At 38.0% G+C, this 102111-nt stretch overlaps 8 protein-coding genes, 2 long non-coding RNA genes and 1 pseudogene across 23 annotated transcripts; 3 read left to right on the top strand and 8 right to left on the bottom strand.

Moving 5' to 3' along the window:
• Positions 1 to 2757: 2757 nt before the first annotated feature.
• LOC131298032 (uncharacterized) lies at positions 2758 to 8007 on the top strand. Its single transcript, XM_058323295.1, has 9 exons — positions 2758 to 3147; positions 4526 to 4572; positions 4652 to 4754; positions 5359 to 5445; positions 5652 to 5735; positions 6426 to 6479; positions 7170 to 7250; positions 7508 to 7553; positions 7669 to 8007. Exons 1-9 carry the CDS (start codon positions 2872 to 2874, stop codon positions 7725 to 7727), a joined length of 837 nt encoding a protein of 278 aa, XP_058179278.1. The 5' UTR covers positions 2758 to 2871; the 3' UTR covers positions 7728 to 8007.
• Positions 8008 to 9262: 1255 nt separating this feature from the next.
• Positions 9263 to 18389, bottom strand: LOC131298490 (uncharacterized). Of its 2 annotated transcripts, none has more exons than XM_058323977.1 (13): positions 17983 to 18389; positions 16072 to 16172; positions 15868 to 15954; positions 15492 to 15621; positions 13548 to 14237; positions 12764 to 12906; positions 12491 to 12688; positions 12300 to 12390; positions 12040 to 12208; positions 11262 to 11372; positions 11079 to 11175; positions 9940 to 10048; positions 9263 to 9477 (listed from the first exon to the last, which is right to left on the bottom strand). In XM_058323977.1, exons 1-12 carry the CDS (start codon positions 18190 to 18192, stop codon positions 9994 to 9996), a joined length of 2082 nt encoding a protein of 693 aa, XP_058179960.1. In that variant the 5' UTR covers positions 18193 to 18389; the 3' UTR covers positions 9263 to 9477; positions 9940 to 9993. The 2 variants fall into 2 exon arrangements, with proteins under 2 accessions (XP_058179960.1, XP_058179961.1); XM_058323978.1 differs by having other exon boundaries at positions 9263 to 9474.
• A 3360-nt stretch (positions 18390 to 21749) lies between these two features.
• On the bottom strand, positions 21750 to 29453 carry LOC131298522 (uncharacterized). The gene is made up of 2 exons (XM_058324004.1): positions 28599 to 29453; positions 21750 to 22031 (listed from the first exon to the last, which is right to left on the bottom strand). Exons 1-2 carry the CDS (start codon positions 29199 to 29201, stop codon positions 21750 to 21752), a joined length of 885 nt encoding a protein of 294 aa, XP_058179987.1. The 5' UTR covers positions 29202 to 29453.
• On the bottom strand, positions 22699 to 27272 carry LOC131336410 (uncharacterized). 2 transcript variants are annotated; one of them, XM_058372241.1, is made up of 8 exons: positions 26876 to 27272; positions 26603 to 26800; positions 26409 to 26499; positions 26134 to 26302; positions 25370 to 25480; positions 25185 to 25281; positions 23656 to 23756; positions 22699 to 23193 (listed from the first exon to the last, which is right to left on the bottom strand). In XM_058372241.1, exons 1-8 carry the CDS (start codon positions 26968 to 26970, stop codon positions 23144 to 23146), a joined length of 912 nt encoding a protein of 303 aa, XP_058228224.1. In that variant the 5' UTR covers positions 26971 to 27272; the 3' UTR covers positions 22699 to 23143. The 2 variants fall into 2 exon arrangements, with proteins under 2 accessions (XP_058228224.1, XP_058228225.1); XM_058372242.1 differs by having other exon boundaries at positions 22891 to 23193; positions 23656 to 23745; positions 26876 to 27261.
• Positions 29454 to 31397: 1944 nt separating the features above from the next.
• On the bottom strand, positions 31398 to 35267 carry LOC131336412 (uncharacterized). Its single transcript, XM_058372243.1, has 6 exons — positions 34840 to 35267; positions 34606 to 34723; positions 34437 to 34495; positions 31958 to 32071; positions 31749 to 31862; positions 31398 to 31651 (listed from the first exon to the last, which is right to left on the bottom strand). The coding sequence occupies exons 1-6, from the start codon at positions 35188 to 35190 to the stop codon at positions 31586 to 31588; spliced, it is 822 nt and encodes a 273-aa protein (XP_058228226.1). The 5' UTR covers positions 35191 to 35267; the 3' UTR covers positions 31398 to 31585.
• A 5198-nt stretch (positions 35268 to 40465) lies between these two features.
• Positions 40466 to 49037, bottom strand: LOC131336014 (uncharacterized). 2 transcript variants are annotated; one of them, XM_058371621.1, is made up of 14 exons: positions 48916 to 49037; positions 48019 to 48126; positions 47839 to 47939; positions 46768 to 47698; positions 46613 to 46680; positions 46038 to 46120; positions 44648 to 44747; positions 44324 to 44409; positions 43775 to 43857; positions 43565 to 43689; positions 43374 to 43475; positions 41846 to 42139; positions 41599 to 41721; positions 40466 to 40998 (listed from the first exon to the last, which is right to left on the bottom strand). In XM_058371621.1, exons 2-14 carry the CDS (start codon positions 48020 to 48022, stop codon positions 40606 to 40608), a joined length of 2493 nt encoding a protein of 830 aa, XP_058227604.1. In that variant the 5' UTR covers positions 48023 to 48126; positions 48916 to 49037; the 3' UTR covers positions 40466 to 40605. The 2 variants fall into 2 exon arrangements, with proteins under 2 accessions (XP_058227604.1, XP_058227603.1); XM_058371620.1 differs by having other exon boundaries at positions 48920 to 49037.
• A 7768-nt stretch (positions 49038 to 56805) lies between these two features.
• On the top strand, positions 56806 to 59070 carry LOC131336012 (zinc finger protein CONSTANS-LIKE 2-like). Its single transcript, XM_058371619.1, has 2 exons — positions 56806 to 57556; positions 58560 to 59070. The coding sequence occupies exons 1-2, from the start codon at positions 56864 to 56866 to the stop codon at positions 58917 to 58919; spliced, it is 1053 nt and encodes a 350-aa protein (XP_058227602.1). The 5' UTR covers positions 56806 to 56863; the 3' UTR covers positions 58920 to 59070.
• A 35-nt stretch (positions 59071 to 59105) lies between these two features.
• On the bottom strand, positions 59106 to 64782 carry LOC131336013 (uncharacterized). 4 transcript variants are annotated; one of them, XR_009202722.1, is made up of 3 exons: positions 64563 to 64781; positions 60592 to 62436; positions 59106 to 59434 (listed from the first exon to the last, which is right to left on the bottom strand). It is a non-coding gene; the product is annotated as an uncharacterized LOC131336013 (long non-coding RNA). The 4 variants fall into 4 exon arrangements; XR_009202723.1 differs by having other exon boundaries at positions 59107 to 59362; XR_009202725.1 differs by having other exon boundaries at positions 59107 to 59434; positions 60592 to 62364.
• A 7169-nt stretch (positions 64783 to 71951) lies between these two features.
• LOC131297968 (uncharacterized) lies at positions 71952 to 85414 on the bottom strand. 8 transcript variants are annotated; one of them, XR_009190433.1, is made up of 6 exons: positions 84431 to 85414; positions 83603 to 83772; positions 78356 to 78462; positions 75390 to 75520; positions 72678 to 72841; positions 71952 to 72253 (listed from the first exon to the last, which is right to left on the bottom strand). It is a non-coding gene; the product is annotated as an uncharacterized LOC131297968 (long non-coding RNA). The 8 variants fall into 8 exon arrangements; XR_009190428.1 differs by lacking the exon at positions 72678 to 72841 and having other exon boundaries at positions 71952 to 72285; positions 84431 to 85406; XR_009190431.1 differs by lacking the exon at positions 72678 to 72841 and having other exon boundaries at positions 71952 to 72282; positions 84431 to 85406.
• Positions 71959 to 84235, top strand: LOC131297967 (pleiotropic drug resistance protein 3-like; annotated as a pseudogene).
• Positions 85415 to 87654: 2240 nt separating the features above from the next.
• LOC131298132 (pleiotropic drug resistance protein 3-like) lies at positions 87655 to 99928 on the bottom strand. The gene is made up of 24 exons (XM_058323440.1): positions 99052 to 99928; positions 98812 to 98932; positions 97522 to 97595; positions 97317 to 97401; positions 96952 to 97111; positions 96780 to 96856; positions 96612 to 96665; positions 96432 to 96522; positions 95586 to 95887; positions 95228 to 95509; positions 94825 to 95135; positions 94580 to 94740; positions 94397 to 94500; positions 94162 to 94315; positions 93963 to 94061; positions 93733 to 93803; positions 93317 to 93649; positions 92797 to 93087; positions 91166 to 91249; positions 90829 to 90962; positions 90467 to 90694; positions 89256 to 89427; positions 88916 to 89170; positions 87655 to 88422 (listed from the first exon to the last, which is right to left on the bottom strand). The coding sequence occupies exons 1-24, from the start codon at positions 99558 to 99560 to the stop codon at positions 88156 to 88158; spliced, it is 4419 nt and encodes a 1472-aa protein (XP_058179423.1). The 5' UTR covers positions 99561 to 99928; the 3' UTR covers positions 87655 to 88155.
• Between the last annotated feature and the right edge of the window lie 2183 nt (positions 99929 to 102111).

Raw genomic sequence — 102111 nt, 5'->3', positions numbered from 1 at the left:
CTTCTTTTCATTTTTTTATGACAATGCACTTACCACTTAATCCCCACTCATTCTCTTTCTCTGTATCTATGTTGCATCGCGAATCCAAATTGTACCAGTACGGGAAATGAAAACGTGATACGCCACATGTCTAAATTGTGGTAAGCTCTGCTCGGGATAGCTTTTATGGATACCAAAATTGGAACTTATTTTTTCAAGCGACAATCATCTTGTACAACGAAAGTACTGTTTCTCAAATTACTTATATGAAATACAATTTTAGGAGCATAAACATTTTCTCTACAAAAATTTCATTCTTCCTAGATTTTTACCTTCACTAGTTTTAGGCACGTGCTTTACTTTAGTGGAAGCATCCAAAACTTGCACCTAATAAATGCAAGCCGACTCACATAATTAGTTACGACACGGTTGGAAAATTGGAAAGGGTAACTGTAATCTATAGAGTTCCATTATTTTGCACCACGGAAGGGAAACAAAGAGGTTGCCTTGTTGTGGGCTATTTGTGAGCTGAAATTCTAACCAATAGAAAATCTTGTAGAAAGGAAGATAGGATGCATTGGGTATGTGATTTCTGCAAGAAGATAGAAGGGAAGCAACGACGTGAGCTCGGGAAAGGAGGGAAGCAACGATGTGAGTTGGGCAAGATGGAAAAAACAGCCGAAATTTGGAAAGAAAAAAAAAATCCAACAAGGAAATTCACGAGGTGACACTGCACCCGTAAATACCACCATTATTGACAACTGTTTTTCTGTTACAAATCTGATCCTACTATTTATATGCAATTGATATTTCCTTCAGCGTCTCATTTATCGAGTGAAACAATTCGATATGAACCACACATAAAAGCTGCCACACTAGGTGGCAATATGGCGATCGAGGCCATAGGAGCCCCAGCCTACTCGATGATGACGTTGGAAAGGATCAAATTTCTGTATCCGTCACGATTCTAAAATCAAGTAGGTTTCTTCATCAACGAAGTCTTTGCCTTCCCTCTTCTCGTCCCCAAATACTTCATAATGCCCTTAGAATTGGCGTAAGATATTTTCCCCTTTCCTCTGCATATTCTTGTATGATTCGTGCTTTCGTTTTAATTCCAACAATTATGCTTGATAACTAAGCACTTAAAACATTGAGTATTAGTTTTCATCTTTTTTCATTTTTTATGACAATGCACTTGCCACTTTATCCCCACTCATTCTCTTCCTCTGTATCTATGTTGCATCGCGAATCCGAATCGCACTTGCAGTATGAGGAATGGAAAGTGATAGTACTTCACTTGTCTAAATTGTGGTAAGATCTACTCGGGATAGCTTTTATGGATACTAAAATTGGAACTTAATTATTTCTTCAAGCAACAATCATCTTGTAAAACGAAATTAAGTACTGTTTCTCAAATTACTCATATGAAATAAAATTTTAAGAGCAAAAACATTTTTCCCACAAAAATTTCATTGTTTGATCAAGATTTTTAATTACCTTCACCAGTTTAGGCACGTGCTTGACTTTAATTAGTGGAAGCATCCAAAACTTGCACCTAATAAATGCGAGCCGACTCCCATAGAAAATTGGAAAGGGTAACTTTAATCAGAGTCCCATTCTTTTGCACCACGGAAGGGAAACAAAAAGGTTGCCTTGTTTTGAGCCCCACGTTTGAGCTGAAATTCTAATTAACCGATTGAAAATCTTGTAGAAAGGAAGATGGGATCGATGCAGTAGAAGATATGTGATTTCTGCAAGAAGATAGAAGGGAAGCAATGAAGTGAGTTCGACAAGAAAGGAGGGAAGCAACGGCGTGCTGCTTCTCCCCATTTTTATAATTGGTAACGATAAGTTAATTAGTACTAGTAAGTTTTTTTTTTGGAAAAACCTGTGAGATCGCTTCGAATCACTAAATTTACCTTTTGAAATGGGAGTGAACAATAATTTGCTAGGGTTATAGCGTTCCTTGTAACATGGCTTTGCATCCGTTCTTTTTACAGTGTATACCATTTCATTTTCAGTTTTATCAATATTATTGCTGCCTGCCTTGTCGGCATGCATAAGCGTATGTCCATGTTTCTAGCAATTTTCCTTCACAGGAACTTACCAAACGGACAATGTATACATTTTTATTAAAACTAGCGCTGTGCGTGTGCTCAAAATCGATCCTCATATTAGTTAAATTCAATCATCAATAGCTTTTGATAAAAACCAAACCAAAAGTTATGAAGAGTAAATATAAATTACCCAAAAAAAAAAAAATGTAGTCTTTTCAGACAAAAAAATTAAAAATGTAGCCTTTAAATCATACGATATAAACTACTAGTCCCCGTTCCACTTTCCCAGCTTCTAACAAAATAAGTACTAGTTATTTTTAATTTTTAAACTTAAAAATAATATATTTATGAAAGTAATTTTTCAATTTTTTTACATCGTTCATAAGATCTCATCGAAATCTATCAAATTAAATTAACATTGCATATTTTGGAAATTGATTTTGCCACTTCTCTTTTTGTTAATGTCACTCTTCTTCTCTCACAAAATAAATCATCTATTACACATAGAATAGTGACATTAACAAAAAATGAGTGGCAAAATCACTCACCTATTTTTTTTTTTTTTTATTAAGCTTATTAAGCTTGGAATATGTACTTATTTTTTAATTACTTATTTTGGAAAGACACGTCATCTGGGCATTGGCTATTGAGATTTGAGAGTAGACTAGTCCAGATCCCCTTTTCCTTTTCTTTTCTTTTTTTGATCCGAGATCCCCCTTTTCCTCGCTCCTAAAACTGCAGCCTCTTGTTCATCCTCCAACGGATATCTAGAGAGAGAAAACACACAACAGCGTCAAGAGAGAGAGAGAGAGAGAGAGAGAGAGAGACGCAGGCGATGCCGACGAAAGCAGCCACAATAACCGCCGCACCATCATTTTCCGGCGGAGGGGCCACAATCCTCTGCTCCCATCGCTCCTCACTCTTCAACCGCCTCCAATCTCCCCCTCCAAATTCTCGCATCTGTTTCAACTATGTAGAGCCCCTTTTTGCCAGACCCTACCGCACAAGGCACGTCTTCGTCATCCCCAGAGCCGCCGATTCAACTCAGCCTACCTCCGCCCCCGCCATCGACAAGCCAACCGTTCCCGATGACGAGTTTACTCTCGCCAAGGTACTTCTTCTAATTGCGTGCTTTAACTTATGTGGGACCAATCTTACGGTCCACTAGCGGGCCCAATTAAAACAGGAACAAAGCCTGTATAGACTGGTTCCGAAAGAGTTGATATCACCGGAGGAAATCTGAGACACAGTCCGATTCCTTGACCACCATGCCAGCACCCCGTGGCATGAATTGGCGATCATATTGGGGACACTTGTGCCCAAATTTTGTGTGTTTGAAAAGTGAATGGGGGAGTTGTATTGTGTGTAGCTCAATCTTGGTTCCAACTTTTGAATAGTTTGGTACCTGGAATACCGGAGGGGCAGGAACAGGGGCAGGAATTTAAATGGAAAAAAAGTTTCTATACAAAAAATAAACTATAGCTTAACAAAATATGTTAGTATCTTTTTGTAATAAACCAACAAATTTTCTCCATGCAGAAGCTATTGGGATGGCTTTATTTTAATTTTGCGGGGATATGCCACTTAGTTACTCAGAAGTTTTTCTTTAGTACTGTCAGTATGAGTAGTCCAGTACCGACAATACTGGAAAAATCAAAATCAAATGTCGAAAAGGAAATCTATTGTATATTTTGAAACCTGCTAAAGTAATGGTTTAAGCCGCCCCTAATAGGCCTGTGAAGTTTGATAATGTGGTGAAACTGGCTCAGAGGGTGTAGATTTCACTAGCCAGAGTTCTAGAGCACTTATTATTTTAGTGATGGGCAGTAAAACTGATTTTGGATATGATGAGTGTCCATGGGTCTGAAGGACTTTTGGATCTATGCACACAGTACGCACTATAAATATGGTCACAGTAGACTTGAACAATGTTGGAGTTTCAGGTCAGCAATATTGAAGGAGTTTTGTTTTCTGGGATTAACTTATAGTCCAAGGAATCAGTTTAATAATCCATCTGTCCCATAATCTTTATCCCTTTTGAAATTTTAAATGTTTGAAGGAAACATATATATACAACATTCAAATTTAAATTGCAAGGCTCTAAATTCTGGTATTGGCATATTGCCCCTTAATTATCACTTAAAATTTAAAAGCATTTGTAAAAGATAGTGTTCAACTGCAACTCCATAAGAACTAAGAAGGTAAATTCGTATGGAATGCATAAAATGGCAGGTCAAGTCTTTGTGTAAGGGAATGATGTAATGTAAGCAAACAAAATCTTTATCACTCCTTATTTCATTGCTGTACTAAAAGATATGCTTGGATATGATGGCACATGGATGGTCAGATGAGTACCAAGCTGTATTCATGGCCATTCAGATTATCTAGGAGACTATCCTAAGTGACTATCTTATGTTGGATTTGTTTTCCGATCAACCCAGTTTGTGTATTGGAATGAATCTAATGATGATGTGACCTTGCTTATGCAGGTATCATTTGGTGTTATTGGACTTAGTCTTGGTGTAACTCTTCTCTCGTGAGTAGTTATCCCGTCATTATGCCTTATATCAAACAGCATCTTTGATAGCTAAGGTTGACGCATCTGCACTTTGCAGTTACGGTTTTGGGGCATACTTCAACATCCTTCCCGGATCTGAATGGTCTGCATTAATGCTAACTTATGGTTTTCCTCTTGCCATAATTGGAATGGCTCTCAAGGTGAATTTTACTTTTTATTTTACAGACTTTCTTTCGTAAGTCAGACTATTCCAGAATCTGCATCTGGAATTCAAATTCTGCTTCTTTTGTTGCACAGCCTACAAGTTGCTTGAGAGAGGCCTCAGTTTCAACTGTCTAGACTTTGATATGGAACTAAAATAATGTATGGAATTATGATGTGTCGTGGAGCTACGTGATGGGAGCTAGAGGATTAAACCTGCATTATGAAAATAAAAAAACTTTTAGTGTGCATTTTTTAAATATGGTATAATTCAGTTTCAAAACGGCCAATGTAGTTATCCAAAGTAGTCCCCGGTATTGTTCCTAGTTGGTTCGTAAAGATGGAGAAAAACTCAATTACAATAAACTAAAATCTTGAGAGGGTAGAGTTTTTGCCAGATATATTCTATACAAATGGGTCGTATGCTCCTAAAAACATGTTTTGACTTGATTAATTTGTAATACAACAGACTGTGGCATTCTACTTGGTTGGCTTGGACCATGACTTGTGCAAGAATAAAGATGCTTGAGTTCTTGAACTTGTTGCTGATACCACATAAAATTCGTGATCTGCTATATCTGAGACGCATTCTGCTTTTTTCAGTATGCAGAGCTAAAACCAGTACCGTGCTTGACTTACTCAGATGCTCAGATGTTGAGGGAAAAATGTGCCACTCCAATTCTTAAACAGGTACTTATGGTATTGTTTTATCGTAGCACTGCCCCAAGGATCACTTTGTTATAGAGGGCAATACTTTACACGCTGTAAAAACATCCCATGACAGGTAATAGCACTGAGAAAAGTTTGCTCACCAAAAATAAAGTACTTACAAAAGTAGTCTATAGTTGACTTAGTTTCATTCATTCATGGAGAATGACATTTGTTCCTTGTATTAGGTCAGGAATGATGTCACTAGATATCGTTACGGTGATGAGCAACATTTGGATGAGGCTTTAAAAAGAATTTTTCAATATGCTCAGGTACATTCTCTCACTTTGTGTTGTATAAGCTGATATCTTTGCGGATGCTGAAGAAAATCTGGGAAACGCCTGTCCATCAGACCTAGTAAATCATGGTGCACAAAAGATTGATGCATGACTTTTACTCTATCATAGGCATAAATAAAAGTTGAGAGATATCTTAAATTGGAAGTGTTACCCAGCCTCGTACAAGAGAACTTTTCAATGTGGTGTCTGAATGTTGGATGATGAAAGGAATGTCGCCGTACATGACACATTTTGGGAGCATTTCAATGCTTGTCTTGACCAATTTTTTAATTTATTTTTCGTGCTCCAGATTAGAGACATCAAAGCTCATGGTTAGTACGAGTTTTTCTTTTTCTTTTACAGTTATCGGCTGGTTACTATTACTTTCCTCAGTCTGATAGGCAAAAAGATTTTGAGTAGAGCTGCAACCTCTTTACACAATGTATACAAGCCTAATTAAAACCCTTTCAACTACATTTTAAAATCTTCAAAGAAGAGAAGATTGGCAAAACTCCACAATTAGAGCACCAATGGTAGCAAAATCCAATAGAAGCGAAGGAAAAAAGGTGTCCTTTAGAGACCTTGTTCGTGCTTTTTTTGGGTTGTATAGTAATTGTGTAATTCTTTTTAACATAAAAAAAAGTTGTGATTCCTTTTTACCTCAGTTTTTCTTCTTCTTGCTAGGGTGGAGGAATACCACGAAGGAGTGCACCTGTTTTGCAAATGATACGTGAAGAAGTATGTTTCTCAAATTTCCCAAAATGTCTTAGTGACATACTTAAATTTCATCGGCCTAGGACTTTCCAGCATTTGTTCGTTCATGTTTGGCAACATCTTTGAACTTGTTTTGCAAATTTATTTCTGCGGATTATGGAAACCAAACACTAGCTTAATAAGAAATCTCTTAGTTTCTTTGTGAGATCTAGCTCCTGCATTCTGGATGGTAATTTTTATTGGGAAAAAGTACGTATAAGTCCTGCATCATTTTCTAGTAAAAATTTTACCAGAACTTCATGGTGCTGGAGTTGAAAACTATGGCTTTTTTGATAAGCAACAAAGACCAGAAGAATTGAACCAACAACCTATGGTTCCAAATTAACAAGGGCCCCCAGCCACTGAACCATAGATCGATATTGAAAACTATGGCTTATCCTTCCTTTTTCCATATTTTTAATCCAGAAGAGGGGTTGGGTGCAAGTAACCATGTTGTTTGTTGACTTGATTGCGCCACCTTATGTTTAGATGTTAGCTCAGAGAGGGAGATAGAGGGAAACAGAAATAGCTAGTTCTTCATTACCAAAAAAAGAAAAGGAAATGGCTAGTTCTTCAAATTATACCGTCCCATGGTTTATTTACCTTGGTTCTTTTTCATAGCTACTTTACTCTGTTTTTCGCTGGCATTTTATGATGTTAACAACCATGCTCCAGGTCATTGAAGATGGTAGATACTGCTTAGTTTTGGTGTTTAAGGCGAAAGACCTGCAGTTGTCAGATTTTGAGAAAAGACAGGTGATGATTCTGTGAATGTGCATATAACCAATTTTCAGTGTTTGTTTTCCTCAGCTATCTACTTTCTTGATTGTTACATTCTCCTCGCGAGTTTGTGTCTTGTCACAGTTAATACAGCTCCATCTCTGAAAGTATTTCTCTGCAACAGAAATTTCTGCAACTTCCCGAATCTATTTTCTTTTGTTTGCATTTCTTAGTTGTGGAGGACAATATGTATCGTCACATGCCAATGTATCAATCTCCTTTGGGTTTTGTAGGCAAAATTTACTTCATTCTTTGGTCCAGGGATCACAGCTGAAATTGGTGAGTTCTACCTACTCTTGCTTCATGATATACAGTAAAGCTTTGGGAGTAGGGCAAGATAAGAAATGGCTCATATTTCGTGTTTTACAGCAAGCATTTGATTTTGTGGGTGCAGGGAAGGGAGAAGAAGATCTATATGAAATCCGACTTATATCAAATACGATTTCCGAGTAAGGTATATTGAAGTTGATCAAAATCTGATATCTTGTTAGCAGTGTCCATGCAGGATAGGACATGTAATCCTTTGTATGAAGAAAAATAGAATAGGGAAAAGAAACAAGCCGAGAGGTATTGGAAACCAATTTGGCAGAGAGTTCTACCAATATATGATGGGGGTAAAAAAACATTTCGTTTCTGTAAGTGTTGAGTTTGTCATTCCATATCTTTTTATATACTCCTCGACGGTAAACTAAATTGCACATAATGTTGTATTCTTTTATATTGCGTTGACTTATCTTCGATCTTCATTCTTGGAATCAGCTCGTAGGTACGTGCAGATTTGTAGTTTGATGCCCATCATTGAGCCCTCATTTTAGAGCTATACGCTGACCCAGACAGTCAAGTCAACTCATGTTCGGTTTGCTTAAGTATCATTTGTAATTATCTTGTTGCATAAATAAATTAAGCTTAAACGGAAAAATCTTAAAAGCTCACCGAGCCTGAGCAACTCACCATTCGGCTTCATGATGGTATAAGTAATGTTTAAAATGTCAAAGTTAATCAAGCTCGCTCAGTTGATCACTCTTGTACACTTCCAAATAAGACGGTCGAGGAACATCGCTCACCTGTGACCTTTGAGGGTTGAACCCTGTGGAAGTAGGGCTGCAAACGAATCGCAGCTCGGCTCGTTAGTGGCTCGTTCAAGCTCGGCTCGGAAGTTAAACGAACAAGCTCGAGCTGATTTTTTCAGCTCGTTTTGTAAAAGAGCCTAGCTCGAGCTAGGATAAGCTCGGCTCAAGTCGGCTCGCTAATTTTTATTGTTATTTCATAATTTGTTCTTTTCGTTTTCAGTTTCCAGTCAATCAAGGGAGGCGAGAGCACAAGCACACCATCCCTCCATAGGAAAATGAAAGATGTATATTTTCACAATCAAAATATTTTTGGTTGTATTAAGCCTATGCGAGGATATATATACATTTTTCGTTGGTCCGTTAAGACTCATGAACAAACTCGAGCTCGAGTCAAGCCAAGGCCCGCTCGGCTCGAGCTCGACTCGTTAAGTTTTCACTGAGCTCGAGCTCGTGTTCGTTAAAAACTTAATAAACAAGCTTGAACATAGTAAAACTCGGCTCGACTCGGCTCGTTTGCAACCCTATGTGGGAGTAACCCACCGACCACCAAGATACCACCTCAGGTGACATTTAAATGTTTAGCTTGGTTAGTTACTGCTGACTTGTTCTTTTATTAATGTGACTCCAAGAATATTTGTAAATGTACCCTTCTATCGACTGACCAAATAGGGGGGGAAACTGCACTTCTTTGTTTAAAATTGACAAACAAATCAAGCACGTTTCTGAAGCGTACTAAAGTTTTGAATTAAAACGACTTGCTCGGCTCATGAATGACAAATACAAATGGAAATACGAATCTTAGGCAAACGTTTGTCTTCAATGAGAAGAAGTGAGACACTGGTTGTGGGGCAAAGTGAGTTTAATACTATAGACATCAGTTGGCAATCCTTGTCCAAAAAACAAGCAGTACAGTACAGATACCAATGGAGGATAGCTTCCCCGGGTTATAACAGTCAACAGAATAGTCTAACAAGATGTTTTAACAGCAAAATCATACAACATTGTAACAAAGCAGCGTCTGAAAGTCCAAATTTTGGGCAATTCAATCAACAAAAATCCCATGGAAGCTTCTGGGCCTTTCTAAAGAGAGAATGGTGCAGCCAATAGTCTTCTGATCATTTCATGGCCACCTGCTATATAGCAACAGAAGACAGGGTGTTAGTTTTAGCTAGGAAAAACATCTCTAGTAAGAAAACCCAAACTGTGATTCGACAGACGCAATCTTTCTGAATCCAATAGATAGTCATCTTAAACAGCTTATCTTCTTAATTATTCAACTTAGACGTGTTGATCATTTAGTTCTAAAGTTTAGGGATAAAATAAAGGAAATCAAAATGAAATTAGGAAAGTTAAGTTCATTGCTCTTGAATTTCGATTAGTTAGGCTGGGAAAATGAGGGTAAATTCATTGCTAAGGTGATTTTTTGGTTCTGGTAAAATGATGAGGCATAAGCAGTTTCGTTTTCCTTGTCAAATCCTAAATCTAAACATAGGATGGATAGCGTAGGTAATAATAACACTTCCACAACCAGGAATAGGACGTAAGTGATATTAACATGATTGGCAAAGATAGTCAAGTAGATGATCTAGAGGTACCTTGATTGCACTGACTAAATGGATAGAAAAGTAGCAAAACCAGGTCTGCTTTTGCTAATTACTAGATGACAGTCCGTCAGTACGCTTTCGAGACCATGGCCTTGTTTTCCTGTAAAAGTTGCTTACACTGTTGAGGATCAACCAATTATATTATTCGTTAGGGGAATGCTAGGTACAAAGAAAACTTACCCTGAAAGTACCCCGAGAACAGCAATCAATGGTTGATAATCACTTTGATAATTATGTCACACACATCAAAGTGAATTTCAACCACTAGTTGATCTTTTCGGGATACTTTCGGGGTAAATTTTCTTTGTCCCTAGCATTTCTGTTACTCTGTATTCGTTAACATAAACAAAGTAATAATTTTCGTCAACAAAGCCGAAATGAATCAGAGCACATCTAGTCCCGCTATGTTGAACAAAGTAATAATTTCTGTCAATAAAGCCGAAATGAATCAGAGCACATCTAGTCCCGCTATGTTGAACTTGAGAATATTAACAGTAAAATTGCCCCTCCCCAAAATCTCAGTTTATAACATTCTGAACGATTCTATTTAGAAACTCCCTGTTAAAATAGCTAGAAAACTGAGACATCATAGATGTAAATCTTTATCTTGTCATAGAATCATGTTCATTGTTCAAATCCCTCACCAAGAAGAACAAGGAAATTTTGACCCCATAATTCCACCTTGGGACAGAAAACATGGGTAAAAGTAGATATGGAGGAAATGCTGTAGGGCTGGTACCTTACATTCTTAGGAAAACTCAAATTCTTAATTTGTCAAAGATTTCCATAAATGAGCTTGTCGACATGGGGATTACGAACAAAATTCACTTGTTTAATTAAAAGACCTCTACTGCTTCTAAAATCTCTCCAATCTTTTTTACTCTCAGACTTTTCTTTCAATGTCAAATTGTATTGTGCTGCTGTTAAAATAAACTGTATTCTATGCAAATTTCAGAGAAACACAAATGAAACTATAAAGGAAGAATTTCAATGTTCCTATGTTTACCATACTTGATAAAACTACCCTTAGATATCCTGTAGATAAAAGGATGCAAGAAATTCATACCCTTGCATATGAAGTTTACAAAATGCAACTACAGGGTACATGTGAAACAAATTATGATATTCACCTTCGAGAAGAAATGTATTCTTCAATCTCTCTTTCCTGTTTAACATCAAAGGTGAACCATTTTTCACTCGACTCAACAGCATCCAAGGTTCCCACATCTGTAAATTAAAGAAAAAAATTGACTTGAATTTCATTAGTAAAATGAAGCCCTGGATACATTTTAAAACAATCATGAAAACCTAACCTTGAAGCAGGACATTAGAGTTGTCAGAATATCCATTTAATTTCCAATAAGTGCATCCGTTACTGTCCGAGAGAATAGGTTCAGTTCTAACAGCAGCAGATCCCTTTATACCTGCAGGAGTTTATGAGAAAGAAAGTCAGATTATTTTGTCAAACCTACATAAGAAGAAAACGATGATATGGTTTGAGAATATGGACTTGAAGCATATCCTTACAGAACCACACTTTCTCTGATTAATGCAGTGTCAAAATTAAACAGACCGCAAAATGGCGGTGGTGACAAACCAAGCTGCAGCTGAATAGCTGTGGACTGAAGTGAAGCAACTTTGTTCGCAAATGCAAATTCCTATCTAATGTATTTTGTACGAAATTGACACAAGTTTATGAGCCGTTGTATTAGTATAAATGTTTCATTTTGTAAATACACTTTGAGTAAAAGTTACTGGCGAGTGTATAATATATAAATAGTGAGCCATTCCAAACGTTGGTTTGTTGATCTTTCACAAAAGCCTAGTTAAAATGTTCCAATTTCTTAGGACGAGTAAGTTCTCACCTCAAAATACCTTAAGTCATTTAACAAGCTCAATTAGAACCACAAAAAGCGCAAGCATCAACCAATAGCAAACAAGCTCTTTAGGGTTGTTAACTTAAACTCAATCGAGCTCAACCTCTACCCAAAATCAAGAAGCCCAAAGTTCAAATTTTAATAGCCCAAGAACCCTTTCAACTCAACATATTTGCAGCCCAAAGTTCTAAATTTGTAGACATACAGAACATACCATTAGGTACCATGTCTTGTGATTCCATTATTTCTGCACGAGCTTGAGCCACTTCAGTTTTAATTTGCAAAACAACAGCTTCATGCTCAGAAATTGACAGAGGAGCACCATTTTTCGCTATGATAGCTTTGGCCACCTCATCCACCATCTTCTGCTTCAATTGTTTCTCCTGCACAAATTATCAAAGTTGATGACAGAATTTGAAAAAAAAAATAAAAATCAAAGCCCTGAAGGCAACAGTAGTTCACGAGTTCTGCTACCTTTTGTTTTGCAGCAAGATTTTTTTCTTTTGTTTCCTTCATATTTTGAATAATTTTAAAGTTCTGATCATCCATCCAACTCCTTGCATGTCTGCAAGAAAGTTCAATAAATTGCCAATGGCTTTCTGTAAGATGTAAGAAAGTAAAAGACGACATTAAGAGGGGGGAAAGTGCAAACCGTTATCACTTACGCAGTACAAAGAACTTCATCGCACAAAAACACTAAGAGTCTAAGCCTTTCTGAGGAGTCTAAACTATCATAATCATCAGCTTCCTGACCAAACAAATCCAACTTCAGTTTTTTCAGTACACTCTGCGATCTGGAGGCACACTTCTGTAGAGCATGCAGCCACGAATTTTTGCCATTTTTCTGAGTTATTGCTTCAGAGCTGACATAAAACATTACAGCAATTAGATGGTAACAAGTTTGATTAAGAACATAACTCTAGTGGTGAGGCTCATACTCTTCCCCCAAGTCCTCTAGTATTATTGACAGCAACTGGATATGAAACTGGACAGCTGGAGAATATTTCCCTGGGCGGCCACGTCGCCCATGCATTAATTCTCTAAGTAGTTTTGAAGGCTCCCCTTGCTTCAAATCAAGAATCTACCAAAGGAGAATGGGAAAGTGAAAAAAGTATCTGATATGCTACTAAAATATTGGGATTCTCACCAGACATTAAAATAACATCAATGAACTGCACATCCAACCTGAAGCAAATTGTGAATGCTTATAACAATTTTTCATTAGAACCTAGTCAATATAGCTTCAATAAATAGAGGAAAATACGAAGCACAGTTGACAGTATTCCTACAATCCGTTTGGATGGAGTGATTGGATGAGAAAATAAATCATAATGGTTTCTCAAGAAATCTCACCAATTTTGGTGAAATCTAGCGAGTTGCCAGAAGAAAAACAGACAGCTTATATATACACTGATTTCCTTCATTTCCCACCATTTCTCAGCTCCTTTATTTATCCCAACAAGTTATATGTTTCTCAATGATTTTTTTTTACCAACCCCTCCATCCAGAGTGATTGTTTATCTTCATCAGTACTATGTACCTCATCCTTGAGAACAGTTCATCATGGTGCGTCTATAAACTTAGGGTCTCCAACATGTTAGTGGAAAGATCTCCAGGCCAAACTCAACAATGTCTATAAACTTAACTATGAACCAGAAACACCACGCATGCTAAGGTACATTTCTTCTCGCATTATAGAAATAAATTTAGTATGCTTACTACCTCATTAAAAGCTGTGCAGAATTCCAAGAATTGCAAGGCATAGCCAACATCTTCTGCTGGTAGGTCAACCCCAGCTACGATAGTTACCTCTGCACCTTGAGGCAATGGGATGTCAACATCAATATCATTGTTTTGGAGCTTCAAGGCATCTGCTTCAACTTTATAGGGTCTGCTATCCTTCTGATCTTTACTCTTTTTGCATGCAATCAGATTGGATGAAACATCGTCAGAAACGCTAACCTCTAGATTCTTTTCATCTTCTGGAACGATAACATCTCTATTAGTTTTCACCTCTTTCATAGAAATCACACAATGCCCCATGCTATCCTGCATCCTCGGAGATCCTTGTTTTGAAACTGGAGGGTTTCTGGTATTAGTCTCCTTCAGCAAAATCTCATCATGCTGGTTATCTTCTTTTGTATCCTTTAACCCTCCCTTAGCTAAAACTCCATCAGTCTGTTTTCGATGATGTGTCTTCTTCAACCTCTCATTAGAGATCTGAGGCTTAACATGACTTGTCTCATTCAACAAAATGCCATTGCCACGATTGCCATTTTCCTTTTCCTTTAACCCTGTCTGTTTCATTGTCTTGAGTTTTTGCCCGTTTGGGATTGATGGCAAAGCTATAGAATGTGAATTCATATTAATATTTCCACTAAAAGAATTTTCCTTTCCTCGTTTAATAGGCTCCTGTGAAGGAAAATCATTATAAACATAGGCATACACTTAGCCGACAAGGTAACAATAACACTGATAAACTACAAACGAAATGATAAATCGAAAAGAAATTGAAGCAAAGATATGTTACAAAGGATGCTAAAGCCCTAGCAAATTATTGTCCACTTACATTCCAAATCGGTAAATTTAGTGATCGAAGCGATTACCAAAGGTTTTCCTAAAATTCAACTTATCCTTACCTTTTATAAAAACGGGGAGAAGCAGCACGTCGTTGCTTTCCTCCTATCCTCTTGCCAAAATCACATACACAGTGCCTCCTATCTTCCTTTCTACAAGATTTCCTGTTTGGTTATAATTTCAGCTCACACATGGCCCACAACAAGGCAACCTCTTTGTTTTCCCCCTACAGACTACAATTACCCTTTCCAAATTTTTAACCATGGCGTAACTTATGTGAGTCGGCTTGCGTTTATTAGGTGCAAGATTTGAATGCTTCCACTGAAGACAAGCACGTGCCCAAAACTAGTGAAGTTAAATTTTGAAAGAATGAAAATTTTGTAGAGAAAATGTTTATGCTCCTAAAATTGTATTTCATATAAATAATTTGAGGAACAGTACGTCGTTTTACAACACGATTGTTGCTTGAAAAAATAAGTTCCAATTTTGGTATCCATAAAAGCTATCCTTAGTAGAACTTACCACAATTTAGGCATGTGGAGTATCACGATTCCATTCCTCGTACTGGTACCATTCGTGATGCAACATAGATACAGAGAGCAAGAGGAGGAAAGGTTGTGTATTTCACATAATCCTATATATAGAGCTAAATCTATACAATAATGAATAAAAATCCCAAGTAGATTTTCCAAATCAATACGTATCTGGAGAAGGTCAGCCAATTACCCCAAACAACACACATGCGGATGGATGCCAACATTAAATGTGTATTGACTGTAACCTATGTGTCAGGTGCGGGTATGTATCTAAGTGTCTGTTTCATCCACACCCTTATCCAATTATTGATTATTGAGTATCCAAAGCGAGTATTTCGTACATTTGGGAGGATTCATGTAACATAGACTATGACAAACTAGTTTTCAAGAACGTGCGAATCGCACGTGCTTAATTTCAATGAAAAGATACACATTGCCTAGTACATAATACAACAATCTGTATCTTTTACAATGTTTGAAGTAGCAACATTTGGTATGTAAAGGATATGACACAGATTGTTTGAATTAGCAGCATTTTGGGCAGAATACTCACAGCTTTTACATTCTTGACAACATCAAGATTTTCAGAACCTTGAATATGGAGAAGCTGTGAAACAGAGGAAAAACCAGTTGCCTTGGCTGTGTGCACAAGAATCCCTGTGGGTTGGTGCCCTCGTTTCTTCCTGAAAAATGCAGTTGTTTCTAAAACACTTGAAATAAACTGCAAAAAATAAGAAGATTGAAACAAAACATTTATGAGCATGAAAGAATGAATTTGAAACAGCCCATTATTTTCTTTGGTTCTGTCAGATTGATGTAGTTCAGGGGCAATGCCCGTGATGGTATTTAAGTGTCAAATTATTTTCTGCGATGAAATGTTAATTATCCGGAAGAAAATAAAGCAAAATAGTAAGTTATCAAACACTTACATGCAGAAACTGCAATTGCAGATGCCTCTGCACTTTGGACAGCTCCAGTCCTCCAAAACTGCCACTTCTTCTGCCTTCTCTCCATATCTGATTCACAACCAAACAAACCCGTTGCATGAAATACCATGCAATCACCCCTCCTCCCATCAATTAATACGTAAAAGATATGACAATACTACGAGGAGTAACAAAAACGTATCCAACCTGTTTAAGAGGCACTTGTGACAAAAGTTTATAGTACATTGCTGGTCATTTTTTTTCTGATTCTTGCAGGAAGCCACAAAATCCCTCGTTTTTTGACGGCACTGCAAAAGTGATTTAGCTCATTCAATTAGAAAAGGAGATGAGATCGTACGTGCAAAAATACAATTGAGACTAATCTTATGTAATTCTTGATTCATACTGCATATTGTTGCAAACAAAAAAGTACGGATCAATGCTTTCAAGTTTCAAATGCCACAATGAGGAAAACCATAACCTGCAACAAATTATGCTCTATAAATCTATGTCTTTGTTGATACGAAACCACCTCTTCTCAAGAGAAAAACATCACATTTGTTTCCAAATAAACTTCCTTCCATTGTCGTGTTTTATCATCCCGAGTTCTAATGTGTGTGTGTATTGTATCAAAAGACAAGTGTTGTCTCACAATAACTTGATCTTGATTGTCAAAGTGATAGACGATATTAATGTAGTCAGTAGTCCATTGCAAAGTAAGTGTTGAACAAAAGTCCTAGGGCTTCTGATTTAACATTTTGAATTGCTTTAATAGGAAAAGGTAAATCCTTCCCTCAAATGGTCCTTTGAAAGTATTTGTTCACATAATGGAGCACAAGTTAACTCTTCTTGTGCAGCAGTTGTTTAAGATTCACAGTGCCTTATTAACTAATGCTCAAAGCAGATCGAGAAGATGAAGCCATGCACCAAGAAAGAGGGATTGGAGATGCACTTTGTGAACATGGTAGTTTTAGACAACCACCTTAAATATTCAAGTCATATAAGAGCATTTACGTACTTTGTGAATGTGGTATCTCATTGGATCTTAAGCTTTGGCATTAGGGAAACAAGTTGACATAAGCTCATTTATGTTGTGTATCACTTGCCTATATAATGGATATCATTGGTACTACTTGAAACACAGTGAATGCAAATTCTTTCTGGTTCTCAAAACCTTTCATGGTAGCCCCAATCTGTGTTCTCTTCTTCTTCTTTTTTTCTTGTTTGTTTGAATAACTGAACAGACCATTAATGGGGTTTTTCAGGGTTTTCCCCTCTTGATTTTGTATTTTCTGCAAGGTTTCAAAGAAAAAAGAAAGGGGAAAGCGAAACCCAAATTCAGATCTTAAAACAGCAAGGCTTAGGACTTGTTAACTTCGCCATCTTATGTGTTTATTTTCTTAATTTAAACACATACTACATAATTTATCTGGCTTACACTCTTGCACATTTTGTTATCTCATATGACCACCAAACAAAATAACAGCCCGTTTGGATGGTAAGAAAAGGGAAACAACCAGTCAACATATATCATTTTTGTACATTGCAATTTGCAACCCATTTCTCACGAAATCATTCACTCCAAACAAGTGATTTGGTGAGAAATCTTAGTCCTTTATTTTCTTTTCCTACCAAATCTTTCAATCCAAAGGGGCTGAAAAGTGGTACACAAATAATCAAAGGTAACCAAAAAAAGCTTAGCTTATTCTGCATTTTTCTTATTTAGCTTAAGAAACAACAAAAAAGGTTGAACCAATGAGCCCTTGAACGGGGCAAAATCTCAAAATGAAACCACTACAGTGCCTGCATAGACATGAACACACGTTATATGTGTGTATTCTTGAATGAATAGAGATGCGCACACTATTTTAAAACACAACTGCGTTCAAAACCATTCGATGCATATGAGTCCATGTGCTTTGTGTCTCAAGTTATGTTTTGAAGTTGTGTGCGTAGACTTTCTGTTCCTGAATGTAAAAACATATAAACGATAATCTAAGCTAGCCTGAACACCCAAGTTATTAAAAAAAATACAATAATCTATGGTCGCCCATTTTTGCATCAAACGAAGAGAAAATAACAAGTTAGTAGTTTTCACACGAGGGTTTCATCAAATACCTGGTGGCAAGTCTTCCCATGCTCAGAATCGTAGATTCGACCGTGGATGACACGAACACCCGGACCCTTCGAGCGTTTCTCGGGCAAATCACACCCATCCTCCGATCGCTTCCGAGATTTCTCTTCCTTGGTCTCGACACCCTTTCCAACCTTGCCCTTCTGATCAGGAGAAGAGCTCCGTTTGGACGCAGAGCTTGAAGCAATCGCCATTTTGTCGCAAACCGTGTGTTTCCCCAAGTACTTGTGGAGTTTAAGAAAGGGGTTGTGTGTGTGAGAATTGAATTTCCCCCGGGAATCTGGAAATTTGGAAGAACTTCGGCTGGCGCCAAATGGGTTTTGCTCAGTTTTTGGTTTCTTCGAATTTTTTGCCGCCTATAATATGTGGGTTTGGGACCGCGGTGATCCGATGGGTGGCTTAATTATCTTGGCCCATTTCGGTCTCGGCCCACTCTCGTTGTGAGGATATGAACAGTTGGAGCCCGTAATCACGGTGGTGGGAAATCCGTAATTTCCACCATCGGTGAAAATAATTTAATCTCTTGTAGACAACTTTCTTAGGCTTTTAGCGAAGGCTCCGGATCCCCTGTCCTAATTTGCCTGTCCCACTCCCCTGTCCCAGGTTTTCTGCTTGTGCCACGTAGCCCACTCCTTCCTCACCTCTACCAGAATTTACTTGCCCAGTTAAGATGTTTTTTTCTGGTGTGCACTACTCATACTATAAACATAGTCACTCCGCTTGGTTCATTATTTTGAGAGTAACTTTTACTTTCGATACAGTTTTCAATAAAAAACCTCAACCAAACAAAGTGAGTATAAACAAACATTTTAAGACCAAAAAACATAGAATTTGAAAAATCAACGTGATAAGATTTTTTTTTTAATCGAACTATATTTCATTAAAATGCGAAACGGCACTTACAGCGATTCCATCCGAAAATAGTGACAAGGAAAAACAACACCAACCCATCACAAAGTCAACAATTTGTCAAATTTTTTTAATCGAAGTACATTCCATTAAAATGGGAAACGGCACTTACAGCAATTCCATCCAAAAATAGTGACAAGGAAAAACACCAACCCATCACCGAGAAACAAAATATCTGAGTCACTAACATAAGAGTGGGATGTTAGTGACTCGGATATTTTGTTTCTCTGTGATGGGTTGGTGTTTTTCCTTGTCACTATTTTTGGATGGAATCGCTGTAAGTGCCGTTTCGCATTTTAATGGAATATACTTCGATTAAAAAAATGGACAAATTGTTGGCTTTGTGATGGGTTGGTGTTATTTTTCCTTGTCACTATTTTCGGATGGAATCGCTGTAAGTGCCATTTCGCATTTTAATGGAATATACTTCGATTAAAAAAAAATAACTTATCACGTTGATTTTTCAAATTCTATGTTTTTTGGTGTCTTAAAATGTTTGTTTATACTATGTTTATAGTATGAGTAGTGCACACCAGAAAAAAACATCTTAACTGGGCAAGTAAACTCTGGTGGAGGGGAGGAAGGAGTGGGCTACGTGGCACAAGCAGAAGACTGGGACAGAGGAGTGGGACAGGCAAAATGGGACAGGGGATCCGGAGCCTTTAGGGAATCATATAAAGTTATTTCTTTTTTGTCGGTAATGCAGAGTGTCCTAGATGAACATATGCGTATTTCAGATTAATCCCTGAAACCCATCTCTTGTCTCTTTGGCACACTTATGCATAGAGATTGCGGTGGCTCCTAGAAATTAGAATGGGAAAATGACGGCCCAGGACGTGTTTTGATAATTAATACCCTCCAAAGACATGTTAAGAGCAATTGTTAATGCTGAAAATGTCCTTGACGGGTATTAATTATCAAAACATGTCATTGGCCGTCATTTTTCCAATTAGAAGGGAAAATGACGGCCCGGGATGTGTTTTGATAATTAATACCCTCCAAGGATATGTTAAGAACAATTGTTAATGCTGAAAATGTCCTTGGCAGGTATTAATTATCAAAACATGTCATTGGCCGTCATTTTCCCAATTAAAAGAGAAAATGACGGCCTAGGACGTGTTTTGATAATTAATACCCTCCAAGGACATGTTAAAAATAATTGTTAATGCTGAAAATGTCATTGGCGGGTATTAATTATCAAAACATATCCTTGGCCGTCATTTTCCCAATTAGAAGGGAAAATGACAGCCCAGGATGTGTTTTGATAATTAATACCCGCCAATGACATTTTCAGCATTAATACCCGCCAAGGAATTGGGAAAATGACAGCCAAGGACATATTTTGATAATTAATACCCGCTAAGGAATTATTGGTGAGACCCAAGGAGAAAGCAAACTCATGACCTCATGGGGGCCCGTTGTTATGGGGAGATGGAATTCCATGTTTGGTAATGAGAGAAGAAAGAGAGCGAGAGAGCTTATATACCTTTGAGGGGTCTTAGCTAACACTAACCTTCATCCTAGGAGTAGCTAATTTGGGTGGGGGAAAAGATTGGATAATCCTCAAACTTTGATAGTATTCTCAAAACAATGATTTAATGAGGGCAACCGAGTAATTTATTACATTATCCACTCTATTCACCTATATTACTGCGGAGTATCGCTCAAATCAAGTACAAGCTTATCTCTCTTCCCACCTAATCCTCCTTTATGCCATACAGGCATATACCTCTCTTCTCTCATTCTTTTTTATCTATTCAAACGAGCCGGTAAATCTGAAGTCAAGATCACTAGGCTAACCTTTGGAGTTAAATCATATAAGTTGAGCGACTTTGTATCATCGAGATGAAATTGGAATGCACACACAACCGCCAAGTTTACCGCAAAGAGAACTCTAATTAACCTTTAAAGATGACCAATTCACATCCGTTCTATATCGAGGTCTGAAAGATTCCTCTTATCACCTCCTCTTTCCTCATAATACTTTTTTTTAATTAATGGGAAAAAACATTATGATAGTTATATCTTGCGAAAAATTATTTCATGCCTCAGGAGCAACGCTCTTCCCTCATATGAGTGTGGTGTGGAGGCCCTATCTCCTTGTGCTTGGAGCTCACACATATTCGTGAAGACAGGAGCATGCTCTTGAAGCACTGAGTCATCTCTCCGATAACTCGTACCTCGAGTAAATTTTCAATACAACGGTTATTTGTAACACTCATCTCACATGTGTTGGGACCAACACATACATGGGACTCACTCACCACATGTGAGAGGGCATTACAAATAATTGTTGCATCCAAACTTCTTTTTCCACAAAATTCGAATCACCAATTTTCAAGCATTATTCAATATTTGTGTTATCTTATATTAGGTCCTACTGTACCTTTGTAATGACATCAATGTCATATCTATTGGATCATATCATCAGAAATTTTTTATTTACTCTTCTGTGTAAAAATACGTGGAGAACGCTCTTCATAATGGATCTGGATCCTCTCCGCACATTTCTCTCCAACCATTTACCAAAGCTTTTCACCCCTTCATAATTTAAACGAGCCCCCATATGGGAAGAACCAAAATGGTGTATTTATTTTGGACTCCAAAACGAATTACGATTGGAGAGGTAAGATTTTTCATTTTGAAGATTTGAAGCATGGTAGGATATGATTTCATGTATTGGGAATCCTTAAAATTCTCGAGAATATCTTCTATTTATATTTTTAGTTGACAAAAGTACGTCTCTAGTGTTCTTATTCAACAATGAAAAATTTTAGTACCATTTTTATTTGGAAGAACAGCAAGAAATATATATAGATAAGGCAAACTATTCAGAAGCAAATTAATACAACCCAAAAAAGGTAAAACAGATGACAGGAGAATACAACCCAAAAATAGAGCTACAATTGAAATGGAAAAGCAGTGGCTCTATGCAAAAACTGTTGATCTCTTGCAGCTGTGGGGTGCGTAAAGCACTGCAATGCCCGCTTTGCCAAAGAGTGGGCTTGATTGTTGTCCTTGCGGTCAACCTTAGAGATCCTGCAAGAAGAGTGTTTGGCAATCTCGTTCTCCAGATTGCGCAACAAAATCTGTCAGCGTAGTGACAGTCAGTCGTCCCTGCTAACTGCAATATAACATTTAAACAATCAGAAAAAATATGAACTGAATTGTAGTTGTAAGTTAAAGCCAATTTTGCAGCGAGGCAAGCAGTTCGATTTGTAAAGGAACCCAGACCGCTCCAAGGCGTACCCGCTTTCCAGCCCCATCAACATGGAGGGTTAACGGGCGCGGGTCAGTCCACATGATAGCGGGCTAAGTTTTGAGAACAAAAGGGATGTTGTTGGCAATGTCGGGTGTTGGTCTAAGCACCAAAGGGACGCTCTCTTAAACCAAGTAACAATTTCAGCAATAATGGCTAAAACGGAGTTGGTTATAAAAGGAGACTCCGAGAAAACCAGGAGGTTGCGCTGCTTCCGGATACACCACAGGATTGCGATGGAGTTAAAGAACCGGTCCTTGTCGATTGATTGAGTCGTCAAGCAAATAATGTAGTCCATCAACCAATTGTGGAAATTAAGATCATTTCTAAGAGTTATGAACGGAGCTGGGAAAGCACTGTTAGTTCAAACTTCACGGGAGATGTTGCGGGTATCTTGTTGCATAAATAAATTAAGCTTAAACGGAAAAATCTTAAAGCTCACGGAGGTGACATTTAAATGTTTAGCTTGGCTGCTGACTTGTTCTTTTAATGTGACTCCAATAATATTTGTAAATGTACTCTTCTATCGACTGACCAAATAGGGGGAGAAACTGCACTTCTTGTGAGGCCGATTAAAGTTTGTTTAAAATTGACAAACAAATCAAGCACCCGTTTCTGAAGCTTACTAAAGTTTCAAATTAAAACGACTTGCTCGGCTCATGAATGACAAATCCAAATGGAAATACGAATCTTAGGCAAAAGTTTGTCTTCAATGAGAAGAAGTGAGGCACTGGCTATGGGGCAAAGTGAATTTATAATACCAGAGACATCAGCTAGCAATCCTTGTCCAAAAACCAAGCAGTACAGTACAAATACCAATGGAGGATAGCTTCCCCGGGTTGTAACATAGTTGACAGAATAGTCTAACTGGATGTTCTAACAGCAAAATCATACAACATTGTAACAAAGCAGCGTCTGAAAGTCCCAAATTTGGGCAATTCAATCAACAAAAATCCCATGGAAGCTTCTGGGCCTTTCTAAAGAGAGAATGGTGCAGCCAATAGTCCTCTGATCATTTCATGGCCACCTGCCATATAACAACAGAAGACAGGGTGTTAGTTTTAGCTAGGAAAAACATCACTAGTAAGAAAACCCAAACTGTGATTCGACAGACACTATCTTTCTGAATCCAATAGATGGTCATCTTAAACAGCTCATCTTCCTAATCATTCAACGTAGATGTGTTAATCATTTAGTTCTAAAATTTGAGGATAAAATAAAGGAAATCCAAAATGAAATTAGGGAAGTTAAGTTCAATGCTCTTGAATTTCGATTAGCTAGGCTGGGAAAATTAGGGTAAATTCATTGCTAAGGTGGTTTTTTGGTTATTATAAAATGATTAGGCGCGGGTGTTTCATTTTCCTTGTCAAATCCTAAATCTAAACGTAGGATGCATAGTGTAGGTAATACCATTTCCACACCCAGTAATGGGCTATACATGATATTAACATGATTGGCAAAGATAGTCAAGTAGATGATCTAGAGGTACCTTGATTGCACTGACTAAAACCAGGTCTGCTTTTGCTAATTATTAAATGACAGTCCATCAGTAAGCTTTCGAGACCATGGCCTTCTTTTCCTTTGCTTACACTGTTGAGGATCAACCAATTGCAAAATTTGTTAACATGAACATAGTAATAATTTCCGTCAATAAAGCCGAAATGAATCAAAGCACATCTAGTCCCGCTATGTTGAACTTGAGAATATTAACAGTAAAATTGCCCCTACCCAAAATGTCAGTTTATAACATTCTGAACAATTCTATTTAGAAGCTCCCTGTTAAAATGGCTAGAAAACTGAGACATCATAGAGGAAAATCTTTATCTTGTCATAGACTCATATGTTCATTGTTCACAGCCCTCACATAGAAGAACAAGGAAATTTTGACCCCATAATTCCAGCTTGGGACAGAAAACATGGGTAAAAGTAGAAATGGAGTAAATGCTGAAGGCCGGTACCTTGCATTCTCATAAAAACTCAATTCCTAATTTGTCAAAGAATTTGTCGACATGGTGATAACAAACAAAATTCACTTGTTTAATTAAAAAATCCCTCTGCTGCTTCTAAAATCTCTCCAATCTATTGTATTCTCAGACTTTTCTTTTATGATCTATTGTTTGGACATAAAACGTAAAATATTTTGTTGGTAAAATAACTTTAACCAAAAAAATATTATCGTTTTCATTTACGGCTGTTTGGTTGACAAGTTAAAAATAATTTCTATTGAAATAGATTTCCAACCTTTTGAAACGAAAACTGACTTGAGGATTTACATAAGCATAGCCACAAACAAACACACACACACACACACACACACACACACACATATATATATATATATATTTCTCTATGACTATATCTATACATTCATAATCATATGAGAGAGAGAGAGAGAGAGAGAGAGAGAGAGAGAGAGAGTTTATGCAGGAACTTTTTTGTGCAGCAGAGATTATGTGTTGGAAAGAGATGGGTTTCAAGAAGAACACTAGCTAGCTAGTGGCTGTTCGTGCAATTTGCATGCGCTCATGGGTAGGGGTCCAAGGGGGAATGACGGGCTCAATGAATTCCATACACGCTGCACCCAAAGATGACTTATGAAGTCTCTGAAAGGAAAGCATTGTCACCCAAGCGATGGAAAATATTTTGCCCGGAAAATGTGGTTTGCACTTTTTATCCAACCAAACAAGGAAAAAAGGGTAAAATATTTTACAGGAAAACATTTTACTGCAAAACAAACAGAGCCTTAACGTCAACTTGTATTCTGTGCTAATTTTCTGTTTGACCAAAAGAAAACTTGTATTCTGTGCTGCTGTTAAAAAAAACTGTATTCTGTGCAAATTTCAGAGAAACATACAGATGAAACTAAATAGGAAGAATTTCAATGTTCCTATGTTTACCATACTTGATACAACTACCCTTAGAACTCCTGTACATAAGGATGCAAGAAATTCATAGCCTTGCATATGAAGTTTAATAAATGCACCTACAGGGTATAAGTGAACAAATTATGATATTCACCTTTGGGAAGAAATGCATTCTTCAATCTTTCTTTCCTGTTCAACATCAAAGATGAACCATTTTTCACTCGACTCAACAGCATCCGAGGTTCCCACATCTGTAAATTAAAGAAAAAAAAATTGACTTGAATTTCATTCGTAAAATGAATCCTTGGATAAATTTTAAAACAATCATAAAAACCTAACCGTGAAGCAGGACATTAGAGTTGTCAGAATATCCATTTAATTTCCAATAAGTGCGTCCGTTAATGTCCAAAAGAATAGGTTCAGTTCTAACAGCAGCAGATCCTTTTATACCTGCAGAAGTTTATGACAAAGAAACTCAGATTATAATGTCAAACCAATATAAGAAGAAAACGATGATATGGTTTGGGAATATGAACTTGGAACATATCCTTACAGGACCACACTTTCTCTGATTAATGCAGTGTCAAAATTAAACAGACCGCAACATGGCAGTGCTAACCAAGCTGCAGCTGCATAGCTGGGGTCTGAAGTGAAGCAACTTTGTTTGCAAATGCAAATTCCTATCTATGTATTTTGTACGAAATTGACCCAGGTTTATGAGCCGTTGTATTAATATAAATGTTCCAATTCGTAAATACACTGAGTAAAAGTTAGTGGCGAGTGTATAATATATAAATACCGAGCCATTCCAAAATGCTGAGTTGGTTTGTTGATCTTTCACAAAAGCGTTGTTAAAAAATTCCAATTTCTGAGGACAAATAAGTTCTAGACTCAAAATACCCTAAGTCATTTAACAATCTCAATTAGAACCACAAAAAGCGCAAGCATCAACCAATAGCAAACAAGCTCTTTTAGGCTTGTAACTTGTTAACTTAAACTCAATCGAGCTCAACCTCTACCCAAAATCAAGAAGCCCAAGAACCCTTTCAACTCAGACATATTTGCAGCCCAAAGTTCTAAATTTGTAGACATACAGAACATACCATTAGGTACCATGTCTTGTGATTCCATAATTTCTGCACAAGCTTGAGCCACTTCAGTTTTAATTTGCAAAACGACAGCTTCATGCTCAGAAATTGACAGGGGAGCACCATTTTTCACTATGATAGCTTTGGCCACCTCATCCAGCATCTTCTGCTTCAATTGTTTCTCCTGTACGAATTATCAAAGTTGATGACAGAGAATTTGAAAAAAATATATATATATAACAGCATCATTCTAAGCCCTGAAGGCAACAGTAGTTCACAAGTTTTGCTACCTTTTGTTTTGGAGCAAGATTTTTTTCTTTTGCTTCCTTCACATTTTGAATAATTTTTAAGTTCTGATCATCTATCCAACTCCTTACATGTCTGCAAGAAAGTTCAATAAATTGCCAATGGCTTTCTGTAAGATATAAGAAAGTAAAAGATGACTTTAAGGGGGTGGGGGGGAGTGCAAACCATTATCACTTACGCAGTACAAAGAACTTCATCGCACAAAAACACTAAAAGTCTAAGCCTTTGTGAGGAGTCTAAACCATCATAATCATCAGCTTCCCGACCAAACAAATCCAACTTCAGTTTTTTCAGTACACTCTGCGATCTGGAGGCACACTTCTGTAAAGCATGCAGCCACGAAGTTTTGCCATTTTTCTGAGTAATTGCTTCAGAGCTAACATAAAACATTGCCGCAGTTAGATGGTAACAAGTTTGATTAAGAACATAAGTCTAGTGTTGAGGATCATACTCTTCCCCCAAGTCCTCTAGTATCAGTGACAGCAACTGGATATGAAACTGGACAGCTGGAGAATATTTCCCTGGGCGGGCACGTCGCCCATGCATTAATTCTCTAAGTAGTTTTGAAACCTCCCCTTGCTTCAAATCAAGAATCTACGAAAGGAGAATGGGAAAGTGAAAAAGTATTTGATAGGCTACTAACATATTGGGCTTCTCACCAGACATAAAAATAGCATCAATGAGATAGTAAAACCCAACAAATGAACTGCACATCCAACCAGAAGCAAATTGTGAATGCTTATAACAATTTTTCATTAGAACCTAATCAATATAGCTTCAATAAATAGAGGAAAATACGAAGCATAGTTGACAGTATTCCTACAATCCGTTTGGATGGAGTGATAGGATGAGAAAATAAATCATAATGGTTTCTCAAGAAATCTCGCCAATTTTGGTGAAATCTAGCAAGTTGTGAGAAGAAAAACAGAAAGCTTATACATGCACTGATTTCCTTCATTTCCCACCATTTCTCAGCTCCTTAAATTATCCCAACAAGCTACTGGCAAGTGACCACTATAATAACCAAGGAACACAGCACACCACTTTAAACACAGAAATTTGCAAGTATAACATAAAGAGCGACAACGAAAACAATTTTCACTTGATGCTTACAACAATAAACGTCATCTGAAAGCATAAAAAGGTACAGGGGTAATACAAGTCAACAAAATTTGCCAAATGTTGTCTTTACCGCAGGCCTTAAACAATTCAATTACGTCATAAACAAGCAATTTTATGCATAATAGTGGAGTAATTGCACCAAGTAAACAACCAAAGAAAATAAGGAGAAAGAGAAGATAGGGAGAAAATTCTGTTCAATCAATGCTTGCATAATTTGGCCAGTTTATGACCTATATGTGAAACCAAATGCAGCAACGTAAGCGAATACCATTGAAGATTTCACCTCAAAGATGCTACAAGCCTTGAAGAACCATTCTCTCCCTCTCCGTCTCCTTCTTCCCCATCCCCCTCTCCTCTCAAAAAAAGAAATCCAACCTTCTTACCATCTGCCACTGCTATAAAGTGAATACCATTGAAGAGTTCACCTCGAAAATGTCCAAATTTTTACCCTCCTCTAAATCCACGAATATAAAGACTCCATAACCATTGTGGTCTACTGGTCTTCAAACTCAAAGTAAAAATAGGCTTGAATTGTTCTCCTTGGAGGTCCATTCCATAATTTGGATTCTTTCAATTCTCACTTCCTCCTTGTTTTCGTTCCATCGTTTTCCTAACTGAATCACAGAGCTCTATCTGGATTTGACAATTTTTTTATTTCCAATAGATGGAGATCCAGGATAGCAAGGAAAACGATATAGGTCCTGGTCTATACGACTAATTCAAAAACTCAAATTAAATTTTACAACAAGCCCTTGAAAAAAATTGCAAATGAACCATAGAACACAAGATTACAAGATCACTAGATATTCTAAAATAGGCAAGCATAAGCTAAGCAAAGGGCAACAAAAGTATAGTTTTCCTTAATACCTATGATTTATCCAAACAATGCTAAAGTTTCCAGGGGAAGACGAGTCGATGTTCTATTGACGACAAGCTCCAAAATAGACAGACATATAACTGATTTTCTACATAATAGCAATTTTCTACACAAGAATGCAAGTAACAATGCAGAAACAAAGAAAGAAAGGTGAGGAGAAAGACATATTGCTTACATTTGAGTAGGCAGAGAAACAAGAGTCCCCACAATAACGGCATAAGCAAGAAACAGTTTCTGCATTCAAATGATCAAGATTCAAGATAAGTTGTCCAATATCTCTGGGATAAGCTCCTTCAGTCCAATTTTCTTCCAAAATGATCGAGTTATTAGGATTCCTCTTCTCACCATTACAGCTTAACAATTCTGAAAACTCAATATGCGAAACTGAGGAGCTATGGCCACCATGGAAGTCATCAAGATTAGTAAATAGATGTAGACCACCCCAAGTTAGCAACACGTGACAAGTACTCCAGATTATATCCTTTACATCGCTATCAAGAGGGAGACCAAGAATCAGTACTTTCTCTTTATTGTTCAGACAATCCATGCCGCGTTGCTTGCTCATTCGAACGAGTGATTTCTCCACTATCGACGTGCGCGTAAGAATCGCGAAGAAAGTCATCCAAAATGTCTCTTGTAGAAACCAGTCCAGAAAAAGGAAACACCAAAAAAACAAAAAAACGAGATTCTTGGAGGAAGAGATTTCCTCTAAAGACCCAACAACCCCCACAAGTTGATAATGACTTTGACCACAAATAGGTAGACACAAATTATGCATAAAAACCTAACAACAATGACAGTATTCTTGAGGACACAGAGTGTAGCTCTCGCGAACCAGGACTGACGGCCGTTGAAAGCCCCTACTGCCTCCACTAAGAACTTCCTTGCAAAATTTAGATTCTCGAAATACAACTCCGGCCGGTCTTCTCCGTCCGCGACCAATCTGTCCTTCAGCAAGACACAGAGAATCACTGCTCGCATAAATTTTTCAAGAAAATCCAATAACACGTGCCACATCTCTCTCTCTCTCTCTCTCTCTCTCTCTCTCTCAAGAATTAGAATAACCCCGCATTTTTCCTTTTTGAATATTGAACGTGTTCTTTATATATGGAAAAACCAGAGGCCAGGTGGCCATTCCCTTGGAGGAAATTTTTGGGTGCCGGATGGGTACTATATGTTGTCCGTTCGGCGCATCCGGACCATCCAGTTTAGTTTTGGACGGCTCGGATTTGAGAAGAGAAAAAAGAGAGAGAAAGAGGAGAGATAGAGGTGGGGTGAGAGGAGAAAGAGTTTTAATCTGAACCGTCCAACACACTTTTGAATGGCCCAAGATGGATTGTTTCAGGCACCACATGGTACCCATCAGATACCCAAAAATTTCTCATTCCCTTGACTCGTACTGATGAGAATTTTACTCCACACGAAGTTGAACAAAAAACTGCTGAATTGACCTATTTCTGGCCTTTACCGATTGAAGTTCTTTTTTGATAAAAATGAATTAAAGAATGAAGGCTTTCTCAATAGGAGAGAAAAAAAGAAGCAAATAATCAATCCTTTTTTTTTCACTTAATTGAACTTCTTTAGAACGTTCACTCGAGCCAAGCATACGACGTATATGGAACAATCCTAAAATGAAACTCTTTTTTGGCCTTTTTTAGATTTCTCTCTCATATAATAAATGTCTGAAATCTTGGGTTATTAATTGGTGGAATCGAAACTTCTTTTGAATGATATTCAAAAAAATTCATAGAATTAGAAGAACTCGTTCATTCCCATTACAAGAGAAAATAGGTGGTCACTAGTCAAACAAAGAGCGAGCAAAAACAGCAATAGTCCTCCTCAATGAGATCAGAGGCTCCATGATCTTGGGGCCATTGGAAGTTATGTTTGGTCATTACCTTCAGGGGTAGCTCTGGAATAAGTCGAGGTGTGTGCAATTGTACAAATTGATCCGGACATCCGGTTAAAAAAAAAAAATCAAACGCAGCAAAGTAAAAATGGGTAGTGATTTTTACCCTCCTTTTTTTTATACTCACTCCTGTTTTGTTTTCTTGTGATGTTAATTTACACTCTTGTCCTCCAAGTGTAAAAGTATATATAAATAAAAGGTTAATTTTATAAATTTATAACACAAAAGGACAAAAAAAGAGTGTGATTATATAAAATGGGTGTGGAAATCAATTACCCTAGCACAAAAGACAAAAGAATAAACCAATTTACTTGGGAAAAAGAAGCAGCAACAATTATCAATAACCAGTTCAAACCAGTGACCAGTTTTTTTAAAAAGTCATCGAAAAAGCAGTAGCGTCTACTTTGGGCTTCACACCGGACACGGAGAAAGCAGCGCTTAGTCGCTTACATGGAGAGAGGTGAGTGAACAAAGAAATCAAAAACTACACTCAAAATTTTTAGCAAACAAATTGAAATTACGTACAGGTGAGTAGCGAGTGTGTAACTAAACTAACCTTATCTTCAGTGGTAATGAGACAACACCACATGGTGTCCCAACACCCTCCTCCGCACATTCATTTCTGGGGTCACACAATTAGTCATGAGCCTCATATGAATTGTAATGGATGACGGGGTTGAGACAACATGTGGCAGTATTCAAAGACCGGTGAATAATTTTTCTATATGTAGAGAGGTGCAAAAAAGCCAATAAAAGCTAACAGAAAGACCGCACATCTACACCCACCACCACACACACAATACGCATCCAAAAAAAGTCAAATAGTTTCTCACAAAATCCATTGGTTTTTCGTTAAGATCAAACACCAAAAAAATTGTCTTCAACTCTTCAAGCATAAAACTCACTAGCTCATAACAATCGGAGAGTTTCACATCTACAATTTTTTTTTTGTCAGAACCATGGATCTGCAACTTTGGATCACCAATGGGTGATAAAATGGAGCAATGGCTAGCCATAGGCCCATAACTTTCTCTGCATTGATTAAACTACAAAACTCATGGGCTATATGTGAATCCCTGATATTCTACTAAGTTCCGATTTGTTTTGTTTTTGACGACAATAGATCAAAACTGGAAAAAAGAATGTGCATCAGAACAAAAGAATTCCTAGTATATACAGTCTATTTGGGGGTATACTCTGTTTCCGAGAAAAAGATGGCGTTCCCCTTGCATTGACGGATATGTGAAATTCATCTATATAGGTATCAGAGATGTGAAGTCTTCCATGTCATCTCGAGAAGTCCAAAACACCTTAACGGCCTAAATACATAAAAAAAAAATTAAAGGTCAGACCATGACACAGATTCTTCTTATACCAAAAGAAAAAATTCTTTCGAGTTTCGACACATACTATTACCTCAATTTGTGTATCTTTGATAGATGTCAAAGAGCGCAAGGCGCTCTCAAGTTCTGAATAACAGTTGATGGCAGGCAGCTCATACTTGCAATTAGCAGCAAGCAGAATTGTGACCTAAGATCCAAAGCAACATGACTATAATGAAGAGATATATGTAAAAATAAATAAATAAATATATTTATATATATAAGCGTGTGGTAAATACTCACAATGACATATCTATGATTTACATTGACGTGGGCATCTTGTTTCTTCCGCTCCACATTACACATAAGATCAAAACTTTTCTTCCAACCTTCCGTCAACCGCCACTTATTGTTTACCTGAAAGGATAGATCAAATTAGATAGTCAAGTTATAGAAACACAGATATAAACCATGTTTCAGTGCAAGCAAAAAAAAAAAAAACAACATACCAGCAATCCCAAGCAAAAGTGGAAAAGAAAAGATCACCCATTTGCTGGGTATAGAAAGTACCCCCCAAAAGTCAATAACCCAATTCTCAGTTCCACAAAACACATGCCACAAACAAAAAGAAGACTGGCGATGAAACCGCACACACACATAAAAGAAACCCAGCAATTCCTGGCAATACATCTTTAGAGTTTTCTTGCTACCAATTTGCCTTCTTACTAAAGCACAACAGACAAACTAGGAGAAAAGATATCTAAATCCTTCAAAACATCTTATATTAGGCTGTAGGGCACGTTACATGGTCAGCGATACAACGTCAATTCAGTTTGATCATATGCTTTGAATGTGGAATACAGAAAAGTGAGAAAACCGAAGTGAGATCAAGACTATATAAGAAGTTGGTCATATCAGAGCGTACGTTCATATGTTGTATTCAACTGATTATAGGTAGTGCTAAGCCTAGTATAGTTGTCATTTCATGACCTATAAGTGAAAATAAAAGCAGTAACCTAAAAGCCACTGCCATTGAAGAGTTCACATTGAAGATGCTACAAGCTTTGGAGAACCATTCTCCCTCCATCTCTCTGAAAACAAAACAAAAAAAATTCCACTGTTCTTACCACCTGCCACTGCCATAAACCCATTGCAACAGCCACCAAAACTCCATCCGACCACTAGCAGAAACCAAGCCTTAATTTCTCTACCTAAATAGGATTTTTCTCCAGGTTTGGACAATGTCAGGATGAGATGCTGAGGAACTAATTTTCATTCAGGATTTCTGGTCCATGGTTGATTGCTGTGGATTTCATTTTGGAGAAGAACTTTAGGAAGCATTCAGTATATTGGCTGGATGTACGAAAGGACCAAAAACCACTCCTAAAGGCTGTTGAAATCCTAAAAATCTTACGCCTATACCTTTTGCATCGTTTGTGACGAGACTACCACAACTTAAGATCAACGAGGAGATCATATGTCCTGATTTTCTCTTAATGGAGCTCATGAATCCAATAATAAGACAAGAGCAAATATATCTTTTGTTTTCCACTTTTGGGCTGACGTTTTTATACCTTGTGCCAAATAAACCCATACTCCAATTAGCCAACTCAAACTGAAACGGTCCAAACATGTGAATTCTATAGATTGGAATTAAACTGACACAAAAAAAAAAAAAAGTCGATGACCAAATGATACAAGGAGCATACTTTGGGAAACAAAACTGTATTTGAACCGTTAAGTTAGATTTCTAATAGATAAACTTGATTAATTTATAGGTAGGGACAAACACTATTATATGTACATACTTGATTAATTTATACATAATTATGCCTATATTATATGTACTCTACTAGATAGTTCAGATACTTAGCTGCTCCTTGGAAATTAATGAGCCAAAAATAATTAAATCACATAAAATAACTTGGAACCTTTGTAAATTATACCATGTGAATCCAATTAAATATAGTAAATTAGTAATATACTAAGAGTAGTTACAACACTATTAGCAAAAGATAAGTGATGAGTGTTCAAAAAACACCAGAGAGGTAAAGGACTAGTGAAGTGGTTCATGACAGCAAAAACAGAGTTGTGCTGTCACCCCCTTCAAGGACGGCAGGACGCAACCGACACCGATAATCAGTTACTCAATAAAATCAAGACTTGATATAATAGTGCTTTCGATAAGCGTGATATACATGTATTGCTTGATTTGATCTTGTACACATTTTATAGTCCCCGTCAAGTGTTTTGAACTTCAAAATATTCTGTCCTCTAAAGTCTAAACAAGTAACTCAAATACCGTTAACCCATGATGGTATGTCATCAATTAAAACTGCAAAGCCATCCAGATAAAGTAGACGACCTCTTAACAGTAGTTACACTCGGGATCCGAAAGAGCTCACTATCTGATCTATGGTTTCTTAACACTCAAAGGACGGCTAAGAATTTGCACCAAGGCGAGGCTCTCATAGGAACATCTATGTAACTTCTTTAAGAGCACTAAATCATGAAGCACGTGACATGGTAGAGTTATACAACTAATTCAAAAACTAAAAATAAATTTTATAACAAGCCCTTGGAAAAAATTGAAAATGAATCATAGAACACAAGAACACTCAGAATCTAAAATAGGACAAAAGTAAAGTTTTCCTTAATAACTGTATACAACAGTAAGAGTTACCCAAAACAATGCAAAAGTTACCAAGGGGAAGAAAAATCGACGTTCTATTGATGACAAGCTCCAAATTAGACAAATATGAGGAGAAAGACATATACTTACATTTGGGTAGGCAGAGAAACAAGACTCCCCACCATAACGGCACAAGCAAGAAACAGTTTCTGCATTCAAAGGATCAAGATTCAAGATAATAATGGGTAACAAAAATCCGAAACATATAAAAGATGATAATTCCCAAAAAAAAATAAAAAAATAAAAAAAGAGTTAAAACCTGATAACAACAAGTGTAAGCCACGGGGACTGTGTGACTCCGGTAGGGATGCGTCCATAGTATCTGAAATCAAGTCGAGATCTTGGCAAATTCGGCCAGTGGCACCTTGGAAAGCAACCTAGTGTTTAATTTGACAATGCGAAGAGCATAAGAAATATAAACTCAGATTAACAGAAGATTTTTTTCGTATTTATTTTTGTTCGTTTTGCGGAAAAGGAAATTAAAAAACAAAACCTGAAAAACGAGCACAGAATCCGTCCCAAAGAGCATCGAGAGGAAGTCATACAGAGCCATGGCCAATAAGAACATAAAAAACGAAGCAACCGCCATCCAATCTCTATCACCCTCGAGCCGATCCAAAGATCTCGAAGAATTTGCCGGTTTCGGTGTTACCGCCGGTTTCGGTGTTACCCGAGATTTTCGGGAGTGGTGGTGAGAGCGTATTCTATGCCTCGTCGAAGAACTCGAATAGCTGCTTCCTTTTTTAGCGTAGCCTCCCATCTCGCCGCCTGACACCGATTCGATGTGGCAGCAGATGATCACCATCGCCAGAAGCGCCACGGCTATCAGAATCTTCTTCGCCATTGTCACTGAAACCAGAGAACGGGCAGAACCTCCTCCTCCTCCTCTTATTCGTTCAGTCAGTCAATTGCTTATTCTAGGGTTTTGAATCCCCATCGCTTCCAATTTACTTATATAGGTTTCGTTTTGGCTTATTTACCTTTTTGGTCCTCAAAGTATTAGTAAGCTGTCAATTTGGTCCCTAATGTACACGTTTAAACAATTTCGTCCCCATTGTTTAAAATATATGTCTAAATGGTCCTTGGCCCTAACGCCGTTTCTTGTTTCCTTCCACACGAGGGGCATTTTTGATATTTCACATATCTTATCTTCTTCAAACCCTGTTAACCCTAAGATAGCCAACAATGGGAATCAATCAAACAACAACAATCAACCAAACTCAGAAATTTGAATCACACCCACCGGTTGATTCAAGAGGCAAAGACTCCAATCACTCTACCACCCTCTTTCATTCTCAAACCACTCTCTCCATTTCCCTTTCTTGTCTCACTTCCTCCCAATCCCAAACAATGAAATCAAACAACGACAAGAACAACAACAATGAGGATCGAGGTAGGGGACGTTGGGGTGGGGGTGAATCAGGGAGATAGAGGCAACTAAGGGGATAACGCACTTGGGGGACTCCACCTTGGTGCAGGGCCAGGCATTCTTTGTCATGCGGACAACGTCGAGGCCTTCCAGATTGGGTTGGGCTATCTCAAACATGGTGGTTTTTAGAGAGAAAGACAGTGTCCCACGATCTTTGTCTGTATAGCTCTGTCATCACATGTTAAACAATTGAAGTAAATGGACAAAGCTTTGGCAAAATCGACTCGGGTTTGGCACGGATATGCAACCAGTGAATGGGGGTGGGGGATAAGTTATGAAGTCATCTGTACGTGAGGGGCGGTGATAAACTAGACTTGATAAGGACAGATTCCTATTTGAGTTTCTTTTTCTTTATTTTTTTTCTTTTTGATCTTCATTTGGGTTTTTTAGAGTGAAGCTTTTTAGAAGGTTTAGACATTGTACACAAAATTGATGGGTACAAGAAAGCCCCCCGAATGAAAGCTTTTTTTACCTATACGATTAAGGTTTGGAGTTTGAAGAAGATGACATATGTGAAATACCAAACATGGCCCTCTTGTGGACGGGAACGTTGGGGTCAGGGACCATTTAGACACACATTTAAATATTGGGGACGACATTGGTTAAACGTGTACATTGGGAATCAAATTGACAGTTTGGTAATACTTTGAGGACCAAAAAGGTAAATAATCCGTTTCATTTCCATAGAGTTAAAATTACATTAGCTTCCCTCATATTAAGTTTTGATACATTTTTACCCTTGTGTTTAAATTTTTGCATAACTTTTTTCCTTTTAGGTTTGGAATTCCCCAATTGAATGACTGTTGACACATCTATTCTAATATATAAAGGGAGAGCACCACTTTGGTGTCTCCCTTGTTATGTATTTTCCTTTTCCTAAATACCCTCTTACAAAACTGATTTTTAAAACCCCTGTGGGACAACACCGTAAGGGTGCCAAAGTAAAAATACATCACCAACTGTCATACCCACGTTTTTTATTTTTTTATTTTATTACCCATACCCACATTCGAATACACCCCTTTTTCCTTCAATTGCTCCATCATCTCCACCGGTTACTTTCACAGAATAAGATTGCCAAAAATCTGTTCTAATATATAAAGGGAAAGCACCATTTTGGTGTCTCCCTTGTCATGTATTTTTCTCTCTCATAAATACCCTCTTAAGAGAAAAAATACACAAAACAAAAAAGTTAATTGTGAGGATAATTTAGACATTTAAGAAAAAAAAACCACCTACAAACAATTGTACCCCACTAGGTGCACAACTTCCTCCGTTCTTCTCCCCAATTGCTACCCCAAGTTTTCCTTTTAACCTCATTTCCTTACCTACCTGCGACTTCTCAGAATTCTTCTTTTAACTCTCAGGTACTCCAACAATGACTTTTCCTTTTCTACTTTTCGTTCATTTCTTTATCAATGGCACACCTGTCACTTTCTTTTCCTACTTCTTATGAATTGTTTTGTCTCTTATAGATGCTTTTTTTTTTTTTAATCTAAACTACTATAAATTGTGGATTGGCTATTGTTTTTTTTTTTTTTTCCCGAGAGAATTAATTGTCTCTTATCGATGCTTCTTTTGTAAATCTAACTGCTATAAACTGTGGATTGGCTTTTGTTTTTTGTTTTTTTTTTTTTCTAAACGTAATTTTTTGAGCGAGTTAAGTTCCATTGGAAAGACTATTTTGTGGATTGGTTTTTTTTAAACATTTCCCTAAAAAAAAACCCCGATATTTACCTTTAAAAAAAGGCATTCATTTTTAGCGAGTTGGGTTCCGTTGGAATGGTGGTTTGGTGATGGGTTTCATAACAATAATTCTTTTCCAGATGTGTTTTTATAGGTAAAAAAACACCTATATTTACCTTTAAAAAAAGGCATTCTTTTTTAGCGAGTTGGGTTCCGTTGGAATGACGGTTTGGTGATGGGTTTCATAACAATAATTCTTTTCCAGATGTGTGTTTATAGGATTGCCACGTAGTCGAATGAAACACTGATTTTGGGACTTTACCCAGGAGTTCATTGCTTATAGTGCTTTATGGGCAATTTGAAAGCATAGAAAAGCTAAGCCAGTTTGTAGCTTCATGCTTATTATTATATTAGAGGCCGGGTCACACGTGATGCGTGTGCATGTTAGATTTTGACCAAATTTGCAAAAATTCAATAAAATAATAAACGGGAAGCTATTGTCAAAGTCTAACGTGCACACGCATCGCGTGTGCCCCGGCCTCTAATTCTTATGATGTCACCAGTTAGATTCTTTAAAGTACTATTTTTCGCCCTCCTCTCCCTCTCTTGTGATGTTTCTATTTGATGATTACTCGAAATGTCCGAGGTATTCGATTCCAATGTTCACCAACGGAGAATTCAAATTAAAGAAAGAACAAAGTCACGTGTGAAATTGACTAATAAGAGTCAATAGCACCATGTAGATTTCAATTACGAGGTCTTGGTAGAAAACAAAACCTTAAAGCCCAAGCTTTGACCACTAGGCCACTTATTTGTACGAGTATGTGAGCTTCCAGGCATAACAAACAGTTCCAACGAATTATGAACTGGCCATAAGGAAATTTTCAATTGATAATGGCAGGCAGTCTTGCTATTGTCAGCCCCACTGGGCTGACGATAAGCACATTAGAAGACAAAGAAAACACGTATTTCTGTGTACTTTTTATACCATTTAATACATATTCACTCATTCATTATTGTCAGCCCACTGGGCTGATTTTAGAATTTTCCAATCAAGAAATATATGCTTAAGGTAAGTCAAATTTTTATAGTACAAAAAATACTAACAGCTCCAGATATTCGGTGAAGGAATGTTTAATTTCTTAACCCAAGTTGGTCAAGTGAGCGTAAAAAAATAAATAAGTGTTTGTCTTCCATAAAGTCATATGTTCAAATCACGGCCTAACATTACAAATTTTGGGGCCACTTGAGGGTCTACGCGGTCGTTACCAACTTGTTCTACTGAGGCTGATTATAACACTGGCTCAATATTACTTTGTTTGATGCATGCTGGGAAGTGCTCTGGGTGGAGCTCCACTTCGCTGGTCTCAAGACTCATTGGATGTTTTGCTGCGGAACTTGGTGGATTTCATATCCACAAAATGACTGGTTACTCACAATTTCTGGGCTTATGCGCCCCCGGGCCCTCCCTATGCGTAGGGTTGTGGTTTGTTTCTTGTATTTTCCTTTTTTTATCTTGTACTGTTTTCTCTTTTGAGTTGAACTCTTATCAACTCCGGGCTCGGTAGTAGATGATTGTCGCAGGGCTAAATGCGAACCTCGTTGAGATGTTGCCTTTGCGTTGTGATACTTTTTCTCATCAATAAAATTCTGCTCTTCGCTGTTCAAAGGAAAAAAAAAAACTTTAGGACCTCAAACTTCGTCAAGGTACGCTGTACGCGCAAACTGGCTCTTATACAAGAAAAATGTCGGTTGGTGCACCATACGGTTGGACATCAATTCTCAGCAGTCTACTTAAGTGGAAATTGGCTCGAACATCCATTCTTAGCAGCCTAAGTGGACTGCACCATACGGTAGGTGCATTTTCGGATCCATAACGGTCCATTTTTTATGATCTGAACCATCCTTATTTTGGAACAATGTCATGAATGACGGGTGTTGTCTTTATAAGGAGAGCTGTCCCTTTGGTTAGTTTTGTTGGTTGCTTTCTTGTTGCACTAAGGAGCTAACCTTTACTGATCACATCATCAAGGAGCTAACTTGACCAGTGATTCTGTTGGGTTTTCTTTTTCTAGATCAAATGAGTCTGTTGAGTTCAAATCAGCATCTTTTCCTTCTTTCTGACGAGTTTAAGCAGGTGTCTTGAAAAGGAAAAGATACTAGTATCACAACACTAATTTACAAGAAGTTACAGAAACCATAAGATATAACTTGTGCATGCATAATCCTAATCTAGTGCAACAAGCGATTCTATGGCACCCGATACCCTTACATATCTAGGCTACATTGTATCCCTGCCCCTTTTGGACGGTGGGAAAGGAAGAGAAAAAAAGAAGAAAAATGATAATGCTATCATTATTTGGTTAGTTAAGAAGACTAAAAGAGGTGAGAAAGGATGAAAACAAACAAACAAACATCAAAAAATTAATCTTTATTATTCCATTTTGTCTCATCAACTTTTGGTGGAGGCAAGGTTTGTGTAGGAAGCTTTGCTTCGGCAGAGTGGAGGAAGCCTCTGACTTCGGCAGAGGCAAGGTCTGCGAAAGAAGCCTTGCTTCGGTGGAGGTGAAGTTCATGGAGAAAGCTTCACTTTGGCGGAGGCAAAGTTCACAGAGGAAGACTTGCTCCGCCGGAGGTGAAGTTCCTGGTGGAAGCTTCGCTCCTCCGGAAGTGGGTCACCCAGAGGAACTCTTGGAGATTGACGCATTCGGATGTGGGGTATATAGGATACAGACATGAGAACAAGACAGAGCACATGCAAAAAAAAACTTATAAATGGAGCTTGTAATCGGCAAAATGTCACTAAAATGTTTTTGTTCCTGGCTCTAACGCTTATACGTAAACAAAATATCATAGTAACTCATTTAGGGCTTGTTCATTTTGGAATTTTGAGATAATGAGTGAAGAGAGATAGAGAGATAAAATTTATTGGGGACCGTGTGCAGAAATAGAGTCCAAAATCCAAATCTTAAAACGAACAAGGCCTTAACGACAGAAAGCACGGTAACAAGTCAAGCACATCCCAAAATTGGATTCCTAAAAAATCAAGAGCCACATGTTATGCGAATTACAAAGTTCGGAAATCCCAAAACTCTGACTCACATGTAACTTTAAACTACAAAACTTGCATAATTTAGAACTTAATTATCGGACATCCATGAGAGCTCCATCAACACTCGCAAGCGCTTTCTTTACAATCTTGGATTTGTTGGCAAGGGAATTTCGGCTACTGACGACATACTTATTGATGAAAAACTCGATACCCTGTCGAAGAGATTCACACTCAGGATTAGCAGCTATGCGAGTGAATACATTCCAAACAAGGGTATTAGGATGCTCAAAGATGGCCTCGAATAGCATCTGGAAGTGCTTTATTCTCTTGGGAATCATCTGCGTGGTGTCAGTGAAGTCAACCACCTTCAATACCGCAAGAGAGAGAGTGAACGAGACAAACATGTCCGCAGCGAACTTTGAAAGGCGCATAGATCTCTTCAGCTCCATCGACTCCAGCTCCTTGAAGTGGTCCCAGAGGCAATACTGAAAAGTCATATTAGGAGGAAAAACAATATAAGCAAGATAATGGAGGTAAAAAACTTCTAAAAAATGCGAGGTGGTCAATATACGGAGTTACAAATGCCCAGTGAAACTTCCTTATACAAGAAGGATGGAAAAAACAAAAAGCCATTCAAAGTTTTTTGTCAAATCACTTCCACATTACAAGTTCTGCTTCCCGATACCAGAGTTGGGAAAGAGCAAGAAATGATTGGAAGAATAAAGAGGGAAACGCCAATGTCCAATACAAGTGTCCTTCCTTTCAGCGGCTTTGGACTGCAAAGCCCCAATACTTCCAATCCCATGGTCACATAGTTGCATCTGATCCCATACTTGGGTTGGTGGCTGGCTTTGATACCACATGACACAAATGCCAAGGTAGAACTCATTCTTTGAAACCAACTTGTAAGGGGAGGGTGCCTAAGAGTTCTAATGTAGATGGTCCAAAACATAGGCTTAATGGTTGTGGGGCGACTTTAGGACCAAACACACATCATCTCTTGCACATTTTGTTGTGTTGTGCTTCTATTCCATGTGAATAGAACCGATGGAGCAACATAAATCCAAATTCAACAATAACAGTACCTTTAAAGTCGCTTTGTGGTTATTGTCATGGCTACATAACCTGGTAGCAAGAACAGAGTAGTACTTGTTATATACTTGCTCCTGTAAACAGCACTCCACAAGAACTCGCATTATCTCTCTATCCTGTAGATAAAAAGATGGGGACAAAAAAAGTAATGAAGACAGCAAAACAACAAAAAGTAAATAAACCACTATCCACTTAAAGATAAAGAAAGGGAAAAAATAAAATAAAATAAAAGATGCTTACCTGCTTCCCTTGCAAATTCAACCTTAGAAGTTTCTCAAAAGCGTCAATGTAGTCCTCCCCACTCATTATTACACAAAAGATTGCTCTTCTAACATCCGTGTTCATCCTTTGTGCACTAGCAAGCTGCAGCAGTTTCTGGGCTTCAAGTGACTCCTTCTCAATTGTGCTGGTAACCTCTTCAACATTACTTATTAGGGGGACCACATCCCCAGACAACCACCATTGACCTTTCTTGTCAGGATCCAGAAGCTTGCTCCATTTCAACCCTCTAATTAAAATATCTTCAACTCTTAGCTGCAAACAGAAAAAATTATGTAACCGAATTAAGAGTGCTTAGACACGTGCCACCAAACATGAACTTGGAAAAAGGAATCAAATTGTAGTCAGACCTTCCTGTGAAAAATGAGTTCAATACGTATAAGAAGGGTAATGAAAAAAACAATCATTTTTGTTGTCATGGTCATCACCAACAAGTTTTTTTTTTTGAACCATTTGAATTTCACTAAGAAATTAGATGCTTCGAAGGAACTCTGAACTCGTCTCAACCTGGTTATTTTCCTTCTCTGCACTTGAGACTTCGGGCAATATTGTTACTAACTCTTACCATTTTTTGTGAAAATCAATCAGCAGATAGTTGAGCATGCTAACAGATATAGCAAAGGAAGAGACGAGAAATGAGAAACATAAACCTCAAGCCCTTTTGATAACAGTATTATCCCTTTTAACACCAACAGCAACTACGAGATATGGATATAGTCAATTTAGCACAGGTTGGCATATCTTAGTATGAAGAAGATTAGGACAAATAGACATACCAAGGGCACTACTAAAACTTACATCTAAAAAATAAATCAAGTAAATCTGCCTAAAGGTTTTGTAGTTGTACATTCGAGTTCTTTTACAATTTGCAGTCCATGTATATTCAAAATGAGAGAGAGAGAGAGAGAGAGAGAGAGAGAGAGAGAGAGAGAGAGAGACCTAAAAACAATGTGCAAGTCCAACATCGCAAGCTACCCGATGACAAACATCTGACGTAAAAAAATTAGATAACGCGCTGGCATGTGCTGAGGAAAAAGAAGAAAGTAAAAAGTGACATATCACAAGATACAGGCTGTTTGGAAACAACCACAGCCAGTTTTTGTGGTTTTACCGCAGGAAAAAATGAATTCATATTTTTTTGGTATATAAACTGGTTCCTTATATGTCTCTAGCATGTCTCCTTTTCAAATATCTAAGTTAAGCTAACATCTCCACGATAGGAGGTAACAGTGATAGATAGGTCTCATCCTTCATAGCTGGTAAGCCATGCTGCGGGCAGTAATTTCAGTTTTCTACAAAATATATGCCCTGTGATATGCGCCCCTTAAGCACATGGTTAGTGTTGTAGGATTCGGATGGAGAGTGCTCATGGCATCATTCCATCCCTAATTAGCCGCTAGAGAACAACAGAATGGCCTTGGCTCACGGATCATAAACAATGCAGTAAATAAAATACATAGATATTTGTCCAAACATCAATTTGCAAGACCTTTTGTAGCCACTTTTTCATCCGTGTATGCTGTGGAGTATCCTCTTTTGCCCTCTTTTTGTTGTTCTTGATATCAGATATGGTTTCCAGCATGAATTCCATCTGTGACGATTACCCAGTAAATACGTTTCAAAAAGAAGTACAAACATGGATAAAGGGTATCCATTCTAGTAATACTCATTGAGGCATACTCTTTTGCTACTGCTATGTAAGCCATTTCCGGAAGCGGCCTTCAACTCATTTGCCCTATTCTGCACACTCAGCACAAAACTTTTCATGGCAGCATGGTCCTCACCTCTTAGATTCATCCCACAGCCTGCCTAGTCAAACAACATTTTTGTTCCTGTTAATGGAATAACACAGATAGAATCTCGATGTACCAATTATTCAAATTGGCTTACACTGCAGAATTGTCAAGATGGTAGAAACGTCTATCTCCCTCAACCTCTTGCTCAGCATAATCATGAAGTCATATATCAAATCACTGAAAACATCACAAATGGAACGACTTCTGAGATGGGGGTTGCTAAACACCATGGACCCAAATAATGGTATCTCAAAATACCATTCTCAGGTAACGGGGGTAATGATAAAGGAATTAATAAAAAAATAGCTGGGGGAAGCAAGATAGTAGGTGATCATCTAGTCCTTGCTAACTACAAAAATGCCTGACCATGGGAAGTGCCCTGGTCATATTCTCAGAAGTCAAAAAAACAAAATAGCATAATATATTGAAAGCATAATCCAGGTTCTGCTGAGTTCATGATTCACATACATTTCCCAATTTAATGAGCAGAGTAACATGCAACATACAAGGATAGTCTTAACCGCAAAAGCCACCTTCAAAAGGGAGTTCCAAGAAATGCTTTTGCAAAAATACAGGTTCTTAATTTTCTTGTTTACTGTCATTTGTGGCAGAGTCAGGATGTCACAATGTAAAAGTTACTCACCTTGAGCAAACACCGAAAATGTATAAGTAAGATAATAGAAGTGTCAGATTCCGCAAGGAAAGATTGTCTTCTTCTAGGTACTCATCCTGAAGAAATAAACAGATGGCATTCTTACATTTTTCTGAAAGTTCCAGAAACAGAAAGGAAGCGATTTAAAGTATACATTTCAATACAAAAAGCTAATCTGGTTCACTGTGGGAGTCTAAAAAATGTCCTAAGCTGTCACAAATGGTTTGCAAATTTTGTAAACCTTGATGTATATTTGTTGGTGAATTAAATACTTGAAATTGCAAGCAACACAATTCTCATAAATAATTGAAGCACCTCAAAACATTTAGCAAGGGAAGCCAGAAGTTTTGCACCGAAATCAATCCCAACCAAAGAAGCCATGCCTGCAACAAAAGCTGCGAAAACAGCAGCATACCTTCACATAGAAATAAACAAAAACATCAATCCCAACAACAATAGGAGAGAGATTAACAGATAAACCAGAAAGAAAAAAAAAAGACATGGCTTAAATAAAGCAGTGCAACAAAAAGGAACGCACACATGGCATGAAAATCTATCAGATCTAGCATGCTGTTATGTTTAAAAAAAAAATGAACTTTCTTCACATCCTAAGGTAGAGCTAACAATAAAATCTGCAGGGCATGCATTCCACGCAGTTTAAGGGAAAGCTGTTGATGGGGTACTAGAAGGATTAGATGAGCATCATACTTGTTTGTTACGTTGTTAGATTATTTACTATGTACTAATCTTATCTTGTTTGTTATTTAAGACTAAACTTATTTCTTGTTAGGATATATTTTGTTTATTACTTGCTCTGTCCCAACTTGTTAATCCAATAGCTGGATTCCAACACTAGTTACCAGGAACACGGATTGTTCCTGTACGAGGAATGGAACCTAGAATGAGGGACTGTTTTGAATGTGAGGAATGTAAGGTAATACCCTAGTGAATTACGCAGTTCATTTTGAAAATTTCAAACACTCCAACTTCTTACAAAAACTCTCCCTTTTTTTGTTTTTAGTACGCACATATGTAAAAGCAAATGAAAAGAGCTTTATAACCTAGTACTGTGAATTATTATTATAAAATATATATAAAGAATGTTTGACACAAAGATCCAGATGCTTAAAAGCCTTAAATCTACATAAGCAAATCTACACCAGCACAAACATAAACATATCCTGGTTCCCTCACAAAGTTGCTGGCTAGCACAGTTTGTCCATCTGGGTTCCCATTTAAATTACTGACTGACAAACCAGAAAGTGGAAGTCATATTAACAGGGGGGAAACAACAGAAGTTTATGGCATCTCACAAGATAGATAACCAAAAACAAGAGTTATTATAGAAGTTCCTTCGCCAACAGGTTCTATTGAGAAACCTTCTAAGAATGCCATGACATTAAAACTAGTTCAAAAGACTCTCCCAGTTCTATGCCATTTCTTCTTTTTGGTGATCCGCAACCAAACTAAAAATGTCCAACCTAAACTGCAGCTGTTCTTATGCTGGTTGCCAATGCAAAAGGTAAATAAAGCTAGTAGAGTACAAGTGGGTATGAATTTAGAAGGCAAGGATATTAATTTCTAAATCTAAGTATCATCTGGAAAGTTCTTCTACATTACTTTTCCATAATTAGAGGTGAAGTTTATTAGGAGTGGGCAAAGAAGGGTGATACTAAAGTTTTGAAGAATAGACTGAAGTCTTAACTGTTCATTGCCACGAGGACCTCCAGAACATGATGCCAAGACCTCTTCAGTTATAATCTGAGAACCGACACTGCGAGCAACAGACTGCAAATGGGAAAATTAATAGCATGAAACTGCAATATAGGACTAATGGTATAGACTGACCGATTGAGAATACTAGGTCCAACATAATCAGCACGATCATTAACTAACACAACAAATAATTGGAAGGGGCAACAGAAATTCTTCAAGTACAAGCCCATCATTTTTGAAATACAGCTATGAATTCAAGTTCGAAGATAAACAAGCTGCAAATAGTAGAGCACCAAGTTTATATCTAGACAGGTCTCAAGGTCACAAGGCAATTCCTATAAATGATGGAAAACAATCGTAACTGTGTTGCTCGGACCAAACAAAAATCAGTGTCTAAAAACATAGCTCTTACAGTAGCAGTTGCAGCAGTTGTAATTCACTACAACATCCAGAAGACATATCCATGATGATCTCATTTCTTTAACATTCATTCTATAAATTGATAAGGTTATTTGCATATAGTATGACTAAATCATTTAGTTTGTGCAAAGGATATATGCTTACACGAAATATAGTGGACATTTCGCCAGTCGTTGATTCCACATTTGATTCAGATAACCGATTCAGAAGTCCTGGAGCAAGTTAAGTTTTAACTAAGACGTCTCATCTCAGTTCAAAGGCTATATGCCAAAGTTCAACACACCATACAATCTCCATACCTCGTACCCGTCTACGAATTTGGGAGTACTCTTCAGACTCATTCCGTGTACGAGATCTCAAATGAGGAGCTACATATTTCACATTTGCATCCAACTCAGGTGTCTTGGCAGGAACATTTCCGGGTGCCACCTCAGCACGAAAAGTTTCCACTGGCTCAGACACTACAACAGCCGTGTCACCTGCCACCTCAGCGGCTGGCTCCCGCTCTGACATTTTTTTCTTCTTTCTTTTCACCTCCTTCACAGCAGCAGAGTCAGAACTTTTTGGACAATCTAGTTTAGTCTTGAATTCCTTTGGCTTGGAAGCCTGTTGCATGCTTTGATCTATGTCATAGCTGCTTTCAACTGGCTTAAATACTCCAACCATTGTCTCCGCTGCCATGTCACTGCCACCCTCTAGTTGTTTCTCAAATGACTCTCTCTTCTTCCTTTTCTTCGATGACGAACTGTTCTCAGATCCCTTTTTCACAATTTCTTCAGACACAGGACTTTGTTGTTCCTCAAAAAAATCAATAAAAGATGGAATTCCTTCAAACAACATATTCATATCGTCATCCGCTCCTCTTAATTTCCCATCCTTCACCTTGAGTTTCTTTGCAAGTTTCCTTTCCATTTCAAAATCATCCTTAGCAGGGATGCCAGAGTGTTGCATTTCCATTTTAAGATAATCATTGAACTTGCTTTTTGATTTCTTTAAGCCTTTTTGTCCTTCTATGGCATTTGATGCAGTTGATTTGGGAAATCTTGAAGAATCCAATCTAATTTCAGATTTTTTCGACTTGGCAGGTTGCTCTGAGCTATGATCACTTTCGGAGTCAAGATCTGTCCGCAAAAGTTCTCTTTTCTTGAGACTCTGAATAGATGGATCTTTTGATTTAATCCCATCTATTGGATTCGAATCACTTGAGCATTTCTTCAGTTTGCGATGTAACTGTGGACATTAAAAGACCTTGATATTCAATAACCAGTAACAATTTTTGCGCACATAAAGTTGTAATAGCATTTCGAAGAAGGAAAAGGCAACAAGAAAAAGAAGCACAAGGAAGAAAATTGGAAAACAAAAATTCCTACCTGATGTTCAGTCCATGAATCAAACTTTTTCTTCTTCTTAAGTAACCGAGCTTCTTTACGACGATCTCGCCGAACTTTTTCTCCCACCTTTTCATCTACAGCTGAATCAGAAGCAAAAGATAATGAAAGGAAAAAAAGAAGTTCAAATAGATATGAAGAGCACCAAAAGAAAAATCTTACCCATGCTTTTGATTGAACTTCAACGGATGGAGTCAACTGCCAAAAGAACCAATCGGGAATGGCAAGAGGAAATTGGAGTTCACCTGTTTGAAATTGACCACGGATATACTGAAATCGATTTGTGCACCGATGGGAAGTAAGAATTATACCAAAAGAAGCCATAACACGTCAGTCGTTTCGTGGTTTTAAAGCAAAATGAAAACAGAGACTTTGAAAGCAATACAGGCAGCTTAGAAACAAGGCATTAGGCTTCAATTTCCACGAAAACCATCGAAGTAATCCAACATCCTAAGCCACACATACCAAATTTCACTAGAAAAATCTACAAAGGCACAGGTTGAACTGCGCGAAGCTCAACAAACCCATTTGAATGACCCGAAAGACGTATACTACAAGCTTATCCTCATAATTAATCATTTTCTATTGTGTGAGACCTCCTGCTTATGTAATAACACTAGACCTAAACGTTCATCGTCAAGCCCTAGTTTTAACGTACAAGAGCACAATAATATAGGAAGCATTTGGACGGGCAGCAGTTTGCTGGTAAACGGGACCTGGATAGCTAGCTAGCATCTTCTAGGATTAGTCGAGGTGTGCCTAAGCTGGCCTAAGACACCTGAATTATCGAAAAAAAGAAAGACAAGAAGCAAGAAAGAGGTAAGGGCGCAAACGCGGCCTGAACAACTACCTGACCTCGTAGCCCTACCGTCGGTTGAAACTACCTAATTTTTCCAAGTAAATAAGATGCCTTAATTAACCATATAAAGATGCATTATGTGTTAATATAGGAACCTAGTTCCCAATCCAGGATCAAACCAACGAAAAAGAGTAATCGTATGTGTGTCCGTATACATATGATACAATATGTATTACAGAGAGAGAGAGAGAGAGGTACACCTACGTGGTGGCTGGGTTGGCGGCGAACGGCTGAAGGTTGACGGGCAGAAGAGGTTTGTCCTGCTGCCTCCTCTTTCTCCTTTTCTTTCTTTTTCCCTTCTACGACGGCGGGTTGGAGGCAATTAATTGGGGAACGAGGAAAGCGTGATGCGTAGGCCCGTTTCTGAATAGGTCAGCAAAACTTTGCGGCCATAACTCAAACCAAAGCGTGTTTGCGGTTCGACTGGACCCTCTAAAAGATCTTTTAATCCGGATGAAAAAATAGAAGATTGGATTGAACATTGGCCCACTCGGTTTTCTTTTAAAAATTATTGAACAGCTCGGATCATCCGTGTGAGATCCGGAGTGAGCCCCACGTGCCCGTCGGTGCCCCATCAATAGGGGTTTGGTTGGTATGAGAGTAATTATTAGACAAGGAAAACTTATGGGGGACTTTTTGGCACGGTACTTTTGGTTGTTTTCACTTAACTTTTAACTATATTGAATAGTAATTTTAACATCACATAGTTCGGTTCAATAAGAGGAATCGGAAAGGTATAAAATACAGACCGAAGTTGAAAAAATTTCACATTAAACAACGAAAAAGACCTAAGACTTTCCTTTGGGTCTTTTTCGTTGTCTTTCTCTTAGATAATTAGGTGTTTGGGTCAGCTTACGTACACCTCGATTGATTACCATAAACCCATTGTCCATTAGCAGGGGTCCATTTGAAGCCAGAGCAAAATGAACCGTTTGTATCGATCTTAAAGGAGTTGATAGCACATTAGAGGTTTCATACCTGAGACCTTAGCCTTAGGATTTAGGAGGGAGGAAACCCTTGAGTCTCAGGTTTTGACTATTAAGCCAACCATTTGGATTTCATTTCTTTGTTTTTTACTAACTTTTTGTCAACTTTGGTTTATACTTTTGTACTTTTTCGATCACTCTTGTCAAGACGAACAATACAACGTAAAAAATTGCCCCAAATCTAATAATAGGAAGTAACAATAAATAAGACCGTACTAAAAAGTTACAAAAAAATTTAGGCCAAATGAGACCTCAGAAGATCACAATTTTCGTTTCATACACTCCATGCTGTATAAAATCTTGCCCATTAAATCTACTTCTCTTATTTTTTTTATAACCGAAAGTCGGGGTCAGCTTGCGCGCGCCTCGACTAATTCCAAATAAATATGAAAATATTCACTACTTACTAAACGGAAAAATGTTCATCAAACCAAATAAATATGTTTTTACTTCCCTATTGTTTTTAACATGCATATAAGTTTCACGATACTATGTTTTTTATTTGACCATCGAATTTCCAAGAAAAATGAAAATATTTTTGCACATGTTTACGGGTAAATATCCACTCTATTTTTATTCAAAAGATTTCAGGTGAGCTACAACTTGTCCACCCCAAGCTGTAGACTTGACTTTTCCTCTAAAAATGCAACAACTATGATTGATAAACGAGTCAAATTGCCAAACTTTCAGACTGAGGTCGCTTGTTGAAAGCTCGTTCGAGCTCGTTACAAGTTGGTTCGAGGTAGATTTTTTATACTCCTTACAATCAAGCTTGAATTTTGTGAAGCTCGTTAATATTTCAAATCAATTTTGAACAAGTTACTCGTTCAACATATTATTAAAATTTAAACTACTAGAGATTGGCTCGATTAAAGCTCATTTCAAATTCGTTCCCCTAATATCAAATCAAAATTGAATATAGTTTTTTCGAAGCTTTTAAGTCTTTAAATTAAACTTGAGCAAATCTACTGCTTGACTTGTTTATCAATCATAGCAATTGCATCGTAATAACGAATGCTGTTTTATAGCAGTTTCGTTTTTATCTCCTCTATGCAAACATCTAAGCGTGCGAGCTCTCTCTCTCTGTCTCCAAATAGATTGGACTTCGGGTTGGTGCTGTGCACCTCCGAGCCGTCGGATCGTGCATCCGACGGCTCGGATCTCATCTAGGCAACCAACGATCGAGAGCCGTTCATTGACGAAATGAGATTCGAGCTGTCGGATGCACGATTTGACGGCTCAAAGGTGCGCAACACGGTGCTGCGCACACCACTGCACAGCACCATCCCCATTCAAAATGGATCACCTAATTGCATGAGGTTCACATCCTATTACAACGACTTAAACATTTCATTTCTTAAGTCCTAACATGTAAACCATTGCAAGGTTTCCAGAAAGGCCAATCGGGTTCATCCTTCGGTTAGGATTATTTTGTCTGATATTGTTCATTTGGCTTGTAAGTTTAATTATGTTGTTGTTTCTAAGGTTCCAAGAACTGAGGTTAGAGCAGCTCATGCTCTAGCTAAATATGTAAATTATCAAGTTTAGTGTGTTTAATGTTACGTTTGTGGTTTGATCAAAAAACATAAAAATAAAATAAAACCAGTTTAATTGGACTTCGGTAGAAATTAAACAAATTCACTTGTCTTGCAAAAAATGTGCCGTTTTAATTTTCACTACTCGTCTAATGCTTTTATCAGGCAATTTAGTTATTCATATCTGATCAATCTCCCTTTTTTTTTTTTGCATGAATTATTTAGTTGTCATAATCTAAAAAATGAACAGCTTAATTAATTACTGAAATAGATTGCGAGACTCCGCGCTGTTGTTGGATGATGTATTTGGAAATTTGTGTCCGAGATGTGTTCAGGTAGCAAATTTCCCTTTCGTAAACACATACCACTTGCTAGCCAGTTAGTCCTAGATGATTGTGAGTTTTGTATCTTTGACAGTTACATGCCAAAGCATTTGTAGCCCCAAACTCAGCAAGTTGTGGCCGCAAAACCTAGTGGCTGAGCAAAAACCCCAAGTGACATGCTACAAGGGGATGCTGACTCAATTCCTGAAGCATATCCCAAGTTAAATTTCAGCGTGTTCTACTCGTGTGGACGTGGTGCATCGTCGCGTGGTGCCCCACAGAAATGTGATGGATAAGAGCATCTCCAACGACCAGCCATCCCTCCTGCCAAACCCTCAATATTGGCTCCATGCCAATTTTCAGTCTCCCAACGCCATGACAAACCCTCTGGCCAAATTTAGCCATTTTTTGTGGCTAAATTTGGCCGGGAAAATGGCCTTGGCCATTTGTGCCACGTAGGCTTCCCCTCCCATCTTCAACTACCAAATCCCCTCCCATTTGATCAACTACCAAATCATGGGAGCCCATACCTCCAGCCATGGAGATGCTGGATTTGTAAAAAAATCCCCTCCGTCCCCTTTTTAATGTCCAATATTTCATTTTGGACTGTCCCTTAATAAGTGTCAATTTTGTAAAGTTAGTGGGTAAAAGTTGGTATATTTCCCATTTTGTCCCTAAAAGTATATTCTATTTTGAAAAGTTAGTGATTAAAAATGTAATGATGATGTCTCCATAGAGGGTAAGTAGAGAAAGTGGAGGTAAAAGTTGATATGAAAGGTGTAATGATGATGTTTTCTTAATAAGTTGGAGTTACGAAGCGAGACACTTAAAAAAGGACAGAGGGAGTACATATTTTATTCTCGGAGAAAATTACTATTACCACTCAAAGGCGACACTTATAGATCTTCTTGTTGTCACATGAGGTAGATAAAAAAGTAGGTAGGAGAGGTAGATAAAAAATCAGGTAAAGACATGAAGTAAATAAAAACGTACGTAGGAGAGGTAAATAAAAAATTAGGTACAATCAACAAAATTAGGTAGGGGAAGGTAGATGAAAAAATTAGATAAAACCCTAAAATCGTGGTTAGAAGGTAGTTAAACAATAATTAAAGTATATAAAAAATTAATTGATATTTCAAAAATGAGTTAAAAAAAAATTGTTGGAAGATAGTTGAGGAAGGGTGCCAAATTTTGGCTCCCCTGCCACTGGAGCAGTTTGGCAATGTGGGTAAGGCAATATCTTAAAATAAAAGGAGTGCTAATTCTAAAACAGAAAATGAAGTTTCCTAAAAACTATATCTCATAAGCGAACCAAAACGGAGGAAAAAAAGAATTGGTTGGATTTTGCTGCTTGTCTGTAGAATTAATTCGCACTCCGCAAATTATTATCCACACTCAAAAAGTGGAGTAAAGAAATCAATTGCTTGTAAAGATTGATTTTCATACTCCACTTTTGGAGTTCAGATGATAATTTATGGAGTGCAAAATCAATTCCCATCAAAGAAAGATGATGACATATGATATGAGCGGGTGAAAATAACACTTTCCATTTCTGTTTTTCAACTTGTGTATTTAACAGCAATGCTGACAAGTGACAAAGGCTGTTTCCTAATTGACTGTCACTCGAGTACTATTTTAAGGACGAAAATGGGAGGAGGGATCACATGCTTGTAAGTTGTATACATGTTTTATTTTGGATTGTGATTTTGGCACTCCAAAAATTGATGAAGAGACTACAAAACTGAACAGTGTTAATACATAAAACGACGTCGTTTTGGAGCCCCTCCATCAATTTTTGGAGTGCTAAAATCAATTTCCTCTATTTTCAATAACAACTTTTCTTTAACTCAAGCATCCAAACCGACTTATATGCACATCTCGACTAATTCAGAAAGCTCAATTCCACCGACTACTTGGAGAGCTCAATTAAAACTAGAACAATTGTTTCGTATAGACGCTAATAATTCTATTGCATCAATCATTCACTTATTGAACTGATACATACTTCTTCTTTTTTTTCCCTATTAACACATAAACTAGTCTATTTTTCATACTCTCTCCGTCCTATTTTTTGTGTCAAATATTTCATTTTAGGCTGTCCCTTAATTAGTGTCTATTTTGTAAAGTTAAGGGGGTAAAAATTGGTGTATTGTCTATTTTGTCCCTAAAAGTAGATTTTATTTTGAAAAGTTAGTGAGTAAAAGTGTAATAATGATGGATAAGAAGGAAAAGTTGATGAAAAAGTTAATGTGAAAGGTGTAATAATGATATCTTTTTAATAAGTTGGAGTTACGAAGTAAAACACTTAAAAAGGAACGGAGGGAATAATATAACAACAAAATTTTAGCATAACCATTGGAGTCGGAGAAGGCCAAAGGTTCACTCGACTTTATGGTGCATTAAACTCATTTCGGTTCATTCAGGTCATGATTGATGAAAATGACAAGGCAGAGTGAATTATTTGTGAAGGCACTAGCGGATGGGATGGGGCAAGTAAAAGGACTCATGAGGCACATCAGCATAACTCACTTTCTTTTTCCCTACTGCTTGGAGTATTCGGGTTAGCTTTTATGTGTACTTTGACTAATTCTCTCCCACTGACCAAGTTCTGAAATTGAGGCCCCAAGCAAGTTTTGAAAATGGGACCTATTATCTTTTTTGTATATTAATTAGTTCTTCGACATAGGAAGCAAGATGCCTTGTGGTTAAGTGGCAAATTGGTTGTACTACCTCTTTAGTACCTTATGTCTTGAGTTCGAGCCTCAATACCATTTTTTATACTAGTTACAAAATTGTTGGCGTTAAAAATTGAAGAGGCCAAGAGTTGAACTCGCGATCCCATGCTTAAAACACGCGCTTCTAACCACCGTACCACATTTTCCTATTTGTAAAACACTTCACATACATAACATATTCCGCTATTTGGATGCCAAATTATTGAGCCAAAAACTAGAGGCCTTTGGCGGTCGTCTTGTGGGCCTAAGCCCAGAGCCGGGCCTACTCTCTGGTCTATCCAAAGATAAGCCATCCTCGCCGAGACTAGAGATTCACAAGAAACCTCTTTCTTACGGCCTAAAGTTAAGAATTGAACCTAATGAATTGTGTGGCGCAAACCAATCAATCAACAGAACCTGCACTTGGGTTAACATCAGCATAACTTTCGTGCTTGGGCCCAAAAGCCCACCCACGTGACATGGCCCACCTGGGTCAGGGTCAAGCTTCATACAGTAACAGTGTCACCACCAACTTGTGGTGGAGATGGATCGAAGTCTCGCCCAATTCACTCCTGGCACGACCCGATTTGTCGGTAGCATTGCTGGGTGTTAATGGAAGACACATGGGCTTGCACGTGATTACTAATCCTGAAAAATAAAAGCTTTATCCCAAAAACCAAAAAGAACAACGAGAGAGCAAAAGAAGCTGTAAAAATGTCCTTCTCATCTGGTTCATGTGAATCAGGAAGGGTTTTTTTATTTATTTTTGTTTTTGGTTTTTTTTTTTTTTTTTTGGGGGGGGGGCAATCAAATGCAGGCGATTGAAAAACCATATTTTGTCAAGATGGTTGTCTCATCTGCCTCTCTAATAGAGGTGTGAGTTCGAGCCCCACGGGGGGGCACAACTGGTGTCCAAGGCTATGGATAGCTTTTGGACTCCTTGTGTACAAACATACTAACTACTAACTCTTCCGATCCTGCTGATATATAAAGATAACAAAAAAAATAAAATAAAATTGCAGGCGGTTAATATGGTTGTCCATGATACCTGTGGTTAGTCATTCACAGAGAAATTAGCTTTAAAAAAGAAAAGGCCAACGCTTTTTTCATCGCTTTGAATGATAAAGGGCAACAAACTGAGATAATTGCTTTGATGATAAAGGAAAAAAACTGATGCGATTGCGTTCCTTTAAACAAGGACAGTTGTAGAGTTTAATAATTGAAGTCATAGATTCTAGCAAAATACGGAGTATAAAACTGACAAAAGTCAATCAAGTTAAGAACGCAAAAATTTTGTTCTTAAAAGAGAGAAGTTAGGGAAGAACACATTGATTGACAATCAATAGGTTTGCTTTCTTTACTTTTTTTGAAGCTTACAAGAGTAATTAATCGATGAGCGCCATCGTAGGATGTACTATGAGCCCCATCGTAGGATGTACTATGAGCTTTTTATATACTCCATATAATACAAGTGCGAGTTTCCAAAATCCAGGAGGCCACGTGCGCCATAGAGTCCCTAGTGTTTGTGGTGATAAACTAGCTAACTTATTACTCGTCTACGCGTTAAAGGTCTATTCAAGATTACCTTATTGCACAAACAAACTAATCTTAAATATTTTTCAAGCTCGTTAAGCTTCCAAAATCAACATTCCATATCTTTCTGTTGAAATCTAAAACTTTTAAATCACATGTAAGTAACTACTACATGTTCGACTCGTTTATCAGCTGCACTTGCATTTTATCAAAGGGGTACACCACGAAAAAATCTTCAATACAGCGATTGTTTGGAGTGCAATTTTGTTCACCCTCTTTAAAAGAGATTGAACATTACCCTCTATCTTATTGGTTAAAATGGTGTGGATCTCATCACTTGAAATGGTGTGGATCCCACCATAAAGTGATGTCATGCTTACCGTGCAATACACTTTTTGGTAAGCATGACATCACTTTGTGGTGGGATTCACATCATTTGAAGGAAGGTAATTTTCACCCTCTTAAGTGGAGGGTGAACAAAACTCAACTCGATTGTTTGTAACGCTTTCTCGCATGATGTGGGTCCAATGTATGCATAGGTTTCACACCATGCGAGAGAGACGTTACAAATAATCATTGCATTGAAATTTTTTCGTACCACGCGGCTGCGGGCTGCCAAACATAGCCAAACCAGCCAACGTATGACACACGGCTGACACCTGTCATGTAAGTATAACTGATTAGTATACCTTGTATAGTTGTATCCAATATGACTCAGCAGAAATAGTAAAGCTTTTGTAATGTTCCGGAGCCACAGAGCGAGTACTCAAAATCTAGTATACTCTGGAGAGTACAACAATATTTCCTCCTATAAAAAGCAGCCAAAACCATGTGGGCCCAAAAAGAGCCCCTACTCCTAGGGGCCTACTACCAGCACAGCCAACCATAAGAGATAACGCGACAACCTTCCTCACCACTCGTTTCCATCCACGTGTCGGCCCCTGATTCCCTCCATCCCACTTGTAAATTTGCCTACAGTTACCCCTCCCCCCCCACCCCTCTCCTCCCTCACAAGTAGCCCACGCAAAAAAAGGAAAACTAGAGAGGGAAAAAAAAAATGATGAAGGAGGAGAGTACCACTACTAGTGTTCTGGAATTGGGAAGCAACAACGGCAAGAAGTCGGCCCGCTCGCACGACCGTGCGTGGGTGTGCGAGGCGTGCGAGAGCGCCCCGGCGGCCTTCATCTGCAAGGCCGACGCCGCGTCACTTTGCGTCGCCTGCGATGCCGAGATCCACTCGGCCAACCCCCTCGCTCGCAGGCACCACCGAGTCCCTATTATGCCTGTAGCCGGATGCCTATACGGGCCCCCGGCCGTGGATCCATGCCTTGGGCCTGATGCCGATGACGGGTTCTTGACCCATGAGGGGGTCGACGACGAGGACGATCAAGATGAGGCATCTTCGTGGTTGTTGCTCAATCCAGTTAAGCATAACAATACTAATAACCAGACTGGTACTGGGTTTTTGTTCGGAGGAGAAGTGGTGGATGAGTACCTGGACCTTGAGGAGTACAATTCGGGTCAAGAGAATCATCAGTGCACAGAAGAGTACAATAACCAGCAGCAGCTGAAGTATGGTAATGTTGTTGTTCCTCAGAAACGCTATGGAGGTGATAGTGTTGTGCCAGTTCAGAGTGTAGATACAAAGGGTCAGATTCAGCAGCAGCAATATCTTAGTTATCAGATGGAGATGGTGGAGTATGAGAACCCCAAAACTGGGTATGGCTACCCTGCATCAATAAGTCACAGTGTAAGTTTTTCCTTCATCACAAAATTTCTCTTATGCTTTTCTTGCAATTCAAAAGCTGAAACTGATAACATACAAGTGGTATCATTTTACCAGTACTAGCTTCAATACTAGCTCTATGGTTAATTTCTAGGATTCATGGTTTATATCACCTCCAATATGTTTCCTTGCTGGCTTTTGTAATAGTTCATTTTCCTGCTTTTTTATTCGTTATAGTTCATTTCTAGGTTCATTTTCCTGCTTATTATATTCTTTTAACCAATTTAAAACCTAAATTCTATATTTCTAGGGGTTTAGGCAATGTTTTCTCCTCGGGTTATTTGGTTGAGCTCAGGAACTTAACACAAGTATTATTAAAATTTGGTTCAGCTGTCGCCCTCCCAAAGCACCTATTTTCTCTAAAAATCTCTAAAAATAGAGCTTTCTGAGTATGTTACCCTTTCATTCTAAAGTTTTGTAAAGAACAAAAGCGTTTTATCCTTTCAGTTTATTCTTCCCTTTATCAGCTCTTTTCCCACTTTTGTTATCCTTTCTTCTTAAAAGGGAGGAATCTATTGCCGTATATTTTCTTTTTCATCAGTATCCATTCCACACGCCGATCAATAAAAGAAAAAACACGCTTTCCACACTTTCCTTTTTTGTCAAAATTCAATTCTCAGGAAGTTCTAATCTTTGAACTGTCTGCTAAGCAACGCCTAATTTTGATGTTTTTGTTTGCCCAAGAGTTTGTTCATCTTATTATCATGTCCTTTCATCTCTACTTTATTCTGAGTTAATTTGTTGAATAACCCAAAAAGAAAGGTCTTGAGAATGTGTGTAAAGATAAGTCAAGCTAATCCTGTCTCATTAGTTAATTAAATTGACTAAACTACGAACAACAATTTGGGGGAATGTTGTTGTATGACTCAAATATCCCTCTTTTTTGCTATATTCCTTTAACCATTTATGAAGCCTAAAATTCTCGTTCTGTTTTGACAAATGGTGAATTTTGTGATTGTACAATCAGGTCTCCATGTCATCAATGGATGTTGGTGTTGTTCCAGAATCCACAATGAGTGATGTCTCAATTTCAAACCCGAGACCTCCCAAAGGGACAATTGAACTTTTCTCGAGCCCTCCTACTCATGTGGCTACCCAACTAACTCCCATGGACAGGGAAGCAAGAGTCCTAAGATATAGGGAGAAGAAGAAGACGCGGAAGTTTGAGAAGACAATTAGGTATGCCTCAAGGAAGGCGTACGCAGAAACAAGACCTCGGATTAAAGGCCGATTTGCAAAGAGAACAGATGTAGAAGTTGAAGTTGACCAGATGTTTTCCACAACACTAATGGCAGACGGTGGATATGGCATCGTTCCATCATTTTAAATCTGGAAACAAGGGCCTCGCACGCGGTGGTGCTGTTCGGGGGCTCTCTGAGAGTTACCAGCTACTATTTCTAAAGCTACGTTGTTACTGTATCTCCCTTAATCTAATTTGTTTGGCTAGTAATGGAAAATATGCTTACTAATTCTGTAAATTCTCTTCCTGTTTCTCTTCTCTCCTAAATGCCTGTATTCCTTAAATTTTGTTGATTAGTTCCATGAAATTCCAACAGCACTTTTGTGCTATTTTGAGTGAGATGAAAAGGCAAATAGATCAATACAGGTGGGGAAAATGAGGAGTCTGCTCTAAGTAAAGATGGTATATATCTAAAAAGATACAATACCTTGTTTTGAGGATAAAGAGCCAAGTCCAGCCACGTCGGAAGGAATAAAGGAGCTCCAATGGAAAAAACCTCACATCACCGGAAAGCTCTTCAACTCCCTTGTCTGTCGGGGATGGAAGTAGAGTTCGATTACCTTTATGCTTTATGCCAAGGTCCTTTGTACTTGGACATTGCACTTTTCAAATGAAACAGCCAATTCAGAAATTTCAACTAGCTAGTCCAAGTACTGGTTTTTTTTTTTGTCGGATAAAAAAAAAGGACTGTTTTTCCTAACGAGATTCTTACTTCTAAAAATATCAACTTTCGACAAGTATTTCAAAATAAAGTATGTTTCTTCAGCAATTATAAGCAAAAAAACAAAGTTTGGAAGGAAAGGTATGGCTAATATATATTATTTGCTGACAGAATTCGATGGCAAAAATCTCATTGGCCACGCAATAAAAACCCTAGTAGAATCATATCCAGAAAGCAAAGCATGTAATTCTCACTTGACCTCGTTAGGGTACATAAAATGCATACTGAAGAACTTCAGCTTTTATTTGTTTTATTCTACGTATCTGATTAGTTGTCCGATCACAACTCAAGTAGATTACCTTGTATTTACAACTTATTTATGCATCCCAATACCAGACCCCCTACCATAATAAAAAAATCAGGAACAACTGCAAGTTTGATTGGGTTTCAAATGAGACCCCCTATGAAATGTTTCTTACCATTGCTCGGTCAGAGATTGCGAACACTGCAACGTGTTAATCCTACTCATTTGCGTCCATAAATTTATCACTCTACTTGGGTTTCAAATGAGAACCAGTCAATCAGGATACAAAGGATTTCACCAGTAACAGTTACAACTAAAAGCGCATTAAGCCTCCGAGATCCGTATTGATAACAAGTTCACCATCCCCCTTTTGAAAGAAAGAGATCTTGTTTACTTTGCGCCTGCACAGGTTTACAGGCTCATACTCCACACAAGTTTCATTTATAGTAGACCATGCAAAGACTGCTATAAAATAAAATCTCGACATCACATTGCACACAGTATCCCAAAATTTATCACTATACAACTGCAAGTTTGATTGGGTTTCAAATGATAATCAGGCTACAATTAAATCGCATTAAGACTCCGAGATCCGTATTGATAACAAGTTCGATCCCCCCCCCCCCCCCCGCTCGAAAGAAAGAGATCTCGTTTACTTTACGAGTCATTTCCATGCAATCACAATAACCATTTTCCAAGTTTTTTGAACTTTAAGTTTGAGGCCTAAATGATACAACAAGGATAGGAACCATATTGATAAATAAAGTCAACCAAAACTGGAGAGGATACGATACCTTTTAGGAGGATAAAGCAAAGTTCCAGCAGTCCAGGCAGAAAAGGAGTAATAAAGGAGCTCCAAGAGAAGAACATCGCATCACCAGAAACCTCTGTAAATCCTCCATATGCTATTAGAGCTTAGATTAACTTTCTGCTTTATACCATGGTCTTTCCTACTTGAAATTTGCTCTTTTCAAACAAAATAGCCAATTCAGCAGTGCCAACTGGCTAGTCCTGGTGCTTCTTTTTTCCACTGAAAATTCAGCATGGGATTCTTGTGTTAGTTGAATCAATGTTCCCACACCAAACATAAGCAAAAGCAATCCAAGTCTGCGCAAAGAGGAAGGAATGGATATTCAAATATCTGCTGACAGTATTCTACTTTACTTTGGCATTCGGCTTAATACGATATCATAATATCCACGAAGGAAAGCATGTAAAATATACCTGATACCACAATTAGGGTAAAGAACCAGTACATAAAGAATTTTTTGTTTGTTTCGGTCCAAGGTATCTGTCATATCACAGGATCATCAGAGCTGCATTACTTTGTTTACTCCCAAGCAATTGATTAGCAAGTTGATAACATAAGTTTTACTCTTTATATATAAAAAATAAAACTTACTTATGCATCCCTGCTAGACCCCTCCCAAATTACAGAATTTAATTTTGTTCATCCTCCTTAAAAGAGGTGAACATTACCCTCCTTCCTATTGGTTTAAATGATGTGGATCCCATCACCAAGTGACGTCATGCTTATCAAAAAGTGTATTGCAGGGGCGAGACCTACACCATTTCAACCAATAAGAGGGAGGGTAACGTTCACCCTCTTTTAAGGAGGGAGAACAAAATTGCACTCCACATTATAGGATAAATGAAAAATTGAAGTCCAACTTCTTGGCTTGGTGGATTTAATTTAAAACCATGCCGATCTAGCTAATATTCTATTTTTTAAACTAAATGTGGATATCCTCGACCTTTACATAAAGCTAAGGGTATTTTTACTGCAATAATTTTATCGACTTTCACTTACAATTGACTAAGTTTGGAAGGGCAGGGGGGGGGGGGGGGGGGGGGGGGGGGGGGGTGGGTGGGCGCGGCTGACTCTATAGCAAATATGTTCTCCCTTGAATTTGTAAATATAATCTTCATGTTATAGTAGATATCTAACATGGAATATTATAAATATGCTCTTCATGTAAAGCCACCACTTATTCAAAGTACTATAACTATACTGTTATTTTAGCCCAATATTTGCTATTTCTTCCCCTTGAATCCTTGATAATGGAAATTGGGGCCTAAAGAACCGGCCAGGAAGTGATTGCTTAACATTGTATGGTCTTTGTTTCAAAGTTGAAACACTACACGGAGTTCATTCTACTCATTTAAATTTACTTCTACCTAACGTTTCTTGAATACACTGGAATGCCTTAAGATCTCAGCATCACACCACAAAGTCCTCGTAATACGGGCTTTATCTAACAAACTTGATACTGTCCTGTCCTAAGAATGAAAAATGTACAGCAAATTGCATGTTTTTGTGGATGCAAAGTTCCTTTAGAAAAAAAGAGGAAAAGACAAGAAAATGTGGAAAATTCCCTGTCAACGACGAAGCACACTACGGCGCTAATGCTTGATACCAAGTGTTTGCTGTAGACATCATCTCAGTCTGGCTGAGCTTTTTGCTTTGAGGTCCTCCTGAATCCAGGGACCTTTCAGTATCCATTACTAAACAGCCATTTGCCAAGCATCAGTTCTTTTTCCCCACTTAGTAAGCACTAAGAACCTTCCTGTTATCGATTTCATTCCACCACTGGAAAAGGTCAGCAAGTGGACTGCAGATAGTGAAAGGGATATTCTTCCTGCAAGTGCTTGATTTCCAAATAGAAGAATTTGGCCTTTGGATGCTAGGAAAAGAGAAGCTAAAGTGCATGGAGGTACTCAAGTGAAAGGGTCATCAGTAATCTTTAAAACTAAAGTACATGGCACTTTTTCAATCTGATATGCACAATCGAAGCCACGCTAAAGGACCAGGTAAGATTCTGCAAAGATTTGTGCTAACTTACTAACTAAGATTGTGGCAGATATTTATTTTCCGTGCCTACTATATAAGGCTTAAGTTCTTGGATTTGAACTGCCCTAATAAGCTGCACCAGACAGCAAGCAAGGGTCATTTTCTTATCCGTAAGGCATTAGTTTTTTCTTCTTCACCAATTCACTCGATTGGAGGCTTCAGTAGGATATTGAGGAGTGAAATTATCAGTTTTGTTATGCTCAGTTTGGTCTTGAAAAGACTTGGGGACTACCCAGCTAACATACACATGATATAACCCCTTATACTCAGGAATCAGTGAAGTCACTGCTACAACTTACTAGGCTAGTAACATTAGTCAACTCACAGTGCTCTTGTATAGTTACCGTGGACCAGTCACATGAAACATGCTCTGCCATTTGAGCACAACAAAATCCACGATTCACTTACACCATGTGATTTATAAAAAAAAAATTTAACTTCCTATCATCTAATTATTCTTTGTGCACCCACCAAATACTGTGCTCGCCAATCTTTTTTGGACATGACTGTGCTCAGGTCAATACTACCCATCTGGGCGACAGTACTACCCATTGTGTCCCCTTGTTTTACTTTTACCCCATTGATAATCTTAGTTTTCCAACTGTTGCACACTCATCTGTCCTAACACATGAATCATGAAATTCCAACTGTTGTACACTCATCTGTCCTAACACATGAATCATGAAATTCCAACTGTTGCACACTCATCTGTCCTAACACATGAATCATGAAATCTTTTACGAACACTTCACTATTTGTTGACTTCTAATACGATTTGCTACAATAACCAAACCAGGAAATGCTATTGAAAATATAGGAAAACAATTATCACAGCTCCCTCCTGCCATCTTGCAAGCCCATTCAAGCTTTACATAATCATATTTTAGAGCTAGTCCACCCCACAGTCATTTGTCTTCAGCATATATTTTGGCAAACCATTGCCATTTGTTGATGCCAAAATATGGCAATGCCATTTTTGGTGCTAAATTTGGCACAAATATTGAATTGGCGTTTCTCCCACTTAATCTGAGCCATTGGATTTGTTTTAAAAAATGAGATGAGTTTAATCCAATGGTCTGGATTTAAGATTGTGCCAAATGGCACCGAACCAGCATTGGAAAAATGCTATAGTTTTTTTTTCTTTTTGACACTGTAGCAAGCCAAAAAAAGAAGAAGATTTGGTAATGTCATTTTGACACTGTAGCAAGCCAAAAAAATAGCTTTGGCAATACCATTTCAGTATTAGCTACCCTCAGTAGTTGGGGATTAAGTGGTTATTGACCTAATTATGTTTACGTGGATTGATCCAAATTTCTCATGGCCGTCGACGAAAAAAATCCCCTTATGAGTTTGAAACAGGTAAATTATTGGCCTGGGGAGGACCAAGAACTACAAATTCGCAAACCCAAGAAGAGTAACTGGTGAGTGTCAGTGACCTAATTATGTTTATGTGGATTGATCCAAATTTCTCATGGCCGTCAACGAAAAAAATCCCCTTATGAGTTTGAAACAGGTAAATTATTGGCATGGGGAGGAACGAGAACTACAAATCTCGCAAACCTAAGAAGAGTAACTGGCGAGACAGAGAATCGATAAATCAACCATGCAAACTGATGTCATCGAAATAGCGTTACACTATTAATTACCTTAATCAACAGTAAGAGAAATCACATGAATTCAGAAAATCTAAAAGCAATTAAGAAACGGAAAACGTACACTGTGAGTTTCCAGATTCAGAGACGTGGCGACTCAGAATCAAACTCATGCTAATTACTCCGTAACAGACAAACATACATAGAAAATCAATTACCGAAGAAGTGTGCATACAATAAGTCGGAAGAAAGATCGGTAGAGAGAGAGAGAGAGAGAGAGAGAGAGAGAGAGAGAGAGAGAGAGAGAGAGAGAGAGAGAGACCTGAAGCCCGCCGGCGGGAAGGTGAGAGGGGTGAACTGTAAAACTGAGAATTTGTCCGTTCATTTCTTGTTGGGCTTTTTCAGTGGTTAGTGGTTTGATATACTTTCTAATGGGCTAAACGGTCTGGGCTTTTATTACTGGTTGGTTCGGATTTCGGGCCGTGATCCATTAGTATTGGCTCTGTTTGGAACTTGGGGATGGAAAGAGAAAAGCAGAGAAAATAATAAAGAGGGAAAGTTTAGAAGAAATTGGTGAGAAAATTGAACTTGTTTTTTTTGTACTTTTCCATCTCTTTTCTCTAGAAAACAAAGCAATGGAAGAATTTTTTTACTCGGCCTAGTGCTGTCGAAAAGTACCACTTCTCCATTCCCTTAGATTCGCCAATTCAAGGTCAATGGATTCGTCACAAAGACTAATAAACATGTTTGCTACGACTACGAACTTTTGCACCAATAATCGTTTTAAAAGTTCAGATTAAAAAAAAATCGTAAAGACTCTCTTAAGATATGAGAGAATTTATATAATCGTATTCATGTATATGTGTCATCCGTCATCCCCCTGCTAATCATCAGAACCTAAAATACACAATCAATGGTCTATCATCAATCAATGCCGGGCTTGGTGGGTGGCATGTATATGTGTCATCTATATCAATGCTCTTGATTGCATGTAGTACATAATAGGAAAATAGTTTTTGTACTTTTCTTTTATCCTCTGCACTCTAATTATTATTATTTTTTGTTTTTGTTTTTATTCACATAAAGTTATAAAGCTATCCTTGCTTATGAATTCACTTTTCAAATAGAAGACATTTTGGTCATTTCAAGTGAATAAAGACATTAAAAAAAAAAGGAGTTTAAAAAGATAAAATGGAAATACAAAAATCATTTCACTTTGTAATGGTATAATAATTGTGCACAGCTAATTCCCCTTCATCAATTGTGAAAGGTCATGAGATAATTAAGCCAACAACTCAACCAATATAATAAATAAACACATCATAGTGAAGATATAAAAGAAACAAAGGAAACACACTTTTAAGGAAAGAACACCCAACACATGTGGAAAGATTCGAATTTCTAATCTTGTATTATGATGCAAGAATCCTACCAACTGAGCTAGTCCCAGTTGATACATGGGTATTACTTGTTTTTGGTATTCCTTCTCCCTATTTTGTATTAGAACAACGTAAAAGACTAAAAAAGGTCAGGGACTGTCGTGGGATTAGGGAGGATGTGATGTTACCAGAGGCGGAGAGGTACCGAACGTAGGGGTGCCAAAAGTATACATACATCACGCAGGTCTCACTTTTTGGTTGTACGTGCAAATAATTTAAATTGTTCATTAATTTTAAATTAAATTTTCAATGAACTTAGCAAAAAATAAGCTCAACTAGTTATGAGTAAGTGGATGATAATCTTTCAAGTTTCATTTAAAAGTTTTGAGATTATTTCTATGGGACACAAAAGTGGATCCTGTGTCCCTATGTATATTTCCGGTACCCTTATTTGGGTACCAATGGTTGGATTTGGGGCAAGGGGGATGCTGCCAAGCGCCCCCTGCAAAGTGGGTGCCAAGCGACCTTTCATTTTGGCAATTCTCGGCTCGGATTTGCATCCCGCTCAGATTTAATTTGAGCCATTTGTATCGAGATAAAAGACCGAATCTATCGCTTGGTACCGCTTTGCAAGAATATCGCTCGGCAGGATCCCACCCGGATTCAGGTGAGGCCGACTTCCACGTCAAAGTGTTATGGTTTGACAGTAGTTATTCCTTTTGTTCACCTCATCATCATTTCGATACCAACATGATCAGATTAGTACATTATGTGAGAGTAAAAAAGAAAAGAAAAGAAATCAAATAGAGTAGTAGTTGTCGATGATTCTATTGGAGATTAATTTACCAACTCAACGAGTCTAAAAAAGGGAACTGACATCACATGAGCAAAGCTGTAGCGGGCCGGCCGGCTGTGGCCTGACACTCCCGGACTCGGGGATCCAGCGGCTAGGGCCGCACTGTTGGAACTATAGGACGCCAAAACTACATCGTTTTGGCGCCAAAGGAGGATGCCACCAAAGCCAAACTGAGCCAAGGAAATAAACCAACCTCAGTGTTGAGAAAAAAATTACGTGTTCCAAATTTCAATCCGTTTGAATCGGTGGGAAGATTTTATTTTTTTGATCATTTTATCATAAAGGGGTCATAATTAAATTTTGACTTTTGACTCTAGGGCTCTCGTTGATTAACCCTAAGAAAATCGTAAAATCAAATATCTCTTAAGGCTAATCAATGAGAGCCTCAAAATTTAATTATGACTATTTAGGATAAAATGATCAGAAAACTAAAATCTTTCCACCGGTTCAAACGGATTGAAATTTGGAACACTTAATTTTTCAACCTCTTTAGACAGTTTATATATTAAAAATATGGTTAAAAAATTAAGTGTTCCAAATTTCAATTCATTTGAACCGGTGGAAAGATTTTAGTTTTATGATCATTTTATCCTAAATGGTCATAATTAAATTTTGACTCTAGGGCTCTCGTTGATTAGCCCTAAGAGATATTTAATTCTACGACTTTCTTCGGGCTAATCAACGAGAGCCCTAAAATACTTAATTTTTTAACCATATTTTTTAATATATAAACTGTCTAAAGATGTTGAAAAATTAAGTGTTCCAAATTTCAATCCGTTTGAACCGGTGGAAAGATTTTAGTTTTCTGATCATTTTACCTAAATGGTCATAATTAAATTTTGACTTTAGCTCTCGTTGATTAGCCCTAAGAGATATTTGATTTTACGACTTTTTTAGGGTTAATAAACAAGAGCCCTAGAGTCAAAATTTAATTATGACCCTTTATAATAAAATGATCAGAAAAATAAAATCTTCTCACCTATTCAAACGGATTGAAATTTAGAACACATAATTTTTTTTCTCAGCACTGAGGTTGGTTTATTTCCTTGGCTCAGTTTGGCTTTAGTGGCATCCTCCTTTGGTGCCAAAACGACGTAGTTTTGGTGCCCTATAGTTCCAGCAGTGCGGCCCTAGCCTCTAGATCCCCGAGTCCCTGTATCGTGCTGCGCACTTCTAAGCCGTCGGATCTCATCTCGGCAATGAACGACTCTCGATTGTTGGTTACCGAGTTGAGATCCAAGCCGTCGGATGGTGTATCCGATAACTCGGAAGTGTGCAGCATGATAACTCACCGCAAAGCACCCAATTCTCCAGAGGAAGGAATTCTTTTAATAACTATAAACCATAGATTTGCCGTAGTCTGCTTAAACAACAACAGAATCACAAAAGTGGTTTTCCCCCCTGTATAATTCAGGTTTCCCTTATTTTTTAGTCTATGTACCAAAATCATGGGTAATCAGTGGTTGGCTTAGTCAAGTTTTGAGTATAATAGTTGCACTTATCAACTATTTTTGGTCTCTAAGAATGTGTCAAGTCGATCTTACAGAATCTATTGACCAATCAATTAATTGTTCTTGCCATCCCACAGCTAGCTGAATCCGTGTTTACTATCAGGTAACGAAAATGACAACATTGCAATCCATATTACTAGTAAATTGTAAAGATCAATAGTCGGTACATAAATATATTGTAGAGGGATGATTTTAAAATACTGTATTAGGTAAAGATCAAAAAATTAAATACATAAAAAAGCAGAATACATTAAAATGACAAATAATGAAGGCAGATGGATGTATTGGGTTAATTGGGAGGGGGAGCGTACCGCCATCTTTCATTTAAGTTTAAATGATTACACAAGCACAATAACTTATGAGTTTGCAAGTTGTTTTTAAGGTATTACTTAGAACATAAATTAATAAAACTTGGATGGTGGAGCCAAATCTTTTTGGATTGTCAGTTATAGAAATTGGATTACATGCACAACAGATTATCTATCAGTTAAAAGTATTTGGGAAAAAAACCGAAATGGTCCCTGTATTTAAGTGTTTGTGCCAACTTGGTCCCTGTAGTTGTAATTGACTCGATTTACACTCTGTACTTTCTATTTTGTTCCAATTTGGTCCAATTGCTAACTGTCGTTAGTCCGCCGTTAGTTCTTTTAAAACAAGACAAAAATAAGCCAATAAAGACAAAAATAAGTCAATAAGTCAATTTTTTCGTCTTTATTAAAAAAAATGAATTTCGATGGTAATTTTTTACTTTTTAGGTTCCTCTCGTCATAACGACGCAATAATCTCCGAAGACAAAAAATTAACAAATGCGAAAAAAATTGAATAAGGACAAAAAATAAGCCACTTGACTTATTTAGCCGAACAACCCATGAGTTCATGTAATATTCTGACTTTTGGATATGGTTCTTTATCATGTTATGACTTTTGGGCATGGTTCTATATGCATTTTTAGTACTATGCAGAAAAATAAGACATCTCAGTATTTGTTCACAAGTTGAACAGGTAGACAATACCAGTGGTTATGTTACCTCATGGCTGATCATAAAAATGCTGAATTGGAGGGCAATTTTTTGCAGAAAACTATGACCAAATTTCTTCTCAAGTGCCTCCTTATCAATGGAGAATGGAAGAATGAGTTGTGTTTTGGTTCAGAGGTATATTAGGTAGGCCTGTGCAAAAAATCCGTTCACCCGCGGACCCAAACCGACCCGACTCGAAGGGTCTCAGACGGGGTCGAACATGTGGTTCGGAAGAGTACAGGTTTATTTTCTGTTAAAAATCAGATTTTGGTTCTAGGTCCGGGTTGGTGTGTTTCTTACCCGACCAAACCAATTCATAAAGATTAATTCAATTTTTGGTCGGACCCAACCCGACGTAAAGAATCGGGCTCGCAGACAGTTCTTACCCCTTTTCGATTCGGTTTGCGGGCCTAAAACATTTGTTACCCGACATGTTTGGTCGAGTTCGGGAGCAAACCCGACCCGCCCGAACCGTGCACATCCCTAATATTAGGGTAAGAGGGGAATGAGAGAATTACTGTTTTAATCCCAAAAAAGGGAGCCATTTGATTTTGCTATTGAAAGGACTAACAGCGAACTAACGGCGGTTAGTAATTAGACCAAGTTGAAACAAAATGAAAAGTACAGAGTGTAAATCGAACAAATTACAACTACAGGGACTAAGTTGACACAAACACTTAACTACAGGGACCATTTCAGTTTTTTCCCCAAAGTATTTCATCATCAAAATAAAACTTGGGTGGTGGAAAATTATATTTTTAGGCCTCAAGGTCATATGACCCGTCGTGTAAAATCCTCAATCCGTCACTGCTTATACGCCCCTCTCAATTTTGCATTTATCAAAAGATTCTGCCATTATTCAGTCATGGTTTCTGCAATTAATACTCTCTCTCTCTCTCTCTCTCCAATCGAACCAATTCCTACAACACAAATCTTATGTGTGGCCCGTGATCCTCGATCTTTGTTCCTCCGCTGGTGGCTTGATGGTTATTGAGACTTCTTCTCCTAGCCTGTACAGGGAGCGCACGACTGAGACCTGGTCGGGGGTTGCCCGGCAAGGCCCTCCGGCGAGAGGATAAGTATGTGCAAGTAGAAAGGGAAGAGACTAGGGTTTGAGTGGGTAGTCGCGTGTATGAATGCATACCATTTTAGGGTTGTCATCCTTCAATATTTATAGAATCCCCTTAGCTTGCTCCCCAAGTACGGGCATGCGCCTTGCACAGACTAGGTGACGTGGTCGTGACGTCACCGGATGAATTTGGTAACCGTTTTGGTGTGAGCTGGCACATTCCACGTGCGCTCATGATTATCCTTTGGTGTAACCGCCTCAGCACACGGGGCGACACGTGAGTGTGCAGGTGGCCGAGCCCGTAAAATCGCGGGGGTAGCCGAGCCTGAAGGGACTTTGGGCCAGGCAAAAATCGTCTACAGGGCCACCTCCCAAAGGTGGCCGAGCTTGACATGGTTCTTTCCGTTGCTGGACGCAAAGCGAAGGCAAAGCCGACGATCGGCATGTCTCGGCGTAGCCGAGCCCCGGCGAAGCCAGAGTTGAGTTCGGTCCGCTACACCTTACCCTCCAACACAAAGGTTACATGGTTGCTGAATCCATAATTTTGGTACGTTTTTTATGGCAGTATTTGTTGGCGAACATGATAATTACTTATTTTTTTTGTGAGAAAAGGAGTGTAAAGTAGTACACCATAAAGGTTGAAGGGGTTTGGTTGAAGGGGTTTCTGCAATTAATACTCTCTCTCTCTCTCTCTCTCTCTCTCTCTCTCTCTCTCTCTCTCTCTCCAATCGAACCAATTCCTACAACACAAACCTTATGTGTGGCCCGTGATCCTCGATCTTTGTTCCTCCGCTGGTGGCTTGATGGTTATTGAGACTTCTTGTCCTAGCCTGCACAGGGAGCGCACGACTAAGACCTGGCCGGGGGTTGCCCGGCAAGGCCCTCCGGCGAGAGGATAAGTATGTGCAAGTAGAAAGGGAAGAGACTAGAGTTTGAGTGGGTAGTCGCGTGTATGAATGCATACCGTTTTAGGGTTGTCATCCTTCAATATTTATAGAATCCCCTTAGCTTGCTCCCCAAGTACGGGCATGCGCCTTGCACGGACTAGGTGACGTGGTCGTGACGTCACCGGATGAATTTGGTAACCGTTTTGGTGTGAGCTGGCACATTCCACGTGCGCTCATGATTATCCTTTGGTGTAACCGCCTCAGCACGCGGGGCGACACGTGAGTGTGCAGGTGGCCGAGCCCGTAAGATCGCGGGGGTAGCCGAGCCTGAAGGGACTTTGGGCCAGGCAAAAATCGTCTACGGGGCCACCTCCCAAAGGTGGCCGAGCTTGACATGGTTCTTTCCGTTGCTGGACGCAAAGCGAAGGCAAAGCCGACGACCGGCATGTCTCGGCGTAGCCGAGCCCCGGCGAAGCCAGAGTTGAGTTCGGTCCGCTACACCTTACCCTCCAACACAAAGGTTACATGGTTGCTGAATCCATAATTTTGGTACGTTTTTTATGGCAGTATTTGTTGGCGAACATGATAATTACTTATTTTTTTTGTGAGAAAAGGAGTGTAAAGCAGTACACCATAAAGGTTGAAGGGGTTTGGTTGGTGGGTTTTCTAGATAAGAGGAGTCACGTAATAAAAGTGATATATGAAGGGATCTCGGTATAATTTACCCAATTTTCACACCAAAAAAAAAAATGGAGTAGAAAACTAAGGATAATAATAAAAATATTAATAATGATAAAAAATAAAAATAAAATAATACCGATATCCTTGGTGCATCTGTCCGTATAAAATAAACAAATAAACAAAAACAACGAAACACACCCGAAATCTGATTACAACGGCTTTTCAAGTCCCAGAGGTCTATTTAAAAACTAAGTCACAGAATCAGAGACAACTGCCAAGCAACAGAATGGAACAAGAAACAGATAGCATAGAAATAAAATCCCTTGGAATGGAAGCGGGGGAGATAGGAGGAGGCAGCATAAACTCAACCTTACAGCATCATATTGCACAAAGTTCCCGAGCTACCACGACTACTTCACATAGTTCGCCTACTTCGGATATATGGTTATTCGGGGAACATGATAAAGAAGATGAAAAAGCATGGGCTGCCATTGAGAAATTACCCTCGTTGAAACGACTAAGAACATGCTTATTTGATTGCGGCAGCTTACATGGCACAAAAGAAAATAAGGGGAAGACCAGATCAGTGGTCGATGTTCCAGAGCTTGGAGCTGTGGAACGGCGCTTGTTCATCGACAACCTACTACAGAAAGTCGAAGATGACAACCAGCGCTTGTTACAAAAACTTAAAGAGAGAAAAGACAGGTAGCTAGCCAACTGTTCTACAGCTTTAATATCTAAAATTTACACTCTCATTAGAATAGAGGTTGGCCTTTTCATATATAATCTGCTATGACATAACGGAATTGGCCTTCGGATTTTCAGGGTGGGTCTAGAATTCCCTACTGTGGAAGTGAGATACAAGAACTTATGTGTAGAAGCAGAATATCTGCCTCACGAGGAGTCACCACCTAGTCTTTGGAACGCCCTAAAAGGCATTTTCTCTGTAAGTTCTTCTTTTTAATCTTTAATGATGAACAATTCTATATGATTTTTTCCAGAACATAAATGAAATCTACATAGTTTCACACTTACTTTAGTTTCCATGTAAAAATAGTCCTGCAATGATTTTACTCGTTTTGTGTTCGGGCAGAACTTTTCCAGAACACAGGTCCGTCCATGCGTTCACGTAACATGGATGAAGCTCAACCGTATTGGTAACATGCACTATTGTGATGCATGCCAAACTAGTCTAGGACCTACAAAGAAACAGAGCTTTCAGAATTAAGATACGTAAAAATTCTGTCTTGCAACCTAATTTTTAGCTTCAGCTGTTCTTTGAAAAGAAAGTCCTCCAAGAAAAAAAAGGGCAAAAAAAATTTAAAAGCTAAACACATAAAGAAAAAGTTGCTTTTAGAAAAGCGGTTCGGCATAGATGACCAATGATGATGAATTTTCATCTACGCTCCATTTGTTTCGGGGGGCGGGTGGGAAACGTTTTCTGAGAATTTTTTTGTCCGCAACCTGTTTGGTGCAACGGGAAACTATAGTCAACGGATAATGTTTTCCATGGTCAACAAAAAAACTAATTGATGGCATTAAAAGTTTACTAGTATTTTTTTTAGACACAAAATACCCTTACATGTAAAATGATAAAAAATACCATATCACATACAAAATGACCAATATCCCTTCATCAACAAAATCTTGTTTAGTCCTATTAAACGAAGTCTTAAAAAACACATAAAACATTATGTGATATAGGCAATTAAAAAATGGTACGGATCCCGAAAGACAAAGAAATTTGAATGGTGGGAGTAATATATAACACTATGCTAGTAGTCTAAAGGACTAGTAGTGGTCTCAGATAACGTGAAAGAATTGTTTTGTTAGTAGCTACTAGAAGAGCCAGTAATAAATTATGCTGACAAAATTGAAGAAAACCACAAGTATTTTCGAGATGTTGCGGTACAGACCAATAACTTAGGCAGAAAAATAGTCATTGTACAATTTGACAGAATTTTTTTTTGAAAATTGGTAAGTGCTGGCCAGACCGACTCGATATAGTACGAAATTCACAAACTTATGTGAGGACATTTTGGTCATTTGTAATCAAGATTTTAAGAGTATTTTGGTCCTTTACAGATGTAGGCATATTTTGATACTTTTATGATGTAGGAACATTTAGTCATTTTGAATATGAAAAGGTACTGTTAATCTTATGATGTGGGGGTATTGTATTATTTGAAATCGCGGTATTGGAAAACGTACCGGTATCGGTGATACGATCATATATCAGCCGTTATTGGACAATATCATCTGCAAGTCTGCAACAACAACAGTGGACGAGGAGAAAGGAAATCCCACTTGGCAACCATGCGCTGACTTCTACATAACTTGTGTTCTATCTTGTCTCCCCAGGGGAGAAGCTACATACGTAGGGAATTTGGTAATTTCATAGATAAAAAGATATTTAGGAATGTGTGGCTTCTTTTGTCTTTGCATGTATAAGAATATGTCAATCATTTTGTACATAAACGGGTATAATGGTCATCTTTATGATGTAGGTGTATTTTGATCATTTGGTATGTGCGAGGGTATTTTGGTCATTTTGAGTATTCTAGTCATCTTTATGATGCAAGGATATTTTGGTTATTTTATGTCGTACAAAACTTTGCTCATTTTTTACTTGTAGCCGTATTATGGTCATTGTATATGTAGGGTCTTTTCATCATTTTACACGGGTTGTAGAGGTATTTTGGTCTTTTGTATACGTAGAATTTTTTTGTCATTTTGCATATCAAAGGGTATTTTAGTTATTTCACGTGAAGGGGTATTTTGGTCATTTTAAACATGTAAGCATATTATGGTGATTAGTTTTTGAATATTAGGGCCATTTTATCACATTAGTGTTTTCTCGTGAGAACGCAAAAAAAATTTCAAGTCACAACTAGTATTTAGAAAAATATTTTCCACAAAAGATTTCGTGCGAGAAACAAAAGGAGTAATTGTTTGTTTCCTCAATAATTTTGCCTCGCAAATCACAAACGTAGTGTATCTAACATGAACAAAATTCATTTATGCCAAGCTTTCTCTCTAAGATAACTTCCTTGTATTTCTGGTCATACCTCAAGTCTACTAAGAAGTATAATTTTGCCTCGCAAGTCACACACGTAGTGTATCTAACCTGTACAAAATTCATTGATGCCATGCTCTCTCTTAGCTAACTCCCTTGTATTTCGGTTTATAACTCAAGCCTACTAAGATGAATAATGTTGAACAGGTTATTAGAATTGGTTCTCATGCCAACAAAATCAAACTTCTTCGAGACGTCCAAGGCATTATCAAGCCTTCAAGGTTGATGTTTAAAGTTCTTTTCCATGGAACTACTAATCTACAAGTAGTTAGTTATTTGGAAAGAGAATCAATAGCTTTTCACATATAATGAAATATCTGCATCACTTACTCGTTTGACAGGATGACGCTACTACTTGGACCACCAGGATGTGGGAAAACTACTTTGTTGCAGGCAATCACAGGCAAATTAGACCAAACCCTCAAGGTTTTTGCTCCTTTCCAGGCATATTAATAGGCCGTCCACATTCATACAATGTTATATAAAAAAATATTCCATATCGACCTAAAATAGTCACAACAGCTAAACCATGGTTTCATAATAGTCAAATAGCTAGGAAATAAATGACTGATCACTATAAGAAATGAATTATTGATCAATCCTCATGTAATTTTGATTCTAGGTCACTGGAGACATCCCTTACAACGGATACAAGTTGAATGAATTTTTACCCCAGAAGACATCTTGTTATATGAGCCAATATGACATGCACATCTCTGAAATGACTGTGCGGGAAACACTTGACTTCTCAGCATGTTGTCAAGGCATTGGAAATGGAAGTGGCAAGTGCTGTTCGGTGAAACTCAATCATGATTTGCATGATTTAATACAGGATTGATCTCATGAAAAATCTGTTTTCTTGGTGAAGAAATCTTGATGGAAATCATTAGAAGAGAGAAGAGAGCTGAAATTATTCCAGAATGGGACATAGACACGTATATGAAGGTAAATAATCCCTGAGAACCAGCTCAACACATCTCTATTGTCTACTACAGTGCAAAAGCAGAGACAGATTTGTCCTCATCTCTGCTGACTATATTAGAAGTGAATTGTACTGACAGGCTACCACTATCGAAGGATTAAACAAGACGCTTCGAACTGACTATACTTTGAAGGTAATTATGTTCAGGAAAAAAGAAGAAGTCACTAACCACTTCGTAATCCTTGTTTAATCTACTATGCTTCTACAATCTTGTGGCAATTCAGATTCTCGGGCTGGATAATTGCACTGAAATAATTGCGGGTGATGCAATGAGAACTGGAATCTCAGGCGGCCAAAAGAGAAGGTTAACAACAGGTTGGGTAAACTGGCACCTTTTCTTTCTTTTTTTTTTTTGGTTACCGGCAATGAGGATAATATTTTTGATAACAGAAAGAAAAAGATACACGAGAGACCTAGGGAACAAGAAGATCACTAAGGGTAAAATCTACGTATGAATAGAAGCATAACTGAGCCATACCTCTAACTACAACTCACAAACCCTGCTCCAATTACTAACAATCAAAACCTAACGAATTCCCTTAAAGGACACATTACCCATTGGAATTCAAGATCATCAAACTTGTCCTCAAAAACCACTTTGTAACGTTCCAATCAAATAACCCAAAAGTTGATCAACAGTATTTAGGCTCAAGAAGTAAGTAACACCCACGTAACATCCACCAAGTGGAAACGACCAACACCATAATGACAAAGCCAAAGGGCAATGCAACAACAAGTGATTACAAGATTCCTCATTCCTTTTACAAATGGTGCTCCACTGAGGACAAAGATACAACCTCCCATTATGGCATAGTGATTTATCCTTGCATGTATCCTTATCTACCAGGGGAAATGATTATCGACCCGTCAAAAGTCCTTCTCATGGATGAGATATCAACTGGATTAGATAGTGCAACGACTTTCCAGATTGTAACGTGTTTTCAGCAATGGACACACACCACAGGATCCACCATTGTGCTCTCTCTTCTTCAACCAGAGCCTGAGGTATTTGACCTCTTTGATGACATCATTTTGATGGCAGAAGGAAAGATTGCATACCAAGGACCTTGTGATTGTGTCGTGGAGTTCTTTGAGCATTGTGGTTTCAGGTGCCCACCAAGAAAAGGCATTGCAGATTTCCTCCAAGAAGTAGGTATACATTGATTAATATGTCCATAGTAGCTGATGAATAAAGATGTCACCATGAATTTCTACATCTATGCAGGTAGTTTCCAGAAAGGATCAAGGACAGTACTGGTATCCGACAAACCAAACTTACACTTACGTCTCTGTGGAAGATTTTGAAATGACATTTAAGAAATTTCATGTGGGACAGAAGCTAGATGAACAACTCTCTCAGGATTTCATAAGATCTGACTTCTACAAGAAGGCTTTGTCATTCAACATCTATTCTTTGAGAAAATTGGAACTCTTGAAAGCATGCACGGCAAGAGAGTGGCTTCTTATGAGGCGCAACTCCGTTGTTTATGTAGTCAGATCTGTGCAAGTAAGTGTTACATTTGTCCATATCTTAAAGTTTGTGCCGCTAATGGCCTGAGGACTAAACAATGCTCCAATCTGGATGTTTTGTTCATGCAGCTCGGAGTCATTGCTCTAATAGCAATGACAACTTTTTTACAATCAAGGATGGACATCGATGTGCAACCGAGCAAATTACTTAATGGGTTCTTTGTTTTTTGCACTAATGAGAATTACGACCAACGGAATTCCGGAATTGGCAATGACTCTTTCGAGACTTCCTGTCCTCTATAAGCAAAGAGATATATACTTTTATCCAGCATGGGCATATTCCATTCCGACAGCTATTCTTAAAATTCCATATTCATTTGTAGATGCTTTTATTTGGACGGCTCTTACCTATTATGTCATTGGTTACAGTCCTGAACCAGAAAGGTGCACTTTTCCAGGCCAACTCTTCAGCTACGTAAACGCAATAGTTCCTCTTTACTGAATTGATGTCATATGACTGCACAGGTTCTTCCGCCAATTCTTTATTCTTTTCCTTCTACATCAAGTATCAATATCATGGTTTCGCTTGGTTGCTTCTGTCTTCCAGAATCCATCCGTTGCTGTATCTTATGCTCTCTTCTCCATAGCAGTAATGTTCTATTTTGGAGGATTCCTAATCCCACAACGTAAGACCACACAATTATGACTTTAACTAAACTTGTCTATAGGAATCAATGGACACTTGTGCTAACCTGGTTAGTGTGTCATTATTGTAGCATCTTTGCCTACTTGGCTGAAATGGGGCTTTTGGGTTTCTCCATTAGCTTATGCTGAAATAGGTGCTTCTATAAATGAATTCTTGGCTCCAAGGTGGCAAAAGGTGAGACTTAAAAGGTAACAAAATTCCGAAAAGGAGTTCATTTTCATTAGACTGCGATGCTCATCATTCTCCTCTACAGGTTTCACCTTCAAATGCTACAACTGGGAAGGTAGTTCTAGTGGAGTATGGCCTGAACTATAGTGACTTCTTTTATTGGATATCAATAGCTGCATTGATGGGATTTTGGTTAATCTTTAATATTGGTTTCACACTTGCACTGAGCTATTCAAAACGTAAGTTTCTCCTTGCCACACATCTACTTGAAGAATATGAAAGAAAATAAATTCAATTCTTTTGACACTAACTTGTATTTGTTGAAATATAAATTGTTCAGCCCCAGGAAAATCTCGGACTATCATTTCCCATAAAAAGCCCTCAGAAGAGCAGCCTCATCTTGATCCTTCCAACACTCCTACAAAGGCAAAAAAACCAGGTAGCCATTGTTTACAACCATTAAGCTCCACACCCTTATCTTTTCTTCAACAGTTGCTTGCTGAAAGTGAAGGGTATACCACTAGAAAATAACGGCAACGAGTCCAAATCATTGGTATAATGCAACAACAATAAAGATTTGATTAATTCCGCAGGAGTGGTGTTCTCATTTGAGCCAATGACAATAACATTAAAAAATGTGCAATATTTTATCAACACTCCAAAGGTAACTGCAATATTCAAGTTATAGTTAATTGCTATGGCAGTTTGATGAAGTCAACTCACCAAATGCCTCCATACATCTTCCAGAAAAAGGGAGAACCAGGTTTTGAAACAGAACGGCTACAACTACTTAAAGATGTCACTGGAACTTTTAGGGCTGGAGTTCTTACAGCTTTAATGGGTGCTAGTGGAGCTGGTAAAACAACACTTATGGATGTCCTTTCTGGACGGAAAACTCGCGGTATTATAGAAGGGGAGTATTAGAATTGGAGGTTACCCAAAAGTCCAAGATACCTACGTCAGGATATCTGGTTACTGCGAGCAAAGTGACATACATTCGCCACAAATTACAATACTGGAGTCATTGACATACTCAGCTTGGCTACGCTTGCCTCCAGAAATTGATCGAAATACAAAATCAGTAAGATGACTTTCTACTTGATAGTCACATGAAGGTGTCAAGAAAAGAGGGAGCAAATTATACACAAGTTTTTTGGAAAAAGCATCATGGTAATAGAAACTAACTGTTTTGTTGTATCAGAATGTTTCTCATATACCAGAACAAATTTTATGAAACAGGAATTTGTTGCAGAGGTTTTGCAAATGATGGAACTAGACGGCCTTAAAGACGCTATAGTTGGCTTTCCTGGTGTAAGTGGCATTTCAAATGAGCAGCGGAAGAGGTTAACAATTGCGGTAGAGCTTGTTTCTAATCCATCCATATTATTCATGGATGAACCTACTACTGGTCTAGATGCCAGGGCAGCTGCTATCATCATGCGGGTAGTAAAAAACATTGCCAATACAAGAAGGACAGTAGTGTGCACCATTCACCAGCCAAGTATTGACATATTCGAGGCATTTGATGAGGTAATTGACAATGAATCTGAATACACATACCTTTTACTGAATTCTGATAGAACAACCATACTAACGCACTCCAATAAAACAGTCAATTTAGTGCACCAACACCTCAAAAATGCTTAACATGCAACCTTTTTTTATTAGATAAGAACATATTTCCTTTCGGAGGTTCTAAAAGAGAAGAACATTAAGCCTGCCAACGAGAGTATTGGAGTAATGCATTTAGCCTACCGACATGCCATTTGCACCGACACCTAACGTCAATGATGAACGATATAGAAGCAAAATATAATATATGATTACGACAAAAATTTTTAAGCCCTTGAAGCGGAAAATTGTTTCACGCAAACTAGGTGATGCTTGCATGCAAAAAGTTCCTCATCGTGGACGAACTGAAAAGTACTACGGTAAAAAACGTGGGATCACAAAATCTAGTTCACCTAATCAATCTCTTAGATTGGCTTTTACACGATCAACTAGTATTGAGCAGGTGCAGAGCCCATGCTCTATAGTGGTCACCCTATGCTATCACAATTTTGATGCAAATATTACATATATGACTATTTAAAACAAGATATCACTATTTCTGCTGACCAATAAGGTCAATGAGCATCCATGATATTGTAATTTTCCTTTTTACTAATAAACCAACAAATATTGTAGGTGCTCTAACTTTCTCCATAATGCTTTTTTCTAATTTTTCATATTGCATCTACATGCTTTGCCACTAGGGTGCCCCCAAGACCAGTCTCGTATTTTGATTTTTTAATCTCTTCCATTATCTATGTCGGTTGCTTACATCATCTACTTCCTAGAAGTAAACACCAAATTAAATTTCGCAAGTCCTGATGTTATTATCCATAAATGTTAGTGGTTTCCACCATCTAGTCTTTCATATTGCATCTACTCTTTCTATACAAAAATCAATATTGTATCTTAAGTTTAATATTCAAGGTCCCACAAAAGTTGACTAATTGGTGGGTCTGAGTATTGTGACGCTAAATTTAACATTAAACTGTAACTTTAACAATGCGGGTCCCACACCTCCCACCCTATTTAATGAAGAAAAGGGCATCATAGTTTTTTAATGTGTGCAGGAGAAAATCAACTGCCTCTTTTACTTTTAGTAGACTAGTGATTGTAAAAAAATCCCCAGCTGATTGAAAGTACTAAACCGATCAATTGTTTAGACCTCTTTCTTGTATATTCTTGAAATCACTGGTAAACATTTGATGTTTCTTGCAGATAATGTTAATGAAGAGAGGTGGGCAAATAATTTTCTCAGGGGAGTTGGGAAAGCATTCAAGTAAACTGATTGAGTATTTTGAGGTAGGTTAAACCAAGCTTTAGTACAGTGCAAGTCTTTCAGCATTCTCCTGTTCCAAAGCTGATTCATTCCTTCAGAAAAAATGATATTGCAACCCAATTCATTTACGAGGCAAAAGTGGAAAAAACAACACCACGTGCTAGTGTTCCATCACTGATATTTATTAATAACCGAAGTGTTATGATTGTCAAACAACTACATTACTTTGGCAGGGTATTTCTGGAGTGCCCAAAATTTGAGAAAACTACAACCCAGCAACATGGATGTTAGACGTTACAAGTCCATCTGCAGAAGCTCAACTTGGTTTAGACTTTGCCTGTCTCTATGAAGAGTCTAACCTATATCAGTAAGCACAAGTGCATAATTGGTGTTTTTTTGCCAGATTTGATATAAGAACATATCCAATGCTACAACATATGCAATGCTATCTAGTTGGTTACATTACAAACAAGGAACTCTGGTTACTGCTCCATTCTATTTAGGGAAACCAAAGAACTTGTTAGAAATTTAAGCATACCAGCAGAAGGTTCAGCAGAACTACATTTTTCTACAAGCGTTACACAAAATGGGTGGGAACAATTCAAAGCATGCCTCTAGAAACAACACCTGTCCTATTGGAGGAGTCCTGAGTATAACTTAGTGCGCCTGGTGTTTATTACCATGATATCTTTGTTTCTGGGAGCAGTTCTTTGGCAAAAAGGAAGGGAAATGTAAGTCAGCAATTTTTTTTTTCCAATTCAGTTGAGTTCATTATGGCATCTCAGGAAGTCTGAGAAGGTCGTTTTTATCGTGTGTGGCTGAAGTACCATACAATGATAAAATGCTCACTTAGTCACTAAGACTAGTTTTACGTCAGCTGACCACCTAAGCAGAAGGCTTAAAAGGAACTTAAGTTAAGCAGTAACTCAGGTAAAATATCATGTGTTCATTTGTTTATAAACCACACATTAATGCGGGGTTCACACAATTTGGGATGGATCATGGATCCCACACCAATGTGCAGAGGGGAGTACCCCTGGAACATTGCTCTAGGAGCATGGAATAAATTCTAGTTGCTACAGATATGCCACAAGACATCGAATACCATACTCCACACTCGCATGATGACGCAGAAAAATCACTAGGAGGTAGAGCCTACACTGTGAAGTACTTTAACTGTAGCTTTATTTTTCTTGAGAACTAGAAAGAGCGTCACAAGTAAACAAATACATGACCAAGAGATCACTCATCATTGTATTCATACCAATATACCGGGCTTAGAAACATCAGGATAACATAAATATGCATCATCTGATCATCAGAAAATACTTGTTTCATTGATTGCACGCCTATATCAACAATTCGACCAAACTATACAGGCAACGCTGAGTGCAACCACATCAAATTAATGTCAGATGTAGGATGCCTACCAAATTATGCGAAAAATCTTATTCACACCACAAGGTCCTAGCTATTACCATACCTGAGCATTTTGATTCTGGAGTCTGGACCACCTAATCTCGAGCAATAAAAAACATAAGTATTGTGCTAAAGTGTAAATATATCGAATCCTATTTCGTAGTAACTATAAAATAAAATGGAGAACAGAACTAGTAACATATAATCTTTCCCATGCTAATTGGTTGGTTGTAATTTTACTTCAAAGGAAATAGTAGATGTTGGAGTTTGTCCCACATCGGTTAATTATCTCCTCCAAAACTAGTATATGAGCCTGAGTGGTCTCTCCACTCCTTGCCAATTGGTTTGGAGTTGGATGCTTTAACATGGTATCAGAGCTAGGGTTCGGAGAATTTGTTCCCCCTTGTTTGTGCCATAAGGTGCACCGTTGTTTGTTGTGATCCAAGTGTTATGGATCATTTGTTTACCTCTCCACGTGTGAGTCGGGGAGTCACACGTGCGGGGGAGTGTTGGAGTTTGTCATACATCGGTTAATTATCTCCTCCAAAACTAGTATATGAGCTTGGACGGCCTCTCCACTCCTTGCCAATTGGTTTGGAGTTAGATGTTTTAACAATAGATATTTATTTTTATGATAGATCATAAAACCAAACCAGCCATTTGTTCCCATTATGTAATGCGCGAGGGAAAAATTGACCTCACAATCTCACATAGAACAAATATATCTACTGCATTTTGACCAAGAAAACAAATAGAACAGAAATCCGTTGCACTATATTAAGTAGTAATATATAGAATTCAATATGGGTTCCAAAAAGCTATTTAAGTAGTTTATCACTCAGATTGATCTTTGACTTCATTTCATTTCAATATATGAAGTGCTAATATGATACTTGTTCTCAAGAAATGGTGAACAGGATTTGTTCAACATGGCAGGATCAATATTCATGTCCATATTCTTATTGGGAATAGGAAACTGTTCATCTGTTATACCTTTTATGGCTAGAGAACGCTCAAACTTGTACAGAGAGAGATTTGCAGGAATGTACTCCTCTTGGGCATACTCCTTTGCACAGGTTCATAAATATTCACAGTACATGTATGATCAAAATTCAAACGATAAAAATGTCGCTAGGTCTTTTTGTGACTTCGTCTTATGTTTCAGATGACGATTGAGATTCCATATGTGTTCCTTCAAGCAGTTTTATTCGCCATTATCACATACCCAGCCATAGGTTTCTACTGGGCAATCAACAAGGTGATTTGGAACGTGTACATAATGTTTTTCTCCATGCTGTACTTCACTTACCTTGGCATGTTGCTGGTTGCGTTGACACCGAATGTCCAAGTTGCGTCTATCTTGGCCAGCTTGTGTTACACCATGATGCCTTTGTTCTCTGGGTTCCTCATGCCAGGACCGGTAAAACAATCTAACTCAGTTGATCCTCATCATCGTGGCATTCATCACTTTTGAACAATCTGCATCATGCAAATACATATGATCCAAAATGATCAGAGCTTGTGGTGAGAATACTAGTTTCCTGAATAAATATAATATTATAATGTACTTTCCCAAGTGCGAGTGAGAAACTAAAGTCATCTTGAACTATGAAGCAAATAATAAACAGATTGTTGCAATGATCTAACTGTTGTAATTTTATTTTTCTTGCAGAGCATACCAAAATGGTGGGTTTGGTGCTACTGGATATGCCCAACGGCCTGGTCTCTACAAGGCCTTCTTACTTCACAATATGGAGATATAGAGAAGGAAGTAACAATATTTGGGGGACAAAAAGCAATCAATGCCTTCTTACAAAGTTATTATGGGTATCATAATCATCATCTGTTAGGTGTTGTAGCATTAGTTATTTCTGCTTTCCCACTTGTCTTTGCTACTGGTTTTGCCTATGCTATAGCAAAATTGAACTTTCAGAGGAGGTAAAAACAACCGGTACCCTTAACGTTGTGATGAACTTAATCAATAAAAAGTTCAGTTACTGTATACATGTATATTATGTAGGTGGGCTCAAAACTACAAACCGATGACTTAAAACTGATTTTAACAAATGTAGCATACTCCAAAAATATTTTTCTCTAGTACATGTACAGTTGAGACCAAATAAACCCCATGGTACACCTTGAGTATTGATCTGTCTCGAAAGACCTGCAAAAAGTCAGAGGCGGGAACAGAGCAACTCGGATTAATCCTTAATTATAGCTTGCTCCAAGTGCTGCACCGTAAATGATGTATTCGATCGTAGTCTCAAGGAGACCTCATGAAAAAAACTTTCTAAAGTCAGATGCTTGCATGATGGCAATATTGACCTACAACCCAAAAAAAGAAAAGAAAAAGATCAGCATTCTTCTAGCATTTCTCCCTAGTCATCCATATGTGTCTTAGAAGATTCATGAGCCTGCAAACTAAGCTTAGTCCATTAAATGCAATATCCTTCATCAAAACAATTACCTGATTGCCTTGGCCAATTGCTAAATAGTCTAACACATTTGTAACATCATGAAAACAAAATAAAAATGTAGGGATATATGACTGTAAAGGGACATTATTTGACCTATATGCGTCCGATAGGCTTACCTCAACTAGCTAAATTAGTCTAACCAAGCATTTCTAATACTCAGTGCCAGAGCGAAGATTTTGCTTAGGGGCGTGCCTAAGAAAAACTTCCAGCATACCATGAATAATATCTTGTTTAGAACGAAGAAAGAAAAAGTATCATTAACTTGAATATAAGACCACATACTAATACAAGGAAATGATTCGAGGGGTTTGCTGGCAAGATATAGCAACAGAAACTGTCCAAAAAGTAAAAACCAAAGAAGCAAAACCTTGGCATAAAAAAATCAACAAATGGTACCTACGAAGCTTAAAAAAACAGGACACTACTAAGGGAATGAATTAAATTCTTGCACGACTCACACCATGATCACCATCCAAGCATTGCTTGTTCTTGGTCCACCCCAAGCCCATAAAATCATGTTTTCAATCCATGAACAGATTTTTCTTCGAAGGCAATGAAAAGTATTCACCAATACACGAAAACATAATCAGGTCGATAACCCGTAATCCCAACTGCTGAAGGTCGCTTAAATGATAGATAACAACAAATTTGGGTCTCTAGACCCAATCTTTTCTCTTTGCTCACGGTCTCCAATAAATTTTCTCTTCAATTATTACTCTCATTTCTCTATCTATCTCTCTCAACTCATTACCCCAAAAAACTTCCTCAAGTCTGAAACCGAACCGATATGTTGGGAATTGCTGGAATTGGGGTAGATGAGTGTGCAACAGTCGGAAAAACTACTACTGTCGCCTGTCAATGCGATGAACAGTGGACACAGTGAATTGTTCTAGAAGATGCAAAAAAAATTCACTCTACATAGCGTAATCTTGGAATACACAGGGCATGAATATAAATGGTAGATTAAAGCCTTCTCTCTGTACCGCCATCAAGAACACAAAGAATCGAGCATATGAAAAGCGAAAAAAAAAAAAAACAATGCAACGGTTTGTATAAGTCTAAAGATGCCAAATGGTAGTGTAAAATACAGAAATCCTAATGAGAACCGATCAAAACCCACCGAAATCGACCGATGGTCACCGCCGGGCAGTCTCCGGCCATCGGACGGCTGATCCAAGCCGTCCAAAAATTTTAAAAAGAAAAAACCGCTTGGGGTCTATGCAGGAATCAACGGCATCCGATGTGTGTATGGTGGTTGGATCAATCACTCATTTTTTAGTGTATATATGTATATACACGAATACACGAAAAAGATGGGTGTTTGATCCAACCACCATACACACATCGGATGCCATTGATTCCCGCTCGAACCCCCTCGGTTTTATATTTTAGAATTTTTGGAAGGCTCGGATCTGCCGTCCGGTGGCCGAAGACTGTCCGGCGGTGACCGTCAATACGATTTCGGTGGGTTTTGGTCGGTACAGCTAGCAACACTCGATGGTGGCCTGACTCTCTTCTTTGTGCCCGGGGATAACGACGCTGTGTTTGTTTTTTGGGCTTAATTACATCTTGCATCCCCAAACTTTCATACTTTTTCATATTATCCCTGAACTAGTAAATTTGACAGTGGACCACCTTAAACTACGTCAGCTGAAAGTCCTATAGTCGTGTAACGGCCATCAAAGAGCCCGTAATAGTATTCCAATCTTTTTTTCTTTTTTTTCCACCTAAAAGTATGACTAGAATGCTTAGAACGATATTCAAATCGACAAAATTAATTAGACTAGATCTTTGATTGGATTACGTTCTTACACTCACTTCCATCTTATCGATATTCTCCGGTTTTATCTCCTCTAACACCGTCAATTATTGCTCCACAAATTCGTTAATTAGAAATCAACGTTCAATTATGGGTCAATCCATGGCGTGGTTCCAAATCCTACTTCTTTCCTTGCAAGGCGGTAGGGGAGAGGGGCCTAAAAGTTGGAAAGATTTGGTTTATTCTGCACACTAAGGGTAAAGGTTTCAGAAACTCAATCTTAAAAATCTCTTTGGCTGCAGCTTTGTATCATGTTTGGGGTGAAAGAAATAGAAGGCTATTCCAACAAAGATCAGTAGATCCCTCATCTCTTGGTTTGTTGATTAGCACTGCTATCCCTGCATTCTTTCTTGGAGGAACATAAAGCCTTTAAGCCTAGCTCAGAAAATAGGGACATTTGCAACCTGTGGAATGTGTAAGACTAAATTTTAATTTAGTTATTGTGGTGGCCCACCTATTTTATATATGGTGCATATTGATTATGAGTTTAATAGAATTCTCCATATCTTTGTTTTATTCTATTGATCAAATAGAGAAGTTGTTTTCTAAATATTGTTTTATTTTATTGGTCAAGAAATTGTTTCCTAAATAGACTCTACTTTGATGGGAAGTGGGTATAATGTTCATTAAGGAAACCAATCGTCTCTCTAACTATAAAAAAGAGAGTCTAGGTTCATCAATTTAAGCTGATATATTAAAACAGCTAGAAAGAAAGGCAAGGGAGAGACATCCGTCTTCCACCTCGGGCTTAATGCTCTAGTAAAATTATGGTCCTTCAATTAATTATCGGGTCACGCATAAATGGATCCGGGTACGTCGTTCTTGATTTTATAATTTCCGCTTTATGATTGTGTTGTGATTATCATGATAGTTCTAGATCCTGGGTTCATTGAGATTGTTAATTATTTAACACCATAAAGAATGAATAAATTTACAGAATGTTCTTTATAACTTTTGAAACAATTTTTTAAAAGATGGTAACTCACTTGCAACAATCAATTTAAGTGATTAGTTTATAATTCATGTCTGCATTTACAATACACAAGAACGCCATACTGAATACACTTTTTAATGTTGAAGTTCATCACAACAGTTTTTTTCTTTTGATTGGTAAACAAAATTTCATTCATAAAATCAATACGAAATGAAAAGAAATGCATTGAGCCATTGAGAGAGTTTCGAAAACTAGACACAGACTCTGCTACTACAAAATTGTACTCGCAAAAACTCATCCTAACGCCCAGGCTCTCGATTCTTTTAAAGACGATAAAACAGCAATGAGAATGAAAAATACTGTCCACAATATGCTTCCTGTGCCAAACTTGAAAACCCAAGCAGCAACACCCCCAAAAGGCTCACATTGCTTGGGAGGACCTTGAAAATCTCACTGCTCTCGAGAACCACCCCCACCAAGAAACACCTTAACCACTGCCGATCAAGAGGAAACTCCATTTGGTTTGCCTCCCGACCGCTTCCATTGGATTTCCTTTTGTCGCCACCGCTGCTGATCTAGTGATTGAAACTGGTGATGTTGATTCATGTACCACAACTAAAATGGCAGTGTTCTTACCTCCTTTGAAAGTTCAGTTTCGCTATAGCATATGCAAAACAAGTAGCGAAGACAAGTGGGAAAGCAAAAAGAACTAATGCTGCAACACCCAAGTGGTGATGATGATACCCATAATAACTTTCTAAGAAGGCATTGAGTGCTTTTTGTTCCCCAAATGCACTTATTTCTCTCTCAATATCTCCGTATTGTGATGTAAGAATGCCTTCTAGAGACCAGGACATTGGGCATATCCAGTAAAACCAAACCCACCATTTTGGAATGTTCTGCAAGAAAAATAAAATAAAATCAGTCATATCATATAGCAGTAATGTGTTTCAATTTGCTTCCAATTTTTTTCTTTTTTTCTTTTTTTTTTTTGATAATCCGATGTCTGAGCCAGCTTGCGTGCATCTTCGACTATTTCCCAGGCCCTGGAGTTAACGATCAGGCAAACCTCCAGTAGCTCCAAGATTTGGAATGTTTGGCCTTCATGGAATTCGAACTTGCAACTTCTTGGAGGCAAGCCCTTCATATGCTTTCTCATACCCACTTGGCCAAACCCCTTGATGTTGATTTGCTTCCAAGTTCAAGATAACTTTAGTTTCCCACTCAGTTGGGAAAGTAAATTACATGTACTCAGGTGACAAGTGTACCATCCACAAAGTTGGATGGCCATAGAGTCTTGCTCTTATCAAGTTTGCCTCATAGGCATTCAAGTGATGGGGATTGTGAAAAGCGATGAACGCCAACAAAGATTATTGAGTTAGATTGTCTTACCGGTCCAGGCACGAGGAACCCAGCGAACAAGTTTGTCATCGTGTAACAGAAGCTGGCCAATATAGATGCAAGTTGAACTTTTGGTGTCGACGCAACAAGCAACATGCCAATGTAAGTGAAGTACAACATGGTACAAAACATCACGTACATATACCAAAGCACCTTGCTGATTGACCAATAGAAACCTATGGTTGGGTATGTGATTAGGACGAATAAAAGTGCTTGAAAGAACACATATGGAATCTCAATCGTCACCTGAAATGTAAGCCGAAGTAAAAACTTAGCGACTCTTTCATGTTTTGGATTTTGATCATACACATGCTTATGAATATTTATGCACCTGTGCAAATGAATATGCCCAAGAGGAGTACATTCCAGCAAATCTCTCTCTGTACATAACTGGGCGTTCCGTAGCTATAAATGATATAACAGATGAGCAGTTCCCTATTCCCAAGAATTGTAGGAAAATGAATATTGCTCCTGCAATGTTGAACAAATCCTGTTCGCTATTTCTGGAGAACAAGTATCATATTAGCACTTCACATGGTTTATTTGAAATAAAGCGGAGGTCAATCCGAGTCATAAACTACATAATAATTTTGTGCAAGCCATATTGAATGCTATATATTACTGCTTAATATAATGGTTTCCTTGGTCAAAATGCAGTAGATTTAACATTTTAGCACGAGATTAGGTGGTCTACTCCAAAATCAAATAGCTCAAGAAGACAATAATTGGGCATTGATGGTACCAGTCAGGACCTTGTGATGGGCAATATGACTTTTTGGAAGCTTAGGAGTAGGCAGCCTAGTTGGTAGTGTGGGAAATTTCAGAAAGAAACTTACAGGATGTAGAAGTGCAATATGTGAATCAGGTATGATGCAGCATTTTCTTTAATGTTATCGTGAAGTTTCTAAAGCATGGATTAGGTTCCTTTGGTTTTTGGTTAGGTGTATAAAAGGTGTATTGGTATGAACACAATGATGAGTGATCATTTGAACATGCCTTTGTCATCTTGCGATTCTCTTTCTAGTCCTCGGGAAGAATAAAGCTTCAGATATTCCACAAAACACCGATTACCAAGTAAAGTACTTCACAGTGTAGGCCCCACATTCTAGTGATCATTTTGTGGGTCTCTAACTTCAAGCGAGTGTGGAGTACAATATTCGGTACTCTGTGGAGTATCTGTAGCAGCGAAAACTATTCCATGCTTCTAGAAATATGCTCTAAGAGCCCCCCCACCAAAAATTGTTGTGGGTTCCATCGCACAATGTGTGGCCCCACACTAATGTGTGTGATGGGAAAGGCCTATGGAGCATTGCTATAGGAGAGTGGAATAAGCTCTCCTGTAGCAACACTGCCTTGACAAAGACCAATTATACTTTGATCAGCAGTTCTGATGTAAAACTAGATTGAGTTAAGGTCTAAACTTCTGTCTGACTAAGTTCAGCAACACACATTAAAAAATAATTCGAAGACCGTCTTCTCAGAGCTTCCTGAGATGCCATAATGAACTCAAACTGAATTAGAAGGAAAAAAATGCTAACTAACATTTCCCTTCCTTTCTGCCAAAACACTGCTCCCAAACACAAAGATACCATGGTAATAAACACCAAGCGCACTATGTTATACTTAGGACTCCTCCAATAGGACAGGTTTTGTTTCCAGAGACATGCTTTGAATTGTTCCCATCCATTTTGTGGAAAGCTTGTAGAAAAAGATAGTTCTGCTGAACCTTTTGCTGGTATGCTTAGGATTCGAACGAGTTCTTTGGTGTTCCTACATAGAACGAAGCAATAACCTGAGTTCCATGTTTGTAATGTAACTAACCAAATGAGATTGCTAGGCTGTAGCATTTTATGTTTTTGTATCAAATCTGGCAAACAATCCACCAATTATGCATTTGTGCTTACCGACATGGACTAGACTTATCGTAGACACGGGCAAAGTTTAAACCAAGTTGAGCTTCTGCAGATGGACTTGTAACCTCTAACATCCATGTTGCAGGGTTGTAATTCTCACGAATTTTGGGCACTCCAGGAATAGCCTGCTAAGAAGTAATGTAGTTGTTTGACGATCATACTACTTCGGTTGTGATTAAATAGCAGTTATGGAAATTGCTTTTCCTGCACTTTTGCCTGATAAACGAATTGGGTTCAATATCATTTTTCTAAAGGAAGGAATCAGGTTTGGAATAGTTGTGGATAACGCTGAAAGACCTGCACTGTACCCTTGTTTAATTTTCCCTACCTCAAAGTACTCAATCAGTTTGTTTGAATGCTTTCCCAACTCCCCAGAGTATATTATTTGTCCACCTCTCTTCATCAATATTATCTGCAGGAAACATCAAATGTTTACTAATCAGTTTATTTGAATACTTACAGAAAGATGCTTAAACAATTGAATGGTTTACTTCTTTCAATCAGTTGGGATTTTTTTTGACAATTACTAGCCTACTATGCGTTTCTCCTGCACATAGTAAAAGACCACGACGCATGCCTTTTTCTTTGTCAAAATTGGGTGGGCGGTGTGGGTCCCGCATTGCAAAATTTTAGGATTAAGATTAGCATCACAACACTCGGACCCACCAACTAGTCAAGCTTCGTGGAACCCTCAATATCAAACTTTTTTTTTTTTAACGGCCCCTCAATATCAAACTTAAGATACAATATTTAACTTTTTATAACTATACTAGGACCCGCGAAATTTAGTTTTGTGGTAACTATGAAAAAAAGATGGTGGAAGCGACTAACATCTTTTTAGTATTGGGGCCCATTAGCGGCGGCTGCAGGATTTTAACTCAACGGTGACAAAAATGTATACAAAAAATTGCATACAAAACACGATAAGATAACTATATTTACTTCGCTTGAAGACTTATCGAGCCTAATTTATTGTACTTTGTTAAACTATATGATCTATTTACTCACAAATTTCAGAAAATTTTCATGTACTCTGCTTTGCACGACTGATTCAGTGCCGACAATAGAAAAAAAATATCAAGTTATATGCAAAAAATATACCAAATTTTAGTACATTTTTTGATAATGGAAGATATTAAACAAATCAAAATCCGAATTTGGTCGTGTGGGCACCCAAGTATTAAAGTATTTGGAGGCAGTATGAAAAATTAAATAACAGTGTTGAACGAAACTTAAATTACTTACGGAGAAAGTTAGTGCACCTAAAGTATTTGTTGGTTAATGAATAAAAAGACATATGACAAATATGATGAAGACCATCGATGTTGATTCAGAGAATTGACCTTATTAGGCAACATAAAGTTTTAATAAGCTCTTTAACAACATCCTAAATGCAATATTGGCATTAAATTTTGATAGAATATGATGATCAGTATTGAGCCCGACGCTAGTTGATACAAAAGACCGATCTAACAGATTGATTGGCTAAACTAGATATTGTGATCCCACACTTTAAACAGAGTACTTTCAACTTCGGCCACCACTGGGGAACCTTTTGCATGTATGCATCACCCTGGTCTTGTGGAACAAAGTTACTTGGAAACATTTTCCTGTACTGGGCCTAAAATATTTGGTTTTATTGGCTTACAATATTTCGCTTGCGCATTGTTCGTTGTAGACCTTAGGTGAAGTAAATTGTTTGGACAATGTAAGCTAAGCAGCATTACTCCAATACTCTCCTAGGAAAGGTCGGAAGTTCAAAACTTAACCACTCTTCTATGGATGGTGTTCTCCTGTACCGAAAAGAGGAAATATGTTCTTATCCAATAAAAAGTAGGTCGCCTGTTAAGCATTCTTCATATGTCGGTACATTGAAGTGATTGTTCTGGAGGGCACTAGTATGGTTGTTCTATCCGGACTTCATAAAAGTTATCTACATTGAGATCCACTGTAAATTACCTCATCAAATGCCTCGAATATGTCAATACTTGGCTGGTGAATGGTGCACACCACTGTCCTCCTTGTATTGACTATGTTTTTTACAACCCGCATGATGATAGCAGCTGCTCTGGCATCAAGACCGGTAGTAGGTTCATCCATGAATAATATGGATGGATTAGAAACAAGCTCTACAGCTATAGTTAACCTCTTCCGCTGCTCATTCGAAATGCCACTTACACCAGGAAAGCCAACTAAGGCATCTTTAATGCCGTCAAGTTCCATCATGTGCAAAACCTCTGCAACGAATTCCTGTTTCATACAAAATTACCTCAGTATATGAGCAACATTCTGATTAAAAAAACAGTTGGTTTCTGTTACCATGATGCTTTTTTCAAAGAATTTGCATGGGCAGAGCAAAGTAAAATTTTCATCTAATGTCTCTTTGCAGGCATTGCGTGACTTTATCTCAGGAATTGAACTTTTTTCCCTCTTTTCTTAACACCACTTCATGTGACTATCAAGTAGAAAGTTAACTTACTGATTTTGTATTTTGATCAATATCTGGTGGCAAGCGTAGCCAAGCTGAGTATGTCAATGACTCGTGTATTGTAACCTGTGGGGAATGTATGTCACTTTGCTCACAGTAACCAGAAATCCTAGAGTAGGTATCTTGGACTTTTGGATAACCTCCAATTCTAATGTCACCTTCAATAATACCGCCAGTTTTCCTTCCAGAAAGGACATCCATAAGTGTTGTTTTACCAGCTCCACTAGCACCCATTAAGGCTGTAAGAACTCCATCCCTAAATGTTCCAGTGACATCTTTAAGAAGCTGTACCCGTTCCGTTTTGGATTCATGTTCTCCTGTTTTCTGGAAGATGTGTAGATGCATTTGGTCAATTGAATTCATCAAGCTGTTGTTGCAATTAACGATCACTTGGATATTGCAGTTACCTTAGGAGCGTTGATAAAATACTGCACATTGTTGAATGTTATCGTCATCGGCTCAAATGATAACACCACTCCTGTGGAATTATCAAATCATTATTATTGTTGCATTACGACAATGACTTGAACTTGTTGACGTTATTTTTCAGTGGCATATCCCTCACTTTAAGCAAGCAACATGTGAAGAAAAGATTAGGGTATGGAGCTTAATGGTTGTATACAATGTGGACAGTTACCTTTCTTTTTCTCTTTTGCAGAAGCATTGGCAGAAGCAAAATGAAGCTGCTCTTCTAAGGACTTTTTATGGGAAATAATAGTTCGAGATTTTCCTGGGGCTGAACAATTTTTTTTTTTCAATTAATAAATGTTAGTATCAAAAGAATTGAACAATTTTTCTTTCATACTCTTATACATGTGTGGCAAGGAGAAACTTACGCTTTGAATAGCTCAATGAAAATGTGAAACCAATGTTAAAGATTAACCAAAATCCAATCAATGCACCTACTGATATCCAATAAAAGAAGTCACTATAGTTCAGGCCATGGACCATTAGAACTTCATTCCCTATTGTAGCATTTGAAGGTGAAGCCTGTAAAAGGAGAATGATGAGCATTGCAGTCGAATGAAAGTGAACTTATGTTTATCAACTTTTTTACATTTTTAGAATCACCTTTTGCCACCTTGGAGCCAAGAATTCATTTATAGAAGCACCTACTTCAGCATAAGCTAATGGAGAAACCCAAAAGCCCCATTTCAGCCAAGTAGGCAAAGAAGCTGTAATGACCAGGTTAGCATAAGAGTCCATTGATTCCTATAGACAAATTAAGATAAAGCCATAACTGAATGGTCTTACGTTGTGGGATTATGAATCCTCCAAAACAGCTCATTGCTACTAAGGAGAAGAGAGCAAAAGATGTAGCAACGGATGGATTTGGGAACACAGAAGCAACCAAGCGAAACCATGATATTGATACTTGATGTAGAAGGAAAAGAATCATGAGTTGGCGAAAGAACCTGTGCAGTCATATATGACATCAATTCAGTCAAGAGGGAACTACTCGGTTTATGTAGCTGAAGAATTGGCCTAGAAAAACACACCTTTCTGGTTCGGGACTGTAACCAATGACATAATAGGTAAGAGCCGTCCAAAGAAAAGCATCGACAAATGAAAAGGGGATTTTAAGAATAGCTGTTGGAATGGTATATGCCCATGCGGGATAAAAGTACATATCTCTTTGCTTATGGAAGACAGCGAGTCTGGAAATAGTCATTGACAATTCCGTAATTCCGTTGGTCATAAGTCTCATGAGTGCATAAAATAGAGAAGCCATGAAGTAATTTGCCTGGATCAAATTGATGTTCACCCGTGTGTAAAACATTGTCATTGTTATTAGGGCAATGACTACGAGCTGCATGAACGAAACTTCCAGATTATCATTGTTAGATCTCAAGCGATCCGTGGCACAAATTTTCTGAAACACATGGACAAACTATTGCTTACCTGTGCAGATTTAACTACATGAACAAATGAGTTGCGCCTCATAAGAAGCCATTCTCTAGCCATGCATGCTTTGAATAGTTCCCATTTCCTCAAAGAATAGACGTTGAATGACAAAGCATTCTTGTAAAAGTCAGATCTGATAAAATCCTGAGAGAGTTCTTTATCTAGCTTCCGTCCCACATGAAATTTCTTAAATTCATTTCTGAAATCTTTGACAGAGATGTAATTATAAGCTTGGTTTGTATGATACCAGTACTGTTCTTGATCCTTTCTGGAAACTACCTGCACAGATGTACAAACTCGTTGTGACATGCCTGCATATCAACTATTATAGGCATATAAATAGATATAAACATACTTCTTGGAGAAAATCTGCAATGCCTTTTCTTGGTGGGCACCTGAAACCACAATGCTCAAAGAACTCTATGACGTTATCGCGAGGTCCTTGGTATGCAATCTTTCCTTCTGCCATCAAGATGAGGTCATCAAAGAGGTCAAATATCTCATGCGCTGGTTGAAGAAGAGAGAGTAGAGTGGTGGATCTTGTGGCGTGTGTCCATTGCTGTAGACAAGTAACAATCTGGAAAGTGGTTGAACTGTCTAATCCATTTGATATTTCATCCATGAGGAGGACTTTTATCGGGCCAATAATCATTTCCCCTGGTAGATGAATACATTTAAAGATGGATCGCTGTGAATAAATGGGGCATTGTATCTTTGTCCTCAATAGAGTATTATATGTTGAAGGAATGAGGAACTTTTTAATCACATGTTCTTGCATTGTTCTTTGGCTTCATCAGAATGATGTTGGATTTCCAGTTGGTGGATGTTATGTGGGTGGCATTGACTTCTTGTGCCAAAATGTACTGATTAACTTTGGGTTATTTGATTGGAGCCCAACAATATGATTTTTGATCAGTTTGTTGACCTTGAATTCCAGTGGGTAATGCGTTCTTTTTTACCATTGATTTCTCCTTGCTTTTGAGGGAATTCGTTTGATTTTGATTCTTAGTCGGTGAAGAGGGTTTAGTCATCTGTAGTTAGGATTATTGCTTGGTTTTGCTTCTATCCCTTCCAAGACTTTCCCCTTTGTGAATTTCTTGTTCCCTTGTTTCTCTTATGTATCTTTTACTCTTTGTGATTGAGAATATTACGCTAGTTGCTAGTCCAAAAAAAAAAGACACAGATTTGCTTGTTAACCAACCTGTTGTTAACCTTCTTTTTTGGCCACCTGAGATTCCTGTTGTCATTGCATCACCCACAATTGTATCAGCACTATTTCCCAGCCCGAGGATCTGAATTGCCGCAACATTGTTGAAGCATTGTAGATTAAACAAGGATTATTAAGTGATGAGTGATTCTTCATTCTTATGAAGAGAATTACCTTCAAAATATAGTCCGTTCGAAGCGTCTTGTTTAATCCTTCAATAGCAGTTGCCTGTCATTACAATTTGCCTTTAATATAGATAGTAGGGATGAGGACAAAGCTGTGTCTGCTTTTCTTAGTGTAGGAAACTATAAACATGTGTTGTTCTGATTCACGGGTCTTTACCTTCATATATGTGTCTAAAACTGGGTCAGGGATAATTCCAGCTTCCTTCTCTCTTCTAATGATTTCCATCATGATTTCTTTCACAACAGAACAGATTTGTCATGAGATCAATCCATTATGAAACCATAAGAATCACGATTGATTTTTGCTAAACATCAATTGATTCACTTACCACTCCCACTTCCAATGCCTTGACAACATGCTGAGAAGTCTAGTGTTTCCCTCACAGTCATTTCCGAGATGTGAACATCATATTGGCTTATATAAGCAGATGTCTTCTGAGGTAAAAATTCATTCAACTTGTAACCGTTGTAGGAGATGTCTCCAGTGACCTAAAATCAAAATCACATGAGGATTGCTAAGTGATTTATTTCTTAATAGTGATCAGTCATTTGTTTCTTAGCTATTTGACTACTAAGAAAGCATACCTAACTTTCGTTACTATCTTAGGTCGATAGAAAGTCAGAGACTCCTTTTTTATATAGCAATGTGCGAATGTGGACAGTTTATTAATCTGACAGGGAAGGAACAGAAAACCTTAAGAGATTGATCTAGTTTGCCTCCAATTGCCTTTAACAAAGTAGTTTTACCACATCCTGGTGGTCCAAGTAGTAATGTCATCCTGCCAAACAAGAAAGTGAAGCAGGAATTTTAGTTTAAGTAAAAAGCTATTACTTCTGTTTTCAAATAACTAACTGCATGCAGATGAAGAGTTTCATGGAAAAGAATTTCAAAGATCAACCTTGAAGGCTTGAGAATGCCTTGGACATCTTGTAGAATTTTGGTGTTGTTGGCCCGACAATTGAGTGTACAAACCTGTTCAACATTATACATCTTATTAGGCTTGAGGTATTAACAAAAAATACTGGACAATTAGCTTAGAGAAGAAGCTTGACTGGTTCCAGGACAAAAAGACATTCTGACTAGTTAAACAAGTTAGATACACCGAACATGATGTTTGCCAATTTGTACCGTCATTTTACACTACGAAATTTATATACCAAATGACCCAAAATTTCCCTACATACCCAATGAACCAAATACCCTTGGGTATTTGATGGTTTTGTCTATAGAAAGATTTTGGGAATTTTATAATGGTTGGATGGGTATATACATCGCGTACATACGCGTTTTGCACGCATGTCGGGTCCTAAAAAAATGATTTGAGCCGCTCATTTTATTCAAAATTGTTTATTTAAGGTCCCTGTAAAAAATAAACTCAATCCAATATCAATAAAAATGTTTACAAAACATCTAATTTGCTTCATAATCTAGGCCTAACTTATGAAGAAAAGTTCGATGTTTCATATATGTCTTTACCGGTTTCGGACAGAGTTTATTTTTCATAGGGGCCCCAAACAACCCATTTGAACAAAATGAGCCGCTCGGATCACTTTATGGGACCTAAGATGGGTAAAAAATGCATATGTACACGATGTATGTACCTCTAGCAAAGCTGTTTTGTATATCTAGGCATATTTTGGTCACTTTACAACATAAGGGCTATACAGGTATTTAGGTCATTTTACAACATAAGGGCCATAGGGCTATTTTGGTCATTTTATATATGTAGGGATATTGGTCATTTTGAACAAGAAATGGTATTGATCTTTCAAAAGAACAAGAAATGGTATTTGATCATTTTACATGTAGGGTTATTTTGGTCATTTTGAATGTGTTAGATTTTGGTAATTCTAAAACCTAAGGGTCTTAAGGGTGTTTTTGCCATTTTGTAAATCTAGTGGGTTCTTTTTTGGACATTTATAAGAGTTATAACGGAATTTTGGTCATTTTGTATGTGAAATGGATTAATGGTAATGGTAATGGTAATGGTTTTGGTCATTTTGGTTTTTAACGCGACTTTTACACCTGATTCCCGCTACGTATCGTTTGATTATACCGATACCATTATGCTAAGACTAAAACTCTTACCCTTGCTACTGTTATTAAAGGTGAGACTAAGATTCCTCAACACAAGTAATTAATGAGTGATCACATTCATCATCAAAAAGTACTAAAAAGAAGCACTTACTGAGAAAATGCGTTTTAGGACATTCCAAAGAGTAGGTGTTGACTCCTCATGAGGTAGATATTCTGCTTTTACACGTAAGTTCTTGAATCTCACTTCCACAGTAGGGAAGTCTAGACCCACCCTAACAATGCAAAGGCCGACTTCATTATGTCATAGCAGATTATATATCAAATTAAAGCCAACCTCTGTTTGATTGCATATGAAAATTCTACATACCAAAGCTGTAGAAAAGTGGGTTACCTGTTTAGTCTCTGGCTAACTTTCCGTAACAACCGGTGGTTGTCATCTTCGATTTTCTTCAATAGGTTGTCGACGAACAAGTGCCGTTCTGCATCTCTAAGCTCTTTGATATCAACCACCGCTATGTTCTTCCCCTTGTTATCCTTTGCGCTGCTTAAGTAGGCGCGATACGATAAGGATGTCCTTAGTTGTACCGTCGGGGGTAATGTCTTGATAGCAGCATATTCGAATTCGTGATCTCCTCTACCATGTTCACTGAACCACCACTTTCCATTGAAAATAGTCGAAGTCGAACTCCTTCCTTCTTTGAAAATAGTCGAAGTCGAACTCCTTCCTTCTGAAGTAGCAGTCGATTTATCCGAAGCAGGCGAACTCCTTCCATCCGAAGCAGTCGCAGAATTAGTTTGAAAACTCGATGCAAGATGCTGCTGCAGCAAGGATGACCTTTCGCTGCCGCTTCCCATCTCCCCCACTTCCATAATTTCTATGTCATCTGTTATTTGTTCCATTCTGTTTTACCTGGCAGTTGTGTCGACAAAAGACAGCATGCTCTGGGACAAAACTCTGAGATGCTACAACTGGATCGGCCAACTCATGACTAGTTGTGTTTGTGATTCGACTGTGGTCTATATAAGTAAACTGCCGGACTTGAAGCCCGTTGATTGGATGAGGGAGTGTTTGGTTGTTATTGTTTGTTTGTTTATTTTGTGGCTGAACGTAGCGGACGCGCAGATGCACAAACGGTAGTTTTGATTTTCATAATCTTATAGTATATACCCTTATTGGCTGATCCATGCTTCTTAAATTTTCGTATTGGTTTAGGGACGGCGTTAATGCCACGAAAATATTTTTTAGTGCCACGACAATGAATGCAGTGTGACAAGGACAACTTTAACCCCCAGCCCCAACCATTCTCACTAGGGACGGATTCAGAAATGTCGTTTAGTGGAGGCACCTTGTTAATCATAGTATCGAAAATTTATTTTTTTAGTTAACCACAATAAGATCGTTACATAATTAAGGCATGCAATACAAACTACGAAAATATATGACACATATTTTCACTTAAATTATGTAAAAATAAGCACAAAATCTCAGACAAAATATGAGAGTATGTTTTACATGCATATCGACAAGTTTTAGAATGATCGATAAAGTTTTATTAATGATATTATTTTAAAATATTGCTCTTAGACGGTTAAAAATAAGTATAATTAAGAAAGAATCGATCCAAGTAGATAAATAATTCGAAAATCAACAAGTATAAATGCACCATATGACAAAATTGAAACATAAAACTAGTTTTATATGTATATTTTCAAGATATATGCACTTGTTTGTGTGTAGTAGCACACTTAATTTTGTAATTATGCGAAATATACGAAAATATAACAAAATCATTTTAGTTTCGAGAGGGGGCACGTGTTCCCCTTTCCCTCCGTCCCTGCAGTCACTGGTCCACTCTTCTTTATTTTATTATTTTTATTAGCATGTGTTCAGACTAGCTTACGCGCATCTCTACTAATTCTTATGCGCATCTCGACTAATTTTGAGGACCGTAAACCATTTGCTTCCCGTGCTCTTCTTTCTCCTCCGTTAGTATAATCTAACCTGGACCCAAAGTCCCAAACTCTCTACGCAGGACAAGATTTAACTACGACCACAACCGCAGAACCTTTGAACCGACCACCATCTTTGTACCCAGCCATCACCCAATTCTATCTTACTACCATTGTGGCTGGCGCGGGTTGACATGGGTTAGAGTTGATAAAACCCGACTCGTTCCCAAAAACCTCCCTTTTCCTTTTCCCCTCCTGTTCTTGCAAGTACAAACCTCTGAAATATCAGAACTACAAAAAATTACCAGTACGGACAATGTAAACTGAAATCTGTTCTACCTTGCGTGAAGTAAAGCAAGATATTGTTGAGTTGTCCCCAATTCGAGTAGCCAGAAATCATGGCGTTCCATGAGACAAATGTTCGTTTTGACATTTTATCGAATATATGGCGGGCAGTGTCCAGTTGGCCGAGATTGTAGCTGTGAGTTATGGATTTGTTCAGAGAGATTATGTTGGGGTGAGGTTGATTCGGTAGAGGGTAGTGTAGGGTTGTATAGAATCAATGGGAAATTGTTCTTTCCATTGGCGATGCTTCCAGGCTTTCGAGAATGAGGATTTCATTTCATATATGGGTTAAACATGGTTTTAACCATTTTGAACTCATTATTAAACCGCGGATCAAAAAAAAAAAAAAACTCATTATTAAACCCGTACGTATATGAGTTAACGCGGTTTTACCCATTTTATAGAAGTCAAAATACAACGCGGGCGGATTTAGACTTGTTATACGTTTGACGGATCGGGATGGGTCGGGTAAGAAATGGCCATCTCCAAATTAAACTCCTGTGGCACTAACATCTGCCTTGGTGCATCTGTTCAATTTTTCTGTATTATTGTTAGATTCACGTTATGTTTTTTGGATTAATCATTTGTATTGACGATATGGGTTTAAAAAGTAAATAATCATAATCAAAAGAAAAAAAATTCCATTGAAGACGAAAAAACTACCAGAAGAATGTATTTTTGTATTTTTAGTGTCGTGATCTTATATGAGCTTTTTTGTAACCTCAATCAACATTTTTATCGACTTCTCTTATCGAGATGAATAATTAATTTCTAGAATTACGACAAAAAACTAGGTTGAAAAGAAAATTATCCCACTTGCAAGCATATCTATGCAGGATTAAATATATAATGGCATTATCCGATATTGTAATCTTTATGGATTAGAACAAAGAATACACTGCTTTTCGAGAATGTACAATTTTTTAAATTCCAACCTTTTGTTTAATCGAATCAAATTGTGGCCCTGATCTTTGTAGATTTTCCAATTCCAGCAAAAGATGACACTAGAGCTTCAATCCGAGTCATTCTCACCAAATTAGTATTGGCAATATGTCAGGATTGTTCTAGCGATAGAATAAAACCTTGATAATAAGCTAAATAAATAAAGTACTTAGGAAACTACATAGATTTAGGGAATTGATTACTATGTTGTGAA

The sequence above is a fragment of the Rhododendron vialii genome, chromosome 8a (assembly GCF_030253575.1).
Source record: "Rhododendron vialii isolate Sample 1 chromosome 8a, ASM3025357v1".
NCBI lineage: Eukaryota > Viridiplantae > Streptophyta > Magnoliopsida > Ericales > Ericaceae > Rhododendron > Rhododendron vialii.
This window is presented reverse-complemented; position numbering and strand designations above follow the sequence as displayed.

What these genes read in the sequence shown, in the direction of transcription:
- LOC131298522 (XM_058324004.1), bottom strand. Translation starts at nt 29,201, where the DNA reads ATGCATAATTTGTGTCTACCTATTTGTGGTCAAAGTCATTATCAACTT. An exon ending in GTTTCTCTGCCTACTCAAAT is followed by an intron (nt 22,032 to 28,598) that starts GTAAGCAATATG and finishes GTTATATTGCAG; the next exon opens with TTAGCAGGGACGACTGACTG.
- LOC131336014 (XM_058371621.1), bottom strand. An exon ending in GGTCCTCGTGGCAATGAACA is followed by an intron (nt 44,748 to 46,037) that starts GTTAAGACTTCA and finishes TTCTATGTGAAG; the next exon opens with GTATGCTGCTGTTTTCGCAG. An exon ending in ATTTTCGGTGTTTGCTCAAG is followed by an intron (nt 43,858 to 44,323) that starts GTGAGTAACTTT and finishes TGATGTTTTCAG; the next exon opens with TGATTTGATATATGACTTCA.
- LOC131298032 (XM_058323295.1), top strand. Translation starts at nt 2,872, where the DNA reads ATGCCGACGAAAGCAGCCACAATAACCGCCGCACCATCATTTTCCGGC. An exon ending in TAATTGGAATGGCTCTCAAG is followed by an intron (nt 4,755 to 5,358) that starts GTGAATTTTACT and finishes TGCTTTTTTCAG; the next exon opens with TATGCAGAGCTAAAACCAGT. An exon ending in GAATTTTTCAATATGCTCAG is followed by an intron (nt 5,736 to 6,425) that starts GTACATTCTCTC and finishes TCTTCTTGCTAG; the next exon opens with GGTGGAGGAATACCACGAAG.
- LOC131336410 (XM_058372241.1), bottom strand. Translation starts at nt 26,970, where the DNA reads ATGCATGGGCGACGTGCCCGCCCAGGGAAATATTCTCCAGCTGTCCAG. An exon ending in GATGAAGTTCTTTGTACTGC is followed by an intron (nt 26,500 to 26,602) that starts GTAAGTGATAAT and finishes ACTTTCTTGCAG; the next exon opens with ACATGTAAGGAGTTGGATAG. An exon ending in ACAAGACATGGTACCTAATG is followed by an intron (nt 25,481 to 26,133) that starts GTATGTTCTGTA and finishes AAACTTCTGCAG; the next exon opens with GTATAAAAGGATCTGCTGCT.
- LOC131336412 (XM_058372243.1), bottom strand. Translation starts at nt 35,190, where the DNA reads ATGGCGAAGAAGATTCTGATAGCCGTGGCGCTTCTGGCGATGGTGATC. An exon ending in GTTTCTCTGCCTACCCAAAT is followed by an intron (nt 32,072 to 34,436) that starts GTAAGTATATGT and finishes CTATCCTTTCAG; the next exon opens with GTAAACAATAAGTGGCGGTT. An exon ending in TAAATCATAGATATGTCATT is followed by an intron (nt 31,863 to 31,957) that starts GTGAGTATTTAC and finishes TTTGGATCTTAG; the next exon opens with GTCACAATTCTGCTTGCTGC.
- LOC131298132 (XM_058323440.1), bottom strand. Translation starts at nt 99,560, where the DNA reads ATGGAACAAATAACAGATGACATAGAAATTATGGAAGTGGGGGAGATG. An exon ending in AGGCATTGGAAGTGGGAGTG is followed by an intron (nt 96,857 to 96,951) that starts GTAAGTGAATCA and finishes CTGTTGTGAAAG; the next exon opens with AAATCATGATGGAAATCATT. An exon ending in TACAGTCCCGAACCAGAAAG is followed by an intron (nt 94,741 to 94,824) that starts GTGTGTTTTTCT and finishes ATGACTGCACAG; the next exon opens with GTTCTTTCGCCAACTCATGA.
- LOC131298490 (XM_058323977.1), bottom strand. Translation starts at nt 18,192, where the DNA reads ATGGCGATTGCTTCAAGCTCTGCGTCCAAACGGAGCTCTTCTCCTGAT. An exon ending in CACAAGTGCCTCTTAAACAG is followed by an intron (nt 15,955 to 16,071) that starts GTTGGATACGTT and finishes GTTGTGAATCAG; the next exon opens with ATATGGAGAGAAGGCAGAAG. An exon ending in GAATACATTTCTTCTCGAAG is followed by an intron (nt 10,049 to 11,078) that starts GTGAATATCATA and finishes CAACTTTTACAG; the next exon opens with GAAAACAAGGCCATGGTCTC.
- LOC131336012 (XM_058371619.1), top strand. Translation starts at nt 56,864, where the DNA reads ATGATGAAGGAGGAGAGTACCACTACTAGTGTTCTGGAATTGGGAAGC. An exon ending in CTGCATCAATAAGTCACAGT is followed by an intron (nt 57,557 to 58,559) that starts GTAAGTTTTTCC and finishes TTGTACAATCAG; the next exon opens with GTCTCCATGTCATCAATGGA.